The sequence below is a fragment of the Vulpes vulpes genome, chromosome 7 (assembly GCF_048418805.1).
Source record: "Vulpes vulpes isolate BD-2025 chromosome 7, VulVul3, whole genome shotgun sequence".
NCBI lineage: Eukaryota > Metazoa > Chordata > Mammalia > Carnivora > Canidae > Vulpes > Vulpes vulpes.
In genome coordinates, this window is record NC_132786.1 from 107,846,699 (window position 1) to 107,952,040 (window position 105,342).

General features: G+C 39.9%; 2 protein-coding genes across 4 annotated transcripts; one reads left to right on the plus strand and one right to left on the minus strand.

Moving 5' to 3' along the window:
• Positions 1–6,462: 6,462 nt before the first annotated feature.
• On the minus strand, positions 6,463–21,822 carry FKBP14 (FKBP prolyl isomerase 14). Of its 2 annotated transcripts, XM_025993082.2 has the most exons (5): positions 21,511–21,822; positions 18,382–18,582; positions 15,256–15,407; positions 11,426–11,553; positions 7,850–8,819 (listed from the first exon to the last, which is right to left on the minus strand). In XM_025993082.2, the coding sequence occupies exons 2-5, from the start codon at positions 18,576–18,578 to the stop codon at positions 8,661–8,663; spliced, it is 636 nt and encodes a 211-aa protein (XP_025848867.1). In that variant the 5' UTR covers positions 18,579–18,582; positions 21,511–21,822; the 3' UTR covers positions 7,850–8,660. The 2 variants fall into 2 exon arrangements, with proteins under 2 accessions (XP_025848866.1, XP_025848867.1); XM_025993081.2 differs by lacking the exon at positions 21,511–21,822 and having other exon boundaries at positions 6,463–8,819; positions 18,382–19,338.
• PLEKHA8 (pleckstrin homology domain containing A8) lies at positions 20,832–80,188 on the plus strand. Of its 2 annotated transcripts, none has more exons than XM_025993079.2 (14): positions 20,832–21,237; positions 42,393–42,509; positions 43,525–43,680; positions 45,291–45,415; positions 49,003–49,161; positions 50,172–50,212; positions 51,772–51,929; positions 54,174–54,333; positions 54,722–54,807; positions 58,373–58,431; positions 58,809–58,939; positions 59,761–59,831; positions 69,319–69,380; positions 74,272–80,188. In XM_025993079.2, exons 1-14 carry the CDS (start codon positions 21,198–21,200, stop codon positions 74,467–74,469), a joined length of 1,563 nt encoding a protein of 520 aa, XP_025848864.1. In that variant the 5' UTR covers positions 20,832–21,197; the 3' UTR covers positions 74,470–80,188. The 2 variants fall into 2 exon arrangements, with proteins under 2 accessions (XP_025848864.1, XP_025848865.1); XM_025993080.2 differs by having other exon boundaries at positions 20,856–21,237; positions 74,276–76,495.
• Positions 80,189–105,342: the final 25,154 nt, after the last annotated feature.

A 105,342-nucleotide genomic window follows, 5' to 3' on the forward strand; every position in this document is an offset into this window, starting at 1 on the left:
TTATATCAGATATTTTATCTTTTATCCCTTGGAGTTTTATTATTTATATCATTCATTTCTCTCATATATATTTTCCTTTAAGTCTCTGATTATACTTATATTTTAATAGCTGTTTTAAATTACTTAGATGCTAATTCCATCACCTGTCAATTTATAATCTATTTGTGTATATTGATTTATCTCCTGCTTCTTTGTCTCCCTTGTAATTATTCATTGGATGCCAGACTGTGAATTTTATGTTGTTGAGTAATGAATTTTTTGGTATTCCTTTAAAGGTCGTTGGACTTTGTTCTGGCAGTCAGTTATTTAAGGATCAGCTTGGCCCAGTTAGGGCTTGATCATAAACTACTTAGGAGAGGTCTAGGGTAGCTTTACCTCTATGGCTCCTTTAGCCCTTCTCCTATGGTATGACTCACATAGGGGCTCTAATAAGTGTTCCATGCAATCCGTAAGGTGATCCTGGCTGGTAGAAATTTGAACAAGTTCCAGTTTTGTGTGAGCTCTGGAAAGTTTTTGTTGCCCAGCTCCCAATAGTTGTTCTTTCCTCAACCTTGTGGAGATTCATCATCTGCATGCATAAACTGGTATTCAGTCGATGACTAAAATGCAAATTTCTTTTTTTTTTTTTAAGGTTTTATTTGGGACACCTGGGTGGCTCAGTGGTTGAGAGTCTGTCTGCCTTTGGCTTAGGTTGTGATCCCAGGATCTGGGATGAAATCCTGCATCGGGCTGGGCTCCCTCCGAGGAGCTTGCTTCTCCTTCTGCCTGTCTCTGCCTCTCTCTCTCTCTCAGTCTGTGTCTCTCATGAATAAATCGGATTTTATTTATTTATTCATAAGAGACACAGAGAGAGAAGCAGAGACACGGGCAGAGAGAGAAGCAGGCTCCCCACAGGGAGCCTGACTCAGGACTCGATCTCAGAACCTGGGGATCACTACCTAAGCCAAAGGCAGACTCAACCTCTGAACCACCCAGGCGCCCCTAAAATGCAAATTTCTGCATCTCTTTCCCACTTAGTTTTCTGCAGAACCCTGGCCCACAGATTCTAACTGCTTTGACTTCCTTGGGCTCTGATCTTTCCTCAACCCACAAGACAACTGGGCTTGGTTTTGTTTCCCTACTCTTTGCCATGTATGGTTCAGGAATTGCCTCCTAACAGAAAGCTGAGGCAATTGTAGGTCTCATCTCATGTGTGTCCTTTCTCTAGAGAATCACAATCCTGTGCTGCCTGCTGTCCAGTGTCTGACCCAAGTTGTCTTAGGTATTTGCCATTTTCCAGTTGCTACAACAGGATAGAAAGTCTCATAGCAATTTTTCCTTTATAGGAAGATGTGAAAGGCTAGGAACACTGATCTTAGTGCCCCTAAGGAACCAAATGTACTGATATAGAACGAACTAAGCCCATTATTTTCTGAACCATAAATGCATAGTTTGCTTATGGGAAGTTCTTCAACAATGCCTAATTTAACAGCAAACACTTACGGAACACCTGTACCAGGAATTACATTTTTGCTACAAAGATGTAAAAGGCATAGCATAGCCTCTCCTCTCAGAAGTCAAAGAGGCAAGCAAGACAATTAATTAAGTATAAAAGTAATAAATGCATATATTCCGTCCTCCTGTCATGGTAACCTAAGCGCTAGGCACAGACAATTATGTTGATCTAGCACACTGGGAAAGGTAAACAAGTGTGAAAGATGATCAGAAATGAGGGTTATTGGGATGCCTGGCTGGCTCAGCAGTTAAGTGCCCTCAGCTCCACACGCGATCATGGAGTCCGTGGATCAAGTCCCACATCAGGCTCCCTGCATGGAGCCTGCTTCTCCCTCTGCCTGTGTCTCTCCCTCTCTCTCTCTCTCTGTGTCTCTCATGAATAAATAAATAAAATCTTAAAAAAAAAAAAAAAGAAATGAGGGTTATCTAAACTTAGACCATTTTAAAAAATGATTGATGATAACGTTGCCTTTTCTTCTAACCAGTGTTATTGTCTAAAGAACCCTACCCTGGGCAATGATTTTGAGGAGCCAAAGTACACGTGTAATTGAGAAATAATGCCTTTAACACATTACTCAGGGCGGTATTTTCCACTTAGTGCTTCTTTTACTGTATAATTGTAGCAGGAAGAAAAAGATCTGTCACTGGGCAGATCTCATGGGGATGAAAAACAGACAGTCTTATGTGAATGAGACACTCGCATATGGGTTAGAAAGCCTGTGTAATTGCTTGGTATGTAATCTTACAAGAACCAAAGAAAGAAGCTGAGAGAAAAGCCATGGAATAATGAGAAAGAAAAGCACTGGTTAAGATTAGTCAGCCACCTGCCTTAATCCTATGACAGCCATGTTTAAGGGGTTAGTTTTCTGAATTTGGTTACCATGGAAACAAACCTTTAAAATGCCCTTAAATCAATTTACAGAATTATTGCCCATACTGAGTATAGGCAGCACCAAGAGATTTTAAGTATTAAAATCTATTTTTAAATTATTTTTAGAATTTAAATGACCCATTAAGCCCTTTGAATATGTAATTTAGATAGCCATAAATCGTATTTTGGCAAAAGGTATAAAAATCCTATTTATTATAATCAAGTGATGGGTTTATAAGTTCAATTACTCAAATGTGTCATTTCAATGAATGGCTCCTATTTAATTTGAAATAACAGTTCATAAATGTTCTGGACCTGGTTTTAAAAACAAATTATTATGTATGTTCCATACTCATTGCTATACCTCTAGGAGTCATTCATGAGTTTACCTGACTGTACAGATAATTTAAAGGAGAATTGCTGAGACCTTGTCTTGTGATCATCAAAGGACAGGCTAGAGGATTCTATGATCAGACTGGGAGTTTCAATCTAATCCAGTCTTGCTGACGTTATCCCAGTTTATGTATGTGGAAAAGGTCGACCTCATACTATACACAGGTTTAAAATCGAGCTTGTTTTTAATATTTTAGGGACACTTGAGGCCACCTTTTTTTTTAAGATTTTATTTATTTATTAATGAGAGACACAGAGAGAGAGAGAGGCAGAGACACAGGCAGAGGGAGAAGCAGGCTCCATGCAGGGAGCCAGACATGGGGACTTGATCCCGGGTCTCCAGGATCAGGCTCTGGACTGAAGGTGGCGCTAAACTGCTGAGCCACCTGGGCTGCCTGGGGCCACCTTTTGATAGATGAAAGCTTCTCCAGAATTGTAGAAGTTGAGCCTCCTATATCTGCAATTTTAACACCACTGCTCACTTTAGATAATACAGGATTTTATAGGATACAGGATTTTTAAATCCTAAAATATAGGATTTTATATTAGGATATTTTAAATAGGATAATTTTCAAAGTTATTATTAGTTATTTTCCATTCTTCCAAGAACTAAACAAAGTCTGTCTAAATTGCTGTCGACATTTTGGGTTCAATTGAAGGAAGACCTCCTTCATACTACCAATGATTAAACAATGATTTGAGAGATTGAGAGAAAGTATAAAATTTCTGACTCCAGAGAAAGAGTATTTTATTTTAGATATGCTTCTCTTTTCCATGAAAGAGCAGAAAATTGGTACCATTTTGTTTCCTGTTAGATTAATTACTTGGCTTTCAGAGTATTGGGAATAATCTAGGTATATAGAGATATTTTAGTTTTTAAATTCCTAAGTATTCTTCGATCTCCTTTCCATTAACTTTCTACTTATTCAGTCATAAACCAAGCGCTAAGATTTTTGCTATTATTACATCCCTTATACCATTGGTTCCAGCTCTTACCATGCACTAAGGATTTGACTTTTTGTGTACACAGAGTGATTTATTCCTGGGGGTTGGAATCTGTGTCTGGTTCATTTTGATTTTCGAAAACTACCTATTATATTTTTGAAACAAAAATTAAAAGCAGAAATTGTTTACTGTCATATGAATTTCTCAATTTTTCTTTACTGTGAATATAAAGAAAGGATTGAGCTTTTAGAATTATTAGAAAATTTCTAGAATAGGCAAATAGATAAAGTAGATTGGTAGTTGCTTAGAGAGTTGGGGAAAAGGGAAGATTCTTTTTGTTAAGAAAAATATTCTAAAATTAATTGTGATGGGAGTGCCTAGGGGGCTCAGTCAATAAGTGTCCAACTCTTGATCTCAACTCAGGTCTTTTGTTTATTTTTGTTTTGTTTTATTTTGAACTCAGGTCTTGATCTCAGGGTTGTGAGCTCAAGCCTGCATTGGGCTCTTAAAAAAAAAAAATCTGTAAAATTAATTGTGATGGTTACACAACTGTGACTATACTAAAACTTATTGAGCCATAAACAGATCATATTCCATAACCAGATCATTGTATTACATATTAATTTTATGTCTAAAACTTACCCTACTTCAAAAAAGAGAGAGAGAGAGAGACAACCATTGAACATTGCCCAGCTCGGAAGAAATAGGTCAATGATAAAGAGTGAACAGTTTTGGAGAATTACCATAGTAATAAAATGTTAGGAAAAAGGAATCCAAGGAGCAGAGTTGATTTATTGCTCAGTCTTAATGTGAGTAAGAATTAATTAACTTTAGTGGGCTGCTTAATTTTCTTAAAAATTGTGATACAAAACAAAAAACCTTGAATACTAATGCATTTGGCAAGAAAAAAAAAAGGCACATGACATTTTGTAAAGGATTATATAACTTATCAAATTTAGCCAAAACAATGCACGGAAGAACACCAGAGAACAATTATGCTATGGGGAAATTTGGCAATTCAAGTGAGGATTTCACTGCAAGATACTTTTTAGTTCTTCCTTATATTTCTGCAAGTAAAATGTTTTTCTTATTTCAAGGCAAATTTCCTATATTTATACTAGTCCTCTTCTTAGTTATTCTATACCAGTATATTACCCATTTAATTTAGCTCCTAACTTCAGAGCTACTTAAAAAGAAATCTAGAATGTCTCAAGTAAAATGTGTTCCACAGAAAATAGCTGCACAGCAATTCAAGGAAATATGGTCATAAAATGGAAAAAACCACCAGTATGTGGTTAGGTGTTACAATATCCTAGTCTCCTGCCCAGAGGTAAGATTATAATCAGTGGTATTAACATAAAGTACATTCTAGCAGATTAAGTCCAACAAATGAATGAGAAAGTGCTCTAAGAAATGGAAACTAAGGTCCAAAGGGTTTCCCTACCCTTCCTTCATGCTTTATTATAATGAGAACTGTCCCTCAATGCCTCAATTCACATTGTGTATGGAATTGTTTCTACTGCAACTGTTTACTGGAAAGGAAATTACCTTTACCCTATAGCAGTATGGAATAAATTAAAGAAATGATTTGTAAATTCCCAGAAATCCCCAGTGAGATATAATTTAGCTGTTACTAGAGACCAAGAGGACAGCATTCATTTTACTCTAGATTTTTAGAGTTAAACCTCAGCAAACATCTCATGTAATTTGTTTTTAGATCATAAAATAAATTAATATTAATCTAGCTCCTAGGCACTTAGATTGGCTTTGTAAATTATTGGTTGACTCATACTCAGTAAAGTCATCCATTTTATGCCAGAGGCTTTATTAGCAGTACAGAGGCATGAAGAACTGGGAAACAAAAGAATCCATGGATAGATAGTGTGCTGGGTGTTGCAGATCTCCTCAATCTTCCAACTGTTTGTATATGTTTCTTTTCCCTAACAGTAATCTATGTATATCAAAATGAGCCACTTAATCCCTTTTGAAAATCAAAGCTGCAGGAATTGAAAAAAAATTATTACAATGATAATTCCTCTTTTTAATAAAAAGGTGAGAGACATAGTTTTTCCCATAACACTACCAGGTCCCTTTTTCTCCTCTTGTATTTTCCAAACACTGAGAAATGATCCCTGCACTCAATTCAGGGGGGGCAGATAGCATGCTGATATCCGTAGTACTGTAAATGTACAGAATATCCTGTATATCATGAATAAGATCAGTACAACTTCATTTCCATAAGTAAAGATTCAAATGGCTGATTCCCCATCTGAGTCAGACATCATTGTGTCTTGTTATTTTTATGGCAACCCAGCATTTCATTTAATTACATAAGATATTTTATAGTGCTCATTTACTCACTGGGCATTAATCCTTATGATGTCCACCTATGACAAAATAAAATCCCAAACCAAAACAATAGTGATAACTACCACCAAAACCAAACAAACTAAACAAAGCCCATCATACACACTTTTGCCAGTACCAAACATTCACTATGAACTACTGCCCATAATGCTTAGTGTTTAATGCTTATTTCAAAACAATTTAAACTGAACCATGAATCACAGCTTTCCTTACAAATATATGGAAACAAAATAGATCATCAGAGGTACATTCAAAGTGTCACTATACCCCTCTCCTAAGGCTTCTTGTCCATCTTCCCCACCTAGTTTCAACATAAAACCTAGAATAATAGTTAACAGTATCAATAAAGCTGCCGAGGAAACAAGTACTTGAAGACTTTTTCACAAAACCAATCATTCCCCAAATAAATTTTTATTTTGAAAAGAATACAACATAGTCATAGAAATTTAAATAGGGACACATTTAGCAATACTCATGAGTCAAATTATATTACAAGTGAGGTCGCCGTCTGTGTCTGATTATTCCCATGAATGGAAAGATAAAGTTGCAGCTAAACCAAAGGCAGATATCTAAAAACACCATAACTTATTTATATGCTTTCATTTCATACTTGTTCCTAAATATTTAGATGGGAATCGATGCAAATTCACATGAGATAAAGAAATATGCTGCCCAGATAATAAAAATTCTTTTTACTTCTCTTACTGTATCACAGATAGCGTCACCAGTGATTTCTGTACAAAGGAGCACCACATGGCAAGCTCTTTCCTTCCTGATGTAAACACAGCATAAGGCTTTTGGCATTGCGGTTCGTAACTCCCCCAGGTTGAGGAAAATAGCAGTGACAATTTAAGAGTTTTCTACATAGAGCTGATTTCATCAGGAAAAAAAAGGTGTTATATATGTTCTTCTCAAGACTTTTATGTTTTAGTGAGGAAAATTCAATATACAATTAGTGAAAGTAACTTGTATATGATGGAAAAATTGTTTGTGATTCTCTAAAAAAAACAAAACAAAAAAATCTAGAGGTAAACAAGAATGAAAGGCCTCAGACACACACCTGGACCCTCTCACAGCATAGGGTTTTTGAGGTAATTCAGTGCTAACCCCAAGATTATTCAACAAAACCAGAGCCATTCCTAGATCAGGGGAAGAATTCCAAAGCACCCAAAACAGCCAATTAACCATCTTCAAAGGATAAGGACCCGAAGATAAAAAACAAACAAACAAACAAACAAACAAACAAAAAACAGAACAAAAACCAAAAAACAGCGTAGACTGCTAGGAGAGCAAATTGAAGAGAGAATTAGGCCCAATGAAGTCAAAGGAAATTTTTGCTTTTTCAATAGTAGAGGGCAATATAAGATGATGAATTAGGGAACTTCGATCTGGTTGCCAAGTTGCCTGACCTCAGGCAAAACAATCAATTTCTTTGAAGAATAATGTCCTCATCTCTAAAATAGGTACACTGAGATCCACCAGCTTTGTTCAGAGGCTTCAGAGAGATGAAAACCAAAGACAACAATGTACTTGAGATCCCTTTGGAACGATAAGGAACTATTCTTAGTAAATGGAGATTCAGGGGCTTTTTTTTTTTTTTTTTTTTTTTTAACATATTAAGGATAAAAGCCAATTTCAGGTAAAATTAGTAAATCTTCTATTTTTTGACCTAGGACAGATTTCTATGCAACAGTAGTTGCTGTGAGTCTGTATCATTTTTTTGATAAGCAGAAATGGGAAATTTTTGATTGGCTTATAAATTTCTCTCATAATACAATGTTATTGTAGTATAATATACTACATAGAGATTTTATTTAATAAACCAGGAAGGGTCATCAGCCACACTTAAAAAGGAAACACTGAATAAACATAACTCTACCTCAGCTCCAAACTTCTGACACATTATTACAAAGACCCAGAAACACATAATTTGTCCTATTAGTCATTAGAGGTTATTAGTCACTAGGAACGGAAGTTCATACAGATTAGGTCCTGGGCAGAACGTTTCAATGTATACATATTTCATTAAGTTTGTGACTCACTTCAGCATTGCACATCTCAGTGGGGCAGTAACTGTTAATAAGGCCAGTTCAACAACCACTTTCCTCTTGCTTAAGCAGACTCAAAAGCAGTTACAGATACACCGTTTCATTATAACATAAAAATAGTAAGCCTTGGGCTATCGCACATGGCTTTTCAAATGTCAGTATCTAACTTGGATAAAATAAGGGAAAAAGAAATAGAGGGAGCTGATTTGTGTTGTAACCTGTTCTTATGTTGGGCATGCTCCCAGCTGCAATATTTTAAAATTACAAGTAAGCAAGTAAAACAGAAGGCTTTGTATGTGAAAGTGGAAAATGATCCAGAAGTCTTCTATTCAAAAACAAGTTAATTTTTTCTTCCGAATAACTCACCAGAAAGAAATGGGCACTTAGGAATTCTAGGGCTTCTTCTGAATGATATTCAGAAAAAAATACATAAAAATAAAAAACAGAGTAAGAACAGCACATTATTTAAAAATAAGACTTCCTTTACAAATGGTTGCCCTGTCTTTAAGGATGTGTGCCATATAAAATGGGCACGTGTGTCTCTATAACTCATCATGTTTATATGTAAATTCTCTGGCAGATATAAATCCATCTTTGTCTTCATCTTCTTTATCAAAAATATCCTCCACCAAAACATCATGATGACTTTCATTCACCACTGCACCATGCTTTTCAAATTCCTTCTTTAAATACACTTTAACCTACAAAATAATGGGTCTCATTAATAATTCTAATTTATAAGATACCCATATCAAGCCAGTTAATATCACAGAGTGGACTGGTAGTTCATTTGATTATGTATAACAATGACTAAACAATTACAATGTATTTGTAATGACAGTAAAATGTATTATTTCCCCTTAAAAACTGTTGCTATACTGCTACAGTAAAGACACAGAATATTGCTTAGAGACGAAGACAAGGCTTATATTATCTGAAAAACACCCAAAGAAAGCATACTATCTGTTCTTGATCTGAGTCTAAATAAAGCCAAGCATTTGAAAAACTGCAGTCTTTCACTCCATTGAATTATCCAGATCTCATTTTCTAACTAGGGCCAGAATCCCAGATATTTCTCTTAAAATGAGATTAAAGGATAGCATTTTTTAAACTTATTTAAATTAAAAAAAAATTTTTTTATTAAATCCAGTATAATTCACATAGTATAATGTTAGTTTCAGATGTACAATATAGTGAACAATTCAACAGCTCTATACATTACTCAGTGCTTATCATGATAAGTATACTCTTAATCCCCTTCACTTATTTCACCCATCCCCCACCTGCTTCCCAGCTCTTAATGGCATTTTTTAATTTAACTAAGTGTCTGGTAATAGTACATGCCATGGCCCTGGCTATGATCATGCCTCATGACCTTTCAATCTCAGACATTAAAGCAAAATCCAGCCTAATGAGTGCTTAGACCAAAATTTTCCACTCTCCTCCAGACATTTAAAGATATAAACAAAATACTGTTCTTACTTACCTACTAGATTCACCATAATGCAGTTCAACCTGCATTTTCATTTTTAATCAGAATCTCTATTACTCCTTCTGTTAGATCAATAATTTCAAATCCTTTCCCCCCTCCACCAATATGTAAATATATGACATACATTTATTTTTAAGATTAAGGAGGTTTAATGCAGTTGTAAAAAAAAAGGGGGGGGGGAGATAAAGCTATATGGATTAATGTAGAATATATCTGGGCAGCCTGGGTGGCTCAGGGGTTTAGCACTGCCTTCAGCCCAGGGCCTGATCCTGGGGACCTAGGATCGAGTCCCACATCAGGCTCCCTGCATGGAGCCTGCTCTCCCTCTGCCTGTGTCTCTGCATCTCTCTCTCTCTCTCTCTGTCTCTTATGAATAAATAAATTAAATATTTTTTTTAAATGTAGAATATATCTCTAGGATATACTGTATGAATAAAGCAAGATGCCAACTATTATGTATGTCCTGCTACTTTTTGTGTAAGAAAAGGGGAAATAGGAAAATGTATTCACATTTGCTTTTATTTGCATAAAGAAACACTGGAAAGATACATTAGAACCTAATAAAATGGGATGCAGGGGACATCTGGGTGGCTCAGCAGTAGAGCATCTGCCTTCACACTCAGGGCGTGATCCTGGAATCCCAGGATCAAGTCCCACATTGGGCTCCCTGCATGGAGCCTGCTTCTCCCTCTGCCTGTGTCTCTGCCTCTCTCTCTCTCTCTGTGTCTCTCATGAATAAATAAATAAAATCTTAAAAAAAAAAAAGGGGGTTGCGAAAGGGGGTAGATCACAGAGTAGGAGGAGATGCTGGTGGGAGAAAGACTTCTTAATAAACACCTTTTTTAATTGGATAGATTTTTTTTTAACCACATGAATGTGTTATATATAAAATATTTTTTTAAATGAAAGGTAATTAAAATTTATACTGGATAGAAAAAAAAGTCCAGACTAGTAATATTATGAGATGTTATGAATTTAGTAACTGTAGATCATGACCCTGTGAGCTCATAACAACTTCACTTATTTAAGACTTAATCATTTCCTGACCATTAGAATGAAATTGATCGAAACATAAAAAGGGACTTGACTTCTGACCAGCCAAGACACAACATAGAACATGGTCAAACAGAAAAACACAGAGTAGATGTCTACCTCCACTTGTCTTCCCATAGCAGCCATACTAAAGACAAGTATGTGTAAAAATCGCTGCAAAAGCCTAAATAAATTATAGAGACCTTCTTGCTTTCTTCTTACTCAAACATTAAGATGAGCTGGGAAAGATCTTCTGATCTAGAAAACTCAGCCTAGAGTCTCCTTTCCCCAGGTGTCAACCAGAACAAAACAACATGTGGGTTGTTTGCTGCTAACTGCTAGAAAATTACAAGTGCATTTAGCAGCCAGTATACAGTTTTAAACATAAACCATCAATATAAGCTATTTCTCAGAACATCTGTTTCTTATACAGCAACTCCAAAACGGGAATTGTGTTAGCAAAATGGATCTTTCAAAAATTCAGGGTGATGGCAAGATACAATGAATCTTAAGTATGGTGGGGAGAGGAGGGCAGGGGCAAAAGAAGGAATGATGGTTTTTAAGTCTCAATAAATTTCTCTCCAAAACAATGATTTCCTATTTTTTTAAAAAGCCAGTATTCAAAGCATCAGCATTTTCAGAAAACTTATAAATCATATTTTATCCAAATAAAAATAAGTTTTCTTTAAAAATACATTTTTAAAAAAGTGATGAGAAAGATGAGAAAGATCTTTTTTAAAAAGATGAGAAACAAAAAAAGGAATAAGAGGAAAGAAAGATCACCTCAGCTTTAGAGAGTTTCCAGTCATCGTTAAGATCCATTTCTTGGAATGACTCATGGGATCTCGGTCCATTTCGAATCTCCAGGAGATCAATGTTGAATATCAGTGTACTCTCTGGGGGAATTTTACCTGACATGAGGAGAGAGGAAGGTTAAGTTTCATTTAAACAATCCCAGAGTTTTGATGACAGAAAAGTTACGATATTGAACAAAATATTCTTTTAATTGAATTAAATGAAGAGCCTTCCTAACATTGTCATACTTAAATGACTTATAATTATATTTTACTCAAACGAATAGAATAGAGAAGGAATAATCCAAACCAGTAGATAAAAAGCAGTCTGTTTTTGGCTTTGCGATTACAAATAGTTTTGTGCACATGAACACACACATACATACAGATATGCCTAATGGCCTGGTATTAAATTTCAAATATTATTAAGATATTACATATTACATGTCAAGAATGACTTAAAGGGCTTTAGATAATTCAGAGTTAATTATAGTACAAATGATTTACTACCTTTGGCATCAGTAAAGTCCAGACCTAGGAATACATACAGTACTGCCATTTACCACTAGGAGGCAATATCTAGCTGGTTGAGATCTGGTGTCACACCAGCGGTATTAAAGCTTACCCCACCCTTTAAGCCTATTTCCTCATCTGTAAAAGGCAGAATCTGTTGGGAGGATGAAGGAAGATTAAGTCTGCAAAATATTTAGCATTATGCTTGATAGATAGTGAGCTCTCAGTATATGTTACTAGGATAGAATTACCTCACCAGCTTTAAAAACAATGTGGAAAAGTCCGACAATTTCAGAAAGTTAGGCAATACCCCCTGATATAGAACATGATGCCTATTTTGAAAAAATTTCATGAGACAGAAGTAATTAAAACAAATTTCTGAGAAGAGAGATTTAAAAAATCTTTAAAAATGAAAAGAGGTTTGTTCAAGTCCCAGGGACCTTAAAAAAAAAAAAAAAAACTTTCTGGGAAGTATGTTCACTTTTTTCAACTGGTTTCCTTATAATTATATTTAACACACAGGTCTGGGAACATGACAAATATTTCTTAGTTACCCCACCTCAAATCCCACATATTTCCATGAAAGCACATTTGTAAAATATTTAAAAGAACAAAACTTACACTGTGTGTCCAAGCTTACCATTCCAGATCTAGACAGAGAGAGGGCATGCACTAGAAGCGTCGACAAAACTGGTGTCTTTCCAAAGGAGGCATGCAAACATGGTACCAAAAGACTACAAAATTAGTATTATGTATATATTAGAACAGTTAGTTTCATGGCTCTCAGTTTAGAGGAAATGACTCAAATTTAGATCTTTACTTGTTATAAAGTAAAATTGAGTTATATACAATATAGAGAAAGAGTAATGGACTAATACTACATATATATTAAAGGTGAGACAATAAAGATACAGCAGGAAGGTAAAAGAATACATTTGAATATCAGAGAAACATTTTCTGGATACTTGATTTTCTTCTCTAAAGAAAGTATTAAAATAAGAATTGAGTTTGGTTAGTAAATCCCATTCTGTACATAAGATTTATACAGCAAGTTCCATTTTAGAATTTACAATGCTTCACATACAGCACTTACTTTCTAAACATTTTTTTTTTAATTTTATTTATTTATGATAGTCACAGAGAGAGAGAGAGAGAGAGAGAGAGGCAGAAACACAGGCAGAGGGAGAAGCAGGCTCCATGCACCGGGAGCCCGACGTGGGATTCGATCCCGGGTCTCCAGGATCACGCCCCGGGCCAAAGGCAGGCGCTAAACCGCTGCGCCACCCAGGGATCCCCTTAAAAGTTTTTTTAAATTTTAAAGATTTTATTTATTTATTCATAGAGACACGGAGAGAGAGAGAAGCAGAGGCACAGGCAGAGGGAGAAGCAGGCTCCACGCAGAGAGCCGGATATGGGACTCGATCCAGGGTCTCCAGGATCACACCCTGGGCTGCAGGCGCCGCTAAACCGCTGCGCCACTGGGGCTGCCCCAGCACTTACTTTCTTCTCAGGAAACTGCAGCCAGGATTCTCACTTTGTAAATAGCTAAGCTACCTAAGGATACTGTGAAGTCTAAGTTTCTAGAGCATCAGTGTGTTTCCCTGTCTGGTTCTAACGACTACTCAATAATTTTTTGTCAGGGGGCACCTGGGTGACTCAGCTAAGTGTCCCACATCTCACTCTTGGGTTTCAGCTCAGAACATGATCTCATGGGTCAGATCATGATCTCAGGAGTCCTAAGATCAAGTCTCTGGTCCGGCTCTGTGCTCAGCAGAGAATCTGCTTGAGAATCTCTCTCTCTCTGCCCCTGCCCCCCCCCCCCCACACTCTCTCTCTCTCTCAAATAAAGAAATCTTTAAAAAATAATAATTTTTTCATTATATAATACATGCCCATTGCAGAGAATTTGGAAAAGACAAAACCAGAAATAAAAATAATTCCCAGTCATCCATCATTATCATTCTTTATTATTTTCTTGTGATTCACTCTATATGTATATACACTTTAGCTTTATTTTCTTTTATATATAACACTATGTCATACACACTTGGATATAATTTTTTAATCTTTGAAATGCCATTTTTTAATAGCTGGGCCAGATTTTATTTAGCTAAACCCTTCTCATTATCCACTGAAGTTGGTGCCAATATTTTTGCTATTAGAAACAATGTAGTAATGGACATCCCTGTTCACAAATCTTTCTCCTGATACTGGATTATTCCCTTAGGTTAAATGAGAAAGGAATTATAGGACACATGCATATTTTACACAGGAAACATCATCAGGCCTCTTGTAAATAGCCCTTTGGAAAGCTGCATGGCTTCCCATTCAAACAGCAGGTATGCATGCCTGCTCTGGAACAAAGGAGCACAAACTCTCCGGGAATCAACTAGCCCATTTGCTTCTCTTTTATTAAACTCATTTCATGTCACTCTTTAGTTTTATAAATGAACTGTAAAAAAGTTCTAAAACAACTTTTTTTAAAAGATTTTATTTATTTGAGAGAGCATGAAAGAGAGAGAGAGAGACTGAGATCACAAGCAGTGGGGACGGTAGAAGGAGAAGCAGGCTTCCCACTGAGCAGGGAACCAAATGCAGGGCTAGATCCCAGGACCCTGGGAACAAGACTTGAGCCCAAGGCAGCTGTTTAACTTACTGAGCCACTCAGGTGCCCTAAAACAACTTTTAAACAAGGGTGAAAACAACCTCCAAAAAAAACTTTGTTGTAGAAAACTTCAGTTGTGAGTCACTGGCAGCCCACATCTAACCCTCATTTAATGCCTTAATCTATATTTTACACATTCAACTCATCAAAACCTTTATGTTGAATAATCTTTTCTTTTTGCATTGTGAAAATAAATTGATGAGTTTCAGCTGGGGGTGATGAAAAGTTCTAGAGGTGGATAGTGGTGATGTTTGTATAACAATATGAATGTTCATAATGTTACTGAACTATACACTTAAAAAGTGGTTAAAATAGTACACATCATATTATGGGTATTGTGCCACAATTAAAAAAATTTTTTTTTTAAAAACCCATTATTTTGGTTAATATGGTAGTTAGTTGTTAATGATAGAGGTCAAGGTTCCAGAACTGTTTATGATTAGCTCAGTTGTCCATGAAGATATAACAGCTTTAATTTGACCATTTCAAATGATAAGACACAATCATACTTCCTAAAAAAATATACATCTCTACTTAACTTTTAAGGAAAAAAAAAATCCCACATAGTAGTTACTCTAATTTCAGTCTCCTAAATCCAGAGAACTCCAACGCTATAGTAAAAATGTAGAATTGTTTATTACCTTTTCCTTCTTTTCCATAGCCCAGGGCAGGAGGAATGATGAGCTTTCTCTTCTCTCCTACACACATTCCCTTCAAGCCCTGGTCCCAACCTTTGAGAGCCTCCAGGATGCCCAAGGTAAACCAAATGGGCTGACCATTGTTATGTTTGTGACTATAATAGAAAGAAAACACATTAGAACTTTCTAATAACTTTTTTTTATTACTATGGTGCATTCTTTTCCCCATCCATAAGTGGTTAAATTTGAACGTTAACAAAAACAGCTACATACATACGCACAAAACCAAGTCAATTTTGTAATTCACTGTCCATATTTCTTGATGCAAATTTCACACAATTGACTCAGGTAAAGAAAGTGAGAGGGAATAATAATTAAAACAGTTAATAACTATTTGTGATTTATCGTGTACCAGCTATTACCCTAAATGCTTTGCCCCTTTTAACTCTGACAATGAGCTGAATATCATGATTTCCTCATTGTACAGAGGAGGAAACTCAGGTTAAGTGTGCCAGTATCTGATCTAACTCCAAAGTTCAAGGTCTTAACCACAATGATGCTGTCCCAGGAATATCATAAGGGGGCAGAAGAGGGGAAAAAATAATGGAAAATAGGTGAGTTTGGGAAGGAAGATGAGAAGCTAAGGAAAATTCACTGCCAACCTTTGTGAGTCCATACCCATATGGACTTTGGAGTCAAGAGCATAGCACCTTCAAGCCTATCCACAAACTCTCCCAATACACTGCCTGGTGATGGCTCTGATAGGTGGAAAAGGCTGCTCTTCAACCCTGAACCCCACCTAGGCAGTGGCCACAGGCATCTTCTGTGAGGCTATGCAAGGAAGCCTGGAGGAGTGGCCTCTCAAGGACTGAGGGAGAAGGAAATAGCCAAAGTATCCTGGCTCATGTGCTGGAGAGAGGCCAGCCTAAGAAATCCAGCTGGCTGAGCTACTAGGGGACTTGAAGGCTGAGTAGTGCCTGAGCCCTGAATAGCTCCCTTTCAGGGCAATACGGAAAGTGTTCTCAGGGACAACTTATAGGTGAGAATGAGATATCACTGTACTAGATTAGTTACTAAATCCAGGTAAAGATCATTACTTCTCCTTTTCCTTAATTTCCCCCCATGACTAAAGAAACAAACTGCTGACTGTACAACATTTGGGAAGGCTAGAAAAGAATAAAGAAGGAAGAAAACAATCTGCCACCCAGTGCTGACTACAGTTTTGGCACATTTCTTGTCACAGCTAAAAGACTTAAGGTACGTACCACACAGGCTATCGTTCTAGAAATTGCAAACATGCTTTACGATGGACCATTTGATGGTAATTCTTCACAATATTCAGGGTTAGTAGTTCCTAACCATCTACACTGAGGCTACATGACAACAGTTCCCTCATCAGGTACTAGAACATTAATAGCGAACTTCCAAATAATGTCTTACAGCTACCACCAAAGTCCACATACCATAGGTTTTTCCGTTCTGAGACATGAAAGAAATCAGGCTGTGTCTAATAGAGACTGGACTAAAAATAAAGATGTGATTGAAAATTTTAAATGCAAGTCTTAATACTGGTTAATGTGGCCCTGGCCTTGTCAATAAGGAGATAAAGCTGTTGAAAATTCTATGGCAAGCCACTGTTTTTGTGAAGTTTTGCAAGGGCTAACAGAGTTCAGAGAAGGGTGCCATTCACTTCTCCAAAGCCTCAGGACAGACCAGGTCTGAATGCCCAATGAAGGCAGGTCATCAAACCAGGTCTAGGAGGGGCCACAAAGCTTCACTACTTTGGTTCATGCCGGTTCTCTCTACCTGGAATGTCCTCTCTGCCCCCATTCTCCACTGAGAAGGAACCCTCCACCCATCTTTCAAGGCCCATCTCAGTTATGATCTCTGGGAAGTCTTTCTCTTTCTCCACCTCTTGGAGCATAAATAATTCCAGACCCCACTGTACTTTGTGAACACTTTGAACGTTCTGCACTACATGGCATGAGTTATTGACTTGTCTTCTTCCTCTCTGTAGATGATGTACAGCTGGAGGCCAAGAATCCATCACCTCTGCATCCTCAAGTCCTGACTTGTGGCCGTCCAACACGGGTTTGTTAGATGAGCAGAGAAATGAATGGACAGGGATGAAGGAGTCAAAGTTTTTTAATCTTCCTAGTATCAAGCACAGAGCATAACACAAAAGAAATGCTCAATAAATACTGTTGGAACGGAATAAAGGGAATCAATGCCTAATTCGAAATCTGTACACTTGTAAAACTTTTCCATGTTGCAATTTCTTTGCTTATAGAACAGAAATAATGATAGTGTAACCACCTGAAAATCCTTCACTGTAGGTATTGGATTAATCTTCCATAACCACACCCACACCCATCAATGAAGTCTTTGAATTTCTAGAAAGAAACAAATAATGAAACAAATCATGGTACCTGTGCCTTGACCAAAATGTCATCTGTAAGAACAAAGATTAAACAGATCAATGGACCAGCATTAGCATATCCTTTTTTTTAAAAGATTTTATTTATTTATTCATGAGAGAGAGAGAGAGAGGCAGAGACATAGGCAGAGGGAGAAGCAGGCTCCATGCAGTAAGCCTGATGTGGGATTTGATCCTGGGTCTCCAGGATCATGCCCTTAACCACTGAGCCACCCAGGAATCCCGCATTAGCATATCCTACAAGCAAATAAATGATTGTGTATCCTTCTCATGATGCCCGCTGTGAAAAGTCTTAAGTAAATTTCACCTACGCCAAATGAAAAATGGAATCGAGTTATTTTCCCTCGGGATTGTTGTTTGAAAAATAAGAATTCCTTTAAGTCTTTTTCTCTGTGTATTGCCTAACTCTAAACCTAGATAATTCTGCAGTCTTTCAAAGATTCTAGTTCTGATTTTTATAATAATTTTTTTTAAATTAACCCTTTATCCCTTACCACGTTTCCAGTAAGAACTTCAAAGGCCCTGTTACATAAGATTGTCGTTAAACAATTTCCTTTTCCAAAGAAGGAAATAGCATATTTCAGTTTTTTGAAAGAGAGGTAAAATCTGGTATAGGCTAGCTTTCCTGCCCGAGAGCTGGCATCGGTGGGTGGGTTGTTCACTGTTTTTACCTCCAGGGTATAATTACTTACGTGGAGTGAAATAAGGAGCCATCCTTTTCTAAGTAGCCTTCGTAGTGGACCAACATCAAGTCCCCCCCTTTGGTCTTGCGATGGCAGATGAAAGGCTTCTGGAGCACCTCGATCTTCACTTCTGGTTCAGGGATCAGAGCGCCACTCAAAGAAGTGACCAACAGCGTCAGCACCGCGTTCCCCAGGAAAAGCCTCATCTTGCTGCAAAAGGAAAGAAGTTCCTACAAAAACAGAGAAAGGGCCCCCGGCCTCATGGAGCTAAGGACGTAGCTGGAGGCTTAAGGACAGCGGCCTCGGGCACGTTCATGACTCCCCGTTCCTAGCAGACGTGGCACATTTACTACTACAACTTTCCCACGCCTTGCAAACCCACCTCTAAAGAGTTAAACTCCCAAACCGGGGTCTGACTGGCTCCCGGAGCTGGGCCGCCGCGGAAGGGCGGCTTCCCATTGGCTGGCGGTGCTGTCCGCTGGAGCCGCGCAAGCCAATGATGCTGCAACAATGACAGCGGGGCGGAGCCGGGGCCGGTCCGGCTGCGACCCCCCCCCCCCCCGGGGAGTGGTCCTAGAGCCCGTCGGGTTGAGAGAAAGCCGCGGCCTCGGACTTTGCGAGACTGGGGGGGTGCGGGGAGGCGCGGACCTAACCGGAACCCCCACCCCCACCCCCTCGGCGGATTCACAGCCGTAAAATTAGGCGGGCTCAGCTGGCTGGGAAGAGTCCCCGACCCGGGGGAAAGGGTTTCCGGAAAGACTCGTTTACTCTCACCCGTGCTGAGAGACCACCCCCCCGCCCCCCCAGAATCCCGCAATCCTGCTGCTGCGGTGATCTGACTTGCTGTAAAAAGGATAAAGGCTTGAAAAAAAGTTCCGTAAATTTGGCAGAGCGCGTTCCGGTGCGTAAGCCCCACAGCACCGGTGAGGTCGGCTCTTTAATCCCATTTAAATGATAAATATATCTGGGCTTGGAGAGGTTAAGTGTCCCGCTTAAAGTTCAGCCTCAAAGCAATTGAGCTCCGCCTCCAAACCAGGTCCTCTGATCCATTCTGCAACACCGCGTAACGTTAGGTCGGCTAATAATTTATCACTTGGGGGTGACCGGAGTGTAGGGGGTCAGGGGTAGCTCCCAGCGTGGATGAGGACGGGCGGGCCTCCACTTTAAAAAAGAAAAAAGAAACCGTAATCACCGGTTGTGAGCTACATTGGCTCATCTTAGCTTAAAATTATTGGCTTTGCAGTTTTCGCCTAATTTCAAAAGCAAAGCGTGTTCACTGTCGTCGATGTGGAAGAAACTAGAAAGCACGAAGATAGTTTTTTTCCGGTTAAAATGCAGGAGTTGAATTAAATATGAGTTTCAGACACACAACGAATCCATTGTTCTGTATTTTATTTGCTAAATTTGGCGATCTTATGCCAGAGAAAAAGGGGGTGGGGTGGGGAAGATGGTCTATAGAGCCATCATCTACAAATAATCACCTTAAGGTTTTGGGGCATGCTTCTGTGACGTTTGCCTAAAACAATTTGGATCAGTTGGCACGGCTTGTTTCGTAACCAGCTCTTTCTGCACTTAATCTGGTGTTAATGTCTTCCCTGGTCAAATATCCTCAGCCCAGTACTTTAATTTGCTTAGGAATCCCCCGGAGAATCGTGTTAAAATGCAAATTTCGACACAGGAGGCCTTGGGGTGAGACCTTGGAATTTCGACGAGCTCCTCGGTGATGCCAATGCAGCAGTCCGCGGATCACACCTCCCGGAGCGAGGCCTGAGAGTGTAGACATGTTCACTAGGTGCACAGTATCGTATCGTGAGATTCCCATGAGCTCCATAGGTTCTATTGGTGACCGCCTCGATTTTGTGGGATCAATTAGCCTTCTTTTTTTTTTTTTTTTTTGAAAGATTTTATTTATTCATGAGAGAGACAGAGAGAGAGAGGCAGGCTCCATGCAGGGAGCCCGATGCGGGACTCGATCTCGGGACTCGATCCCATGACTCGATCCCGGGATTCGATCCCAGGATTCGATCTCGGGACTCCGGGATCACGCCCCGGGCCGAAGGCAGGCGCTAACCCGCTGAGCCACCCAGGGATCCCCTCAATTAGCCTTTCAATAAGAACTGGACCTGGGGACTGGAACGCAGGAGGCACCCTAAGGGGTCTCCTTGACACTCACCCCCACCCCACCCCCAGACATCGAGAGGTGGGTTCTTTCCAATCGACAGTACCACGAGCAGTCAGGACCGTGTCCCGCACTGGTCCCAGACAGCTCTCCCTCCTTCCCGTAGACCCAAGCCAGCCTCCCAAGACTCAATTTCCCTGCCATCCCCTCCGTCTACGTCAGCCCCGCCGCCGCCGCCGCCGCCGCCGCCGCCGCCGCGGTTGCTGCCAAGCCCCGGAGTGGATTTCGGGAACGTGCGCGCGAACGCCGCACTGGGCATGCGCAAGGCAGCCCCGGGCCCGGCCGGTCGAGGACCCAGGTAGCTCGCGGTCGCGCGGCCGGCGACCCGCCGCCTCGCTAGCGGCGGCGAGGAGGGTGCAGCCGCCGCCCCCCACGCCCCCACCAGCGCCTTGGCCTCCTCGCGCACCGAGCGCCGGCCCCGCCGCTCGGGGCCCCGCCGGCCGCGTGCTCACGTGCCGAGGCAGCCGCAGTGACCCCGCCCCCGGGCCGAGGATGTGAGGCTGGCTGGCCCGGCGTCCCCGCGGCGGGTGCGGGCGGTCCGGGCGGCTCGGCCGCGCCGGGCGATGGCCCTGCTGCCGGCGCTCCTCGCGTGCTGGGGCTCGGGGCAGTGAGGGGCCCGGCGGGCGAGGGCAGGCGGCCCGGCGCCATGGAGGGGGTGCTGTACAAGTGGACCAACTATCTGAGCGGTGAGTGGGGGCGCCGGGCGCCGCGGCCTTTGTTTGCGCGGCCGGACGGCGGCGTCGGGGTCGGGGTCGCGGTCGCGGTCCCTCCTGGGGCGGGAGGGGCCTGCCCGGCCGGGAATATCCCCCCCGAGCTGTCCTCACAGAACCGTGTCACCCGTGCTGCGCGCGTCGGGGGCTGGGCGAGGGCCGGAGCCGCCGCCTCACGGGGGAGGCCGGGCCCCCCGCGGTGGGGCCCTCTGGGGGTGCGCCCAGCGCCGGCGGAGGAGCGGGTCTCACCTGGCCAGCAGGTAGGGCGGAAGGCTTCAGGTGAGTGCCCGACGGGAGCTGGAGGTCCAGAGGTGAGACGTCCTTTCTTCCACACAGAGTTCCCGGTGCGGACACTTTTCCTTTTGTCACCTTCGGAGCCCTCCGTGCGCGGGCCGACGTCTCGGGAGTTGCGTCTCCACAGTCTTCAAAGCTCCAGAGTCCGTGCACGGTGTTTGCGTTTCTCAACGGAGCATCCTTTTTTGTTTCACGGGCTCGGAAATTACCGTAACAGAATGAAACCGTAGCAACTGTTTTGGTTGCGCTGCGGAGCCAGAATGGCTTAAAAAAAAAAAAAAAAAATAGTACCCCGCCCCCTTTCCAAGGTGTGGAAGTACTTTATTTCATATCTTGGAAGGTCCTAACTTATCCTCCAACTGGGAATAGGATTCAGAACGAGCTTTTTTTTTTTTTTTTTTTTTTTTTCATTTGTGCAACCAGTATGTTAGTAAGAAGTAAGAAGCCGTCTGCTTACTGGAAATTGTGTTAGGCACCTTTTGGGAACTTTATTGTAGAAAATGAGGTGGGCACTTTTATTTTATTTTATTTTTAAATAATTTTTTACTTATTTATGATAGTCACACAGAGAGAGAGAGAGAGAGAGAGAGAGAGAGAGGCAGAGACACAGGCAGAGGGAGAAGCAGGCTCCATGCACCGGGAGCCCGACGTGGGATTCGATCCGGGGTCTCCAGGATCGCGCCCTGGGCCAAAGGCAGGCGCTAAACCGCTGCGCCACCCAGGGATCCCGAGGTGGGCACTTTTAATAGCGTATTTGAAACCGGAAGTATTCCCAGGATCGCTTACAGTGACAGAGCTAAACTGTCCCATCCTTTCACTGATAGAACAGTTTTTTAAAGGTTGCAGTGTGGTGACGACGGATGTGTCTGGGAGGATCAGTTGGTATAGTGACTTTGATGAGGTTACATGGCACAGCCAAAAATGCACCTACCTGTTGGGTGTACCCAGGATCTCTTCCTTATGCAAACTGTGGTGAGAAGTGAGTTCTTATTAGTAGAGACTGAGGGAGGAGAAGTGTTTTTAGAAGATCTGGCCTTTGCTTTTGAGCACTTTCTTTGAAGCCAAATGATGAAATTAGATGTGGATAACTTGTGACTGGGCTTTGGTGAATGTCCAATGCTGGTTAACACTCTACTAAACCAAAAGAAACATGCATGATGGGGTCATTTTCCTTTGAGATCTCTCTGAGCCTTGATATGTATGGATCTTATGTCGTTGAGTAAAATTTAGTTCCTGGTCTCTCACCCCTTTCTTTGCATCACACATGCTTTTTAACTTTTTTCTTTCATCCTGAATGCTGGTCCTTCTTTTCTTCCATCTCCTCCCCACCATTTCTTTTCTTTCTTTTTTTTTTTTTTTTTTTTTTTTTTTTGTAGATTTTATTTATTCATGACACAGAGAGAGAGAGAGAGGCAGAGACACAGAAACAGAGGGAGAAGCAGGCTCTAAGCAGGAAGCCCGATGTGGGACTCCATCCTGGGACTCCAGGATCATACCCTGGGCCAAAGGCATGCGCTAAACCGCTGAGCCACCCAGGGAACCCCTGATTCACCTTTTTTTTATTCCTCTCTTTCTTCTTAATATAGAAATATTAGTCTCTGGGTACAGTCCCTGTTTCCTGTTGTGAAATGCCTTTTTCCCCCCTGACTCTTTTTATGTACCCTTCAATAAAATAAAACTTCTCTAGAAGGATCTTTTGGAATCTTTATCCTGTGATGCCTGTACCATCTGTCCTGTTGGAAAAGAGTCGTCTTTTTTCTGCCCCAAGTGAGAGAAGTTAGTTCTGCAAATGTGCCAGGGTGGAAGCCCTAAAAAAAAGGGGGGCTGGAGCCATTGCCAGAGGCAGCTGTCCTCTTATCATGCTGCTGCTTCCCTTGGACCCACGCGCCTCCTCATTGTGGGCATACTGTTCATGGAAGCCTGTCACACTACTGGGTACTTTTCCTGAATATACTTAAAATTATGTTTCAGTACATTGTCTTTCATCAGGAGATAAATTTAAACAGTATAGCCTATGAAGAACAAATGCATTCTTGTTTCTTCTATCTTCCTATGTAAGTTAGTCTCCCAGAAGAGTATAGTGTGACTATTAATGACACGCTTTGGTGAAGACATTACTGCTTTTTCTTTTCTGAAGCTTGTGTTTTTTGTTTGTTTGTTTTTGTTTTTTTTTATTTATTCACGAGAGATACAGAGAGAGGCAGAGACACAGGCAGAAGGAGAAGCAGGCTCCATGTAGGGAGCCCGATGTGAGACTCAATCCCAGGACTCTGGAATCACACCTTGGGCCTAAGGCAGGCGCTAAAGCACCGAGCCACCCAGAGATCCCCTGTATTTTTTTTTTTTTTTGAAGCTTGTTTTTAAAAGTAATATTTTTTCTTGGGATTTTGCATGTAGTAATTTTAAAATACATAAAATTCCAGTTTTTGTTCATGCTGAATTTTTCTCTAAATCATACCTGTTTGTGTAATTTTGTCATACCCACTGCTTGATATGGGAAGCCTTTGGCAAATGTGAGTGGAGAAGTTAGAAAATCAGTTTATTAGCTGGTCCTCGGGTCAATTGGAGGATATTGTTAATTTCACTCACCACCTACTGTGTCCTAGGCACTTTCTCAGGCACAGGGCAAGGGACACGAAACAGAGTAAGACAGACACAGTCCCAGCCTTCTTTGAGTGAGCTTATAGTCTGGTGGGGGAGAAAGACATCATGGAATAAGTACTTAGAAGCATGTTCCAAGCATGTGTGGTCTGGGGGAAGGTGAAGGAGAGAAAATAGCTTGGGTCATTGGGGAAGGCTTCTCTAAAGAAGAGATTTCAGCAGAGCCTAAAGGATAAATAGAAGCTAACTAGTTAGCAAGGTCAAGGCAGAGCTGCAGTTGGAGGTTGCTGAGAAGAATTTATAGCTACAGAGAATGTCAGTATGAAGACCCAAAGCAGGATAGACAGGTGAGTAAGAAAAGGAAAGAAGACCCACGTGGCTGCAGAGTTGAGAGCAAAGTTAATAAGGCTCCATCCACCAGGGCTACAGGGGGTGGATAGGAAGCTTGAAAGGCTCCTTCAGGGCATCTTACGCTGGGGTAAACACGGTGCAGTGGTGGGAGTGGGTGAGAGAGAAATGATGAGATTGTTTAAAAGCTTACTTTGGTTGCGTTTACTGTATTTTGCTAAATACTGTTATTTATTTTGTGAATTTCTTTGCCTCTTGAATAAACTGGTAGGGTCAGTTACTGAAAGTTGAAAACATCATCAAACCCTGAGAATAGTATCTAAATTGCTTGCATGAGTGTGGTGCCAAAATACAGAAATAGAAGCAGTTCTTTTTCTAATACATTAGGTATTATACTCAGGTACCATCTGCTCCTTAAAAGGAAAGTGGAAGAAAAAAAAAGTAAAAGAGAGCTCATGTGTATTTTCTTCCAACAGCCCTGAGCCATCCTACTTTTTAAGCATCTGATTTAGGGTCAAATCCTCTCTTCAGGTATTTGATTAAACCTGGAATGCAAAGGAAATGGATCAAACATTTCACAAACACCTGTATAGTGTGAGACACAGAGCTAAGCATTGTAGGTTTGTTATTTGTATCTTTCAAGCCCTAAAACTTGCTCAAGGAATACTTTACATACACACTTGTAAATTAGTGCTCTGTAGTAGAATCCTAGTTGAGGAGTCAGTTGATACCAGCTCTATCACTGCCAGCTTCAGAGTCGCTTTACCATTCTGAGCTTAGCATCTTCCTCCATAAAAATGATGAGATTTACCAGTTAATAATTATAAAAATAGTAAAAAACTTAATAATGTTCCAGGCACTATTCTAAACATTCTATATGGATTAAGTCATTTAATCTTCACAGCAGTTTTAAGAAGCAGTTGCCTTTATTCCCATATTCCAGATGAAGATCTTGAGACACAGAAAGGTAAAGAAACTGGCCCAAGGTCATATAGTAAGTGGTTTCAGAGTCATTGCTCCATTACATAATACTTTGAAAGGTCCTTCCTGCTTGATCATTATATAATTCTAGCTGATTCATAATGCACCTATATTTAAAGTATGTTGACCTAGAATAGCAGACTCTATTTGGGGGTAGGAGGAAGGGAAGAGTTCAGGAGTGAGGAAGACTTTGCTCAGTATTGTGCATGTGTTTTGTCACAAGAAAATTTTCTGAACTGTGCTGTGAGCTTTCTGTTTTGCAGTTTTAGGTCCCTTTCCTGCTCTCTCAGCAAATGGGAGGTCTGCTGCCCAGAGCTCTATCCAGCTGCAGGCTTCAGGGGCCCAACCAGCAGGTTAGGGCACAAGCACATTGCAGTACTGCATTCCAGAAATAACACAAGCTTGCATCATGCTGACCAGATGGTTGTCTGAGAAAGTACCATAATTTTGCTTTCTACACCCCAACTCAGGTGAAGGAAGGTGACTCCTGCCCATATATGTTTGTGCTATATAAACAGTGCCAAGAGGACATCTGGAATGTGAGTGATCAGAGCAAGATTCTCATGGTCTCATAACCCTGGTCAACATTTTTTGTTGTTGCTTTAGCCTCTTTATTGAGATAAATATTCACTTATCATAAGTTTCACTCATTTAAAGTATACTAGTTAGTAGTTGTTAGTGTATTTATAGAGTGTAACCATAACTACAATTTTAAAACATTTGCATTATCCCCTAAAGAAACCAGTTAGCAATCTTTTCCACCCCACCCCCTCTTGCCCTTGACAACCACTAATCTTATGTCTGTGTAAACTTGTCTATTCTAGACATTTCATATGAAAGGAATCCTACATTATGTGGTCTTTCTGTGACTGGCTTATTTTATCTAGTATAATGTTTTTTGGGTTCATGGATATATAACATACCTCAGTACTTCATTTCTTTTTATTACAAATAATACTCCACTGTACAGATATATCATATTTTGTTTATCCATTCATCAATTGGAAATTTGAGTTGCTTTATTTTTTTGGTTTTATGAGTAACAGTGCTGTGAATATTTGTGGCAGGTTTTTGTGTGGACATGTTTTTATTTCTCTTGAATATAAACCTAGGAGTGTAATTGCTGGATCACATGGTAATTCTCTTGAACAGTTTGGGGGAACAAACTTTTTTCCAAACTGGCTGCACTATTTTACATTCGTATCAGTAATGAAAAAAATGTTCTTATTTCTCCACATTTTCACCAACACTTATTATTATGTCTTTTTTATTATATCCATTCCAGTGAGTGTTAAGTGGTATCTCATTGTGGTTTTGAATTCTATTTTTTTTTTCTTTTTTTTTTTTTTTAAGATTTTATTTATTTATTCATGAGAATACACAGAGAGGAGAGGGAGAGAGACACAGGCAGAGGGAGAAGCAGGCTCCACGCAGGGAGCCTGACGTGGGACTCGATCCCGCCGCTCCAGGATCACACCCTAGACCAAAGGCAGAGGCCAAACAGCTGAGCCAACCGGGGATTCCCCGAGTTCTATTTTTCTAATGACTAATGATGTTGATCATCTTTTCATGTGCTTATGAGCCATTTATAGATATTCTTTAAAGAAATATGTATTTACAGCCTTTGCCCACTTGTTGATGGAGTTATTTTTTCATTATAGAATTGTAAGAGTTCTTTATTCTGGATGCAGGTTCTTTATTAAATATATAATTTGCAAATATTTTTTCCTATTCTGTAAATTGCCTTTTACGTTCTTAATGGTATCATTTGCAGCACAAGTGTTTTTAATTTTGATACCTAGTTTATAAATTTTTTTCTTTTATTACTGTCATAATACTGTTTGTTTTCCTGTCATATCTTACTAAACTATCGTCTAACTTAACCCAAAGTCACAAAGATTTACTCCTGTTTTTTTCCCAAATTTTTATAGCTTGAGCTGTTACATTTAGGTCTGTGGTCCATTTTGAATTAATTTTTGTGTATGATATGAGTTAAGAGTCACCTTTATTCTTCCTTATTCTCTGTGGTATCCAGTGTTCAGCTCTTTATTCATGATTTCAGTGACAAAACCATGGGCTAGTATATTTGAATGTTTTAAATCCAAAGAGATGAAGTCAGAAAGCCCTGAGTTCAGAGTTCTGCTCTGCTACTTAATAGTGCTGATGCCTTGAGCAGGTTACTTAATCTCCCTGAGCCTCAGTTTTAAGATGACAGCAAGAATAATAGCCATACTAGGTTTATTATAAGGATGAAATGGATAACATATATGAACCTGCCTGGTACATAGTTCATTTACTGTTAGGTTAGTTGGATAGCTGCTTTGATTAACAGTACCAGAAAATTTCAGTTTATTTTGTCTGTGCAAACTATGGCTCCTCATGGCTGTTGAGAGTATATGTATCCTGAATTCTTTAAATCCTCCTTTTGGAAATTAGAGTGGTATAATTTATAAAGGAAGATATTCAAATGAACCATCAGAATCTTGAAATAGGCTCTGTCATCTTATGAGTCATTTTTTTTTTTAAGATTTTATTTACTCATGAGAGATACATAGAGAGAGAGAGAGAGAGAGAGAGAGAGAGACAGGCAAAGGGAGAAGGAGGTTCCATGCAGGGATCCTGATGTGGGACTCAATCCCTGGCCTACAGGACCAGGCCCTGGGCTGCAGGCGGTGCTAAACCACTGCACCACCGGGGCTGCCCTGACAGTCATTCTTTTGAATGAATGCTGATTACAGATCATGTAATTCTGTGTACTACTTACCTTTGCTTCTAGCAAAAATTAATAATTTGTTAAGGAACATAAAGATGTTAACCATTGCCTCAGTGGCACTCCATCAAAAGCAGCACCAGTCTTTCCATTGATTCTGATCTGTGTGTGATGTGGTTGGAGATCTTAGGAGTGACTGTGGAGTCTTAGGTCATTGAAGTGGTCTGTAGACTGAAGAGGCCTGGGGACCATTTTTTTCAGACTGTACTCTGTGTTTAATCTTTGCCATTTCCTGTTACCATTACTTTCATCTTGCTTAGAATTGAGCAAAAGCCAATTAAGTTACATTAGGAATAGATTTGAGACAGATAAGAAAACAGGCAACAGAGCTTTGTTGGACACAAGACAGATGAATGAGACAACAGGAAGGGTAAGTCCAAAAAAATACTATGATGCTTGAGGATTTCTCTCCCTGGATCCATTTTCAAGTTGGCTCATGGAGTGTGTGACAGTACCAGGAGAGATGGAAAAATGCAAAACTTAAAGTTAGCCAAAGAGAGGGCTGAGCTTTCTCAGTATTCTTATTACATCAAGGAAGCAAAATCTCATTTGCTTGAGGATCTACTCCATGTCCTTTAGATAGAATTGTTCCTGTACAATCCAAAACAAGGATGGCTCTCTCTTGATTTTTAAATACCAGAGGAATGGTTTCAGCAATCTACTTTTTAATGCAGTTTAATAGCCCCCAGTCATCGTTCATTCACTGAGTATGAATGAAACACTGAGTATCAGCTTCTTACTGGACCCTGTGTGGGTGTTAGAGATACTGTTTTGAGTAAGACGTGATCCTGTTCTCAAGTAGATCATAGTCTAGTGGATATCCTTAACTATGAAAAAATACCCTTCTAAGTTCATGATTTTGACCCTTATTAAGCCTTTATGTGGTTATTTCAAGGTTGTGGTTTGACAAGATTTAAAAGAACCACATTGCATATAGCTGATCCATAGGTGTAGTTAGCTGTTACCTGTCACCCTCCGGTGTCTTTATTAGAATTTTAAAGGCAAATTTTAAAGCCTATCCCTGATAGGCTAAAATGTTAAAGTCTTTGGTCATCCAGGTTGACATCACAGATATCCTTCTGTTTTTCTGCCTCTACCGGCCAATATACACAACCTGGGTGGAGACCAGCCCCTTCATCTGAGGCCTGTGTAAGCAGAGAGTAATGATATAGAGAAGAAAATTAGAACATATCCGAGCAAACAGGCATACTTTTGTCAAGAAAAAATGTAGGAATTCTAGAAGGAAGGGAGTGGGGGGGAAGGAAAGAAAGGAAGTGGAAGGGCAGGTAGAATTGACCTGAACAGAAGGGGCAAGTAAGAGAACAGAAGTGAGTAAACCAGTAGAACTAAAAGGGAGAGTGCTGTCCTGAGACCAGAAGGAAGTACTGGGGTGTTGTTGGATTAATCCAAGTCAAGCCTGAGAGTTTTTAATTGTTAGGGAGTCCCTTGGAGTTTCTGAATAGGAAGGAAAAACAGGTAAAAACAGTACATAAGGAAGATCCAGCTGGCTAAAACATGTTAAGGGAGGAGGAAAAGCTGAAATAATAGGGACAAAATGATGATGGCAGAGGAAAAGGGAAGCAGCATCCTCCATTTCACAGATGAATAAACCAAGGTTCTTAAGTAATTAACTTAGAATCACACAGCATGGAGTGCCTGTGGCATAGTCATTTGATCCAACTCTTGGTTTCAGCTCAGGTCTGATCTCAGGGTTGTGAGATCAAGCCCTGTGTCAGGCTCCTCGCTCAGCAAGGAGTCTACTTGTGTTTCTCTCTCTCTCTCTCTCTCTCTCTCTCTCTCAAATAAATAAGTAAACCTTGAAAATAAAAAAAGAATCGCACAGCAAATAGGTATTGAGCCAGGTCTCCCTGACTTCATGTCCTTCCCATGATTTTATAGTGTGCCTCAGCATGGGCACGGTGTAATGTTGAAGCCAAGAGTAAAAATGAGGAGAAGACTAAGTGACTGATGTGCAGGGATAGAGCAGCAGGGGCCCTCAGGTTAGGAACTAGGAGAGTAAGAGATTGCTGCATTTGTTAAAAGTGACATTATAGTCAGAAGGAAGAGGACATGTTAAACCTTACTCAAGTTTAGTCCATCTCTCTCATTTATAAATTGGAAAATAATGTCCAGATGAATTAAGTAACATGCTCAAGAAGACATCTAGGTGTTCTGAGTCTGAACTTGAACCAGACTTTCCTATTTTCTTGATTAAGGTGATTATGACGCATACAAGAAGCATTGCCCAGAACAGGTAAATATCCAGTTTGATAGCCCAAAGCACACAGCAGAGGTGACTTACAGCAGACTCCAACAGAAGATTCTAAAGAGAATTTGATATAATATATTGTAATTATAGTCTCCTCACCATCTGCATGTCTGACTCCCCAGTAGACTTTTACTTTTTGAAGCTAGGATCTTCTTTTCTCTAAATCTCTAAGCCTGGCAAATTATAAGTGCTCAAAAAATGCTTTGTGAATTAATTAATGGTAAATTGAGGAACCTGTAATTTAGTTAATGCTTGGTTATTATCTGTTACTATTAGGGATGTCTCTTCTTCCCTCTTTCCCAGCTGCAACAAAACTCTAATGACTGACCTGGGAGAGGAGCACACAGCCTTGTTATCTCCTGTCCTGTCTGAAGCTCCCCAAGGGAAGCTGAGTTATGGGGGAGGGCTCTGATGAGGTGGGATATAAGTGAGCACACACAACTGGACATGGAAAACACCAAGACTAGAGATCAGGGTCAGTAACTATGCTTTCCTTCAGTGTAAAAATGGTAGGTTTTCTCACCTTTAACATATCTGTAAAACATCCATGATAAAATGTATTATAACCATCATTTAATATACATGGGTTATGAATACAGCAATCATAATTTATGGTGAATAAATTTAAGTCTTGACTCACCACTTCAGAAAGATTGTTAATCCTATGGAGAAATTTATTTATTTTTATTTTATTTTATTTTTTATTTTTATTTTTTTCCTATGGAGAAATTTAGTCTCCCTTTATTTTTTTTGACATTAGTTACTTTCTCTTGAAATAGATTCTATGGAAGAATTGAGTTTCCTGTTACTTTGAATTAAGATGGAGGTTTACAGGTTTTGAAAGCTGAAAGAGACTATTAGACTCATGCTATAATTCTGTACAGAAGGAAATTAAAAGCTGATAGAAGTTAGAGGCTCATTCAGCCCTTTGCCTCTTAGGTTCTGTTCCTTTTTTATTAGGGTCACTTGATTTTACCTCTTATGATTGATGAAAAAGCACCTTTCCTTCATTTTTTTTTTTACTTTTAGCTTAATTTTCTAGAAGAGATTTAAATAGCCCCTTCTTTTGTTTTTCTGCTTTTCTACAAAGCAGTATTTCATTATGAATTTTTTAAAATTCGCAACATGTTAATTTTTTTAATCTTTTTTTTTCCTGTTAAACAGTAAGATTTTAAACTGGTTTCCCATAACATCTAATTGACAGAAGTTCTGAAGAAACTATGATGTGTTTATAGGCAGAGTGATGTACCCTAGCATGAGGTTGACATTCACTTAGTGGGTAACCTACCAGTTCTATTTAAGAGTGTTGTTATTGGGCCACGGTAGAGTAAGTTCACTGTAGTCCCTCTTCCACTGATTACAGCTAAAAACTGAACAAAGTACTCAAGCAATTACTTGAGAACTCAGAAAAGTAAGTAATAGCAAGTGGACTGGAGAGGAAATACAACACTTGAACAACCACCATGGTAAAGATGAACATTCTTGAAACAAATGGAAAGGTACAGATTCTTAGCAGAGAAATATAAAATGCTAAAAAGGACTAAATGGACATTTTAGAACTAAAAAGTGTAATTTTTTAAAAAATCACTTAGTAGATGGACTCAGTAGAATATAAATGGCACAGGAAAGAATCAGTGAGCTTGAAGATAAAGTCAATGAAATTACCCAGTCGAAAGAACAGAGGAAAAAAAAAAGAAAATAAATGAATAAAACCTCAGGGATACAAACTTCCACTTACAAGAAAAATAAGGGGCACCTGAGTGGCTCAGTCGGTTAAGCATCCTCAGGTCATAATCTTGGGGTCTTGTCGGGCTCTACACTGGGGCTAGATCCTGTCTGGGATTCTCTCTCCGTTTTCCTCTCCCCACATCCCCCCACAAAAAAGAAAAACAAGTCTTGGTGATATACAGCACAATGACTATAGTTAGTAATAGTGTGTTGTATATTTGAAAATTGCTAAGAGAGTAAATTTTAAAGTTCTTATTACAGAAAAAAAATTTGTAAGTATGTGTGGTAATAGATACTAAACTTCTTGTGATCATTTTGCAATATATACATAAATCATGTTGATGTTAAATATCAATTGTACCTCCATTAAAAAATATAAAGTCAGGGTCCTGGGGGACAGTAACAAAAGGTCTAATATTTAGGCATTGGAACAAAGAGAAGGGTAAAGAGAGGACATAGGTAAAGAAAAAGGGGTTGAAAAAATAATAACTGAAAATTTCCCAAATTGGGCAAAAGCTGCACATTTACAAATTCAAGATAGTCACCAAACTCTAAGCAATGTAAAAGACATACCATACATATCAGAATGGAACTACTGAAAACCAAAAAACACTCAAAAGCAACAAAAATAGAAAGTGCAATAGGAAAACAGTTTCAGTATCTGGGATTTCGTACCAGAAAATATGGAGGCTAGAAGACAATGGAATGGTATCTTAACATTCTGAAAGAAAAGAATTGTCCACAGAGTTCTGTATTTAATAAAATACTCTCTAAGAGTTAAGGCAAAATAAAAACATCCCTAGATGGAGAAAAACTAAAATGTTAAAGGCAGTTCTTTAAGTTGATATCATGGGAAATGTAGAACATCAGGATAAAAGGAAGAGCAACAGAAATGATAAATAATCATGCAAATATGATAAACTTTTTCCACTCTTAAGTTCTTTAAAATGTCTTTGACTAGGGGAAGCAAAAATTATAACATCATCAGTGGGGGTGGGATGTTCATTGTATGTAGATGTAATACTTATGGTAACTATAATATAAAGAAGGAAGGCTAAAAGGACTTTTATTTTTAAGGGTTTTTTTTTTAAGATTTTATTTATTTATTCATAGACACAGAGAGAGAGAGAGGGCCAGAAATACAGGCAGAGGGAGAAGCAGGCTCCATGCAGGAAGCCCGACGTGGGACTTGATCCCTGGTCTCCAGGATCACACCCTAGGCTGCAGGCGGCGCCAAACCGCTGCGCCACTGGGGCTGCCCTAAAAGGACTTCTTTGGTTTTAAACTTGTCTATTTTGCTTAAAACGGTGAAATATTAATTCTAAGTAGGCTGAAAAGTTAGATATCTATTTCTCAAGCCCTAGAGCAACCATTGGAAAAATATCAAGAGATAAAAGAAGATTCAGTGGATAAAATGGAATCCTATAATCCAAAATAAGACAGGAAAGGGAGGAACAAAGTAACCAATACCAAAGCAGGAAACAACCAGAAAAATAATAAAAAGTGACACTAATTCCAACTCTATTGATAATATATTAAATGTAAGTGGTCTAAACAGATAAAAGGCACAGATTGTCAGGGTGGAAAACAAGACCAAACCATATGCTGTCTATGAGATTCTACTTTAAATGTAAAGATACAGATTGAAAATAAAAGGTTATACGAACATAGGTGCAAAATTCCTCAACAAGATATCAGCAAATTGAATCCAAAAATGTATAAAAAGAATTGTATATATGACCAATTAAAATTTATCCCAGATGTGCAAGTCTGGTAATGCATTAATGTTATCCATTAATGTAACCCATTCTATTAATGAGCATAAAAAGAAAAATCACATGGTCATATCAATAGATAGAAAAACCATTTAGCAAATCACCTATTCATGTTAAAAATTCCTTAAACTAGGAATGGAAGAAAACTTTCTCAACTTGATTAAAGACTATTTTCCAAAAACCTACAGCTAATATCATACTTTATGATGAGAAACTAGAATTTTTCCCACTAAAATCAACTATAAGGCAAAGATGTTCTCTCACCACTCCTTTTTAACATCATACAGAAGGTCTTGCTAATATATAAGGCAAGGCAAGGAAATTAATAGTGTACAGATTTGGAAGGAAGACATAAAACTGTCTTTGTTGAGACAAAAGACAACACCTGGATGGCTTAGTTGAGCAGCCAGCTCTTTATTTCGGCTCAGATGGTGGTCTCAGGATCTTGAGATCAAGCCCCAAGTAAGCTTTGTGCTCAGCCAGGGAGTCTGCTTCAGGATTCTTTGCTCCTCCCACACACGTGTGTGCATGCATGCTTTCTCTCTCTCAAATCTTTAAAAAACAAAACAAAACTGTCTTTATTCACATGTGACATAATCACCTATGTAGACAATCTGAAAGAACTAACCAAAAAAGTGGAACTCCTAAGCAGTTGTAGCAAAGTTGCAGGATACAAAGCTTATGTGCAAAAGTCATTGCTTTCCCATATACCAACAATGACCAAGTAGAATTTGAAATTTTAAACACAGTACCATTTACATTTGCACCCCCTAAAATGAAATACTTAGGTAAAAGCCTAAGAATGATGTATAAGGGCAGCCCCGGTGCCTCAGTGCGTTAGTGCTGCCTTCAGCCCAGGGCCTGATCCTGGAGACCCGGGATCAAGTCCCACGTCAGGCTTCTGCATGGAGCCTGCTTCTCCCTCTGCCTGTGTCTCTGCCTCTCTCTGTGTGTGTATGTGTGTGTCTCTCATGAATAAATAAAAATCTTTAAAAAAAAGTTATGTACAAGATCTGTATGAGAAAAACTATGAAACTGGTGAATGAAATCCAAGAAAAACTAAATAAATGGAGAAATATACCCATGATCATGGGTGGTAAGACTCAATATTGCCAATTTATCAGTTTTCCCAACTTGATCTATAAATTCAATGCAATTCCAGTCTAAAGTCCCAAGAAGTTACTTTATGGATGTCAACAAATTGACAAGAGTCATTTGGAGAGGCAGACGACCCAGAGTTGCCAACACTGTCTTGAAGGCTATCTGACTTGACCACTTACTATAAAAGCTACAGTAATCAACATTGTGTGGTATTGGTAAAAGCAAAGATCGTTGGGAAAAAAAATAGCCCAGAAGCAGACTCACATAAATATTGACATTTTACAAAGGTAGAGAGACAGTACATATAATATAATGAAGCAAAGGTATTTTCTTCAACAAATGGTGCTGGACCAACTGGGCATCCACATGTAGAATACATACATACATACATACATACATACAGACTACATCCTTCACCAAAATTAAGTCAAAATGGACCTTAGATCTAAATGTAAAATACAAGACTACAAAACTCTTGGAAGATAACATAGAAAACCTATGATGACCTTGGCTATTTTCATGTCTTTTTAGATACAATTCCAAATACACAATCCATGAAAGAAAAAATAAGCTGGACTTCATTAAAATTTATAAAAACCTTTGCTGTGTGAAAGACAATATTAATAGAATTAGAAGACACATCATAGACTGAGAGAAAATAGCTGTGAAAGACATCTGATAAAAGAACCGTTATCCAAAATATACAAAGAAAACTCTTAAGATTCAACAATAAGAAAACCAATTTACAAATGGGCCAAAGAGCTTTACAGGCACCTCACCAAAGACGATATATGGATGGCAAACAAGCTTACGAAGAGTAGCTCTACATCATATGTCATGGAAATGCCAAATAAAGCAACAGTGAGATATCATTATACATCTATTAGAATGGCCAATATCTGGAACAGTTATCTTTGGAAACTTCAACATTCTTCTCTCAGTAATCCATAGAACAAGTAGACAGTAAATCAAAGATGCAGAAGATGTGAACATTATCAACCAGCTTGACCTAATTGACATTTACCAAACAGTCGCTCAAACAGCAGCTGAATACTGCATTTTTAAAAATTTTTTTAAAGATTTATTTATTTATTAGAGAGAGCATGAGCAGGGGGAGGGGCAAAGGGAGAAGCAGACACCCCACTGAGCAGAGCCAAACATGAGGCTCTATCCCAGGACCCCAGGACCATGACCCAAGCCTAAGGCAGATGCTCAACCAACTGAGCCATCCTGTCCCCCCACTACGTTTTTTTTTTTTTTCCCAGATACACAGGAAACATTCACTAAGATCAACCATGTTCTGGGCCGTAATAGAAACCCTGCCCAATTGAAAAGAATGCCTTTGTCTGTCTGTAACAGAAATAAACTAGAAAGCAATGACGGAAAGATATGGGAAATACCCAAATATTAGGAAATTAAACAGTATACTTGTGAATAACCCAGGGGTCAAAGAGGAAGTCTCCAAGAAAATTGGAAAATATGTTCAACCTAAAATGAAAACACAGCAGTGGTTGGCCAAGGGTAAAGTGTGGGAAGAGGGCTTAACTACAAAGGGGCAACACAAGGGAATTTTGAGGGGAGGATAATGGAATTTTTCGGTATCTTTATTATGATAGTTGTTAGAAGATGATGCATTTATCAAATTCTAAAACTGTTAACCAAAGAAGAAATTCAATTACATGTAAATTTTAAAATATTTTTAAGAATTTAAATGTCAAGGTGCCTGGCTGGCTTAGCCAGTAGAGCACGGGACTCGATCTCAGGGTTGTGAGTTGGAGCCCCATGATGGGGGTAGAGATTACTTAAAAATCTTGGGTGGGGGGGCTAGAATTTAAGTGTCCTTTTAATGGAGTACCCTTGTTTTTAATGAAATGTTTGGATGAGTTACTAGTCACAAGGCTGCTGAGTAAAAAAGGGAAACTACAGTATTTTTTAGACATAGGTATGACTCACAAATAATCACTCTTTGGGTTGGATTTTTTTTTTAAGATTTTATTTATTTATTCATGAGAGAGAGAGGCAGGCAGAGACATAGGCAGAGGTAGAAGCAGGGAGCCTGACTTGGGACTCCATCCCTGGTATCCAGGATCAGACCCTGGGCTGAAGGCGGCGCTAAACCGCTGAGCCACCCGGGCTGCCCTGGTTTGGATCTTTAAAGGATTTAGACCATCTCTAGAAATTCTGATTTAAAAATGGTAGTTGTGAAATAAAAAAGGAAGAAAATATAATATAAATTAACAAGAGCTATGCTATTTTAGATCCACATATATGTACATTTTTTCCAAGAAAATTATGCTTATTAAAAAAATACATACTATTCAACAATTAGCTGAAAAAAGTAAATTTTGTAAACAGTTGCTGTCAATTAAATATAGAAAGACATTGCACTGAGAAAAGAACAAGCTGAATGATCTTCAAATCTTTAATTTCTTTGAATGTTTTGTAATTTTCAGAGTTTAAGTTTTATATTTCTTTTGTTGAATCTGTTCCTAAGTATCTGATTCTCTTTGATGTTGTTATAAAAGAAATTGTGTCCTTAATTTCATTTTCAGTTCATTGCAACTGTATAGAAATGCAATGGATATCTGGAGAGTGGTCTTCTATCTTTCAACCTTGCCAAACTTAGTAATTCTAATAGTCTTTTAGGTTCCTTAGGTTTTTGTTTTATTTTGTTTTGAAATACACAAGAGGGTGTCTGCAAATAAAGGTAGATTTGCTTCCTCCTTTCCAATCTGGATACCTTTTATTTCATTTTGTACCCCTAATTGCCCTGAGTAGAACCTCCAATAAAATGTTGAATAGAAGTGGCAAGAGGAAGCATCCTTATGTTGTCTCAGGGGAAAAGCATCCAGTCTTTTGTCAGTAAGTATATTAGTTGTGGGTTGTTGTTGGTTTGGTTTTTTGTGGCTTTTTTGTGTGTGCACATTTATCAGAGTTTCCCTTATATTCCCAGTTGGTTGAGAATTTTTACACCAAAGGGTGTTAGATTTTGTCAAGTGCTTTTGCTTTTTCTACAATTAGCGAATTGATCATGTGATACTTCATTAATCTTTTATTTAGGGAAAAAAACCTAACTCAGACATTAAGTTAAAATATATATATATGTATAATTATTGCCTCACCTTTTTTTAGCCCACTTAACTGTAAAGTTCAGTGGGTATCTTATCTAGGGCTATAACATGGTCTCATTGTGGTGTTAAAAACTGTCATCTTGGGCAGCCCAGGTGGCTCAGCGGTTTAGTGCCACCTTCAGCCCAGGGCATGATCCTGGAGACCCGGGATCGAGTCCCACGTCCGGCTCCCTGCATGGAGCCTGCTTCTCCCTCTGCCTGTGTCTCTGCCTCTCTCTCTGTGTGTCTCTCGTGAATAAATAAATAAAATCTTAAAAAGAAAAGAAAAGAAAAACCACACAACTGTCATCTAGATTTTCTTCCTTTCCCTGCCTCCCTGAAGTCCTCCCACACCCATTCCCTTTATGTGTGAATCATGTTTAGGTCCCGTGTGATGGCAGAATGACTGCTGGCAGCTCCAGGCAAACATCTTCCAGTCCAAAGAAAAAAAGAGTCTCCATTTCTTTCCACCTTTCTCCAGACCTAGCAACAGTCCCAAGATCATCTTTGGTTGGGTCACTTGCCTGTTGTGAAGTGTATCATTGAGGACAGGGGATGTGAAGCTCCATTTAAGCCTGAATCACATTCCCCCCCCCCCCCCCCCCCCCCGGAGCTGGTCAGCCCCACCCAACTACATGGAAAGAGTATGGAGGAGATTTTCAGTAACAGAAATGTAGAGGGTGGATGTCAGGTTACCAAAAATAAATGTCCACTGCACCTTCTGTGGTGAAATATTCCAGAATAATGCAAAGTATGTGAAATTGGTATTTAAGTAGTTTTATTTCCCTACCCCATCCCTGGCAGGGGTAGCTTATATAAGCTAAAACTTTTCTCTGCTCACACCACATTCCATCTCCAATAGAGAAGGGCCAAGAAAAGAGTGGGGGTTGGACAGGAAGATTAATGGTAATCTAATGGAGCAGGGACTGGTTACACCCACAGTTTTCATCTGCTCTTTTGTTTCCTTGAATATTTTATCATTTCCAAGTGTGTTATTAAGGGCTCTCTAGAAAAATAGACCCAATAGTATACAGAACTGTATATGTATTACATATATGTGTGTGTGTGTGTGTGTGTGTTTGTATATGAAGGGATTTATTATAAGAATTGGCTTATGCAGTTAGGGAGAATGAGAAGTCCGTGATCTTTTTTTTTTTTTAAAGATTTTATTTATTTATTCATAGAGACAGAGAGAGGGAGGGGGGCAGAGGCACAGGCAGAGGGAGAAGCAGGCTCCATGCAGGGAGCCTGACGTGGGACTCCATCCAGGGTCCCCAGGATCACACCCCGGGCTGCAGGTGGCACTAAACCACTGCGCCACCGGGGCTGCCCAAGTCCATGATCTTCTATTGGTAAGCTGGAGAACCAGGAAAGCTGATGATGCAGTTGGTCTGAGTTCAAAGGCCTAAGAATTGGAGAGATGGATGGTGTAAATACTGTGCTTGGGTCTCCTAAGAATTGGAGAGATGGATGGTGTAAATACTGTGCCTGGGTCTCCAGTCCAGAGAACCATGAGCACCAGTGTTCTAAACCTAGAGAAGATGGATGTCTCCCTCTGAGAGAATAAATTCTCCATTCCTCTGCCTTTTGTTCTACTGAGGGCCTCAGGAGATTGGGTGACGCTCACTTGTAATGGTGAGGGCAGTCTTAATTCAAATGCTAATCTCTGCCAGAGACACCCCCACAGACATACCTAGAAATAGCATTTTGCGTGCTATCTGGGCATCGCTTAGCCTATCAAGTTGATACATAAAATTCAGTATCACATTAGTCATGGTAACTGCAGATTAATTTAAAACAAGAAATGGATTAATGCCCTCTTCATTCTTGCCTCTTTTCTCATAGTTATTTCTGTGCTGTATCTGAGCTTCTGAGGACTGGACATCATTGAAGAGCAGTGTGTTCCAGTCCCCTCTAGACTCTCCATTGCTCTGCCTATAAATTTCACCTAATGGGAATGAGACCTCTGTGGCCTCTTAATGTACCTTCTGAAAATCCAGTAACTTTATGGTTTAAAGAAAAGTTATTCTTGGTTATAATTTTTGTAGTTACAAACTATAGGATAAAATAACAGTATATAGAACTTCCTTTAGTATATACTTCTAGGTAAATGTAGAACCTATTACAGGGAAAGTGGTTGAGTTTCAGTTGTTATTACAGTTTACCAGCTACTTTCAAAACTTAACTGCAGCTGTGCTTTGTGTGTGTGTTTGTGTGATGGGGGAGGTGTTTAACTTTTTTCAGATTACTATAAGATAAAGCTATTTAGGGCCACATTTTTTCAATTTGTAGATATTTTTTCACATTTCAACAACAAATCAGAAAGCATCTTAGAATCAGTACTGTGTCATTGCTTAACGGGCAGGTATTTTTTTTTCTTGTGTTACCTAAAATAATGATATATCTTAAAATTGATGGTGTGTGATGATTAATATTACGTGTCAGTTTGCCTGGGCCATGGGGTGCCTAGACATTTGGCCACACATCCTTCTAGGTGTATCTGTGAGGGTGTTTCTGGATTGACTTTTGAATTGGTAGACTGAGTAAAGTAGATTGCCCTTCCCTAATATGAATCTTATCCAATCAATCAAAGGCCTAAATAGAATAAAAAGACTAAGAAATAGGGAACTCCTCCTGCCTGCCTGAGCTGGAACATTGGTTTTTTCCTGCTTTCTGCCCCAGACTGAAGCACAGCCCTTCTTGGGTCTCCAGCTTCTTGGTTTGTGTGAATTAGGCATCAGACCTCTGTATCTAAGCAGCCCCTAGGGCTCTGCTCAAAGCTCCTCCTGGCCTTCTCTCTGTCTGCCTCAACCACAGAAGAGTTTCATAAGAAAAATGTGTCCTTAAAGGGCTCTAGCATTTCAGAGATAGAAAAATATATATCCAACTGAGGACATTGACAAAACTTTATGCAGAAATAGTTAGAGATGACATTTTAGAAAGAAGATTCAGCTTAGGCAAAAGCCCAGAAGCAAGAATACAGAAAATAAGTTTGGTTTGTCTAGAATATAGATTGGGTAAGAGCACTAGATAAGATGTATATTTCAACCAAATATGGTTTGTCCCTGAAATCCTCCAAAGTAAAAGTAGTTAGCCTTTCAGTGTTTTAAGATTATTTTATTTCCGTGGATCAATTTTAAGTAGTAAGTGAAAGTTCTCTTTATCTAGGGTTCATATGCCCCTGCACAGGCTTATTAGCACTCTGGAATGATCTTTGACATCAAAAGGGCTATAGCCAAGGCACAGAGGTCCACAAGCACCTAGCTCTAGGGTACCCAAACAGACCAGGTTCAGCCTCTCGCTGCTGACAAGAATCCAAAGACAGATGAGGGGTCGTGAAACAAAATAAGGTATTTCAGTGAGACCAGCACCCAAGAAGTTGGCAGACTAAAGTCTCAGAGACTGTCTCCAAAGTGCTCAAAATACTCCCAGATTTAGATAAAGAAAATGTGGGACAAAGGTCGGTGGGTACATGTGCTGGGCAGTAGGGCACGCTCATCACTGTCTTGGGGTCATTTGTGCAGGGTCTTGCAGAAGTCAGGGAGCATTAAGGCTTGAGGGAGTTGTTTCACTTCCTATCAGGAGATCCTCTGGCTGTGATGTCTTTTGCCTGAGTTAAGAGATAAGCTAGAAAGAATAACTTAATCACTTAGAAAGTACAGACAGAGGTCAAAATGGAGGTAGTTAAAGTCCTCTTTCAGAACAGTATAATCTTCTGCCTCATTTCTAAGTTGGGATAATTTTACTTAACCAGAGGAAAGAAGATCAGGTTTGTGATAATGTTCAGGAAACCATAATCTTTTACCTTAAAAAAATTAAAAACCAAAAATCACTAGTACTATATGAAAGGAAAAGGGAATAAAAATCATTAGTCTTCCTCTTAACTAGAGAATCATCACTACGTCCCTGATCCTTGCAGACTTCTTCTGTACATTATGTGACTAAAAATATATGGCCCTGTGGGTGTTTGATTTTAGTTTTAAAAATGATCATGCATACAGTATTTACTAACCTACTTCTTTCCCTTCTTTCCCTGGAATATAAGCTCCTTGGAGCTGGGACCCAGCCACCTTTGTCAGGTCCCATTCCTGTGTACTGGGAGACACCTCCCATGCGGGCAGTAATTGAGACCATATTCTTGCTTCTATTTGCAGGTTGGCAGCCTAGATGGTTCCTACTCTGTGGGGGTATATTATCCTATTATGATTCTCCTGAAGATGCCTGGAAAGGTTGCAAAGGGAGTATCCAAATGGCGGTCTGTGAAATTCAAGGTAAGAACCAAGAGATTTTCAGGTTTTCTTTTTCTTTCTGTCTCCCCCATAAAATTAAAGAAAAACCCACTGGCCTCTCTGTGCCTATCTCTGCTGTTCCTGTGATACAAAGATATACATAGTGTTATGTCCCAAAAGAAAGCCTTGCAAATAAGACCTAAAACTGCAACCAATTTTTACGAGGAGGTTGTTGAAGAGGCAGTCAAAATAAATGAGAACAGTGTGCTTCACCACAAATTTAGTGCCCATTTTTTAGTCCCTTGCTCACCTGAAGCCAGGGCAACTATGTGCAAAGCTTATTTAAGTCTTTTTACTGCAGCATCAAACACTTCTATGTTTAAATCAGGACACACACACACATACACCTTCTTATCACCACTGTATACTTAAAACAAGCAAACACATAAAGACTTGCGAATAGTTTTTACTTCTTAGTTTGGGGACATCTTAAGACATGCTGAGAAGATATGGCTCCGAAACAAGATTAGTAGAGAAACAAGATTAGAAGGGTATTTTACAGCAGGGTAGGGGGTGAAGGAGAATGTAGTTTGCTTATTTCTTCTTCCAAAGATCTCAGAGGAAATTCTCACACTTTTGATATAACTTGTGAAGGACAGTAGAAAAGGAAAAATATTGTGTTCTTGATTGCTTTCCAGTAAACCCAAGAAGATACAGAGGCGTACCCTTGTTGGCATGCAAGCTTTTTTGGCCTCAGAGCAGTATACTTTACACACACAAGCCAAAAGAGAGATTCTGTCTCTATTCCAGTAAGGAGAATTGAGTGCTTCTTTTTTAGTCTTGGTGATACCTTGGAGCCAGCCAGGGTTTTTCTTCTTCATCAGCAGAGGCATTGAGGAAGAGATAAATAAACTAGGGAAGGTGGTAAGAGCTAGCATCCTCCCTTGGAAGAAGCCTTCAGTGACTGGCACCAGTTGAGCTCCAGAATTTGGGTGGAGTGGAGGCTACCCAGATTGCACTCTTCTGGGTTTCTGACCTCCCTCTGCCTTGCTCCTAGTTCATTCTGTAGATAACACACGCATGGACCTGATAATCCCTGGGGAGCAGTATTTCTACTTGAAGGCCAGAAGTGTGGCTGAGAGACAGCGGTGGCTGGTAGCCCTGGGGTCAGCCAAGGCTTGCCTGACAGACAGTAGGACCCAGAAGGAAAAAGGCAAGTATCAATTGTCCTCTGATCTCGGATCCTTGGGAATCACCCACTGACCTCTTTGGGTTCCCATATTTGTTATCTTGCCTCTGACCACCTAAGCAGCTTTTTGTGTCATTCACATACCATATATCCCTGAAATTTCAAGGACAGTGTGTATTTATTAACTCCTCTCTTAGCATATCACAATAGAGAGAGCACGGGCTTTGAAGCCAGATACAACTGGATTCAAATTATGGCTTTGTAGATTACTGGCTTTTTGACCTTGGCATAGGTCATTTAATCTCTCTGATCCTCAGCTTCCTCATTTTTTTTTTTTTTTTGCTTCCTCATATTTTTAAAAAAGGTAACAACCTACATTAGAAGGATTGCCATGAGTATTAGTAATGATATGAACCTGTTTAGTACCCAGTCTGGCACAAAGTTGACCTTTGGTAAAGAAGCCTTGGATCAGGGTATTTTCTCCAGTAACACCCCACCTCCCCCTCCCTTTCCCTGGGACGGATACCTAATTGTCAGGTTGCTACTGCTTAATGCTCATTAATTCAACATCATTAGGTCTCCTGAGAACCCTGGCATAACTCTATGCGGACTGGGGGAAGAGTGCCAGGGCTTACTGTCTGAGACCTAATGCCACCTTCCCAGCCCTTTACCCTATATGTACACCTGAAGAGATTAGTGGGAGACAGGGGCCTCTTTCTTATGACAAGTGTGGCAGATGTGTTTACCTCTTCAAGTAGACACAGGAAAATGGCCTCTTCCTTGGTTGTTTTTGAATGCCAAATTGGGAGCATATTCTAGACACTGTCAGATCAAGTTATAATGTACAGCTTTTTTTTTTTTTTTAATGTACAGCTTTTTCATGGGGAAAAAAAACAAGTGATAATGAGCCCTCAGCGCCAGAGTAGCTGGAGCACTGTGCTAATGAGGGAGCAGCAGGTGCACAGCAGGGTGCTATTAGACTTGATGGGTGGCATGCTGGACGAGTTCTGTGAGTTAATAAGCCATCTTATTAGTAATAATTGCACGTTACAGAACAGTTTCCCAGTTTTGAGTACTGTTAGCAGGTAGATTGCTATGACCCCATTTTATAGATAGGGAAAACTATGCAGCAAATGAAACCAAAACTCTGAACCTTTGACTCTGTTCCCAGTTTTTTTTTTTTTTAAAGATTCTATCCACTTATTCATGAGAGTCTCAGACAGACGCAGAGACACAGGCAGAGGGAGAAGCAGGCTCCCCATAGGGAGCCTGATGTGGGACTCGAACCCTGGACTAGGGTCACACCCTGAGCTCAAGACAGATGCTCAACTGCTGAGCCACCCGGGTGTCCCTCTGCTCTCAGTTTTGACATGAGGAGTTGAAAAGTATGCTGTATCCTTCTTCCTACACTGGCTATCATTCAGTATGTTGGCCCAAGAAATAACATAGATTAAAAAGACTAGAAATCTCTTTTTGTTTTTCTTGCCCACATATCTTCATGTGTATCTTATCTATAACTCATACCATAAACATCTGACTTTAGATGTAGGTTATATATATTGCACTCTATGGTATGCTAACCAGTGAATAGTTCCTTCATCCTGTAATTACGTTATCCTCATTTTGTTATTTAGAGTTTGCTGAAAACACTGAAAACTTGAAAACCAAAATGTCGGAACTAAGACTCTACTGTGACCTCCTTGTTCAGCAAGTAGACAAAACAAAAGAAGTAACCACAACTGGTGTGTCCAATTCTGAGGTAAAATATTTGTCTTAGCCACAGGAGAAGTAGCACCAGGTGTTGCTTACAGGTAATGCTTACTCTCACACAGTCCCTATTTTAGCATTTACTATTTTTTGGAGGAGAAAGTTTTTTTTTTTTTTTAAGATTTTATTTATTCATTCATAGAGACACAGCTAGAGAGAGAGAGAGGCAGAGACACAGGCAGAGGGAGAAGCAGGCACCATGCAGGGAGCCCGATGTGGGACTCCATCCCAGGTCTCCAGGATCACACCCTGGGCCGCAGGCAGCGCTAAACCGCTGCACCACCGGGGCTGCCCTTTTTTTTTTTTTTTTTAAGATTTTATTTGGAGGAGAAAGTTAACAAAATTCAGAGTTCAGTGAAGAGAAAAAGTGTGTGCGTGTCAGCATATGGAAGCATATAGTTTTCCTTCATGGAATGAATTCAGGATTAATTAGTTGATAACATTTGGAACTTTTAACATTGGTGCTGTTGTACTAAAATTTGTTTCTTCCCAGTTTGCATCACTTTGTAAATACAGCCTTACCTGTCTAGCACAGCTACTTCTAGAGGTGTGGCTACTAACATGCCAGCATCATGTCTATCAATAATGTGTATCTGTCATCTTTGATGAGACTGTAGTAAGATTTTATTATTTATTTATTTATCTATTTATTTATTTATTTTAAAGATTTTATTTATTTATTCATGACAGACCCAGAGAGAGGCAGAGACACAGGCAGAGGGAGAAGCAGGCTCCATGCAGGGAGCCTGATGTGGGACTTGATGCTGAGACTCCAGGATCAAACCCTAATCTGAAGGCAGACGTGCAACCACTGAGCCACTCAGGCGTCCCTATTTATTTATTTATTTATTTTAACTAAGCTCTACATCCAACATAGGGCTTGAACTCACCACCCCGAGATCAAGAGTTACAAGCTCTATGGACCAAGTCAGCCAGGCACCTCTATGACAGAATTTTATTGGTGACATAGTAATTGTGCTTTAGTATAGGCTAGTTCTTTCAAAGATGGAGACAAGCCTTTTTTTCTGCCCATTATCAGTAAGGATTGCAGTTTTTAATGTTTATTAATAAAGTTGTCATTCATTCGTCCTAAAACATATAATAAAAGGTCTATGGTGTTATGTATTGAATGGCTCACACTACCCAGAGAGAACCTCTGGTCTATTAGAATAGCTATAATCTGAATAACAATGGCTAATGGCTAGTAAATGAAGAATCTACAGATCCTAGTTAATGGTTTTGGTAGAAGAACATTATACTATTAGTGGTATACGTACTTTCAGTTTTTCTAATAAGGGTGATTTAACTCGCTTTCATTCACTACCTTTTTGGCTGTCTTATTCATTCAGCAGTTGCCTGGGAGCAGGGAGGAGAGGGATACCAAAAAAACATTTCAGCCCTATTCTTGGGATTTTTAGGGTTCAGAGCAGTGATTCTCAGCCCAGAGCCTCTGGTTTTGCCCCTCAGATATTTGGCAGTGTTTGGAGACATATTTGTTTGTCACGATTGGAGGAGTGCTACTGACATCTACTGTATGGAGGTTAGAATGGTACTTCTTGTCCTGCAGTGGGCCGGAGAGCTCTCCCACCTACTTCTCCCACTCCAAAAATTAGCCCCCCATGTTAGTCGTGCCAAGGTACAGAAGCCCTGGTCTAATGCAAAGGAAAAATGTGAACACAGCAATTTTTTTATTCAAGATGTTTAGAGTGCCTTGAGAACTTGCTAATGAAACTGTGGCTGTGATATTGTGATTTATAATAAGAAATATATATTTGGTCTCCATAAGAAATATGTTTGGCAGAGCTCCTGAAACCCTTGGAATTTCCTGTGATGAGAATGATAAAGTTGTCTCTTGTTAAAGTTGTCTCTTGTTATGTTAATAAGGTGACTTTAAGAAGGTGCCTAAGGATGGGAGGCTGGTTGACCCAGGCCCAACCATGTGATTAGAGCCACCCAGCATCCACCCACCCTCATCTCCTGGGAAGGGAAGGAGGCTGAAGATTGAGTTTAATCCCAGTGGCAGATGATTTTGTCAGTCATGTCTGTGCAGTGTAAGAACAGGGTTTGCAGAGCTCCTGAGAACAAATGGAGATTCAGGAAAAGTGGTGTGGTCAGAGAGCATGGAAGTCCTGAGCAGTTCCCAGATGCCTTGCCCTATACATCTGTTTCTGGGTTGTATCCTTTTAGAATAAACTGGCAGTCTAGTAACTACTAAAATGTTTCTCTGAGATCTTTGAGCAGCTCTAGCAAATTAATCAAAAGGAGGGGGTTAGAACCTCCAGTCTGTAGCAGATCAGTCAGAAGCATAAGTGACAACCTGGACTTGCCATTGGTGTCTGAAGTGAGGGATGGGGAGCTGCCCAGTGAGATCTGACACCAATTTCAGGTAGATAGGGTCAGAATTTAGTTGAATTTAGATTACCCAGCTGGTGTCAGAGAATTGCTTGGTGGTGTGGGGAAAACCCACACATAATTGTTGTCAGAATCATAGTAGTCCACAACCAGTAACATCACCTGCTAGCTTGTTAGAAATACAAAATTGAAGAAAATATAGAGGCCACTCTTAAGAGAAAAATTCAACTGAGTACATTTTAAAAATCTTACTGGCTTTATTCAGCAATTCGTTTATCAGTTAACCTCTCATCTGGCAGATAGAAAGGAGCTCTGAAAAGCCTTAAAAGGCTAAAGATTTTTATAGACCAAGGTGAGCAGGAACAAGGAAATTCTGCTGGGCATTTATTGATTGATTAAAACAGGGTTGCTTTCTTCATGTGGAGTTAAGAGAAGTCATGGAGCTGGATCAGGTAACTTGTGCCAATTTGACCTAGGCCTGCCTTTTCTGGGACAACAAGGCATAGAAATTGAAGTTTTTGGTTTTGGTGTGAGGATTAGCATGAGTGACTCCACCTTGGGCACAGTCTGCTTCTTTTATACAATTAAGATGTGTTTATTGTACTCTCTAGTCAGGGTAGGGCCTCAGTTTCCTAAACAACTTATTAATATCAGTATTCAGAGGAAAAACATCCTGAACAAGTAAAATAACTAGGGGTTAAAGTGATCAGATATTCAAAAGGATTCCAGTTGCTAAGAACTCTCAAACTCATCTGTACCAAAAGTCAAAAACCCTATCCTGAAAGCAAACAATGAATGATTTATGGTTTCTAACGCTTCTATTCTAGAACCTCATTTTTACTCAGGCAATAGGAGACATTTTTCCATTGATTCCACTGGTCTTCAGTTCATGTGATTTCCTATTTCATGGCCTGCCACCCCTCATGGACTGGAAACTCCCTGAGGGCTCTGTGCCCAGCACCTGGCACAGTGCTAGCATATAATACTGTTCAACTGAAAGAAGTTGTTGTCTCCAGCTGGAACAGTGTGGGGAGAGTGTGAAAGGTCAGATTGAGGCTTGTATAGGGTTAATAGATAAAGTGGACTCTCTTTCTTTTGTAAATGATGTACATATTTGTCCAGCAAAATAGGTGGGTACATGATTACTACATTGTGGATAAAAACCTCTAAGGGCATTTGAGCCTTTTCTTTGGCAAGGTAAAGAAGTCATCTACTCTTGTTTTGTAGGAAGGAATTGATGTGGGAACTCTGCTGAAATCAACCTGCAATACTTTTCTGAAGACTTTGGAAGAATGCATGCAGATCGCAAACGCAGCCTTCACCTCTGAACTACTCTATCGTACTCCCCCCGGCTCACCACAGCTGGCCATGCTCAAGTCCAGCAAGGTAAAAGCCAGTTCACGTTGGGGGCAGCAGGACATAATGAAAAGCTACAGAGTTAAGAAGTGATGTAGTGAACCATATTATCCATCGCCCTTTCATGACTAGAAAGACATTTTTTAGTGGCCTTCCCTTTATGTCCACTTACATATTTCTGCCCTCGGTCCTCTGTATCCATTTATTTTTAGCAGTTTTACCACCTAAACCTGTCTCTGATATAGCTAGCCTCTTTTCAGCTTCCTTGTCCAGCGAGTCTTGCCAAGATTTGTGGTTGCCTTCTAACTGGTTACTTTCAGCCTAACCCTTCCAGACAGCAAATGGTATTTTATTCATGAAGTATAAAACTGGACCACTTTACCTAAACCCCTCAGTGCCTCCCTCATTGCCAAAGGTTAAAGTCAGAACTTCTTAATCCATCCTACACCCACAGTTTCTTTCTCTGTCCTTAGCTGGCTGAACATACTAACTGCATATAGCTCCCCTGACATCTCTGCACCATTTCCCAGTGCCAAGAATGCTGTTCTCACTTATCTTCTCCTGATTAGCACTTCCCCATCCTTCAATATTTAATCTGTCCTTCCCTGAATCCCTAAGTTGGGCTATAGGAGCTCCTCCTCTATGCATACCTCTATTATAGCATTACTCTTTATTAAAATTACCTTAAGTGTAGGAACCTTCATACATACTGTTTATACTTTTAGTGTTTGAAACAATGCTGCATTATAATCTTTACTGAGCATAACCAATGAGAAAGCCAACCACCAAGGGTATGGTTGTGATAATTAGATTCTTCAAAAAACCAATCTTCCTTTTCCTTAGAAATGCGGGTACACTTACTTGAAAAAACACAAAGGACTGGTTGAGATCATTGACTCCCTTCTTTTGGGAGGGTCTAAAATTGTTCCTGTTGGGGCAGTTATGTTACAGTAATATTTACCACTTTTATATGTGATGAAATTCTAAATATGCTCTGTGAAGTCTAACATGAAGCTTTCATTTTTTTGCTTCTTTTAAAGATGAAACATCCTATTATACCGATTCATAATTCATTGGAAAGGTACAGTAACTCTTGGTTTTTCTTCTTTCTAAAGATAAATAATTTTTTATTATCAATTTTTAAAAAAATAGGAATATTTTTATCTTGATTTGAGATGATACCAGAAAGAAACAGTAACTGATTTTCCTCTTTGGGGTGAGCTTGAAGCAATTAGCACATTTCATTTAGCACAGACTACCCAGGAAGATGTTTGCATTTTCTCTCAAGTATGGATGGATCTGCCCACCACATTTAGTGACTTTTCATCTGTCTAGTGTGCTAAGGGTAGGAACCTCCTCTCTTGTGGAGAGGCATTGACTTAAATGTTCTTTTATCCAGAAAAGACAGTACTATTTTGTTTTATTTAAAAATAAAAATCTTAAAAAAAATAAAAATAAAAATAAATAAATAAAAATAAAAATCTTAAGTAGCCTTCGAGGTTGAAAACAAACAAATTTAATACCAAAATCTAAACTGTTTTCTTCCTCTAATTGCTCCTTCAATTTTAGAAAAAAGTACACATGTATATAATTGGGGTCTTTATTCAGTTATTATTTTACATAAGCATTCCTGTATTTTGTTGTACTCCATATATTTGTACTTTCAAATTATTACTTAACATTTCATCTCTTTGTATACTGTTGTTTGCTTTAGCACAAAGATTGTTCCAATTTGGTTAACATTTTTATCTTGTTCTAAATATTTCTACTAGAAAAAATTGTAGACTTTTTTCTCATGACATTTCCTTACTAAACACATTTTTAAGTATAGCCGTGGGACTTGAACTTACAACTCTGAAATCAAGAGTCCTATGTTCCACCAATTGAGGTAGCCAGATGCCCCAAAACACCTACATTTTTAATTGCTAAGTTGAAATATGACACTTCTTTAGAAAATAAATGCTTTTCCTGGAGTCACCATATAGCTTGGACCCTTTTGTGTTTATTAGAAGAAAATATTTTTGTTCTAATTTAGTTGGATTTAATCACTTATAATAAGATGTTATGATTGAACTTGTCACAGAATTAGCTGTTCTGCTTGCATGTTAAGTAGCCTTTTCTGTTATCCCGAAGGGCAGCAGATTCTCAGGATGTATCCTATATCCTCCTAGGTTTTTTCTGTCAGTCCTATTTTGTGGGGAATATTCTCCCCTCACCACAGCATGTAGCTTCTAGACAGTTAACTGCTAGGCAAACATGTAAGAGTGGCCAATGATTTTGAGAACTGGAAAGAGAAAAAACTTCCCAGGGAGAAGCTGAGGAAAGTGAGAAAAGTGTTAAATATTTACATTTACATTTAGAAAGCTGATTGAAAACCAGAGACCTGCTGGTGGGGAGCAGGAAGCTTGAGTCACGTGAGTTCTTTGAGAAACCAGGAATGGCTCTTTGATTTCAGACAAGCCTGTCTCATCATCAGATACTTGTCTAGGAGGTAGAAGGCTGAGAGGTTTGGCTGATTCAGCAGTACTGGTTTTTTATCACTGAACCCTTCCCCCCTTTCTCAGAATAAGAGCTACCCAGACAATTTATTTAAGACCAAATAATTGGATGTTTTGGCTTTTCCTTACAAAATATTTTCAGGCAAATGGAGTTAAACAGTTGTGAAAATGGATCTTTGCATATGGAAATAAATGATGGTGAAGAAATCCTAATGAAAAATAAGAGCTCCTTATATTTGAAACCTGCAGAGATAGATTGCAGCATATCAAGTGAAGAAAATACAGATGATAATATAACAGGTAAAAACAACTAAAGTCTGAAGCAAACCATTGATCTTGGAAGTTTGATTGTTTATGCATGATGTGACACTTTGTTGTGCCCAAGATTGCGAATCCGAGAAGCCACCAAGGAGCCGACACCGATGCAAACACACGAGGGTTCATTTACAAGCTCGAGCTTGGGTCCAAGTATACCCGACACAGCGGAGCAGGGATTTGGACCCCGAAGTGGGTTACAGCTGGTTTTTTTATAGGCTGGTCTAGGGGATTTTCAGAAGGGGTGGAGGAATTTCTCAAGTTCTGTTTACATTTTGATATGGGGTTTTCAAGGGCATTGAGCTCTGTTCTTAATCTAATCGGGGCTTCCTGCCCTAGGCTTGGGCTCTGCTCTTACTCTAATATTTCTTCCTGTAACTGAAGTAAGGTAAATGTCAGCCCTTATTCTAAGGGGCCTGGGATGGCTGTACTTGTGCTAACGCTAAACTTGAGGTGGAATGGCCTTGATTTTTCTCGGCCTCCACAACTTAATAGGGATTGGCCTCAAGACAGAATACTAGTAGGTCCTGAGGCAGACATTAGCCTGGTAACATAGGTCACTTGACTATATTGTGTCATCTCATCCAACCCAATGTTGAAAAGGTGGAATGGAATGAAGAGGATTTTTCCCGCTTGTTGTTCTTATCTGTGTTATTTGTGGGATGCAGTGAGCAGCAGCCGTCTGTGCTGCTTTATAGACACTGCTCTTCTACTCTAAGTCAAGATCCTTTGAACTTAAACTATGATGTCAGACTTAACAGAGTGTAAAGTTATGGCAGTTGAGGTTGCACTCCTCGTGGTTTTTGGTGTGGCCCAAAGATGTCAGAATTCACCAACCACCATCAGGTTTTTCACCCAGCCTTCTCTATGTCCATCAAGCCAGAGTTCCACATTTCAGGTAATAGCTTGTTGTTGAAAATGCTGCCCTTTCAAATTTGCTAATTCCATTGGCTTTAACCACTAAAACCAGCTTCAGATCAGTCCAAGACAATCCTATGAAAGCTTTTGTGTTATAAGTGTTTAATAAATATTTTGAAAATAAAATTTTAAATAAGTTTCTTGCTCATCTCCCCTGAAGTAAGAGACCCTGTTTTTTCCAGATGAGTTGGGGAAAAAGAAGATGCATTTTCAAAGCTCTAAATCCACTGAATCACTAAAGTCTTATCGCTTGAGTAAATAATAAAGATAGGAGAATCTCTATGGAAACAGTACTGTTATTTGGTCCAATAATTTTACTTATTTCTAGGAGTTTGTCTCCAGGGAATAGTCAAGTTTAAGGACAAATATCTGTGGACAGGGATATTCTTTATGACATTACAGTTGATTCTCATTATTCATGGTAATTGTGTTCTATAAAGTCACTGCAGACATTGAATAAGCAAACCATTGCTTCTAGAGGAAATACAAAGTTAGGTTCCTACAAGCCTCTGTTCACATTTTGGTTGATTGATCAGTATATAGCTTTGTTTTATGAGTGTTTCTGTTTAAAGACCCCTTATTTAATATGTATTGTTAATTCGTTAACAGTGAACTCATGACCAACAGCCAACAGTACTATAACTCATGCCTGAATGAAATTTACCGAACACATGTATTTTCTCCATAAGGCACATCATAGCCTTCTTAGACTTAGGAACAATAGACAGCACTACACTTGGAGGCACCTATAAACAGCAAAATCAATAACAAAATGCACAAAGCATGATGCTACATAAACACACTTGTGTATAGTATAAGAACTGAAGCAAGAAGGCAGATTGTCACCTTGTTTGACCTCCACTGGAATGTATATGTGTGACTTAAATTTTTCACCACTCTACACATGTCTAGAAGTGACTGCAAAAGTACCACAAGCATTGGTTTTAGGAATACAAATAAACTTTCCTGAGAAGGCAAATACTCTAATAATGAGAATCGACTGTATTTATAACACTAAAATTTGAGAGAAACAGTGTCCTCTATATGAGCTTGATGCAACATCAATGGTCATTAAAATCATATTTTAAAGAGTATTGAATGATAATGGAAATACTCATGATAAACAAATAAAAACAAGTGGAATACAAACCTACATATATTTAAACCAAATTGTGTTTGTATGTATATATATAATATTTCACTGATTTTTATTTCTGTATAGTTTTCTGTGTTTTAGAAATACTCAGCAATGAATATATATTAATTTTTATGATAAATAATAGGTTAGTAATAAGTATGTTGTGTTTGCAGTCCAAGGTGAGATCATGAAGGAAGAAGGAGAGGACAGCCTGGGAAATCATGACAGCAGCTTAGCACAGCCTGCATCAGACTCCTCAAGTAGCTCTCCAGAATCCCACTGGGAAGAAGGCCAAGAAATCATCCCAACTTTCTTTAGTACCATGAATACCAGGTATCCTCTGCTTTTCTAAAATCAGTGACAGTTGGATACCAGCTTCCCTTCTGGAAAATCAGTCGTGGTGTGGTGTTCCTTTCGGGTGATGGCATATTCTAACAACAGAGGATATGGTATACCAACTCTCTGCTTTACTACTTACTTTGTTTGAAGCATTGGGAAATTAGATTGTGAGACTATACCCTGAACAAATTTTATCTTGCTTTGGTAGATTATCTTTGGAAAATGATTTTATTGGACCGTATTATAATAGAGGAACAATCACTGAAATCAGGCCAAATTACTTGCTCTGCAGAAGGGCAGCTGTTTTCATGACTACCTCTGAACTGCATAGAGTGTTAATGCATTTTCATTCTTTCTCCTTCTGTATCACCAAATTGTTTAGCTTTAGTGACATTGAACTTCTGGAAGACAGTGGCATTCCCACAGAAGCATTCTTGGCATCATGTTATGCTGTGGTTCCAGTATTAGGTAAGATTAAATTTGTCTTAAATTCATTAGTCTCTAGAATCTGTCTCACTGCTGTTATTTTGCAGTAGAAATATCCTAAATTATATGTACAATGAAATTACCCTTCTTAGCTACCTCTCCATATCACCAGCTACACACAGTTAAAAACTGTATGACCTTGAGCATTATTACATATTTCCTTTTTATTCCTACCTATAAATATTGATCACAGAGTAGTGTAAGGAAAAAAGGGAATTTTGTTTTTGAGAAATCATACTTAAAAAGCAAGAGTAAAAGTAGTTGAAGAAGAGACCTTCAAATCTATTGATGTAATGAAAAAAACTGATTAAAAAAAGGAAAAAAATTTTATCAGTTAAAACATTTTTTCAAAGATTTGAAAATTACACATATAAATTAAAGTTCAAATTACAAATTTTTTATAGAGAGTGTGTAGAACCAGGCAACACTAATGTGTTGAAATATGTTTTTTGGCCCATTTAGCTATGCATCTTTTTTTTTTTTTTTTAATGATCTTTATTTATTCATGAGAGACACAGAGAGAGAGGCAGAGACACAGGCAGAGGGAGAAGCAGGCTCCATGCAGGGAGCCCGACTTGGGACTCAGTCCCGGGTCTCCAGGATCACACCCGGGGCTGGAGGCGGCACTAAACCGCTGAGCCACTGGGGCTGCCCACTATGAATCTTTTTTAACTTAATTCATTTAAAAAATTTTTACATATCTCTTTTTTTTTAATATTTTTTTAATTTTTATTTATTTATGATAGAGAGAGAGGGAGAGGCAGAGACACAGGCAGATGGAGAAGCAGGCTCCATGCACCGGGAGCCCGACGTGGGACTCGATCCCGGGTCTCCAAGGATCACGCCCCCGGCCAAAGGCAGGCGCCAAACCACTGCGCCACCCAGGGATCCCAACATATCTCTTTTTGATATTGAGATACAGCTTACGTAGAATTTAAGTATTATGATTCAGTGAGCTTTAAGAAACACACCTACCCCTATGTAATCCATATCCCTGTCAAGATGTAAAATGTTTTCATCACCCTAGAATGTGCCCTGTGCCAGTCAGCTACAACTATCATCCAGCCCAAGGCAACTATTTTACTGATTTCTGTCACCATAGGTTAGTTTTGCCTTTTCTAAAATCTTATGTAAGAGAATCATATTATTGGGATGCCTGGGTGACTCAGTGTTTGAGTGTCTGCCTTCAGCTCAGGGTGTAGTCCCGGGGTCTTGGGATCAAGTCCCACATTGGGCTCTCCACATGGAGTCTGCTTCTCCCTCTGCCTGTGTCTCTGCTTCTCTCTCTGTGTCTCTCATGAATAAATAAATTAAATATTTAAAAAAATATATTATCTACTCTTTCATCTGTTTTTTCCTCTCAGTATAATGTTTTCATCCTTAATTGTTATATGTATCAGTAGTTCATTCCTTTTTATTGCTGAATATTCTAGTATTCTATTAAGTGAATATACCACAATTTTTTATTCATTCTTCAATTGATGGATGGGCATTTGGGTAGTTTCTTACTTGGGACTATTATAAATGAAATAGCTCCGAATATTTTTATGTCTGTGGGCAAATTTTTTTCATATCTTGAGTAAATATCTAGGAGTAGAATTGCCAATTTATTGGGTTTATCTATGTAACTTTTTAAAAGTGACTGCACGATCATACACGTTCAGCAGCAATGTAGGAGTATTCTGGTTGCTTCACATCTTAACTAATACTTGGTGGTATTGAGGTTTTTGATCTGGCTATTTCTGTGAGTGTTTAGTGATATCATTGTGGCTTTAAGTCGTGTTGAGGAGGAAGTAATTTACTGTTCTCAAGGTCCTTCTGGCTGGACCAAGAATCAAATTGACATGAGACAAAATAATAGGAGAAAATCAAATTTAATTCTGTACATATGGAGCATCCACACAGACAGGAAATTCCAAAGATAGGCAACATGAGGCTTATACGACGTTCTGACCTAAGGAAAGGGGTAGAGGCCTGGGAAGTAGGATATATAGTGGGGGAAATCATTAGTAGGAAGATGAGAGGAAATGGTTGGAAAACCGAGGTTGCCCTGTTAATGCACATAAGTTTCTTATGTAAAGAAGAATCTGTTAATTGCTTTCTTCCTGGGACAGGCTTTCCTTTCCAATGTAAATTTAAGCAGTCCAGGGGAAGATAAAGAACCCCCCACCCAGTCTGCTGCGTTTGATTGCTTTTAACTCCAAATAATCTTCATGTTCAAGTGGCCCACCTTGGGCTGCCCTTGGCCTCTACACTTCCCCTGTGTCTAATGATGGTGGCATTTTTTAATATAATTATTGGCCATTGCTATCTCCTTCATTGTGAAGTCTTTTCAAATCTTTAATCCATTTTAAATAGTTGATTAATGTTCTTTGTTCTGAGTTGTAAGCATTCCATTGTAAAACTTTATTTTCCCTTCTCTATTATTTTGGTGGCTTTGTTGAATATCTGGACCTTTTAGGTGTGGGTCTGTTTTTAGACTCTGTCTTCTGTCCTAGTGGTCTGTTTTTTTTCTTTTTTTATGCCAATACTTATATTGTCTTAATTACTGTGCCTTTATATTAAAGCTTAAAATCAGATAATGTAAGTCTTTGAATTTTGTTGTACTTTTTCAAGATTTTGACATTCTAAGTCCTTTGCATGTTCTTATAAATTTTAGCTTTTCAATTTCTATTTAAAAACCTATTGGGATTTTGATTAAGATTATATTGAATTGGTAAACTAATTAGGAAAAAGGTTACATCCTAAACAATTTCGAGTCTTCTAATCTGAGAGCATGCTGTGTCCCTCCATTTACTTAGGTTTTTGTTTTCACAATGTTTTGTATAGTTTTTAGTGTAGAGGTCTTACACATTTTTTATTAGGGATAAATTTTGGAATTTTATGATTTTTGATGCTATTGTAAAAAATATTTCATTCTCCAGTTTGTTGATAGTGTACAGATACAACTGACGTTTGTGTTTGAGTAGTTTTTTATAATCATGAGCAAGTTAATTTTATAAAATACATTTTCAACACTTATTGAAATTGGTTTTTTTTCCTGTACACATTAAATAGTAAAAACAAGAGAAAACTTTTTTTTTTTTAAAAGATTTTTTACTTATTTATTCATGAGAGACACAGGCAGGGGGAGAAGCAGGCTCCATGCAGGGAGCCTGATGTGGGACTATCCCGGGACTCCAGGATCACACCCTGGGCCCAAGGCAGGCGCTAAACCACAGAGCTACCCAGGGATCCCTAGAAAAGTATTTTTAAACTAATTTCAATAATATATAACCTGGTATATCCAAAATAATATTTCAACATGTAATCAGTAGAAAGGAATCATTAATGGGATTCTTTTTTTGATACTGAGTCTTTGAAATCTGGTCTGTATTTTGTGATGACAATATCTTTAGAAGCCTTTGGAACTTATGTTTGGAAAATGATTTAAAAGCAAAAAAAAAAAAATGGGGGGGAAGAAAAACATACTAAATTTTTTGTTATTGTAAAAATATTTTCCACTTAAAAATTGCTTTTTCAAAGATGTTTCAATTTTTTCTTCTAGACAAACTTGGCCCTACGGTGTTTGCTCCTGTTAAAATGGATCTTGTTGGAAATATTAAGGTGAATATACTAGCATGTCTCTATGGAAACATATTTGGAAGGAGTAGTGCATGAAACCTCATTCAGAAACACATGATTATTAAGTTTTATACTCAAGATGAAAAGTATAGACCGCTGTGGGAAAGGTTCTGAGACATAAAAAAAATACTTTAAAAACAGTATTTTAAAGCTTTGAGACTATTTAATTCTAGCTTAAGCCTCATAAGGATTCTCAAACAAAAATATATTACTTTGAAAACATAAAGAAGATAAAGAGGCTTAATTATTTTGATTTCTTAGAGTCCTGTTTGACAACCTTTTCAGTCTCAGTACTATACTGATTTGCTTGATAGCTTTAGCATTTTTAATTTAGATTGTTTTCCCTGCTTTTCCTGCAGAAAGTAAATCAGAAGTATATAACCAACAAGGAAGAGTTCACTACCCTCCAGAAGATAGTGCTGCACGAAGTGGAGGCTGATGTAGCCCAGGTTAGGAACTCAGCTACAGAAGCCCTCTTGTGGCTGAAGAGGTGAGGCAGCTCGGATGGGGCAGCAGTTGAAATCCAGCTCAGTTGAAATGCTACCAGCAAAAAAGTATTATGCAAAGATTACTTCTTTTTTTTTTTTTTAATAATTTTTTTTAAATTTTTATTTATTTATGATAGAGAGCGAGAGAGAGGCAGAGACACAGGCAGAGGGAGAAGCAGGCTCCATGCACCAGGAGCCTGATGTGGGATTCGATCCTGGGTCTCCAGGATCGCGCCCTGGGCCAAAGGCAGGCGCCAAACTGCTGCGCCACCCAGGGATCCCGCAAAGATTACTTCTGAGTGGAGGATCTAACCCAATAGCCTTTTCTTAGAAGGCCTGATGAATAGAACACCAACTCTTTTTTTTCTTCCCTTCTGATGCACATTGTTATTAACAGTGTATCTAAGATAGGAATCTTAAAGGATGATAGAGTTGACTGGTTCTCTTTAAGTCAGAGGATCACAAACTTGAGTAACATCCAAATCACCTGAAGAGCTTTCTGAAGAACATGGATTGCTCCACTCCAAACTCACGCTTTCTGACTCAGTAAGTCTGGAGTGGGGCCCAGAATAAGCACTTCCAACAAGTTCCCACTGGTACTGGGACCACATTTTGGAAATCACTGTTTAAGTAGATCAGATGAGGGTCTAGAACAAACTAAAAGGAAATGACAGATGAAAGTCAGAAAGGACTGCCATGTGACTTGACCTGTTTGCTCCTATATCCAAGAAATTATTGAATACACTGATGTCTGCCATTTCTTTATACCTGTTCAATAGAAGTGAACTTTGAAAATAATATTTATTCCTCTTTTTTGTTTTAGAGGTCTCAAATTTTTGAAGGGATTTTTGACAGAAGTGAAAAATGGAGAAAAGGATATCCAGACAGCCTTGAGTAAGTGTCCTTTACATTTTGATCAGTCCATTGAATAGGATGTGGAATGGAGACCCCTAGAGGAGGAGGCAGGGTAGGAAAATTTTTACTTTTCTGGAGTTGATTTTATTTCTTTTCTATTTCATTATTATTGTTTCTTATATCCTCTCTTTAAAAAAGAACCCATGAAACAGTGACCTACTAATGTAGATATAACTTATTAAAAATTAGTATATCTTAAAGAAGAGCTAAATTAATGGAGAGCCATCTCTTAATATGAAAGCCTAATATTTTTAAGAAGTGAGTTCTTCCTAAGTTAATCTTCAGATATAGTACAGTTCTCTAAAATCAATATCCCAAGAGAAGCTAGTTTTATTTATTTATTTATTTATTTGAGAAGCTAGTTTTAAAGATCATAACAGGGAGGGTTTGGGGGAACACTGGAAATTTGCTCTGGAGTGATATAAAGAGTGGGTCATCATTGTCATCTTGTACTCCTCCTGCCTTGTGTTTGTAGTGGTAGAGCTGAGACCAGGATGAAGGCCTCGGTCAAAGGTCATCCTGTATCTTATAATGCAGGAGCTGAAACCTTATAAGGTGCTTAGTAAATACAGAGTGGATAGTAGATAGATGGACCTATCAGATCAGTTTTGGAAAACATTAGAGACTTGGGAGCATCCTCCAAGTGCTCCTGACAGAGTGGCTGAAATCTCACTCTTTGCCTAAAAGAAATTTTCCCAGCATGGGCCTTGAGGCATGAGGGTTGGAAAGTGGGTGTTGAAATTACATATTACTTTGAAACCTTACATTATTGTGATATAGAGAAGCACATGGTCAAGCTCTAAGTAGCCATAATTTTATTTTATTTATTTTTTTAAAAGATTTTATTTATTTATTCATGAGAGACACAGAGAGAAAGGCAGAGACACAGGCAGAGGGAGAAGAAGCAGGCTCCATGCAGGGAGCCTGATGCGAGACTCAATCCTAGGACTCCAGGATCACGCCCTGAGCCAAAGGCAGACGCTCAACCACTGAGCCACCCGGGCGTCCCAGGAGCCATAATTTTAAATAATGAAATGAATGAATTAGATGCTTCTGTTATAGAAGGTGAGCCAGTATTCACTGCAGCATTTTGTTGGTGTCAGGAGTGAGCTCTTCCTTATGTGAATCTTCCCCTTGGCCGTGAGTCTTGAGGGGTTCTGCCCCCATGTGACTTTCTCAGCCTTCCTATCTAGAAATTTGCTGATGTGCCATGAAACAATAAAACTGGAGGTTTTTTGTGACACTTTATGAAGAATTTAGACAACTTAATCCTCACGTCAGTCCATTTTTACAGGCTGGGTAACCAAAATTCTGAGGGATTAAAATATATGCTAAAGCCATGAAAGGTCTGAAGCAGAATCACTTTGGGCCCATTGCCTCAAAAGCCCTCATTTTTCTCACAAAAGGTCTTCTCCACTATCCCTAGACTACCTGTATTTCAGGAGCTTCTTATATATCCCTGAATTTCTAGGACAGGCCGTTGTATGTTCCCCATGTGTCCTGATTTCAGTACACATGTCCTGAAGTATATTTACTATAACTATTGATGCCTCCTCATCAGTGTATCGATGGAGCTTTATGACTTAAGGAATGATTAAGATCTTGGGCTCTCTGGAATCTACCACTTGATAGCATTGTGTCCTTAGGCAATTTACTTAACCTTTCTGTTTCCTGGTTTCCTCTTCTATAAAATGGGAATGATGATACCACTTCCCTAAAAATGTTGTAAATATTAAATAGGTTCATGCATGTAAAAAAGATTAGTAGAGTAGTAGAGTGCTATATAATAAACACTTGATAGAGGCTAGCTTCTCTTGTTTATATTTTCATCATCATGACATATGAAGATGATAACCTGTCAGAAAATGAGGTTTGTTTGCTCCAAATCAGAAATGAGAAGTTTACAAAGCTCTGGTACCCAGCCAGAAATTTCTCTCCAGACTAACTTCTTAGTGTAGAAATTTACCCTGAGAAGAAGACTCCTCTACTGCAGGAAATACAGAAGCTCTGGGATACAGTAGTGTGCCTGGTAGGTTCCACCCTTCACATAAAGCTGTTTTGGTACAGCTGTCTGTGTGAGGGAGCAGGTGAACACTGACCTCACTCACCCCTCCACCGGAGCAGAGGCAGAAGAGAACCCAGCTGCTTACTGGTCATACAAGTAAAAAGAAAAGCTTGGCCCCTGAGGTGGGGAGGCAGCTGAAAATATCCTAATTCTGCCCTTTTTCACACCCACCCCCCATCTTTTTACTTGGAGTCTGGACCCTTCTGAAGAGAGAGGAGACCAGAAGGGGAAATGATGCTTCAAAACCAAAATAAGCACAGTCTCAGCTTTCCCTTCCGCACTATTTTCAATCAGAGGGAAAAGAGGGCTGTAGACTCGATTTTCATCCTGGTGTTCAGGATTATTTCAGAAGTTTTCATGATTTAAATCATAGTTTTGCTTATGGGGTCCCTAGTTTCCTGCTGCTGTTCAGTGTAAAGAGAAGTTCCTCTAGTCACCCACCCTCCCTCCAGATGCAGACAGGACAAGCTTTGTGGAAACAAATGTAGCTTCATAAGAAGTGTTTACACATTAACTACTTAGAATCCATAGGCTCCTCAATGCAGATTTCTTCTCAGTCAACAGCTTCTCTTCTCATTTTTCAATCATGGCCTTTATAAGTAGAACTGATACCTTATCTAAAATGAAGGAGTTTAGAAATGTAGGTAAAAGAGAGAGTTTATGCCTGTATTTATATAGGCAAATCAGCTTTCATGTTTTAGGTTCTAAAGTTGAATATGAGTTATTTTTTTAGAGCACCTGGTGTAGGAATGAGACTAGGTTCTTGAGAAATATTTCATTTAATCTTCCAGATAGTCCTTTTTGACAATGAGTAAACTGAGGTCTAGAGGATAAGTACCTTCCATAGGGTCTCAAATCTAGATCAGTGGTTCTCAAAGTGGTCCAAAGAGAACGTCTTTATCATCTGAAAACTTATTAGAAATGAAGGCTGCTTGGGCACCTGGGTAGCTCAGTTGGTGAAGCGTCCACCTTTGGCTCAGATCATGATCTCAGGGTCCTGGGATGGAGCCCCACGTCAGGCTCTCTCCTCTGTAGGGAGTCGGTTTCTCCCTCTCCTCCCCATTCTTACTCTCTCTTACTATATCTGTCTCTCTCTTAAAGAAACAAAATCTAAAAGAAAGAAAGAAAGATGAATGAATGAATGAATGAATGAATGAATGAATGAAGGCTGCCAGGCCCCACCTAGCACCTGCTGGTAAAAACTCCCCAGGGATGGGACATGGCAATCCATATTAGTAAGTCCTTTAGGTGATTCTAATCCATGTTAAAAGTTTGAGATCCACTCATCTAGAACTAGGACATCGAAGCTAACTTGTCGCTAGGCTACATTTTGATTATTTGAGAATTTGATTGCTTCTGAGTGATTGATGAGTAAACTGGAATAAAAGCGCTGAGGTTAGTGCCACAGCATCAGTTAATTTTGCCTCCTTTTCATGACAAGTAGCTAGTTCTCCAGTGACAGAAAATTTTTCCTAATTTAGGAATAGCAAGATAGTAGGGATGAATTAAGGATAAACCTTGACTCATATTCCCAAATTTGAAAACACTGCTTAAGAAGGATTTTGAGGTAAACGTTCATAAAACTTGTATAACCTTAATGGCCTTGAAAATGGAAGGTGATATATATAAAAAATTCTAAATGACACAATGGAAACCTTGACATCTCTTATAGGAGAATGTATGTATAGTCATTGTATTGCTGAAGTTCTTTGACCTAGAATGAGTTCCTAGCATCTGAAAGAGGCCTTAGGCTTTATGCTGCCCCCTTTTGCATTTGAACCATCGCTTGCATTTCCTATCATGATTAGAGTGGACTCTTTCGGGTAGTCTCATGTCAAGAGCTGCTCTGAACCCTTAAATGTCCTATGGCATTCTCTAGAGTTCATTCTAAAGGAAGAGATAGGTCCACAAGGCAGATATGTTGAATGGTCCACCCTATAGCTGAGCCCCTCCATTCGCAGATGCCACATCAAAAAGAGCTTTTGGGAAACCTCCCTGTAAGTAAAAGGCAGAAAAGTTGCTCAGGCATTTCAGGCACCATTGTACTGAGTGTTAACACGCTCTGCACTGTCCCCTCAGTGGGACAGCATATTACCACACCCCTCACCTCAGGAAGATTCCATAAATGTCAGGTAAACAGTGACCCAACCAAGATCTCTAGCATACAATGGGAAAATTTGTAATAAGATGCTTAGTTATGTATTTAATGTAAAAGGCTTTCCCAAAGAGAACTGTGTGAGAGAGCTAAAGTCAGAATTCATCTGATATTTACAATCAAATTATAACTTGACTAGTTTTTCTTGAAATACCATGGAAAAGGAATCAAGTCAGGCCCTCTCCCAAACTACTCAGAGCATGTGCCTTTCTTGAACGGCAGACTTGGCTTATAATACATGTTTTTGTCTTGCTAATGTCTAAAGTTAACAAAGGATATCTCATGGTACTTGTTTCACTGCTGTCCATTGGTTATTTTTTTTTTTTATTTTTTTATTTTTTTTTAATTTATTTATGATAGTCACACACACACACACACACACAGAGAGAGAGAGGCAGAGAGAGGCAGAGAGGCAGAGGGAGAAGCAGGCTCCATGTACCAGGAGCCTGACGTGGGATTCGATCCAGGGTCTCCAGGATCACGCCCTGGGCCAAAGGCAGGCGCCAAACCGCTGCGCCACCCAGGGATCCCTGTCCATTGGTTATTGATTTGCCTTTTCTTCATACAATTCATTTCGCCTGAAACTTAGTCACTATTAGAGAATTCAGTACTTTTCTAATAGCTCAGTTTTTTTTTATTATTATATTTCAGACATTTAGCAAATCTCTACCACTTGACAAATACATAAAAAAGTTTGATGCTCTACCCATGTACCACCCCTTGACCCCATTATTCCTTCCATTCTCCAGAGAAGATCTTCATCCTGAATTTGCTATTTACTGTTATATAACACATGTTTTTATACTTTTACTAGATATTTATGTGTTTATAAATAGTATCTAGTATTGTACTTCACGTTTTAAACTCCTATACTTGGTGTCACACTATATACACTCTTTTTCACTCAGTATTCTTTTTCAGATCTATTCACTTTCAAACCTCTCCTGGTTCCTAATTGTTGCCAAGGACTGCCTAGCATAGTACATTGCAGAGCTGAGATGAGTGTCATCAACTAAACCCAGGGAATGATTGATTCCACCTTTCCCGGCTTTGCTTATCTACTTCCCAAGTTCTCCTAAAATTTAGATTTGCATTTCTCCTTTGTCTTCTCTACAGCCCAAAGTAACTTGACGAATTCTTACCAATTACAGATTGACAATAGAGAAACACTGTCATATATTCAGTTCCTGGACAGAATAGTTATCTACCAACAGTGATGTGATGGAAAAGTTCTTTTTTCTCACATGCTGTAACAGGTTTAGGCATAATCAATCTCTAAATACCTCAGCAAATTTCTGGAGCACCTGCCTGCTTCAGTGAGTGGAGTGTGTGACTCTTGATCTTGAGGTTGTAGGTTTGAACCCCACATTGGGTTTAGGGATTATTTAAAAATGAAATCTTTTAATACATACATACATACATACATACATACATACATACCTCAGCACATTTCTGAGTTATCAGTAAAGAAATCACATTTTTGTTATTTTGTTTCACAAAGAGTAAACATTAGATTTTTAGAATGGCTTAAAGTGACAATACTACCCCAAGTTCTCATTGTTTTTAACTTTGTGACCTTGGCCAAGTGACCATCTCTCTGGGTCTTTTGTTTCTTCTTTTGTAAAAGGAGAAGAATTGGGCGTGATTGTTAAGGTGATTGTTAAGGCTTCCTACTCAGAAATTTGATTTCAGCCTCTGAGGAACTGACACATCTCAAAGTTCTGGGAGAAGGGGATCATTTATGACTTTCAGAGGCCAAAAATACTTGCAGATTATAGAACACGCATTATGATAATGAATGGATATTACAGTGAAGATTAATGTATTTCATTATCTAATCTTCTCTAGGTAACTAAAATAGGTCACGCTTAGACTTCATTTTATTTTAATGCAGCCTCATGTGGCAGGGATATTTGTAGCCCTAGAAGTCAGCTAAGGACTTTTGGCAAGTTGTGTTTTTTTGTGGGATATATATATATATCGAATTTTCTCTCATTTGTTGGTTTAAGTTATAATAGCAGTCTTTCTGGACCTGAGTCAGGACCCAGCACAAATTCTCCAGTTGATTGCTCCTTGTCCTATTAGACTAGCTGGCCCACATTTTGCACTGTGGCAAAGCTCTTCCCTGGCAAGGTGTGGGTGCAGCAAGGGATGGCTGTCACCTCTAGAAGGGCCAGGCAGGAGGGCACAGATCATTCTGCTATAAAGACACTCCCCCTTCCTTAGACCAGACTGCCCCATTATTGGGACTCAACAGCACCCTTTCCCCCCCCCCCCCCCCGCCGCCACCCCACCCCACCCCCGCTATCCTAAAAAGGGTGGCATGGAGAAGGGTTTCTGGCCTTTGAAGGATTGACTTAAATAGCAGATTGTAAGAAAGGTAGAGAGTCCCTGAGGTTTGGAGTAACATTGGAGTTCATCCAGCTAGGAGCCTTTGGGAGCTGAAGACTGAGGGACCAGGACAGCTGCATTTGCTGCGAACTGTCAGGAAATGTAAATCTCACCCTCTTACTTATCTACCACAGTTCCCAATCGGAATGATCATGGCTGTCAGAAGATCATAATGCAGTTTGTATAGGAAAAAAAGACTAAGAGAATATAACCGCAGGATGCCCACTGTGGTTATATCTGGGAGGCATGATTATAGGTTTCTTTAGTTTCCTCCTTTTTGTGTTTTCCTTATTTTCAACAATGAGCATGCATTACTTGTGAAATTAGAAAAAAGCAAATAAGTGTTAAGATTTTTTAGAAGTGCCACTGTGCCTTCGGTGGGAAGTTCAGAATCCTTGGCATGGCACATAAAGGTCCTCACCATTTGGCCCTAGCCCCAGTGATCTTCAGCCCTGGTAAACTACTCCCCATTGCATAGCATGCCTCCATCTCTCACAGCTCCTTGGTGGTTGTCTGCAGCCCCAGCTACCACCCTTCTCTCTGCCCTACCAGCCTGTGAGACTTCTTTGGAGAATTCTTAGTCCACATGCCCACAGGCTGGGTTCATTTCTCTGTCTTCTTTTTATTCTTACAGAAAGCTCTGTATACATGTCTTTACTATAGCGGTTGTCAGTTTATATAATACCACTTTGTTAAATGGCTGGCTCTCATAAGCCCAGAAACTTGCTAAGGGCAGTGGACTGACTGATTTTTAATCACTCAAGGATCTCCCCTGCCTTGCACAGTATGGGGTGTGTGGCAGCCCCTCATTGCATTGTGGATGTCCGCCAGCAGATTTTAATGTCACTGAATCCCATCTGTTTATTTATAATGGCATTTAATTCTTCGCCTGGACTAAGATCACAAGAAATAAAGTATTCCCACTGTTTTACTTCTGTGACTCACTTCAGGAGTGGACACCCATGGGCCTGTACACTATCTTGCCAGCCCAAATGGATTCTTGGAAAGGATGGGTGGAATGTGGTTTGTCTTCCTGATTTACCTCAGAGAGTATGCCTACTGTTTTCTGCCCATCTGCACTATACACATCGAGGGCCAGCAACCCTTTCTTTGCTAAGGCCTTATACACCGTCTGCAGTGTCCCTGATACCATCTGTCCCCTTGGAGAATCAGATAGATTTGAAGTGTGGCTTACATCAAAGGCTTGTATCTATGAGCACACTCTACATCTATTCAGACTGCTCTCCTAAGAAAAAAATTAAATTTAATCTTGAGTTCTCCTTTAGGCTGTTTGTAAGAGTCTTCTCCATACTTGAACTTATTATTTCTTTATTGTTTCTGCTTTAGCTTACCAACAGGGTGCTGGCATTTCCACCTGTTCTTAAAACTTTAGATAACCAGAGGAATCTGTTACATTTCAAATGTACCGTCTTTTATGTAAAATATAAATTGTATTTTATGCAAAGTTGAATTATGTAAACTTGATAGTAGCGTATGGTAAAAGTATAATAAAGCCTCATCCAAATTTTTAAAAGAAAAGTTGACAAGAATTACATTATTTCCAAACCAGAGGGCTTGAGTAAATTGTTAAAATGTGTTTAAGCTACAGCCACCTGCCCGGAAAATGTAGATACCTGACATCCTTTGGCAGTATTCTGTGAGCCACATTGCAGTGGACTGCATAACTTGTGATTGTAATTTTTCAGTGTCTGCTTTTCTGTTATGTTAACATCTGCTTTTGTTATAATTTGAAATATTTTCATATCCTATTATAATGTCACTTAAGCATTGATTAAATGGTGGTGGCACTTGTACTGGTGCTGAAACTAGCACATGAAAATAATTAAGTTTGGAATAAAATTTAGATGTGATAAAGCATGATAAAGAAGGTCAGACGACCCCTGTGATCCCTAGCTATTATTTAGGAATGAGCACTCTGTAAACACTGGAGATGGTGCTTCAAAATGAAATGGAGTGTTGATACAAGTGCACTGTGGTAATGTAGATCGGTGCCTCCTGAGAATGCATTTATTCCTTTGGAAAAATCAGTTTTGAATTTTGCATGTATTATTCAAATCCTTAAGGAACACATCCCTTGCATAAAATGCAGTCATTTTGTTCTTGAGGTTTTTTTTGTAATTAAAATTATTATATGCCAGTTTTAAAATCTCATTTTAAAACATATTGGGACAAAAATCATAGGTTTTTATCTTTAAAGTCTAGAATATGAGTGACTTTCATTAATAGGTCTCACCAAGAACTTTATAACTAGCTTAGTAATTTCAAGCCACTCTGTCCATGGTAGTTTTAAAGGTGTCTTGGTTTAATACTGTATATCCATGGTAATGGGGACATCTAGGACAAACATTTAATATACCAGAATAAAAGGTTAGAATTGAAAGGAAACTCAAAGATCAGGTTACAAAGAGGGAAACCAAGAATACCGCTAAGGGACTGGCTCAGAGTCCCATAACATTCAGAGAACTACATTTTTATATTCTTATAGTGTATTTTTAATTGTATTTAGTTTAGATTTTTCCAATTACACCCCCTCCCCATCTTTATTTCCTGATATGTGCAGGACATTTCTCACCATTTTAATAAACTGAAGTTCAGATATATTTACACAGGGTAAAAGTGGAGCTATCTGTTTTTTTGTTAAAAAAAATCTTTGTAGGCTTTTTTCCTACTCAAGACTTTTGGGGCACATAATCTTGTAATTAGACTTTTCTTATCAGCTCATAATACCAGTAGGATCATGCTACCATGTACATTAGAAAGGAGGTGCTACAAATAGCACATCTGATTCTAGTGAAATTGTGGTTCATGGAGTTTTTTTTTTTTTTCTTTTCAAGATAACGCATATGGTAAAACATTACGGCAGCACCACGGCTGGGTAGTTCGAGGGGTTTTTGCGGTAAGTAATCCTCCTGCCTCCTAATGTTCTGATGGTCACAGCGAGATGTTTGGTTTGTTTTGTGTGCATGGTGTTTCTGTTTGCTTTGTTCTCAAGAATAAGAACACAGTGCTGCCTGTTTAAGTCTGTAGATCTTTGTCGTGTGGAAATGTTGGCAATAGAAAATGTCTAGACTAGAAAAAACTGTTAGCATGCTTTTCCCTGTCCAGCTCGAGCTCCAGCTCCAGTGACCATGTGGAGATGGTGGTTGTCTTCTGATCAGTGCAGTGGCCCCAGTGCTGGGAGACCAGCGGCGCCTTCAAACTCATGGCTCCCTCTACTGCCCATGTACTTGGTCCTCTTAAGTCCCAGGTTTTAATTGACTTGTCTTCCACTTAGTCACATTTTATCTTTGAATATTGACTAAGTTGGTGTGCCAGCAGCTAGGGCTTCTTAGAAACCACTTCTAGTCAATTTTCTTCATTGTAGGAGGTGTTTGTTTTCAGGTGTTTTGGCTCCTGTTACCCCGCCATTCCTTTCTTCCCAGCATGTTGACCTAAGAAGAACACATACCTGGGAATCATAGTCCCCTGCACAAGGCAATTAGCCTGCTTTGTAAAATTGCAGGAGTAGATGGCCCCTTTATGTGAACAGTAATACTCTGTGATTCTCCCGTCATCTGAGGAGAAGTGAGCCTTAGTCAGGTACATCTGTAAAAAGGCAGAGTCTTGTGTAGTGGTATGCTAGCAAACACCACAGAATATGAGTGTTCCGTGGAAGGTCAGAGGGTAGAAACAGCCTTGTACATGTCTTTTACTAGGATGGGACACATTATTTGCTGAGATAGGAACTGTTTAGGTCATGATTTATTAATGGTAGATGAAGAAAGTGGGAAGAATTTAGTGTGAAAGAAATAAATTTTAGTGAAATGAAGTAATCTTTTGAAAGCGTGGAGATGATAACTCTATACCCCACCGCTCATTGGAGTAGGAGCCAGAGCCACTGCAGCCACAAAGTGCTCACGCTTACATTCAGTACATGTTTCATCATTATCATGATAGCCACCGTTTGGCTCTTGGACACCTTTGTGTACCAGGCACAGCGCAAGATTCTACATTCGTTACCTTAGGTAATCCTCAGGGCATACTCTCAACTGTTCGACAAGTTCAGATCTGTTCATTTGAGTCCCAGAGTAAAGGTGTGATGGAGCCCGGGTCTAAACCGGCTCTGCTGTCTCCAGGGCTAGTGCTCATCGCTCACATCGCCGCTCTCTGCCATGAAGGCAGGATGGAGAGGCTGCACTGAGGGTTAGGCAGTGGATGCGGTATGTTCGGGATCTCCCGGAGTAAACACTGACTGCTTGTAGGTGCCTGAAATCCAAGTTCCCCTGGTGAGATGACAAAGCATAAAAACATTGAGTTGCCCTATTCATAAGAAACAAAGGTGGTGTTGTAGTTGGTTTTGTGGTATAGAAGTCAGAGTTTAATCCTGAAATAGTAATGATCCAAGAGATGTTGCCAAAAAGAATATAAGTATAGCAGAAAATTTAGCATAAGCGAGAGTCTTTGAAAGGACTTTGTTAATTCACAGCATTTTCCCCAGTATATAGTAATTTAGACTCAAAGAAATGTAAAAATCATGGAGGAATGGAAAGGGAAAATATTACAATGTCCATATTCTCACTACTCTGTAATAACCATCCTTAACATTTTTGTGGGTTTTTTTTTACCTTCTTAGCTTATATTTTTATATATATTTACTTATTCTTTTAATGCTGTTCTACTTAATTGTATATATTTATCTAAGTATTTATCTTATAGGTGTTTATGTTTTTATATCTACGTTTTGTTACATGTGTAAAATTATTTTGTATATTCTGTATATGCATGTAAATTTTTTGATAGTTAGCTTGGAGTATAATTCTGTATTATTTCTCCTCCCACTTAACAGATTCTATCATGACCATGTTTAAATGCCATAAGGGCTTTGAAAATCATTATTTTTAGTGACTGCATACTTCCCTAGTATGGACATACCATGATTTATTTGCCAGTCCTCTATGATAGAAGTTTAAGCTGCTTCTGAGTCTGTTGTTACAAATACAACAGCATTCATTTACATCCCTTTTTGACCAAAACTCTTTTATTTCCTAAAAGTAGGTGCCTAGAAGTGAAATTGTTATATTTGACAGCAAAAACTATTAGAACTTAGAATTTTGAGCACTTACCATGCACTAGCTGTTGTTTTAAGTGCTTTACATATATTTAGTGATCTCATAATTCTGAAGTCTGTTCTCTTATCTTCCCTGTCATAGATAAAGAAACCTGAGACACAAGAGGTGATCTAATACACCCAAAGTTAGAGAGGAAGAACATTTTGAAGGCTCTCAATATTCCAGTAATTTTTATAGTTGTTGGTTTTTAAGAAAATAAATTATGTTGAGCATTTGCCAACAGCCATTATCAATAAAAGAGCTAGATTAGCCCTTCCAGCCTCTCTCCTGTGATTCTGCAAGTCATCCCTACTGTAGAAAGCTTATTGTTCCCCAACGTGCAGTGATCGGCAGGGGCGAAGTCATTAACTGGTCTCAGTTGCTCAGGGAAGCATCTTTTATAACCCAGGAATTTGAGTCATTTACCAGACAAATAGTGAACTTTTATCTTCAAGCAGTTGTAATTCACAGGACCAAAGCCCAGTCCAGGCTCTGCCTGCAGCATGTGTCCTAACAATGTATCATTTGACCTTTTTGGTTTCCTCCTCAGTTGTGTTCTATCTCTGGTTCCTAAGTAGACTTGACTGCATCACAGTCCCCTGGGAACCTTTGAGAAATACATTCTTGACAAAACTTTTCATAAATTGTATTATACCTAAATGCACATGCATAGGGCTTGATTTTATTTTTTTGTTTTTTATATCAAAAAGTCCAAAAAGATTATGAGAAAAAATAGCAGCCCCTGCCTTCTATGCACACCTTTACAGACTCACTCCAAAGATGCTGCCACTTTCAGCTACTGTGACTATTTCTTCCAGTACCTTCATAATCCTAAAAATGTTTGCTATTATTCTTGGCCTCATCAATTTTAGTCATTAATGTTGACTTTCTGTTATAGATTAGAATTTAGCTTTCTTTAGACCTTACTATCACTACCTAATTTCCCATCTCCACCTTCCCAATATAAGTGTATCACAAAATAACATGAAGATAAACCAAAATTCTGTGGATTTTTTCCCCTTTTTTCCTGTACAAGTTTTATATTTTCCCCTGCATCATCAAATCTCTCAAATTATCATTCTGAACCCACAGACATGTCATGTTTATCTGTGTTGAGTTTTTTTGTTTCTTTTCTTGGAGACTTCCCTTCCAGAACTTTCTAAACTCACAGCCAGTCTTAATTAGCTATTCAGTCCTGGTGTACTGCTATGCCCTAGGACTCTTCTTTACAGGTTTTTCTATACTAAATCCCCATCTCACACTAACTTCTCAGGTTCTGTTACTTCTTGATCTAATCCCTTGTTTTACTGATGTCTTCTAATGGTTTGCTAAGAGTGGTACAAGGGAGCTAAACTTCTGAGTCTCTGCATGTCTGAAAATGTCTTTATTCTGTTCTTTTCCAGAGTGATGCTTTGGCTTGTATAGAACACTAGGTTAATAATAATTTTCTCTCAGAATTTTGGAAGTATTTCTCTGTTGTCCTTCAGCTTCCGCTGTTATTACTGTAGAATCCAATGACATTCCAGTTCCTGTTCCATTGTATATAAACTGTCCCTTACCCCCCTACTAGATGCTTCTAGGATCTTTATCCCACATCCTAAAATTTCATGATATTCTCCTTTTAGTCTTTATCATTCATTATGCTGAGTACTGGGTAGATCTTTAAATCCAAAGACTTACATCCTTCAGTTCTCTGGGATTTTCTAACATTTTTTAGATAATTGCCTTCCCTTCATTCTCTGCTCTCCTGTGTACTTCTACCATTATTTGAGTATTTGGTATGTGTCAGAAAGTGAGCTAAACATGTGCTACATATTGCATTAATCTTTCAAAAAAGGAAAATGGTACCAGTCCTACAGATGAGGAAATGGAGGTTCTAGGAGGTTAAGCACCTTGCTTAAGTTTCTCAAGCTAATACGTGAAAGATTTAGATTCGAGCCCAGGTCTCCTTCACCCAAGCCTGTGCTTTAACCATTGCATGATAATTCCAGTTACGATCCAATTACCAAAAGGGGGTGGCTTAATTCTCAAAGACTTTTAAAGAACAGGGAAGCTCAAGAAAGAGTGTAATTAATTCAAGATTCCAGAATTTCCAGAGCTATCAGCAGAGCCAATCCAGTGGATACCAGATAGCAGAGTCGCTCCTAAGTTCAGATCTTGGCCCTGACACTCATTGTCTATATAATGTTCACCTGTAAAATAGGGATATAAACTGTATCAAGGGTGCAGAGGAAATATTACCATGTCGGGGGAAAAAGGGCTAGGCAGAGACACCTACATGGGATGGGACAGAAATGAGTGAGGTGCCCTGGAAGGCTGGCCAGGTGGGAGCAAATAGAGTAGTAGGAAGATGTGTGCAGATGGATTCTGAGGATTCAAAAGGCATAGTCTGGATCACACTGTGAATGAGAAGGGAGCTCTTCTCAAACTCTTTCCTCCCAGCACCCCCTGATTTGTTGGTATCATTCATCCCCAAGATGGCTCAAGTACATACAGCCATTTTACAGCCTTAAAATTTGTTGTTCTGGTGTTTGAAATATAATTTCAGAGTTTATGGATTGGAAGGGTATGTTCCTGCCTTTTTTTTACTCTCGCTCTTCTAATCTATGTGTATGTGCGCACATATGCACTCATGTGTAAGAGTAAAGCGTGCATCAGCAAGGGACGTGATACAGATTCTCACGAACAGTTCTTTTGCAGTTAGCTCTGAGGGCAGCTCCATCCTATGAAGATTTTGTCGCCGCATTAACCATAAAGGAAGGTGACCACCAGAAAGCAGCTTTCAGTGTTGGAATGCAGAGGGACCTCAGCCTTTACCTCCCTGCCATGGAAAAGCAGCTGGCGATACTGGACACTTTATACGAGGTCCACGGACTGGAGTCTGATGAGGTGGTATGACGTCTGCAGCACCGCGCCGCCTCCTAACTTCAGGGAATAAAGTCTGCTAAAGTGTTTTGTTGCCCTGCTTAATTTCCAGCAGCAGCTTCAACCTTCTCCAATTCCTTACTTGAGGGGATGGAGAGAAGGAGGCAAAGCCTAGTGCTTTTATATATAATTTTTAAAAATGCATATGTCTTTTGTGTGTTTAAAAACCAAGGTGCTATATATTTCAGTTCAAAGGGCCTCCTGGAAACCAAATCGTAGCTGTTATATTAGAATTGAACAGCAAGTTATAAGAGCAGATTTAACAAATGAATTTGTTGGTATTGTGTTTTGTTTTTACCTTTTAGTTTTAATGGGCCTCCCAAACCCAAACTGAAAATGATCAAATTCTGTATCAAGGACTATAACACATTGCCAGTGTTTCACTCAACTTAGACTAAAAATTTGGGGTAGGCTAAGTTCCTTTGTGGAAGCTATTAAAATGTAGAGTCTGGTATTCCTAGACATTCAGAGAATCCTCTTCTCCATGGCTCTGTAGGCAAGAAGATTCTGTGTGGTCCAGGTATTTGGGGCATTGATGCAAGCGTGTCATTGTGGAAGGAGGAAGACACAAGGAGTGCCATCCCTGTATATGTGGGGGGACAGACAGTGGCTCTGAACATATGAGTGGTGTGCCCTGATCAGAGCTGGAGGACAGTATGGCAGAGATGCAACGTGTGATCTGAGATGACCCCTATCTAGTGCCCACACTTTGCAAGCATGCTTTCCCATGAACCATCTGAATTGGACATAACAGTGAAACTGTGACATCCAGGGTTTTTTATCCATTTCAAAAGTAAGATTGAGAGCTTGAGGGATTTGCTCACAGTCACACAGCTTCTAATTAGAGGAAGCAGGTCATTTCAAAGTGTGATCTGGACCACCTCTCCAGCAAAATCACATGGAGTGCTTCAAAAAGCAAATTCCTAGGTCTTACCCTGACCTGAGAACCTGCATAGTAGGGGTGGGACTTAGGAATCTGCATTTGAATAAACTTTCCAGGTGATTCTTTTGCACCCTGGGTTGAAGAACCACGAAATTAAATTCTAGTTTACAGGACTCCTCATCTTCTGCATGAACTAAATGATATATCCTTTTTTCTCAAAGAGGAAGAGGCTTTCACTGAAATAAAATAGTTGAAGGGAGAGCAAGAAGTGGAGCAAATGTACTCAGTTTTCTTGATTGAACTGGCCTCAGCACCCAGCCAGCAGGCTTTGGCATTGCAATCAGGGACCGTGCTTCTCAATGTGCTGTCTGATCAATCTTGGTATAAGCGCCAGTAGTGCAGAGCCAGCCAAATACAGCTGCTTATCAATCTCAAAAGCTTGGAGACTGTGTCACAATTTAAAGGTGGGATTTACACTTGCATAAAGCAACACTGGGTAGGCATTCTCCTAAAAAGTGTGTGATGCCAGGAGTCTTCAGTAGGCCAAGCTGCCAAAAGTGGGCATGGGCGGGAAGTCGTGGTGGCTTCTCCACTAGAGGCTGCTGCTTTCCAGTAGCTAGAAGAGACATTCCAACAAGGTAGTGCCTCAGAGTAGAAGGTGAGTTCCTTAAAAGGACACAGGTGATTGCTACCTGAGCAGCCCCAGATGATACTTTTCCTAGGGCAAAGAGAACCCTCTTGAGGCAGGGGTTGGTGTAGAGAGGAGTTTTGATTTTGTCTTTTGTTTTGTCCTTAAACAAAATGGCGTTTATTTAGCTCAGGTTAATGAAACAGGTGCCCCACTCATTAAAGACTTCTGGAAAATGCTTAAACTTAGAAAGACAAATGTTTTAAGGTGGGAGGAAAAGGTGCTAAAATGATATTGATTCATTTGTATTTTAGCACTTGCTGTTGGCAGCTACTGAGGTGGGTGTGTCATCCTCTCCCACTCCCTCGAGTCATCACTGTGGATCTCCTCTGTCTAGTGTGAATATGATGGTAGAGCTAGAGGATAATTCAGACTTGCTGCCCTTGACATAGTCTACTAAAAGGGAAAAAGAGAAAAAAAACAAAAAACAGCCAGTCTTTGCTTGAACCTTGAATGAAGACACTGTAGGCGTGGTGCTGCTGGAAGGGGCTGCTCCTGGGAGACTATAAGTATCCGTTCTGAGCAACTGCTACTGCCCCCTGTCACTTCAGGTGAACTCGTGTGTTCTCCTGGAGAAGGGGTGGGCGCATTGAAAACAACTCAGATTTGCCAGCGAGGCTCTGGATACATACAGAGAAAGCTACTCAGCATGGCCCTTTCACATTTATATAGGTACTGCCTTGGTTTCTATCACTCAGTTTTCTAGGAAAGAAGAGTTGGATATGATCCAGGGTCCTTGGGAACCTAGATCAGGTTAGCTTGAATAACTTGAAGAGGTTATATTTTGTACTCTCCCTCCCCCCTTTTGCCACCCCTGTAGAGAGGGGGTAAGGTTTTTGGTAGGTACTTTCCTCACTGGAGCATGTGAAGTGTGCCTGATAAGTATAAAGCTTGGAGGGCCCTAAACAAAAGCTTGTATTAGGTGATACACTAGGTGATAAATTGAACTTGGCCTGAAGTATGGCGTAGCCAGGGCTTCATCCTGGATCTACAGCGTTTGCTTTTAGTTCAGGTACTAATCTGCAGGTATCATCCTAGATGGGAACAAAGAGAGAGGATAGTTAAGACCTTTCCTCGGTAGCCCTCCAAGATTTCTTTGATATCTCAGCTTTCTTTTCCCCAGAGACCGAGATGAGATGAAAGCATGTTATGCTTGTTAACAGAGGAATCGCCTTGCTCTCATTGCTCAAAACATTTTTAGGAGTCCTTTTTTAGAGTAACCTTTAGAGAGATCCTGAAGAAAAAAGTAATTTGTCTTCTAGGTATTAGTAGAAGCTACTAAGTAATATTTGGATGATCCCTGACAAAAATGCTTGCAAACACATAATTTTATCACTTGTGCTCTTCTCCAAGAGAAGCCATGCTTAGGAGGGATTGATGTATATTTGTCCAACGGAACAAAATCCTTTCAGAGATGGGAATTTTTTTTTGTCCTTTGAAAGTAAATTTGATTTATTTTAGTTAATCCTGGTGACATAAGTTGGAGGGATACCTTTTGGGGGCAAAACCAACCAATGACTATGAGGTGGAGCTGATTCTCTTGTCAACTCTCGATTCAGCTCTGCCGGGTGTTCTAGAAGCAGGGCTCTCAGGATGTCAAACACCTCAGTCCCCAGGGAATTGAGAATTGACTTTGAAAGGCAGTGTTCGTTAGGATGTGTAAGTAGCGGCTTGAGGCACCTTATCATCACTATTTGCATGTCATTCCCAACAAAAAGTTTCCTCCAATGTCAGTTTGCACGCTAAGGGATATCCGAACTCCAGAACTCAGCCTTACTGCTTTCCTCTCCTGTTTTTTCTTACAAGAGATTGCCAGCAGAGCCCCCTCAGCACCAAATCCATCCCCCATTTTAGCCCTTCTGCCCCATTCCTCAGTGACATCCTCTAATGCATATGTGGAGCACAGACCTAGCCCAGGGTGAGGTATCCAGTCAGTGGGGATTCTCTTCCCCTCTTGGACTTCAGGAGCTTCTTTAAGGAACCTCCGTTCCCATTTGCTGTAGCTGTAAAGCAGGTGACCACCGTGTGCGGAAAGTAACCTATCAGACAAACACTGCTGGGAAAGTTTGCGAGCTTCTCTTTTTGATTACTATTTGCACACATGTATGTATCCAAAGTTAATGCTTTCATCTTTATATTTTTGGAACAGTGCTTTTAATCAAGAAAAATACATGGTAGGAGCCAATAAATAAAGTATACTTTTCTTTATTAAATTAGAAGTAAAGGAGTTGAAGTAAGAGGCATCGTATTAAGGAGACTTAATCTGATTATGAAAGTCCTATCTATGAAGAAACCATTAAAGGCAGTAGAAGGAGTCAGAAGGTCATGAGCAATATAAGATGATGTGAGGCAACTTTCTGAAAGAAAACTATTTTCATGTGTTTTTTTTTTTCTATTTAAACTTCTACATCCCATGAGGACTTGGTTACTTTGTGGTGCATTTCTGAGTCATTGATTAAAATCCGTTCCTTCTGGTCTTCATCCCAGCTTTTATAGCTTTTCAGCTTCCCTGTTCTGAGGTTCTGTGGGTTTTTTTTTTTTTAAGGTAAACGGTCAACCTTTTTTATATTTTTAGATTTAGAATTTGTAAGTAAAGTCTATTTTAAGCCATTGTTGTGTTAGCTGAGCTGCTGTGATTGGTCCTAGAGGGCCTGATTGCAGATGCTCTTGGTCATCTGGTACAGCCTGTACACCAGCATCAGCGTGTGCAGTAAACCTGTGTCCCTGTGAAGTGCATATAGAGGACTTTATTTAGAAATAATGTTCTGCTTTTGGATGTCCCTTTGTAACCTGCAGTTGCTTACTCAGGGCTTCATAATAATGACATTAAAAAAATTACTCAGTAGCTGTCTAATGGTATTTTAAGACTGTTTATCAATTACAAGGTTGTTAGGGATCCATTCAACAGTTCCACAAACATACTGTTCATCAGACCTTCTCTGTAAACGCTCCTGGTTTCCATCCCGTCGCTGCCAGTCGTCCTGTGTACAGAGGCCGTTTGCATGATTTCTCGTTGCACTGCTGCACTAAGGCACTCCAGGGCATGATTAAATGATCGGTGGCGGTACAGCTGACGCATGCATTGATCTTTCTCCTCCACTGTTTTTATATAGCCTTTTATTAAAAGGGAAAAAAAAAAACATACCACTACTCTGTAATGCAAAAGTTTGTGAGATTTCTTTTGGTTACCCTTTTTTAATCACTTCTCTTGCAGAGTGAACAGATGTTTTCGGCTAAGCTATGTAAGATGACAAGAAAGAGACCCTGCTTGTTTTAAGCACCATTCTTTCTATTACATATATTTTACAGTGTGGTCAGTATTTCTTCCCTGTACTTTATAAACAGGAGCCACCCTGAGATGGTTGGCACCCCTTGCAAAACTGATGAGGTCACAGGCTCCTGTGCATGTGTCTCTTCATAGGTGTGTGTGGAGTCAGTGATGACAGGGTGATCTAGGAGTATTCTATTGCTTCCCAGAGGCTAATGAGCCAGTGTCATGGCACATTTGATGTCTGAGTCCCCAGTGTCATGACAGCTTTACTAGAATGTCAGTAAACAGCCCAACTACCTCACGTGAAATTGGCTGTGGACAATCTGTGTCAGATGAGACATGTATTTAAGGTTGACTTAATCTGGTTAGTAGATTGGACAAAACAATGTCTTTATAAAGAAGAAAAACATTAGACCAGATGCCAAAGGCTACAATGTACATAGATTTCCTCGGATTAATTTTGTAAGTCAGTGTTGAATTCCAGCCCCAGTTATCCTGAGTGTTTGCGGTCTCATAGATCTGTGCACTTTGAGTACCTGTCACATACAGTCTTGTGTTAACTGTCTTTGTCCTAAAGCATTTTGAATGAGCAGCATAATGTCAGTAGAACGCAAATGTCAAGTAGTTTGTTGATTTGTTAATTTTAATGGGCCTTTACTTAGTATAAATGTGTTGGAGCCATTGGGGACCAACCAATGAATGAGAATTTTCATGTTTAGTTTTCATGTAAAACTCTGTCCAAGTTCTTACTCTATCTTGTGGGGAGGGTTTTACTTTTTTTTGCAAAAATGTTTGAAAACATCTGTCAGATTTTATATTCGTTAGTTATAATAAACTTATTTTTAAAGTATTTTATCAAGTGCTTCTCTTAAAGATGTTTGTGTGCATTTCTGCTTTATTGAATATGCCAATAAGAAGTATCATTTATGGAACACATACTCTTTGGCAGGCATCATTTTAAGCCCTTTACAAATATTAACACATTTAATCGTCCTACTTGCTCTGTGAGGCCAGTACTGTCGCTATCCTCAAATTGCAGATGAGAACACTGAGGTGCAGACTGAGGAAGCTCCTTGCCTAAGATCCCACAGCTGTTAGGGAGGAGAGTCAGGCTACCAACTCAGGCAGCCTAGCTCCAAAATCTATGTAAAACTGGCTAAAACCGGGATGCCTGGGTAGTTCAGTCAGTTAAATGTCCAGCTCTTGGTTTTGGCCCAGGTCATGATCTCAGGGTCGGGGATCAAGCTCCATGTCAGGCTCCACTCTCAGCAGAGACTCTGCTTGGATATTATCTCCTTTTGCCCCTTCCCCCACTTGTGTGTGTGCTCAATTCTCTAACTCAAATCTTAAAAAAAGAAAAAAAAAACTGGTTAAAACCTAAACAAAAATTAATTTTGAAGCACCAAAAGACCTATATAATGGCATTGCGCTGGATGTTCCTAGCACTCTAGAAAGAAGACTATTTCCTTTCATGGCAGCTGTGTTCCTTGGGCCGGTTTAATTCTGTTTTCAGAGAAACCACAAATGCAGAAGAGAAGGATGAGTTTGCTATGTATAATATTTGAATGGCTTTGTGATTAATAAGCTTATGTTCAGTAGTCAATACTTTTTTGCCTAAATCACTTGATACCAAAGTAGGGTTGAACCTGTTGGGTTTTCTCCCTCTTATACTTGTTGGTGGATGTTGAGGTACCTGCAGAGAGAGAGAGAGATGTGTGGCTGATGTTGGGATGCTGCCCTATCCACAGAAGTTTCCCACGCATTGCCCACACGGGGCCTTCTCTCCAGCCACCTCTTTTTTTTTTTTTTTTTTTTTATTTATTTATGATAGAGAGAGAGAGAGGGAGAGGCAGAGACATAGGCAGAGGGAGAAGCAGGCTCCATGCACCAGGAGCCCGATGTGGGATTCGATCCCGGGTCTCCAGGATCGCGCCCTGGGCCAAAGGCAGGCGCCAAACCGCTGCGCCACCCAGGGATCCCCAGCCACCTCTTTAAATACATGAATTGAGCCGATTAGAATGGGAGGAAGCAGGATTGAACCAAGAGAAGAAAGTGAAGAAGTGCAGTGTGGTAGATGCTTGAGTGCAAGGAGTCATGGAATCGCCATGTTGAGCCACATGCAAGAGAAAACTAGTCCCACTGAAGAAGTGTGTTGTCACCAAGGCACCCACCAGCTTTCTCTGAAGGCCAGCTTTCCCCTTCCTACTTCAGGTTTTAGGAGGCCTACTTTCCTGCCCTGAGATTCCTGTACCTCCGTTGGAGAAACCTGTACCTTTACAACAACATTTTTGTTTATACTGCCTCTGTTGGGCTTCTGTCGGTTGAAACAATCACTGTGACAGGCATGTGTGTCTTTGTTCCGCACCGAATATGGGCAGATCTTCAAGAAAAAGCGACGTAACGCTGGAGAACCACCACCACTGTCCTCCTTGCTGTAGAAAATGGGCGTGCCCATCGCTACCTGCAGTGTGTATGCGCTCTGCTTGTTCTAAGTTACAGGTACATCCTCCACAGAACCCTAGGAGCTTTTTTGTAATGGCTTTGTTCTTACAAGTCTCAGACGTCCAAACTGCCAGAGATGGCTGCATGAGGACCAGCTGTCAGTCTCCTGCCTTCACCATACCTACCAGCACCAGGGACTCAGATAGGAGTTGTGTGAAGAGTCGGGTTTTGTCCCTTAGCTCCACTTTTTGTAGTGCTTGGGAGGCATGAAAAGAGAAGTTTCCTGGAGGATGAACCAAGGTGTGTTCAAAAAGAGAACATGTTTGAATATCTGTCCTGAGTTCCAGTGGGTAGGAGAGTAGAGCAGCCTCGTGATCGTGAGGGACCAGCTAAGGTGAGGCTATGTCTGCTGCTTGCTATTCCAGAATCTGAATATTGGTAACATTTTCTGTCTGTTCCATTATTCTATGATAACATGAGTTCACCTAGAAAATCTGCTGAGTGGTCATGATGGAGAAACCAAAAGAGCAATTAGGAATGGCACCATCCTAGAGTTGATGTTTTTATTTGTTCTTACATTCATATGCATCGTTTAGATGTCCGAGATCTTTTATACAAGCACACATCACGTATGTATATGCATCTTCACACACACACACACACACACACATCCTAACATTCATCATCACCATCCTCCTTTCCTGAGGCACAAAATGGAGATGCTGCCGTTGGACCAGGGCTGGTTCAGGTTCGTAGAGAACTGTCGAGTGTTGATAGTCCAACATCAGTACTGTGAACACAAACCACATTGGGGTGGTTTGCTATGCAATCACGTCTCCTTTTTCAGAGAACAGAGTTGTCACATCTTTGCTCACATTGAGTGTGTGACCAATTTCGGAGGGGGGGGTTGTTTGGTTTTTTGCTTTGGCTTGACAGTCTAAGTTGTTGGAAAAGTTTTTAGAGGTTTTAAAAATCAAATCTTGCTTCACGGTTTTACGTGAGATCACTTTCAACAGCCGCTGTCACCTTTGCCCTGACTGTGATGTGTCACTGACCAAACCTTCCCCTGGGTTTTGTGAATCTGTGAACTGGGGCACATGGGGTGACTTTCTGCCTGCTTCCTCCTGATTTGGACCTGACTCTATTCCCTTTCCTGCAAACATGCTAACTTGATTCATCTCCATCAGGAGCCTCCTTGCAGACAGTCCTTAAATTACACTTGAGGTGCAGGTCACTCACCGGGGCCATGGTCTTGAGCTCCCACCAGACCCGTGAGCCTTCTGAACTTCCACCCTTTGATGGCCTACCTACCTCTGAAAGCCCAGGTCCAAACTTGTTTGCCACTTACACTTTGCCATTTAAGTAAGTGATGGCACCATCATGGCAGGCTCTCGGGCAGGAAATTCAGAGACACCTGAGCTCCTGCCTCACGTCCACTGTCTCCACCCAGTTGGTTACAACGGCCTGTCTCAACCTCTGCACTCCAGTAACCACGGCCTTGACCTCCAAATTCGGTGATCTTTCAGCCTGTCTGCCCCTGCCTTCCAAATCTGAAAACCCTTTACGACTCCATGCCATGGTTCAGGTTCCTTCACAGACTTGGAATGCCTTTCCACTGGCCCCTTCCCCAAAGCCCAGACTGAACCTCTCCTTAAAAACTGTCCCACATCATAAATCTCAGCCATCAGTTTCACCTCAACACCTCCTGCATTTCTAAATACCACATAAATTGCAACTGAGGGGTGGGAAGCATGATACCAGGGGAATTAGACCAATTCTTTGGTGTCTGTTTTATTGGTTGTAGCTCCTTCCTCACTAAGTCATGAACATCACCTTGTCCAAGTCAGGGCGCCAGCACCTGCCAGTGGCTTCTTGCCCTTGGGAGGATCCTAAAACTCTCTTAGAGATTGGGCATTACATCACACAGTACTCCCCTGCTTCTTTCAAATGAGTTCCACTATCCAGCTAGATAAAAATAATTGAAGCAAAACCATGTACTTCTCTTCTTTCCTGCTTCCTTTGCTACTCAAGAAATACTCTGATCACTCAGCATATAAATAATTTGTGGTTTTTATATTTTGCCTTTGTTAATGCAGATATAAAATGTTTTTTAAATGGTGCTTATGTGTATCAAATTATGGACAATTAGAAGGTAAAGTCCAGCTCATAGTTTTCAGCTGTTTGAGTGTTTAAATCACAAAAAGGGCTTAAAAAAAACAAGCAAATAAAAACGCTGATGTTTTAAGCCTCTCCTGATCACTTAAATCAGTCTCTGGAATGCAGCCTGCCACTTGCATTATTAAAATCTCCCTGATGATTCTGATATGCAGCCCAGATTGAGAACCCAGAGTTGCTGGTTTAGACATTTAAAATTGTACCTTGGGGGCAGCCCCGGTGGCACAGCGGTTTAGCGCCACCTGCAGCCCAGGGTGTGATCCTGGAGACCCAGGGTCGAGTCCCGCGTTGGGCTCCTTGCATGGAGCCTGCTTCTCTCTCTCTGCCTATGTCTCTGCCTGTGTCTCTCTCTGTGTCTCTCATGAATAAATAAATAAAATCTTAAAATAATAAAATAAATAAAATAAAATAGTACCTTGGGGGTGTCTGGCTGGCTCACTTGGTAGGGCATGTGACTCTTAGTATCAGAGTTGTGAGTTCAAGCGCTACATTGGGCATGGAGCCTCGATAAAAAAAAAAAAAAAAAAAAAAAATTCTATCTATTTTAGAGATTGAAAATGCACCAGAACGGGAAGGGGGGGGGTTGGAGAGAGGGAATCTGGAGCAGACTCCCTCCTGAGCATGACCCTGAGATCATGACCTGAGCCAAAATAAAGAGTCAGATGCTTAACCCAACTAAGCCACCCAGGCACCCCTAAATTTTTTTTTAATTTTTTAAAAAATAAATAAAATTGTGCTTTGGGTGGTTGGTTTTTGGTTTTTGTTTTGTTTTTGTTTTTGTTTTTCTTAGGATAAATAAGGCCACATCACAGAATCTCCATCCCCTAAAACCTGACAAAATGATCTACCAAAATAAATAAAAATTATAAAGGTTAAAAATATTCACTAGCAATGAAGCAAGGGAAGGAGCCCAATCTTGTCAATAAGCCCTAAACTTCAAAATATGACCATCAAAGAAAAAGAACAGATTTTCTGGCAAGAATGAAAAGAGCTCCTAATCCTGCCACCCCATTGAGGGAATTTGCAAAATCCAGAATTCTCATTAAAATCTCAGGTTTTAAAGAAACTGATTAGAAAGTTGGGTCAACCAGCAATTACACTGCTGGGTATTTACCCCAAAGACACAGATGTAGTGAAATGCTGGGACATCTGATGTTCATAGCAACAATGTCCACAATAAGCCAAACTGTTGAAGGAGCCTCGGTGTCCTTTGACAGATGAATGAATAAAGAAGATGTGGTCTATGTATACAGTGGAATATTACTCAGCCACCAGAAGAGACGAATACCCACCATTTGCTTCAACATGGATGGAACTGGAGGGTATTATGCTGAGTGAAGTAAGTCAATCAGAGAAGGACAGTCATCATATGGTTTCACTCATATGTGGAATATAAGAAATAGTGAAAGGAATTATGAGGGAAAGGATGGAAACTGGGAAAAATTAGACAAACCATGAGAGACTCAGTTAACTCTGGGAAACGGTTGCGGAAGGGAAGGTAGGCGGGGGGTTGGGGTAGCTGGGTGATGGGCACTGAGGAGGGCACTTGATGGGATGAGCACAGGGTGTTATACTACATGTTGGTAAATTGAACTTCAATAAAAACAAATGTAAAAAAAAAAAGTTGGGTCAAGAGGAGTAGACATCTCTTCTTTGAGTGGGGCTGGTGTGTGTGTGTGTGTGTGTGTGTGTGTGTGTGTGTGTGTGTGTGTCTTGGAAGAGGAGGAAGAGGAGGGTGTTGCTAGAGAGAGATGGGTGGAACAAGAGACCGGAACAACCAGCCCATCTGTGAATTAAGATGAAAATACCACATCCCAAAGGTCTCCTTCCCCGTAATATAGTAGGTATGTCTCCTCTCCATTTGGAATTCACCCTGGTGCAGGACTTGATACAACTATCAGAAGACAGAGCAGAGTCCAATCCCTCCAACAAAAATGTGTATACACAGCTCCTCCTTTCTCCCACATGCAGACAGACAAGCAGGTTGGTTTGGCTGGTACACACTGGTAGGCTGTGCTGGTCATTAAAATATCAAAATCCTTGCATACCCGAAGGTAAATGATCACTAGCTGAGGTGTGACACACTGCTCTGGCCACCTCAGTCCCTCTCACAAGAACCCCCCCCCCCAATTCCAGACCACCTCACAATCTGACAATGATTGGTGGTCCAACTCAGAGACTTCGGGCTCCTGCCCCAGAGCTGTGGCTAACCTCCATTCTGCTTATTCAGTGTGTCAGCCGGTTATTAAGTACTTTGATATCAGTCATGCTAGAAAGTGCCCAGAACAGAAGCCCACGGAAGAAAAGAAATAATTGTCAGATAAGATGGGAAGCATGCCAAGGGAAATACACCAACAATATATCAAAGCAAACAAATGGTCTGAAGGGAGCTGCCACCTTACATGTGAGCAAATTTAAATAAAATGACCCGGTGACTACATAAATACACAGCCAGCAAAAGGAGGGCATGGGGACCAGATGAAACCAACTGGGAAGAAAAGCTAACCTAAAGAACAAAAGCTCCTATAGGTATACTGTGTTCTCAAAAGAACATGAATTCAATAAGACGAGTGCTGACATATGAGCTGATTAAACAACAGAATGAAATAAAAAGGCAGATTGCAGAGCTAAGAAAACAACTTGGCCAGAATAACACTATTCTAGAACAAATAAGTGAATTAGAAATAGCGAGAAACATGTTGAAAATGGGATACAAAGGAGAAAAGGCTTGAGAGGGCTGCAAAGACCAAAGCAATTCTAGAGAGGATAATTGTAGGAAGACAAAGCTACGCTAGCATATATATGCATAATTGGTGACCTTTTCTTGGTGAAAAAAGTACTGAAAGATTTAATACAGGAAAGTTCTCCTGAAATGAAGGAATGAATATTCAGATTGAAAACAAGTCTTATATTCTAGGAAATCTGATAGAAAGCACTGGACACCAAAACATAAACTGATGGAGTTAATGAACTTCAAGAATGAAAAAAAAATGAAGCAGAGAAAGCAAATCATCAAAGGGTCTTAAACTTCATCACCCCAAGATGGTAGAAGGTAGCAGTGCCCGAAGGTAATAGATAAATGTCTCCAAAAAAATTTTTTTAAGATTTTATTTATTTATTCATGAGAGACACACAGAGAAAGGCAGAGACACAGGCAGAGGGAGAAGCAGGCTCCCCGCAGGGAGCTCAATGCAGGGCTGGATCCCAGGACCCTGGGATCACGACCTGAGCTGAAGGCAGACGCTCAACCAGAGTCACCCAGGCGTCTCTCTCCAAAATTCTAAGTAGGAAAAAGAGTGACTGAGGATATGATTGCCAGCCACGTGGTCAAATATAATGTCAAGTACTCCAGCAAACAAGAGCTCAGGGAATGCAACAAACACCTGCCAGCCCTTCTTAAGGAAACCTTTTGATAGGAGGGTCTAACCAAATAGCTCAATAATGGAGGAGCTTGTAGCAAAAGGGCTGGTGGTGAGCACTGAATTTGTATAAAAAACTAAACTGGCAATTATAGATACAGATTGCACATATTATAAGCCTTAATGATATAACTAATAAATCGGAGGTGAGAAAGGGGAGTATGAGTGTTAATCTCTTCATAGCAGAGAGTTAACATTATCTCAAAAACAAAAACAAAATGAATAACCTCTTTCTTGGTAACTTTTTAAAAAATAAGCTTGAGTAGATTTTTAAATAGCTGTTGGGGGAGTCAATTTTAAGTTTAGTAATTGCTTCACTTTACTTTGGTTTCTTGTCTTAAATGCAAACAAATTAGCCAAGCGCTATTTTTTTTAAAATAAATGTAATTTGAAATAAATATAAATAAAAATGAGCATATATCTATGTTTATAAAAAGATCCTGTATCCTTTTATTTCTGTGTAAGAAAAGTCAGAAATGATATCCAACTAAAGTTAATGATGGTTGTTGTTAGATGGGTATTGATTTTGTTTTACTCTATTTTTTTGTACTTCATTATATTGCTTGATTTTTAAAAAGATTTTATTTATTCATTAGACATAGAGAGAGAAAGAGACAGAGAGAGAGAAAGAGACAGAGAGAGAGAGAGGCAGAGACACAGGCAGAGACACAGGCAGAGGGAGAAGCAGGCTCCATGTAGGGAGCCTGATGTGGGACTCAATCCCGGGTCTCTAGGATCATGCCCTGGGCCGAAGGCAGGTGCTAAACTGCTGAGCCACCGAGGGATCCCTATATTGCTTGATTTTTATTTGAGAACCATGCTTTTTATTTTAAAATGGGAGGGGTATTTTTAAAACAAGATTAAAAAGCACTGTACAGTGTAGGTGGACACCTGGTATATGCTGCTCCTTGTAGTGACATTTGCTTTGTAACTCCTAGCAAGATACTTTAACTTAATCTCACCACGCTTCTTTTTTTTGCACTGGTTATTTTTCACCCATGAGCCACTATCCCTTTAGGCACACAAAGATATTACTCATCTAAAACTCTCATTTTATGCAACTCATAAGTGTTGTATTATTTTGGGACTAGCCGGAAAAACCAACCACCAGGGGATCCCTGGGTGGCTCAGCGATTTGGCGCCTGCCTTCGGCCCAGGGCCTGATCCTGGAGACCCAGGATCGAGTCCCACGTCAGGCTCCCTGCATGGAGCCTGCTTCTCCCTCTGCCTGTGTGTGTGTCTCTCTCTCTCTCTCTCTTTCTCTCTCTCATGAATAAATAAATAAAATCTTTAAAAAAAAAAAAAAAAACTACCACCAGTATGATACCTAGTGACCTGCCCAGTACATGTGAAACAAATGAGAAGATGGGAAAAGAGACCATTTGGAGCGGGTGACAGTAAATCTCACAAGAGGAAGCCAGAAAGACTCAGCAACATAGGAATTTTGCACATGCATTGGCTGCAGTCCACTGGAGGAGCTGAGAGGTTTCTATCTTTGTGCCTCTGCGAGTTTGGAAATAAAATGTCAACCCTTTCCCCACCCAAGTGAAATTGCTGGGCAGTAGAGCTGTGCCAGGCCAAGAGAGGTGCCATGCTGGCACCCTGACCTCGGCCCTCCAGCCCTGGGAGAAATAAACGCCTGTTGTTGAAGGCGCTGGCTGTGGCATTTTGGTATAGCAGCCCGAGCTGATGAAGACAGTCCCTTTTCTCTCGGGCTGCAAACTGGGATGGCCCGAGAATGACTCATGTGCAGCCTGCCCTCCCTTGGCTGCCACGAGGTCGGCCCTGGGAGGGGATGAGGGCAACGGCGCGAGCTGAGAGATGGCAGCAGCACCGAGGGGCGAGAGCAAGAGCAAGGGAGAGTGTGGGGTGCTGGATCAGACCATGCCTGGCGCCAGCTCCACGAATAGTACCTCCCCCTTTACTTAGATCTAATTGGAATTAGGCTGCTGTCCCTTGTGACTGAAAGAAGCTTGAGACACTTTTAAATAAATCCGAGACATCCGTCTTGGGCCAGGTTATCGCGTTTCTCTCTTGAGGCTTTCCTCCTCCATGAGAATCTACGAACATGTTCTTTTGTGGTTAATAGAAGAAAATTGAGCAATGGGTCCAAACGGGAGCCACTTGGGGGTCTGATAAGCCAGAAGGATTTGGTCCGCTGGGCTGAGGCTTCTGGGGCTTTGGTTTCTGTTAGCCTTTCCCTCCTCCCCAAGTAACAAGGATAACCATGCGTTTTAGGTGGTACCCAGCGCTGTGCCAAGAGCGTCAGAGAGCGTATCTCATGTGACCCTCAGAACAACCAGGGAGGGGATCCCTGGGTGGCCCAGTGGTTTAGCGCCTGCCTTCGGCCCAGGGCGTGATCCTCGGGTCCTGGGATCGAGTCCCACATCAGGCTCCCTGCGTGGGGCCTGCTTCTCCCTCTGCCTGTGTCTCTGCCTCTCTCTCTCTCTCTCTCTCACTCTGTCTCTCATGAATAAATACATAAGAATCTTAAAAAAAAAAAAAAAAAAAAGAACAACCAGGGAGTATATGCTTCATTACCACCATTAGCATAAGATGAACCGAGACTTGGAAATGTCGCTCTGATTGCCCAGGTAGCGTGCGTGTGTGTGCAAGGTGGGACAGAGACTTGAGGCCACACAGGCTGGCACCGGAGTCCACCTCTTCCTGCTGCACGTGTGATGTGGCCACACCTGGGGTCACCTCCCAGCCCCGCCGCACCCCACCTGTGCGGCTCTCAGCGTGCTCCTTTGCTTCCTCCAGCTTCACTTTCTCCCCTGCAAACCGCGACAAGGAGATTGGCCTCCCGGCTCAGAAGATCCTTGCGAGGACTGAATGAGGCAGCGCGTGAAGTCACTTAGCAAGTTGCCTGGACAGGGACGCGCTCGGTGGTGTTTTCATCGTGGGCCACGTTCCAGGCTCCTCAACACGTGGTGGGTGCGCACCCTCAGTACGGGTCCTTCTGCACCCTTCTCATCCTCCTGGGTGTCAGGGTGGAAGCTGCACTGGGCTTGCAATGGACAGATCGGGACTCGGGTCCTGCCCTTGCAATTTGCAGTCTGGGTCACCTTGAGCAAATCATTTAACATCCTGAGTCTTTGTTTCCTCCTCTGTAAGGCCGCGATGGTGTTGTGTTGAGCGTTGTGTGAGGTGAACACGTTTCTAGCGCGCAGCTCTGTGCTGGCACCAGGCGAGTACTGGTTAAGAGGTGACGGGGGAGTGGCTAGGGAAGGTACTGGTTTCGGACAGGTAGGTAATCCCTTCTCAGCTCACGCCAACCGCACCTACACCCCAAGGAAATTACATTCTGGGGAGGGACATCTGTAGACTGTTCATAAATGCCAGCCCTTATATTACACTTCAGGCTTTTTCTTTTAAGTTCCTTGTTATTTGATTTACTCTTACGATTGGCAGGAGAGGAAGTTTCTAGTAAAAGAAAATTATTTAAGATTTTTGCATTTTAGAAAATAAAGTATTTAATCAGATACCAAAGCTGCCCTCTCTAATACAGCTTCTTGCCGGTCCCCACATTGTAAAACCGACTTCTATCAGCAAAAGTGTTTCTACAAGCGGGCGAGAAACAGAACACTATAAACAAATGAATACCCATGGTGGTGTAAGCATTGTGATAGGTGCCTTGCAGACACAGAAATAACTCAGTTCCACTTCCTGCTCTCCGGGAACTTGTAATCTAGGAATGGAGATAAGGTGTGTTCTTGAATAGCTGTGCCATAAAACAATGTAATACACGCTCTACAAGAAGTATAAATAGCGTGTGACTGGCTCATTAGTAGAGCATGTGACTCTTGATCTAGGGGTTGTGAGTTCAAGCCCCATGTTGGGCATAGAGCCTACTAAAACAACAACAACAAAAAAAAGGCATAAATAAAATGCTTTAGGAGTCCAGAGCAAGCAATACATCCTTTTAGATGAGGGCATAGGACAAAGGCTTCCTAGAGAGGGTGATGGTGACGTTGGGGAATAGGAATGGTGTGCCAGTAAGCATTCTTTTGGTTGCAAGTGATTGGAGACCCAACAAACACTATCAGCCAGCTCACCTCACTGACACTTGTAGAACATTATATCTGTTTGCAGAACACACATTCTTTTCAAGTACACATGGAACATCCACCAAGTTAAGCCATTTGCTGGACCATAAACAATTTAAAATCACTGATGTGGATAAAGATTCTGGGAAGATGGGGGTGGTGGTATTGTAATCTTTCAGTCTCTGAACTACCCCATAAGAACAGACCAACTAGGAACGCCTGGGTGGCTCAGTGGTTGAGTGTCTGCCTTTGGCTCAGGTCGTGATCCCTAGGGTCCTGGGATTGAGTCCCGGGACGGGCTCCCTGCAGGGAGCCTGCTTCTCCCTCTGCCTCTCTGTGTCTCTCATGAATAAATAAATAAAAATCTTAAAAAAAAAAAAAAACAGACCAACTAACAGAAAAGCCAAAAGTTCATGAACAGCCACAAAACTAGGTATATTCATTCCCTAGGGCAATAGCAATTTACCACAAACATGGTGGCTTAAAACGACAATCATTTATTCTCTCCGTTCTGGAGGCTAGACATCCAAACTCAAGGTGTTAGGTGGACCATGTTCCCTCCCAAGGCTCTAGAGAATGATCGTTCTTTATCTCTTGCTGGCTTCTAATGGTTGTCAGCAATCCTTGGTGTGCCTTGGCTTGCGGCAGTATAACTCCAATGTCTGCCTCTATCTTCACATGGCTGTCTTTTTCCTGTGCCTCCAAATCCCTCTCCTTAGAAGAATACCAATCATTGGATTTAGGGCCCATCCTAATTATCTATGACCTCATCTTAACTTGCTTATATATCTGCAAAGACTCTTTGCAAATGAGATCACATTCACAGGTGCCAGGAATTAGAATTTAACTCTATCTTTTGGAAAGACACAATTCAACCTATAACACTAGGTGGCATTATACCTAAGAATAAAGTAAGGAAGGCTTTCCTGTCAAGATCAGGAACAAGGTAAGGATGTTTGCTCTCAGCACACCACTTCTATTCATTATTGAAGTTGAGCTCATAGCAGTGCAGTAAGGCAAAAAAAAAAAAAAAAAAAGTATACAGATTGAAAAGGAAGAAATAAAATCGTTTCTCTGCAAATGATATGTGTAGAAACTCTAAGGGCTCTACAAAGACTAGTAGAATTAATAGTCAAACTTAGGATGTTTGTAGGACACAAGATCAGTATAGAAAAATAAATTGTATTTCTACATACTAGCAAAAAACAGAAAATGAAATTTAAAAAATAATGCCACTTAAAATATTGTAAAACCTGTAAGATAATCAGGAATAAATTTAATAAAATATGTACCACACCTCCACACTGAAAACTATAACACCTATCTATGACCTAAAATTAATTTTTAAAGATATGCCATATTCCTAGGTTAGAACATCTGATAACAATAGGATATCTCTGATATATTGATTGGTTGTTTTTTTCGCTCCACCAAGGAATTCTCCTACACCAGCTGGGTGTCCTGCAATTCAACTCCATTCAATTTTGCTACTACCTATGCAGAGAAAGCATCAGATTCCACCAGTGAAGAGCTCAGTCCTGCAAGATTTCCACCACCACCCCACTCCACCCCCGCCCGCCTTCAGATGCCATTCACAGCTCCAGGTTGCTATCTGCCCGGCTGTAGCTCAGAGGTTCCCATAACCTCCTTCCTGAGTTTGATTCGTTTGCTAAGGTGATTCACAGAACTCAGAAACATCTACTTACATTGAACAGCTTATCATAAAAGGATATAACTTGGGAACAGCCAGATGGAGGTGCTGCATAGGGCAAGGTACAGGGGAAAGTACAAGGAGCTTCCATGTCCTCTCTAAGTGCACCTTCTTCCAGCACTTCCATGTGTTCAATTCAAAAGCTCCCTGAACCCCATCCTTTTGGGTCTTTTATGGAGGCTTCATTACTGATTAAGTCATTGGCCATTGGTGATTGAACTCCATCTCCAGTCCCTCTTGCCTCTCTGGAGTTCAGGATGGGGACTAAATGTTCCAGCCCTCTAATCACAGGGTTGGCTCCCTGGCAATCAGCCCCTGTCCTTAAATGCTTTCCAAAAGTCATCTCATTAACATAAAATCAGGTGTGGTTGAAAGGGGTTTGTCATTAATATTAAAATGCCCTTATTACTCTGACAATTTAGGAAGCTCTGTGGACTTTATTATCTCTGTGCCAGAAACAGAAGACCAAATATAAATTTATTATAAATCGTATCACAATTTATAATATTTAGTATAACAGTATTATAAATAGTATCACAATGTCATTTATTCCAAAATTCATCTAAAGATTCAGTGCAATCCCAGCATGTAGATATGACACCAAAGGCATGAGCAACAAAAGAACAAAGAAATAAATTGGACTTCATCAAAATGTAAAACTTTTGTACATCATCAAGAAAGTGAAAAAATAAACTACAGAATGGGAGAAAATATTTGTAAATCCTATATCTGACAAGGGATTCGTATCCAGAATATGCAAAGAACACTTATAACTCAACAAAAACCACTGACGACCCAATTTAAAACTGCACAAAAGAAAAATAGGCATTTCTCCAAAGAAGATATACAAATGGTCAGTAAGCACATGAAAAGATGCCCAACATCATTAGTCATTAGAGAAATTAGAAATTAGTCAATTAGAGAAATGGAAATCAAGGCAGCAATTAGATCCCACTTCACACCTACTAGAATGACTATCATGCAAAACAAAACAGAAAACAGAAAATAACAAGTGTTGGTGAGAACATGGAGACATCTGAACCTGTACATTGCTGGTGGAAATGTAAACTGGTGCCACTGCTATGGAAACAGTTTGGCAGTTTCTCAAAAGCTAAACATAGAACTACCGTTAAGACCCAGCAGTTCTACTCTCAGGCATAGATCCAAAGGAGTTGAGAGCAGGGGCTTGAAGAGACCCTTGTATGCCAATATTTATTGCAAGTTATTCACAATAGCCCAAAGGTAGAAATAACCCAAGTGTCTATCAGCAGATACATTGATAAACAAAATGTGTGTCTATGAAAACAATGGATTGTTCAGCTATAAAAAAGAAGTTCTGATACATCCTATCACATGGATGAATCTTGAAAACATTGTACCAAATGAAATAAGCCAGATACAAAGGATGTATACTATAAGATTATGCTTGCATAAAATACCTAGAATTAGCAAATTCATAGAGACAGAAAAGAAAGCAAATTAGAACCTACCATGGGCTGGGAGGAGGAAAAATAGGGGGTTACTGCATACTGGCTACAGAATTTCTGTTCGGGATGCTGAAAATGCTCCAGAACTAGATATTGGTGATGTTCATACTACGTTGCAAACGTACTTAATGCTGCTGAATTGTTTACTTAAAAATTATTAAAATGGCAAATTTATGCATTACATGTATTTTACCACAATATTTAAAACTTAATAGAGTAATATGCCAAAAATCACTCATGAATTGTATAATTTGAATTGTATACTTGAGTTTTACAGTTGTACCCTTTAGATGGGTAAATCATATGGTATGTGAATTATATCTCAATAAAACTGTTAGAAAAAAAAACTAGTAGGATTTTGTAGAAATTGAGGAACTAATCCTAACGTTTATGTGGAAATATAAAGGACCTAGGATAATCAAACAACCTTAGAAGTTAACAAGCTGGAGGACTTATATTAGCTAATGACAAGATTGTCTATGAAGGTGTAGTAATCAAGATGGTACGGTATGAAGATCCGTGGAACAAGAGAGAGTTCAGAAATAAACCAGACTTACACAGTCAAATCACTTTTGGTCATTTTCCAAAAAATATTTTATTCATTTATCCATGAGAGACACAGAGAGAGAGAGGCAGAGACACAGGCAGAGGGAGAAACAGGCTCCCCCGCAGGGAGCCCATTGCAAGACTTGATCCCAAGGCTCTGGGATCATGAGCCAAGCCAAAGGCAGACGCTCAACCACTGAGCCACCCAGGCACCCCAAAGGAAGATCTTTTCAACAAAAGTTTGAAAGGAACAAATGCCTATGTATATTGGGAAAAAATGAACCTTGATCCTTATCTCACACCACACAAAAAATAATTCAAAGTAGATCATATAACTAAATGTAAAAGTAAAAAGTCTAAAGGTTCTACAGGCAAACATAGGGCAATATCTTTGTGAATTTGGGGTGCACAAGACCTCTTAGGACACAAAAGCACTAATTATAAGCATATGTAAATCATACTTAGATTTAAAAAGTTAAGTAAAAAACATGTTCTTGGGAACAACAAGGTTAAAAGCAGCAGGGCCAACATCGCAAAGGTCAGAATAGCCTCTGCAAAACGGCAAGTTCGAAATGAGGTATTCCCACACATCAGTTAGGAAATACACAAACACCATAGGGAAAGTTCCAAAGGATATGACTAGATAACTCACAAATGAGAAAATGCAAATTGGATTAGAAAAGGGATGGGGGGGTGGGCACCTGGGTGGCTCAGTTGGTTGAGCATCTGACTCTTGGTTTCGGCTCAGGTCATGATGTCATGGTCCCAAGATCCAGTCCCATATCAGCCTCCACCCTCCAGGCAGAGTCAGCTTAAGGCTTCTCTTCCTCTGCCCCTCCCCCCAATCAATCAATCAATCAATCAATCAATCTTTAAAAAGGTGGGGGGTGATGAGCAAGATTTCTTACATTCACGGCCATTCAGGGTTCTTCCTTTAGGTATTGCTGGCAATGATACTGTTCACCATTTTTCTCCTGGATTTTTTTTTTCAGTTCTAACTTATGTTATATGAGTAGCAAGTATCTACTCTTGGATGGTGGCTTGTCTTTTCACTTTGTAACTTATACCTTTTGTTATAAAACAAGTTTTTAATTTTAATATAAGCAAATATATCCGTGTTTCCTTTATGATAAAGATTTGTTGGGTTTGGTTTAGAAAAGAATTCTGTATGCAAATATCACTAAAACATCATGTGATATTCTTCCCAATAATTTTTTTAATTTTTCACCTTTAGGTCTTTAAATCATCTGGAAATTACTTGTGTACGGAGTGTGGTTGATTAATTTTATCTTCTCTTTAAGGGCAGCCACTTATCTCAGCACTATTGAAGCTATCCTTTTCCTATAAGTTAAATGCCACTGCTACCATATGTAAATGAGTTTAATTCTAGACTCTGTTCTATTCCATTTGCCTAATTGTCTCTGTCTGAGCCAATACCACACTATTATTTAAAGAAAGTGTTGCTATCTGTTTGGAATCAGTTCCCTCCATTGCACTCACACACTTCTTGTGTTTTCTCTTAAAAAGATTTTGACTATTCTTCACCCTTTGATTCTCTGTATGAATTTATGGATCATCTTGTCAACTTCTGAAGCATACCTTGTTAAATTTTTATTATAATGATACTAAATTTATTAGACTGATTTCAAGGTTTATATATTATTACTGTTATTATAAAATTTCATCTTCCCTTCAATATATATGGTTTATATTTTCATCTATTTAGCCATTCTACTATTTTCTTCAATAAAGTTTTATATTTTTATTTATAAAAGTCTTATACATCTCTTGTTATATTTATTCCTAGGTACCTTATATTTTGTTGTTGCCACTGAAAAACATATCTTTTAAAAAAATCACACTTTAGGGATGCCTGAATGGCTCAGTGATTGAGCATCTGCCTTCGGTTCAGGGCGTGATCCTGGGGTCCCAGGATCAAGTCCCACATCAGGCTCCCTGCATGGAGCCTGCTTCTCCCTCTGCCTATGTCTCTGCCTCTTTCTGTGTGTCTCTCATGAATAAGTAAATAAAATCTTTTTTAAAAATTAAAAATAAATTAAAAATCACATTTTATAATTTTTGTTGTTGGTGAATAGCAATGTAGCTGATTTTACATATCTGCTTTACATTCAACAGCCTTGATAAACTCTTATTTCTAGTAGTTCGTAAATTCTTTTTATGTTTAAAGTTTTTCCTTTCCAATCTTTATAACTTTTATTTTCTTTTTCTTGTCTTATCACACTAGTGAAAGCCTCTGGTACAATGTTGAATAGAAGTGTTGGTAGAACAAACCATTGTGTTCCTGATCTCCAAGGAAATACTTTCAACATTTCACAGTTATATATGATTTTTGCTATGTGATTTTGAAAATTGCTATAATCTTGGTAGCTACCATTCACCAGGCTAAGGAAGTTGCTCTTCTTTTAGTTTGCTATGAATATTAATTATAAAACAATGTTGCACATACTAAAAGGTTTTCTGCATTTATTGAGATAAACATATGACTTTCTCCTTTAACCACTTAATATGGTAAATCTCACTAATAGATTTTCTAATTTGAACCATCTGTGCATTCCTAGGATGACTCCAACTTGGTAATCACATATTTTTAATAGGCATTTCTGCATGCAGTTAACTAACATTTTATTTAGGATTTTTGCATCTCTGTTTAGAAGTGAGATTAGCCTTTAATAATTAGTTTTTCATCCTGCCCTTATCTAATTTTGCCATCAGGTTTATTTTTACTTCATAGGATGAAGTGGGCAGTGTTCCCTCATTTTACATTCACTGGAACAGTTTGTTTAAGGTAACATTTATATGTTCTTTGAAGTTTGAGTCTCACTGGTAAAATCTTCTGAGCTTAATGGGTTGTTTTATTTATCTTTTTTTTTTTTTGAGGGAAGAGGGTGGATTATAAAACTTCTAATACAAGTTATAAATACAACCAAAATTATGTTTCTTCTTGAGTTCTATTAAGTTATATATATTTTTAAAAACGGCATTTTGTGTATGTTTTCAATTTATTGATTATGAATGTCAAGTAGAATTTATTGATTATGAATGTCAAGTAGAATTGTGCACAAATGATCCTGAGAGCTTACTCTGAGTAGGCTGGACAAGAAGCTGGCTCCTAGAGGGAGAGCCTCTGCCAAGATTCAGCTTCGCATAAGACCCAGGGCTCCCTTCTTTTGGCTCCCCACAACACCCACCCCCAGGTCTCCAGGTGCTGGGCAACTGGTTTTCTCAGCAGGTGCTATAAACATCACTCTGCCAAGCAGTCTGTTTGCCTCCCACTGACAAGCTCATCACCCAGGTCCTGACATGACTCCTTGTGGTGATGGAGGACAGTGATCCACATATCTTGTCTCTTCTTACTGGCCTGTGTGCTGTAGTCCCCCCACCCCCCCCACCCCCGCCCAGCAGAGCCTGTATCTTTTTTTTTTTTTTTTAATTTTTATTTATTTATGATAGTCACAGAGAGAGAAAGAGAGAGGCAGAGACATAGGCAGAGGGAGAAGCAGGCTCCATGCACAGGGAGCCCGATGTGGGATTCGATCCCAGGTCTCCAGGATCGCGCCCTGGGCCAAAGGCAGGCGCCAAACCGCTCCGCCACCCAGGGATCCCCCAGAGCCTGTATCTTATCTCAAACTGTGTCACATGGTGGGGTTCATCCGGAGCCCAGAGACCTGACAGGTGGTGCCAGTGAAGGAACCTACCTTGCGCAGCACTGGTACATAATTACTCTTAGTGTTACGATTACATCTCCACTGTTTTGTATTTATCCCACGTGTTTGTTCTAATTATTTATCTGGGCCTCCTCTCTCCCTTCCTCTCTTACTCTCTCAGTGCATCAAGTCACTAAAGGTTTGCCATGGTTGTTTCTTACTTCTATTTTAAAAAAATTTCATATTTAACAGAAAAGTTGCAAAGATAATCCAGAGTTCCTGTATGACCTTCACTCATCTTCCTTAATGTGAGCATCTCACCTAACTGTGAACATTTGTTAAGAAATTGGCGTTAGCCCAATTACCTTAGTACAACACTATTAACTACAGTGCAAACATTATTGAGATTTTTACTAGTTTTTTCACTCATGCCTCTTTGCTGTTCCAGGATCCGAACTGGAATACCACATTGTATTTAGTGTCATCTGACTTCATTTTTCAAAATGCAATCGTATTGGGCAAAATTTACACACCATTAAATTTACCTGTTTAAAGAGTACAGTTAAATGGTTTTTATTATATTTACAAAGTTGTACAATCCCCACAATAGTCTAACATTAGAACATTTGCATCACCCCAAAAAGAAACCCTGTACCCATGAAGCAGTCACTCCCCAGTCCTCGGTCCTCCAACCCTAGGCAACCACTGATCTGCTGTCTGTCTATGAATTTTCCTGTTTGAGGCCTTTCCTATAAATGGAAACTTGCGCTACGTGGTCTTTTCTGACTGGCTTCTTTTACTTAGCATGTTTTATACGTTCATCCATCTTGTAGTATATGCCAGTATTTCATTCTGCTTTATTGTTGAAAAGTAGTCGGTTGTATGGATATACATTTGGTTTACCCATCCATCAGTTGTTGGGCATTTGGGATGCTTCCATTTTTGGCTATTATGAAAAATGCTGCTATGAATATTCTTGTACCAGTCTTTGTGTGGCACATATGTTTTCATTTCTCTTGGATATATACCTAAGAGCAGAACTGTTTGGTCTTATGGAATCTCCATGTTGAACATTTTGAGGAGCTGTCAAACTGTTTTCTAAAGTGGTCGCACCGGGACACCTGAGTGGCTCAGTGGTTGAGCGTCAGCCTTCGGCTAGATGATCCTGGGGTCCTGGGATTGAGTCCCACGTCTGGCTCCCTGCAGGAGCCTGCTTCTCCTTCTGCCTGTGTCTCTGCCTCTCTCTCTGTGTCTCTCATGAATAAATAAATAAAATCTTTAAAAAAATAATAAAGTAGTCACACCATTTTTTAATCCACCAATGTATGAGGGTTCCAATTTCTCCACTTTCTCATCAGCATTTGTTATTACCTGGTTGTTGTTATTTTTTAAATTGTTATAGACATTTTCGTGTGTGTGTAGTGGCATCTTGTGGTTTTGATTTGCATTTCCCTAATGACGAAAAATGTTGAGCACCTTATCAAGTATTTATTGGCCATTTGTATATCTTCAAAAGAGAAATGTCTATTCATATTCTTTACACAATTTTTGAGTTATTTATTTTCATATTATTGAATTGTAAGAGTTCTTTATATATTCTGGATACACGTCCCTTTTCAGATATACAACTTTAAGTATTTTCTGGCTATTCTATGTTGTCTTATTTTCGCTTTCTTTCTTTCTCTCTCTCTCTTTTTTTATTATCTTGGGATTTTTCTCTGTTGCTTCTTGCTTCTTAGGCTTCTATTTTGTTGATTTCTGTATTTATTTCTGTATGTATTTATTATTTCCCAGCTTCTACTTTTCTTGGGTTTGGCATATTTGTTTTATAATTGGAGAAGGGACATTTCTCTTACTATTTTTCAGGCTTTCTTCTTTTTTTAAGATTTTATTTATTTATTCATTCATGAGAGAGAGAGAGAGAGAGCGGCAGGCAGAGACACGGGCAGAGGGAAGAGCAGGCTCCATGCAGGGAGCCCGACGTGGGACTCGATCCTGGGACTCCAGGATCTCACCCTAGGCTGAAGGCGGCGCCAAACCACTGAGCCACCCAGGCTGCCCAGCTTTCTTCTTTTCTAATGTATGCAGTTAAGGCCATGAGTGACTCAAGCCCTACTCTGGCTCCATCCCACATGCTCTACTTTGTGTTGTTGTCATTGTCTTTTGGTGCTAAGTACGTACTCACTTCTGTTAAGGATTCTTTTTTTGACACATAAACTGTTTAGAAATGTGTTTTTATGGCTTTTGAAGGATTATCTTTTCATTAACTACTGTCAAATGGTAGTACATTATAATCAGAAAACCTTGACTCTTCTGATGCACACTGAGTGATGTATATTAGGTTGCTCAAATCTTCCCTATTCTATTTTTGTTACCACATTCTGAGCATGACTTTGTTTTACTATCTCAGTCTTTCAATTATGCTATGTTGTTTGGTGCTTCGAACACAGGAACTGTTGAGTATTCCTGGGAAATTCCTTGCCTTCTCATTTTGCACCTTCTTACCCCTAAAAATATTTAAAATTATCATAATTTTTTCTCAAATATCAACCTAATTACATTGTCTTCTGGCCTCTGCTGTGGCTACTGAGCAATGTATTGCCAGTTTTAAAAAATGTGTATTTACTGAGTATAATTTTTTTTGCCATTCTATTCTTTTCCATCTTTCTGAGTCATTAGATTTTAAGTGCCTATTGTGAACAGCGTTTGGTTAGGGTTTTGTGTCTGATATCTGAGACCCTATTTTTAAATTAATAGATTTAGAACATACATACATATACATAAGTGTGTGTGTGTGTGTGTGTGTGTGTGTGTGTGTTTTATTGTTTCTGCTGACTCTCATGGAGGATATTTCCTTCTGCACTTCATCATTGCTGCTTGCAAGCTAATCTTTACAGGAGTTTGTTTTTCTGTGAGAAGCCCCTGTGGCCTGAGTTCTGGGAATATCCCTCAAGGGCTGTTTTGCATTTGCCACAGAGAGATCACCATACCTGTACCACCTTTTTGATCATTGATCATTATGTTTCCTCAATCATCAGCAGAGCTGAACCTCTGCTCTGTTTGGGATAGAAACAGATCTGGAGCTTTTCTTTTTTCTTCTCCCCCCACCCCCAAAGATTCTATTCATTCATGAGAGACAGACAGAGAGAGAGAGAGAGAGACAGAGGCAGAGACACAGCAGAGGAAGAAGCAGGCTCCATGCAGGGAGCCCGATGAGGGACCCGATCCCGGGACTCCAGGATCACGCCCCAGGCTGAAGGCAGGTGCTAAACCACTGAGCCACCCAGGGATCCCCAGGAGCTTTTCTTTACCAGGTGGACATTTTTCCCACTCAAGCAGAAGCACACAAATACATTTTTGTCATTCTATGCCAGTGGATCCGTGTTTTTCCTAACCTACTCTTCTGGTGAAGCACAGCCCTTTAAAAACTGCTTTATTCAGGAATCCCAAATCTAACACCACCTGCAGCAGCATCTCACACCCTGGCCCTTACTGTCCTCTTTGTTGCTGACATGCTTAGGTCTTCCTTTCTTTCTTGCCAGTTTATTCACATTTAAAGTAATTTTTGCTGTATTGTAGCAAGCATGTCTAGGCAATGTGGCAGGAGAATTTTTAGATTCTTTTTTCCTCTCAGTTTATCTTACAAGGGAAGTCTCATTCCACCCTTTAAAAAAATATGATGTCAATCATTTTCTCTTTATAAGAATATTTTTAAAAATTAAGGACATGTATAAAAGTGTTAGGAGGATTAATTGATGCTCCATCAATTAAGCATCTGCCTTGGGCTCCAGGTCATGATCTTCAGGGTCCTGGGATCGAGTCCCATGTTGGGCTCCCTGCTCAGCTCTCCCTCTGGCCCTCCTCTGCTCGTGTTCTCTCTCACTCTCAAATAAATAAATAAATAAAATCTTTAAAAAAAGGTGTTGGAAGGAAAACATAAGCTACTCATGATACCACCACGTAGAAATGACCACTATTTATGTGTTTCCTTCTTTCACTCTCATACGTGTCTAGATGTATACACTTATATGTATATGTATGTATGTTCATATTACATAGCTGTATTCATATGTCTCCATCTGTTTATTGCTTTTTTCACCTGATATTGCATTATATTTTCATTATATCATTAAAATGTGTTGAATTTACTTTTTGATACCCTTCGACCTAGAAATGAAACCTAGAAAACTTACTTTAAGAGAAATGCTTTGCCTTTTAAAGCAAGGTAATGTATCTCTCCCATGGAATTGATTTATGTTGACTGTTCTGAATAACTAGTTATATTCTAGATATATTGTCTGGTCTCCAGTTTGCTGCAGTCCAATCTTAGATACCCACCCCCCTTCAGAGTTTCCTGTTGCAGTTGCTCTCTCCTAGTGAAGGCTGGAATGTCTCAAGTGGGCCCCCCCAACACAGTTGCTATATAGGAGAGAACAGAATTTACTAGCAAGATTCTCCCTGGGCCTGGGTATAAAGATGATCTGAAACCAAAGTTGGGGAATGACAAGTATGCTTGATGGAATGCCATTCCCCTCCTCTCCTTCTAAAAGTAGTCTGGCTTCGGGAGAACAGGCATTGTGTTCCACTGGGTCTTGCAAATGTAGGTCTAACTTTGGCATAGCCTCTCCATCTGCCCTCCCAGCATCCATGCCCCAGTTGACAAGATTGTAGAAGGCAGGGTGCACATTAGAGAGGAGAAGATCCTGGAAACTGTAAGGGGCAGGCAGGGTCGAAGGATGGGAAGCATTCTTAGGAGACCAGGGTTTCCACCTGGCAAAATCAAGAAATCAACTCACACTCGTGCAGCATGAAGAAATGTGCATTTCCTGGGCCCTCCCCAGTTCAGTTACTACTATGCCGTGTCTCAGCCAAATGGATGTCAGCTCCAAATTAGGTTCTTGAAACTCAAATTAGTTCCAAGTTAGATTCTTGGAATTTACAGTAGAAACAATAGTCTTAAAATCCAACACTTTTGATTTCCAACAGCTAGGATCGATGAGGAAAAAAAAAAAAGGTATTCTAAGTTGGAAAAGGCTGTCCCATAAAAAGACCAGTGCACAAAGTCTTTGGGGGTAAACAGGATATTAGAAAGAAATTAGAAGAATAATTGGACGGCTCTATTTCCTGCAGATTAAAGATTGCCCAGACTTTAGTCAAAAACCTTTTTATTAAAAAAAAAGATATAAAAGATTCAGACTCTAGTGAGTTGCTCAAAGGGGCACAAAAATGTCTGTGAGTGGCCAAATTGCTGTGGAGGGCAGTCATGCAGAAGAAGGTGGGTGGAGGGCAGCCTGCCAGGACACGACAGTCTGGGGAGCTGGGAGGGCTGGAATTCATCACCTCCGTCTCTGGGGGGATGGGCATGGACGATGCTTCCCCTGAAGCCAGGGTGCCCGGGACATCCAGAGGCAACCATATGGACAGCTGGACATGTGTGAGGACATCCTGAATTGAGTGAAACCTAAAATACCTGGAAAATGCCAAAATGCCTGAGTTTCTCTGGAGCTACTTGATGGCTCTTCTGCCTGCAGGTGGAACGAGGGCTCAAAACTTAATTGTGCTACAAGAAAATAAAGTTCAATCACTTGTGCATTTGAGTTTCGTGGCCTATGAAAATCTTGCCCACCAATTTGAGGAGGAAAATGAGGGACCTGGTTATAAGCATGCAGGTGGGAGTCTCGTGGAATCCAAGGGGAGAAGTGTGAGCTGGAATCAGAAAGGACTAGAAATGGGAACTGGGAAGTCATCAGGGTCCTTTCTCAGCTCCCATTCTGCTTCTCTCTGCGTGTCTACTGCCCTCTTCTCTCTTTGAGGACCGGCCTTTTCCAATATCCCTAGCCATGTGCCAGGGTATAGTGGCATCCAGGTCTTAAAGTTCTGTGACAGTTCTAGCTGCATACAGATTCTAATTTTGTATCTCTTGGTCTCAGTTCCAAGTTCTTGCACAAGAATCTGAATGGCCCATTTGAGCCTCATGTCTGTGTCCCTCAATTCAATCAACAGCAACCTGAGGGGCAGTGGCCAGTGGCACGAACATGACTGCGGGGGGTCCAGCACCCTGATTCAGAGCTCAGTCCCCAGGGAGCTGAAGATGGTTGTGAGCTGGAAAGGCATTCCAGGAGAAGATGACTTCTCATTCACTGTGAGGTTCATGCCTCACTTTCCTCATCTACGAAGAGGAATAATGTCTGTAACACCCCTACTTCTGGAGAAGGCAGAGGGACCTAATGTGTACTGACCTCTCTTCATGTACCAGCCACTGCAGTAAGTTAACCAGGTTATCTCAGCTGCTTCTGGAAACCACCCTAAGAGATGGCCATTTTTAGCTCTATCTTTGTAGATGAGGGAATTGATGCTCACTTGAGGTTAAAGCTCCTCGCTGGTCGGTTGTAGAGCTCAGCTGTGAACCAAGATGCAACCAGGGCAGCAGCAGGGGAAAGAACTGTTACTAAGACCGAAAGGACATCTCGAAGCTGTTGCGTTACATTCCCAGCTATTAATAAACTTCAT

Bases quoted from the DNA above. Each gene is read 5' to 3' on its own strand.
- FKBP14 (XM_025993081.2), bottom strand. From the start codon at position 18,578: ATGAGGCTTTTCCTGGGGAACGCGGTGCTGACGCTGTTGGTCACTTCT. The intron at 11,554-15,255 runs GTAATAAACAAT...TCCTCATGTCAG, and splicing joins CTATGGAAAAGAAGGAAAAG to GTAAAATTCCCCCAGAGAGT. The intron at 8,820-11,425 runs GTGATCTTTCTT...ATTATTTTGTAG, and splicing joins GGAAACTCTCTAAAGCTGAG to GTTAAAGTGTATTTAAAGAA.
- PLEKHA8 (XM_025993079.2), top strand. From the start codon at position 21,198: ATGGAGGGGGTGCTGTACAAGTGGACCAACTATCTGAGCG. The intron at 50,213-51,771 runs GTACAGTAACTC...AAATATTTTCAG, and splicing joins ATTCATAATTCATTGGAAAG to GCAAATGGAGTTAAACAGTT. The intron at 51,930-54,173 runs GTAAAAACAACT...TTGTGTTTGCAG, and splicing joins TACAGATGATAATATAACAG to TCCAAGGTGAGATCATGAAG.